This window comes from Taudactylus pleione, unplaced genomic scaffold (genome assembly GCF_031769625.1).
Source record: "Taudactylus pleione unplaced genomic scaffold, aTauple2 ptg000041l, whole genome shotgun sequence".
Taxonomy (NCBI): domain Eukaryota; kingdom Metazoa; phylum Chordata; class Amphibia; order Anura; family Myobatrachidae; genus Taudactylus; species Taudactylus pleione.
This window is the reverse complement of record NW_028284443.1, coordinates 79,536,783-79,657,362: the sequence shown is the minus strand read 5'-3', so window position 1 is coordinate 79,657,362 and position 120,580 is coordinate 79,536,783. Positions and strand designations below refer to the sequence as shown.

General features: G+C 43.7%; 2 protein-coding genes across 2 annotated transcripts; one reads left to right on the top strand and one right to left on the bottom strand.

The window, feature by feature from the left end:
• The first annotated feature begins 30,436 nt into the window (after nucleotides 1-30,436).
• On the top strand, nucleotides 30,437-33,618 carry LOC148538280 (uncharacterized). Its single transcript, XM_088457593.1, is given in 3 exon segments — nucleotides 30,437-31,627; nucleotides 31,629-32,808; nucleotides 33,581-33,618. Coding segments are annotated over 3 exon segments (2,409 nt in total).
• A 19,326-nt stretch (nucleotides 33,619-52,944) lies between these two features.
• LOC148538279 (beta-2-glycoprotein 1-like) lies at nucleotides 52,945-119,136 on the bottom strand. Its single transcript, XM_088457388.1, has 8 exons — nucleotides 119,049-119,136; nucleotides 107,039-107,179; nucleotides 79,534-79,722; nucleotides 73,856-73,958; nucleotides 72,157-72,233; nucleotides 69,118-69,297; nucleotides 63,257-63,454; nucleotides 52,945-53,037 (listed from the first exon to the last, which is right to left on the bottom strand). The coding sequence occupies exons 1-8, from the start codon at nucleotides 119,134-119,136 to the stop codon at nucleotides 52,964-52,966; spliced, it is 1,050 nt and encodes a 349-aa protein (XP_088313514.1). The 3' UTR covers nucleotides 52,945-52,963.
• Nucleotides 119,137-120,580: the final 1,444 nt, after the last annotated feature.

Sequence of the window (120,580 nt, the reverse complement as noted above, 5' to 3'; positions counted from 1 at the left end):
CATTACAGACCACATGTAAGAGCTGAGGCCGTTTGCTAATAATTATTGATCAGAACATATAAGGTTGCTTTACCATTACCATTACCCGCTTTTAGTTGCTTCTCTTCATCCAGTTCTTTCTTATTCCACATGGCCAGTTTCTGAAACCTCACAGCTTTCTGTATCCGTCTCATTATGGGGTCTATGTACTAATCCTTGGAGAGAGACAAAGTGGATGGAGATAAAGTACCAACCAATCAGCTCCTGTCACTTTACAGGTTGTGTTTGAAAAATGACAGGAGCTGATTGGTTTGTACTTTATCTCTCTCCACTTTATCTCTCTCCAAGATTTAGTACATCTCCCCCTATTCCTGGTAGAAAAGTACAAACACCTGCACAAAATAAGAGGTGATAACTTATGTATATGAGCGTGGAAGGAATTGGACCACTTATGCTGGGCATCCACTATGCAATTTTCTGTCAGATATCTGTCCAATCTGGCTGGTTGGAATGAAAATCTGGTAATGTATGGGAGCAAATGACAATCGACTATTTGCTCACAAACACTGGAAAACAGACAAAAATGATCGTTCACACAAATTGGTTATTAGAACACACGAATGTAATCAATTTGAACAGTAGTTTTTTCTGTTTTCCAGTGTTTAAAACCATATGATTGACTGACATTTGCTCCCATACATTACCAGGTTTTCATTCCAACCAGCCAGATTTGACAGATATCTGACAGATAATTGTGTAGTGTATGCCCAGCTTTAGAAAAACTAAGTATTTGTTATGTGGTCCTTTTCCACCTGTGTTGCATATGCACATGCCCCATGTGTCTTCTTGTAGAGATCAATGCACTTTGTATTTGCTAGAACCCTCCATATTCTTGAGTTCTTTCCATAGAGTGGAGCGATGTCGTTTTTACACCTACTATGATAAAACACAATTTACATGCCTTATGCTGGGGGCGTTTTAAGAGAGGAGGGGGCCCGTGTACAGTCTTCGTCTGGGCCCCCTCCTCTCTAGCCATCAGCGCAAATCAGCAGACTGGCGCTGTGCCAGAGTCTACTGTGCTTGTGCAGGTCTATGGGAAAATGGTGCCATTCAAGAGTTCAGGGTGTGTGCGGTGTGGCCCCCCATGGGCCCAGGGACTTGTGTGCACCGCACACCCTGCACTCATTATTTTAGATAGAAATGTGCAGTTAGGTTTCCCCGAAAACTGGTCATACCCGAACTCTAGGGTCCTGAGTCGAATAAAGTCCCTGCTCGGATCACTTTTTGGGGGTCGAAAAAAACAGAGTCCCGGGTCGGGTCTGCTCTAAGTCCGGAACTCGGATTTAAAAAACTAATATCGACCTTTGGATCGCATGTAAACAGGTCCAAATTACAGGATTTTAGATTTTGTTAGCAAAACCAAAATTTAATCTGTACCAAAACATTGAGGGTAGTTTTACCAGAACCAAAACACGGGAGTCTGTGCACATCTATTCTAATTATAGATACAGTACAACACTGCCTTATGCATTTAACACATGCACTGACTTCTTTACAGCAATGCAAAAATGTCAGACTAACATATAATAACTATGCGTTTGTCCGTCCAGCCCTATGTTATTAGCATACTTGCCTACTTTTGAAAACGCATTTCAGGGAGATTGTGCAAGCAGCACCTATGAGCGTGGCGGTAAAGTGGGCGTGTCCTGCTACATCTGAAGGGCGTGCCATAAAAATCACTTATATTCATATGTAAATGAGCCCCAAAGCAGTTAGTAATAGTAGACAATGTTTGCTGTTTGAATAAATGTGCTCAGAGGGAGCAGCTGTATTTTTAGAGCGCCCTTATTTTGATATATCCAGTCAGTCACAAGCATTAACTGCACTCTGAAAGGGCACTCACTGACAGCCATCCATTTATTGGCTGTCAGTGAGTGCTCTTTCAAAGTGCAGTTAATAATGCCTGTGAGACTCAGCACCAAGCCCCCATCATGTACTGTATATACATATGACACCGTTCTGTTTGACTTACATGTTAGTGAGGCCACCGTGGGGGGGGAGAAAAGGCCACCACACACCACTCACTGATGCCCGACACTTGCGCTGCTGTCCCAAACAGTGCAGCGCTGCTGTTACCAGGCGCCGCTCCTCCCAATGCTGCCGCGCATAAGCACACTCTGTGTGCACAGTGCGCCCTGCTGAGTAGCGCCTGCCACCGCTACCCACAACCCCGCGGTGGCTGTCATGACGTCATGAGGTCCCCTCCACAGGCCCCGCCCTCGACATTGAGGAATCGCGCATGCGCAGTCCCATTGCTTCTGAAAAACGTGAGTTTAAGTAAAGTTTGCGGGGGAGCAGGAGGCTTCATTGAAAACCGGGAGCCTCCCGCTAAAATCGGGAGGGTAGGCATCTCTGGTTATTAGGGATGCACCAGTAGTGAATAGTGCCCAACTGGGCATATACTGTACATGTAGAATGCCAGGTTGCTGCTGCCAGATTGATCATACCTACAATGTATTATGTGGAACAAGCTGCTCATACCCATCATCAACCCATCGTAGTGATATTTATGCTTTATATCATACAGTTCATACATTTTCTTTTGTGTCATTTTCTTTAATGCCTTAGGAAAACTACCATATCGTTGTGCATTTTTCCGGGTCACGGCAGTTTTTCGGTTTGCCTAGCCAGACTTTGTATTGTTATTCGCTTGTTACAGCCCTCATCCAAATATAAACTTAGCACTGTGCTACACATGCAACACACAGATATTATTTAATTTTGCACGAACTGTATCATTAGTATACTCTGTGCTTTTTGTACCAAAGTGCCTTCTGAACAATATTGTAAACAACTATATAAATGTATGCTTATTTTTTTATACATGAAGTATTATTTTTTGTCAATCTCTTCCTGTGCTATTTAGAAATGATAAATAAATACATTGATGTACACTACTGGAGGTTGCCATCTTATTACCTGTGTATCATAGCTGCATTGAATCACCAAAAGAATGATATCCTTTAAATAAAGCCAAGTACAGTTTAACCTTATATCTGGTTAGCCTAGAATTGCCTTTTCGAATAACAACATACCCTCTTACAAGTGACATGACAAGCACATAGGGACAACATGGAGAAGGGTAACAGCACCAATTAACTTCACCAAGAACTGAAGTACAATTAGTGCCACAGAATTTCAAAATTGAAAATGTTTTGTTTGTTTTTTTCTTTTCCCCACATGTATTGTGTTTGATGTTTTTGACCAAATTCTCCTTAAGATGCTAAAATCCTGTGTTCAGATGAAGAAGCTGGGATCGCTTTGCAAAATGTTTATTCAGACCAAGTTGGTGGAGAATAAGATATTAAACATACAGCTATGCAACATGTCACAGGAAATAGTTTTTCTGATTTTTGACGTAGTGACCACATCAGTCATTCTTCCCCATAAACTGGCAATTTTACAACAGTTAGTGCCTATGACAGTAGATGGCAGTAGAGTAACATCTAACATCATTTAAAAGTTACAAATCTCCACAAATGTCTGTTGAAGATGTACTAATGTCCATCTTATTAAACCTTAATATCAGCTACAGAGCAACATTATATAGAAATGTCATTAAAATTCTAGGTGTGGTCCTGGGTTGTATCCTGAGTGGGTCCTATCTCCATAGAGCTTGTGTGTATTGCCATTTTTCCATGGGGTGTTCAGTTTTTCAAAAGTCTTAATGGTAGGTTTATTGGCATCTAACAAAATGTGTGGTGGGAAATATAGATTGTAAGCTCCATTGGGGAAGGGACTGATACTATCTGTAAAATGCTGCCTAATATGTGAGATTTAAAAAAAAAAAATGACTTAACAAATAAATAGGTCCCAATCAGCTTCTACCTATCATTTTATAGGGGATGTAGTCAGCATCCTGACGTGCGGGATGCCTACAGTCTAAATATCGGCGCCGAAATTCCTGACACATCAGGATCCCGCCACCAGAATCCCAACCGCCGGCATCCCGAAGGTAAGTATCGGGAGTTAGGGGAGGGTTAGGGTTAGGAGTTAGGGTTAGGCACTAAGGGGGAAGGGTTATATTTAGGGTGTGGGGAGGCGGAGGTTAGGTTTAGGCACTAAGGAGGAGGTTAGATTTAGGCACCGGAGAGGGAGCATTAGGATTAGCATGCGGGAACGGGGAAGTTAGGTTTAGGTATTATCGGGAGAGGTTAGATTTAGGCACCGGGGAGAGAGGGTTAGGGTAGAGGTTAGGGTTAGAGCTACTTATCTTCTCAGCAGAGGCGCCCAAGATGGCTGCCTCACCTTTTACATGCTCCTGAACATCTCCATAAGCTTAATTTCTACAAAAGTGACATTAGAAGCACAAGAAATATCCAAGGACATACCTTTAACTTGATTGCATCCCTGCACTGAGATTCACATTGGATTGGATTGAAACCTCTGCCCTCTCCACCAGAACCCAGACTGGCATTACCTCTGCAGTGGACACCCCAGAGCAAGGTACTGTTGAATACAAATTATCTTTGGCTCCAGCTCCCCCCTAAGACATCATTCAGAGGTGTCTGCTCAGCAAATAACTCTGATTTCTTGCATTAATAATCTAAAATACAGTATCCCCAGTCTCTGAAATCTGGAAGTCTGGTCATTTTAAAACACAGGATCCCATTTTTTTTTTCCCCTGGAGACATGTTATCTTTACCCTTGCACATAATATCTACTTCAGAAGGAGTCTCACACTGGGATTTTCACACCTATACAATAGGAATGGCTTCTAACACCTTCCCACAAGCCTGCTTTGCCCTGGAATACTTTGTGTAACTAAATCATCAACTGAAAAGACAAGTTAGCTTATTAGATACTCCTTATTCAAAATATACCTTTTGTACAAGAGAGAAGTAACTGGACATAGCAATGGCCAAATTAAATTAGTCTGCTCATGAATCCCATTATAACTTCTGGATCATACACAGAGTTGAGAAAACAGAAAAAAAACTACTTGATCTTCTCTCATCATCAAATGCAATTCATGCTCTCTCATCGATGACCCAATGTATTTTTACACCTCCAGCTTTATGCTTTCACTCCGCCCACCACGAGCAGCAGTTCCCATTGATCCAGCACAGGCTTCCATTCTTAAATCCCTTGGCATTTTCAAAAAAACTCAACGGGGCAGTCGTGGGAAGCAAGGACGAAAATCTCTTATCCGCTGTAACCATGTAAGTTCCTTGCCTTCAGGTTCACCAGTTTCATGTAGGAGACAAATAGAAGTGGTACCTATCAAACGGCCCTGTGCTTGGAAGAACAGATCATTAAACTCCCGCTCTGTGACTGACATCCCCAGAGCCCTTACACTCAATATAAAGAAAACTACTGGCACTCCGGTATGCCCAATCAGGTCTGTCCTTTGTAATGCCAGATCTATAAGAAACAAGACTGCCCTAATTGCTGACCTTATTGAATCTGTAGATATTGCCTGTATTACAGAGACTTGGCTAGATGTAAATGCATCACCTATCTTGGAAGCTGCAGTTCCAACAAATTATTCTGTCATTCACAACCCAAGACTTAACCGCAGGGGAGGGGGAGTAGCCATCTGCTTTAGAAAAGCACTTAAACTTAGGGTCCACCCAATGGAAATGACCCACTCATTTGAGTGCATCGCGCTCGGAGTTCTACAGAATTAGGATTCAGAGTACTTCTCATTTACCGCCCCCCTGGAGATGGAAAGATATTTCTGCAAGAATTTGCAGATAATGTTGCTGGACTAGTTCTGGAGCATCAAAGATGGCTGATCCTTGGGGATATCAATGCATGGGTTGATGATGAGCTCTCACACCTTGGCCAATATCTCCTGTGCACAATGAATGCTCTGTGCCTCACACAAGTCATTCCTTCGGCTACTCATATAAGTGGTCACACTCTTGATCTTGTCTTCCAGATTGGATTAGGTGTCTCTGACCTAAATATAAACCCAGTCTCGTGGTCAGACCACCACTCAATTCACTTCTCAGTTACAACCCCTCAAAATAGAACTTTACCCATGCAGTTGACAAGGTATCGTTCAAGGAGGGGCATGACTCCCCAGGCTCTTGCTGCAAACCTGGATCTTTCTGCGGTAATGGGGGCCTGTGAAGATCCTTGTTCCCTTGTCCATTACTATAACAGGGATGTGACAGCTGCAATGGATATTATTGCCCCTGTGCATATACGACCCTTCATGCCACACCGTCAAGCCCCTTGGTTTGACAATAGTGAACTCAAGAAAAGGGGGCGTAGACTTGAAAGACGATGGAGGAAGACGAACCTGGTAGAGGATAAGTTAACACTAATCAAACATAAGAGAATATCAATCAACAATCACCCGTAAGAAGACAGAGTTCCTTTCAAATGAGATCAAGGCAGCAAACAATAGGCCGGCTCAGCGTTTCCGTACAGGAGATGCTTTGCAAACCAGCATGCCTGCAGCATGATGAAACCCTCTCCCAGTCAAGATGCAATGAGTTTGCAAAATTCTTTGACGATAAGTATCCTCCATCCAGGCTGGAATCCCCATAGTGCCATCAAAGGAGTGCCAAACTACCAAGCCTGCCAAGGTAATCCACCTGTCTCCCTGGAACAGCTTTGACATAATGGATGTAAAAGACATTGCTAAAATTATCAGAATGTTGCGACCCACCACCTGTGATCTGGATCCTGCCTCAACCACGCTTCTCATAGGGTGTATAGACATTATTGGCCCTGTAATTGCAAAAATAGTACAATGCTCTTTGCAAACAGCCATTTTTCCAGAACCACTAAAGGAAGCAATTGTTAGACCACTTCTTAAAAAACCTAATTTAGACCCCGACTGCATGACCAACTATAGACCAGTATCAAACCTTCCTTTTCTAGGAAAGGTCATTGAGAAAGTGGTGGCAATGCAACTGGAAACCCACCTGTCTACCTATGTTATTTATGATCCATTCTAGTCAGGATTCAGGAGAAGACATAGCACTGAAACAGCATTGGTATGTGTGCTTAATGATCAAGAGACAGAGGTGATTGTTCAATCTTAATCCTTCTGGATCTCTCAGCAGCATTTGATACTGTGGACCATGGGATTCTAATTGAGCGCCTGAAAAATGTCTGTGGACTGGATGGCACAGTCCTTAGATGGTTCAAATCATTTCTCACTGGCAGGTCACAGAGAGTTTCTTCTGGAGTAAACTCTTCATCACCAGTGTCACTTCCATGCGGTGTCCCACAGGGTTCTACACTATCTCCCATGCTTTTTGCAGTATACATGCTACCATTGGGTGAAATAATCAGACGTCGTGGCCTGGTCTACCACTGCTATGCAGATGATACACAACTGTACCTGTCCTTTGCTCCAGGTACAAATGACCCAATAACAACCCTAAATGGCTGCCTAGCTGAGCTTCAGGAGTGGATGAGTGCCAATTGGCTGCGACTGAACCCTGATAAAACAGAGGACAGGGCTACAGCATAGCCAACCAACTGGACTTACGCTTGGGGGTTCAGAATTACAAAGCACTAAACATGTGCGGAATCTTGGTGTTGTCCTGGATAGTGGCTTGACACTTAAACATCAGGTATCAGCCACAATCAAATCCTCATTCTTTCATCTGAGGAACATAGCCAGAATCAAGCACTTAATTCCCTCAGAAGATCTGCCCAAAGTCATACATGCATTTATATCATCACGCCTAGACTACTGCAACGCCCTCTACCTCGGTCTCCCAGCAAAAGAATTACATTGCTTGCAGATGTTACAAAACGCAGCTGCCAGGCTATTAACCAAACAGCCCCGTTCCAGCCACATAACACCCATTCTCTACTCCCTTCACTGGCTGCCTGTCAGATGGCGAATTGCTTTCAAGATTGGATTAATAACTTACAAACCCCTTCATGACCATGGCCCAGGGTACCTGAAGCAGCTTCTGATTCCTTACTGTCCCACTCGATTACTGCGATCCGTTGACAAAGGACTATTAACAGTACCTAGAATCTCACGGAATTCGTCTGGGGGTCGCGTTTTCAGTTTTGTGGCTCCAACCTTTTGGAACTCACTTCCCCACACAGTTCTAGAGGCCTCCACTCTAGAATCCTTCAAAAATAGACTCAAGACTCACCTATTCACCCAAGCATTTCACTAATGTCCCTTGTTTAAGCTTATTTTGTATTTTATACTGTAAATGTAAAGCACTTTGAGTCCTTTAGGAGAAAAGCGCTATATAAATAAAATTATTATTATTAATTATTATTACTATACTTACGTATGGGTGTCGGGATTCTGACTGTCGAGATACAGCTGTCGGTATTCTGACCAGCGGCATGCCGACCACCGGGATCCCATACCCAACCCATTTTATAGAATGCACTTGATAAATGCTAGCTAGAAGCTGATTGGTTGCTATGAGTAACTTCTACACTCTTCTGAAGGCTTAATACATCTGCCCCTAATCATTGTAACTTCATTAAAATTTCATCATATTGAATTCAAAATATGTTGTTTTTTTCATCAGTTTTATGTAAGCAGAATAGATCAGCAGAAAATTATTTTTATTTGTATTACCATTTACCAGTATATTATCATCATCAACGAAAATTTGTCATAAAATCTCAGCAGTGGTGGACATACATCTAACAACAGATTGCCCGATCCTCCAATCGGATCGTAAACGCTGATCCGTGGGTGATTCTGTGAAATTCTACATGTTAAAGGTCACCGATTTGTTGTAGGGATTTGTAGAGAGGTGCTGCCGATATAGAGCTCTGACAGATGAAGATCAGTTTTACCTTTGGGTTTAGACTGTATTGTGCAGTACAGTGAAAAGAAAGGTGAGGGGAAGGAAGATTGGAAGAGGTTGCAGTAGTCAAGGCAGGAGATAATGAGAGATAAGGTTTTGGTAACGTCCTGAGTGAGAAAGGCTTATTCTGGCAGTATATCAAATGAGCGGGCAACAAGATAGTGCAAAGGACTGGAAATAGAAAGTAAAACTGCAGGTGTAATAAATGATGACACCAAGACATTGGACTGGCTAAGCAGGGAAGAATATGATGTCAACCTTGAGGGTTGACTACAGAAGTCATAATAACACTAGGGGGTATATTTACTGTACTAAAGTGCGGGTTGTTAGAAGTGGAGGTGTTGCCCTTAAAAACCAATCAGATTCTGGCTATTATCTTGTAGAAGGTTCTAGATACATGATAAGTAGAATCTGATTGGTTGCTATGGGCAACAACTCCATTTCTAAAAACCTTCACTTTAGTAAATATACCCCTAGGAATGTATGAAGTTCCATTATGAAATGTTTCCTGTCCATGTGTGGCCAACTACTCTTACTACTGTATCTTGTGTTTCTTGAGTAATATTCTTGGGCGTATAACAAGTTTTTATTTCGTTGTCATTGCTTGTTTATTTTGTTAAACAATGACAAATATCAGTTGATACTAATTAAAACAATGGACCTCAAGATTTAAATGAATGTCCAAAGTACTATTAACCTTGCCTTAAGGTGAGTACATTAAGAACATTATTAATGTAAAACTTCCAAAAAGATAAAAACAGTGTGCCCTGTTCTATGCCTTCTCTTTTCTGTGGATCTGTGACTCACTCTGGAAATACAAGAGAATTACTAGCATGTAAAAAACATCACAGCGTTGGCTTGCCAACTACTCATGGACAAACAGTGGTGAAATATTGTCCAAGGCGAGATTAACATTTGGGGAATGCATGAAACGGGACTAATCATCTTTCTTTTTCCAATTCCGGCATTTCTAACCTATGCTATCCATCTATTTTTAAACGTATGTGATTTTATGACTTACTAGCAATTGTCATTACCTGTGTTTGCGATGGTGTTCATTGAAGCATAGTTTATAATGGCATACTGCCTGTTTACTCAAACACACAGTGCAATGTATGTCCTTTGATCATTCTGCATTTCAATCAGCAGACCAATTGGCTCACATGTAGGCAAGTGTATCAATCAGGCAATACTATTTATGAACATTCAGTCTTAGTGGCAGCTTGATGAGGAAATGCACGTGTAGAAGTGTAGAATAACTAAGTGTGCTTTCTGAAAAGTTAAAAAAACAGTTGAACAAACATTGAACATAAGGTAATTACAACATCATTCTAGATATTTTTTTATGTATTCACCTAAAAAAAAAACCAATTATTTAAAAATCACCATGTACCAAAAACTTATTTTTATAATTTCACTCAATGGTATCTTCTCTAAGGCTATTACATCCTTTACTCTCCTGCAGCTTATCCCTCTGTACACATTGCAGCCTCAAAAATCTACTCCCCTCTTATGAACACACATAACATGAACTATTTACTTATCTATACACATTGACAAAAACATCCTCAACCTGTTGCGATAAAAATCTTTCATACACATCCCACAACTATATCTATATCTCTCTCCTGCTGCTTCTATTAGAAGGTGACATATCACCAAATCTACATGCCCCACTCATAACAGAATATAAATCCAGCTAACCTCATAAACATCACGTGTCTCCCATCACCCTACAAGTCAATAAAATGTGCCTTATGGAATGCATGCTCTGTTTGCAACAAATTAACATTATTATTTTGTTTATTACCAGTTATTTATATAGCGCACACATATTCCACAGCGCTTTACAGAGAATATCTTACCATTCACATCCATCCATGACCTCTTTATCTCTACTAACCTCAACCTTCTGGCGATAACAAAAACATGGCTCACACAATCAAACACTGCCTCCCCTGCAGCACTGTCACACGATGGCCTACACAGGATTCGGTCAAGATGCCAGCGGACGGGATGCTGGACATCAGGATGGCGAACCCAGAATCCCGACACCCGTCAGAATGCCGATGCTGGAATCTCAAAGGGGTCAAGATACCGACATCGGCATCCTGACTATCGGCATCCCGAAGGTTAGAGGCCAAGGGGAGGGGGGTTAGGGTTAGGCACCCCCGGGGGACGATAGGGTTAGGCACCACCCGCGGAGAGTTTAGGTTCGGGAAGGGGGGGTTAGGTGTAGGCATCATCGGTGGGAGGTTAGAGTTAGGCACCACTGGGGGAGAGGTTAGGGTTAGGCACCACTGGGGGGAAAGGGGGAGGGTTAGGTTACTTACCTGCCTCTTTTGGGATCTTCACCATCTGGATGCTGCTGTTGGTCATCTGACCACTGGCATCCCGTCTGCCGGTATATCGTACCGATTCCGCCTACACTTCACACACCCCTAGACATGGTAATAGTAAAGGAGGTGGGGGTGGAATATTACTGTCCCAATCTTTCACATACACAGTTCTCCCACAGGTACACATTTACATTCTATTAGGACTTTTACCTCTTTCTCTCTACGTGTTGCAGCTAAATATCACCCACCTAGGCCACCCCAACAGTTCCTGGAACATTTTTCTGCCTGGCTAACTCATTTTATATCCTCTGACATCTCCACCATCATCATGGCTGATTTCAATATCCCTATTGACAGTCCACAATCTCCTCATGCCACCAAACTACTCTCTTTAACCTCCTCTCTCTGCCTCTCCCAATGGACTGACTCCTCTACTCATCATGAGGGCCACTGCCTTGATCTTGTATTCACCAGACTATGCTCAGTTCCTGAATTTAATAGCGCTCCTTTCCCTCTCTCAGCTCACAACCTTTTCACCTGCACACTTTCCTCCATACTGTAATGCTCTGGACACTGCCAAATATCTCTGCCCAAGCCTCTAACCCCTAACAACTTTTTAATACATTTAAATCACTTCTTACCCCTTCATCACCCAACCCACCTGCTACTATATGTGCACAAGATCTTGCTTCCTATTTCAAGGACAATATTAATAACATCCGAAATGAAATGGTATGCTCTTCCTAAGTTAGCTGCTACTCAATTCCCTACCTGGACCCCCTGGCACATTTTCTTCATTTGACCCCATAAATGAAGAGGAACTACAGTATCTACACTCTTCTCATCCTCCTACTCTACCACCTCCCCTCTTGATCCTATACCCTCATGAATCAGTAAAGCTCTGTCTCCTGTGCTCATCCCAACCTTAACTAAAATCTGTAATCTCTCCATCACTGATCAAGCATGCTGTGATTACTCCCATTCTGGAAAAAAAACTAAATTCTGACCCTAACTCTCTTTGAAACTACCGTCCCATTTCCCAGCTCCCATGCCCCTCGAACCTACTTGAGAGACTTGTCTACACTTGCCTCAAACACTTTCTTCACTCATACAACTTATTGGACCCACTTCATTCAGGCTTTCGTTCCCAAAACTCCACAGAGACATCACTGACTAAGGTAGTGAATGACTTGGCCACTGCCAAACCTAAAGGCCATTACTCACTTCTTACTCTTCTAGATCTCTCTGCTAATTTTGACACTGTTGACAACTCTCTTCTCATGCAAACAACACCAGTCAATAGGTATTCAAGACACAGCCCTTTCTTGGTTCTCAACCTACCTATCTAATCGCTCCTTCACTGTTAATTTTTCTGATTCTGCCTCCTCTTCGCTACCTCTATCAGTTGGAGTACCTCAAAGCTCAGTATTAGGTCCTCTTCTTTTCTCAATCTATACAACATCTCTTTGCAAACTAATCAGCTCTTTTGGTTGTCAGTATCATCTGTACATGGATGATACTGAAATCTACCTATCCTTCCAAGATCTGTAACCATCTGTACTGGTCTGTGTAACTGAATGTCTTTCTGCCATTTCATCTTGGATGTCATCTCACCACCTCACACTTAATGTTTCCAAAATAAAATTAATTATAATTCCACTGGCCAATAGTAGTTACTAACCTGATCTCTCTATCACTGTTGATAACCCGACAATCAACCCTACCCCACAAGCTCGCTACCTGGGTGTCATCCTTGACTCTGAACTGTCCTTTGCTCCCCACATTCAATCCATCTCAAAATCATGTTACATACATCTAAAAAACATATCCAAAATTTGATCATATCTACATAAGACACTACAAAAAATAGAATCCATGCACTCATTATTTCCCGCTTTGACTATTTCAATACTCTCCTTACTGGTCTTCCCAAAATAAGGCTCTCACCATTACAATCCATTTTGAATGCAGCTGCAAAGCTGATCTTTATCGCCAAATGTTCATTGCCTGCTGCTCCTGTCAGTCCCTCCATTGGTTACTGGTTTTCTACCATATTTAATACAAAATATGTTTACTTACACATAAGGCTAATATGCAAACCACACCAACATACATCTCTTCACTTATCTCAATATATCTCCCAACCCAACCTCTCGGCTCTGCACAAGATCTCTCATCCACATGCCTTACTTGCTCCCATTCATGGCTACAGGACTTTTATCGGGCTATAGCCACTCTGTGGAATGCCCTCCCATGCACAATAAGACTTTCCTCTAGGCTCCAAACATTCAAGCTGTTACGATTCTCTCACACAGGAGAAATTGCAGGACTTCTGACCAGAGCAAGGTATGATGGAGGAATGGCAGTCCTTACACTACTAAGGCTAGCTGGAGTGTGGTTGCAGTAAATGACACTAGCAGCAACAAATAATGGTCTGGGTATGTCTTGGGACTAGGGCAGGAATGACCAGAACTGTAGTGTGAATAGCAAGATAACAAGACTAGACTAGACATAACAAGGCTGGACTATGACAAGACTGACAGAAAAACAGACAAGGACTGGACATGACAAAATAAACACAGGATACTAGGTATGGCCTAGAGGCCATGGTGTGGCTTGGACAGCCAGGACGTGGCTTGGAGAGCCGGGTGATACTGGGTTGAGTACGCAGCCTGCAGATTGAGGTGCGGCTGGGACAGCCGAGGTGTGGCTTTGAGAGTCTGGTAGTTCTTGGCAAGAAGCAGGCTGAGGTGCTGATGGTGCAGCAATAGCTGTATGGAGAATGCTGGTAGCATGGGAGCTTACTAGGTGCAGCTGGGAAGCCATATGGAGTATAGTGGAAGCACGGGAGCTACTTGGTGTGGCTGGGAAGCGTATGGAGAATGGTGGAAGCCCGGGAGCTACTTGGTGCGGCTGGGAAGCCGTATGGAGAATGGTGGTAGCACGGGAGCTACTTGGTGTGGCTGGGAAGCTGTATGGAGAATGGTGGTAGTACAGGAGCTACTTGGTGCAGCTGGGAAGCCGTATGGAGACAAACTCATGGAGAGAACAAAAAGCTGCCCATGCAGCTAAGCTGATGAAATCCACAGACACGCTGTAATGCGGCCTGTGTCGCCCGGTTGACACAAGCAGCTGAGATGGTCTAGGCAGGGTCCTAAACAGCAGACAGGTGGATTCAGATGCTGCAGTAACACATAATGGAGGCAGTGAGGTGGAAACACTGCAGGTAACAAGATGAATGCAGACAGACAGGACTGTGGTATAATACTGCAGGGCTGAATGGAGACAGGATCCAGATTCAATAACCAATATACTCAGTAGACCAGAAAGCACTTAGGAACTGAGTACAGCAAACATACACTGGTAATGACAGTATAACCGGTAATGAGAGCAGGGCTGGCTGTATACTTATTAGATGCAGGATCCAATCAGAGACCATTCCTGGAGAGTAATTCCTAATCAAAGGCATGTGTGTACATGCTCTGCAGAGAGACAACTAGTAATTAGTGTAGCACATGATACAAAACACACAGACAGACATGAATGACAGGCTATGATCTAAACACAGGCAAGACAGGATTTCCAGCTACCTGCAAAAAGCCAGCACAAAGACAGGACATGATGCAGTATCCCAGTAACAACTATGACTGGGAACTGCCACCAAGATGATTTGCTAACCGCAAATCATAAAACAAGCGTTCCCTGAAAACTCACCTCTTCAGGGAAGCTTATCAGATTCCAGAACCACCCACATAGCCTTCATAGCTTCCGTATCTAATTACATCCCACCTCTCACAGTTCACACATAACCTCACACAATTTCTTCACTTATACATCCTTTGGCCAACATTCCTGTGTGCCTGGATAGTAAAGCCACCAAGGACCTCTGCGATCAGGATGGACCAATATGCAATATGTAGCACCTATCCGGGTGTATCAATGCCTATTTCCCTATAGATTGTAAGCTTGCGAGCAGGGCCTTCCTACTTCTATGTCTGTCTGTTATTACCCAGTTTTGTTCTATTAATGTTTCCATTTGTAAAGTGCAATGGAATATGCTGCGCTATATAAGAAACTGTTAATAAATAAATTATCTGTACAATAGTTCAAACACAGGGTACACTAGGCATCTTCCTTCTTTCTTTTTGGTAACCCATATACATATCAATTAATTGAGGCTGCCCATCAAGCACAAGAAGCTTCCAACCATACAGATCAAAAAAGCACTGTAATAATTATCTGTATTCTTCATATCCTTCCGCTATCACCAATTGCTCTGGGCATGAATGTGGGCCTACACATGCTCGGTGAAGCCCTGTTTTGCATTCACTGTGCTTGCTCTATGGTTTTAATAGGGCACAGGCTATTGTGGAACCAGGGGCGTCTTTAGAGAGGTGGAGGTCCATGTGCATCCCCCATCACGGGCCCCCTCCGACTGACGCGGCTGGCCGGCCACCACAAAATCAATAGACTCTAGGCACTAGAGTGTGCCCAGAGTCTATTGCGCATGCGCAGATCACGTGGCGCCATTTTCCTGGTGATTTCCTAACAGCGCATGTGCAGATTGGGTCTTGCGTTGTTGGATGCAGTGCGGCTGCAGGCATCAGGTGAGTGACAGTCTGCATCAGTTTCTACAAACCAAGGCCCTGTAGGTCAGCCCCGTTTTGTAGGCTTGCTGAGACCAGGGTTTGCGTCTTCACTGGCCTTGGCAGAGTGAAAACACAGGCCATCCTACGTAACCTGAGGGTTACTTAGATGACCGATGATCTGATGCTGCATCTTTGGATGCAACAGCAGATCACAAAACCACGCAGTGGGTGTCTTTACAAAGACGCAGCTGCTGTGTAAACTGCGTCTATCTTTGAATTTAGCCCTTTGTTGCTATGCTGAATGATGTAACAGCTTATGCAATGATATACACACAATACTAAATGGACATAAAGATATAAAGACATGCACAAATGTAAAGACAAAAGATAAACACAGAAGAGGAGATGTATTCAGAGGTGTTGGAGTGATGGGTGCGAAATAGGGGTGAGCGGGTTCGGATTTCTGAAATCCGAACCCCCCCGAGTCCCCCCGATCCGAGGCCGATCCGAGTCAGGCTCGACTTTTCCTGCCTGACTCGGATCTGAAATCGAGGCAAAACGTCATCATCCTGCCTTTCGGGTCTCGCGGGTTTTGGGTTCTATATAAGGTACCCGCATCGGCGCCATTTTCTCACTCGGCTGTGGACAGTGAAGAGGGAGGGTGGGAGTTAGGGCTGGCTGGGCTGTGTAGTGTAATATAGTGTAGTACAGTGTAGTGCTGCGCTGTGCTGCTGTTGCCCTGTGGGCGTGTTTTTTTTTTGCGAGGCGGCCTCATGGACGCTCGCATAGCTGTGGGTTACCACCCACTGCTTATGGGAGCGTCCATGATGATGGTCGCCATGGTCAAGACCATGGCGACCATCGGGCTTGCGACAAGACCCTCGTGGTAGGGTCCCATTTCCCCCAAGGCCTGGAGTGATTTTGGCTCTATCAGAGCCAAAATCACTCCCACTGACATCACTTGGGAAACATCGACCCGCTTGCGAGAGCTCAGCGCTCGCGAGCGGGTCTGAATGAGACCCAGTGTCTGCTCCTCCAAAGTCCATAGGGGCTGGCTGTGTTGTGCTGTGCTGCTGTTGTCCATAGGGGCTGTTGGCCTGATTCAGAGCCGAACGCTCTGACCAGAGCACTCGCTCAGAATCAGTGCCCTCCTCCCTAAAAATGGAGCGGCCTCTTGCACGCTCGCATAGCTGTGGGTTACCACCCACAGCTATAGCGAGCGTCCATGATGATGGTCGTGAGGGTCAAGACCATCGCAACCATCGGGCTTGCGACGAGACCCTTGCGGTAGGGTCTCGCTGCCGCAAGCCCTGGAGTGATTTTGGCTCTATCAGAGCCAAAATCACTCCCACTGACATCACTACTGATGTCAGTGGGGCCGGCCCCAGACGGTAGGCGTTCCCATGGGAATGTCTCCGTCTGGCAGCCATGCCCACGGCACGCTCACCAAAGGGGGCGTGCTGTCACTCACCATCGACAGCACGCCCCCTTTGGTGCGAGACCCCGAGCGACAGATTCTTCGTCGCTCGCCGGGTCTCGCGCATGCGCACGACAGAGCTCCCTCCGTCGTGCGCATGCGCATTTGGGCACCATCGACCCACTTGCGAGCGTCCTTTCGCTCGCGATCGGGTCTGAATTAGGCCCTGTGTCCACTCCTCCAAAGTCCATAGGGGCTGGCTGTGTTGTTGTGTTGTGCTGTGCTGCTGTTGTCCTTAGGGGCTGTGTCCACTCCTCCAAAGTCCATAGGGGCTGGCTGGGCTGTGTTGTGCAGTCAATTGTCCATAGGGTCCAAAGTCCTGTGCAGTGTCCCAGTCCTAAAGGGGTGCTGTAGTGTTGTCCAGGGGGTGCTCTGTCCATCAGGGGTGCTCCCCCCAAGTGCAAAAAATATTTTTTTTTTCTGTGTATGTGAATTGTGTGCGCAGTAGCCGCACGTGCATCAACAAAGTAGCGCTAAGTGTGCGCCTGTGTCATACGTAAAGGGCCGGCTGGCTTGACCATTAAAGGGTGCTGTAACCCCCAAAGTGCACTCCAAACAAAATAAAAAATTATTTTCTGTGTTTGTGAATTGTGTGCACTGTGGCTGCACGTGCATTAACAAAGGAGCAGCGCCAAGCGTGCGCCTGTGTCCCAAAAGTAAAGGGCCAGCTGTCTTGTCCATTAAAGGGTGCTGCACTCCAAAAAAAAATAAAAAAATATATTTTTTTGTGTTTGTGAATTGTGTGCGCAGTAGCCGCACGTGCATCAACAAAGTAGCGCCAAGCGTGCGCCTGTGTCATAAGTGAAGGGCCAGCTGGCTTGACCGTTAAAGGGTGCTGTAACCCCCAAAGTGCACTCCAAACAAAATAAAAAATAATTTTTTGTGTTTGTGAATTGTGTGCGCAGTAGCCGCACGTGCATCAACAAAGTAGCGCCACGCGTGCATCTGTCTGTCATAAGTAAAGGGCCGTCTGGCTCATCTGTTAAAGGGTGGTGTAACCCCCAAAGTGCACTCCAAACAAAATAAAAATATATTTTCTGTGTTTGTGAATTGTGTGCACTGTGTCTGCACGTGCATTAACAAAGGAGCAGCGCCAAGCGTGTGCCTGTGTCATGAGTAAAGGGCCGGCTGGCTTGTCCATTAAAGGGTGCTGTAACCCCCAAAGTGCACTCCAAAAAAAAAAATTCTTATTTTTTTTTCTGTCTTTGTGAATTGTGTGGGCTGTAGCCGCACTTGCATCCTCAAAGCAGCAGCGCCAAGCGTGCGTCTGTCTGTTAAAGGGCCGGCTGGCTCATCCGTTAAAGGGTGCTGTAACCCCCAAAGTACACTCCAAATAATATTTTTTTTTCTGTGTTTGTGAATTGTGTGCGCATTAGCCGCATGTGCATCAACAAAGTAGCGCCAAGCGTGCGCCTGTGTCATAAGTAAAGGGCCAGCTGGCTTGACCATTAAAGGGTGCTGTAACCCCCAAAGTGCTCTCCAAACAAAATAAAAAATAACTTTTTGTGTTTGTGAATTGTGTGCACTGTGGCCGCACGGTTATCAACAAAGTAGCGCTAAACGTGCGCCTGTGTCATACGTAATGGGGTGACTGGCTTGACCGTTAAAGGGTGCTGTATCCCCCAAAGTGCACTCCAAACAAAATAAAAAATTATTTTCTGTGTTTGTGAATTGTGTGCACTGTGGCTGCACGTGCATCAACAAAGGAGCAGCGCCAAGCGTGCGCCTGTGTCCCAATAGTAAAGGGCCGGTTGGCTTGTCCATTAAAGGGTGCTGTAACCCCCAAAGTGCACTCCAAAAAAAATTAAATAATATATTTTTTTGTGTTTGTGAATTGTGTGCGCAGTAGCCGCACGTGCATCAACAAAGTAGCACCAAGCGTGCGCCTGTGTCATAAGTGAAGGGCCGGCTGGCATGACCATTAAAGGGTGCTGTAACCCCCAAAGTGCACTCCAAACAAAATAAAAAATATTTTTTTTTTGTGAATTGTGTGCGCAGTAGCTGCACGTGCATCAACAAAGTAGTGCCAAGCGTGCGCCTGTGTCATAAGTAAAGGGCCGGCTGGCTTGACCTTTAAAGGGTGCTGTAACCCCCAAAGTGCACTCCAAACAAAATAAAAAATTATTTTTTGTGTTTGTGAATTGTGTGCACTGTGGCTGCACGTGCATTAACAAAGGAGCAGTGCCAAGCATGCGCCTGTGTCATGAGTAAAGGGCCGGCTGGCTTGCCCGTTAAAGGGTGCTGTAACCCCCAAAGTGCACTCCAAAAAAAATAAAAAATTATTATTTTTTTTTCTGTCTTTGTTAATTGTGTTGGCTGTAGCCGCACCTGCATCCTCAAAGCAGCAGCGACAAGCGTGCATCTGTCTGTTAAAGGATTACATCGGTAACAGCATCCAAGTACGCATGTCAGACAGTCCGTACCTGTACTGGCAGGAAAAAGAGGCAATTTGGAGGCCCCTGTACAAACTGGCTCTATTTTACCTGAGTTACCCCCCCTCCAGTTTGTACTCCGAAAGAATGTTTAGTGCAGCCGGGAACCTTGTCAGCGAAAGGCGTAGGAGGTTGCTTCCACAAAATGTGGAGAAGATGATGTTCATAAAAATGAATTATCAACTCTTCCAGGGAGACCAGCCTCCAGAACGTACAGAGGGACCTGTGGTGGTGGATTCCAGCGGGGACGAGTTAATACTCTGTGAGGATGAGGATGTACACAACACTGAAGAGGGTGAGGAATCGGCGGATGAGGAGGATGAGGACGACATCTTGCCTCCGTAGAGCCAGTTTGTGCAGGGACAGATTAATTGCCAGCTTGTTTTGTGGGGGCCCAAACGAACCAATCATTTCAGCCACAGTCGTGTGGCAGACCCTGGCGCTGAAATGATTGGTTTGCTAAAGTGTGCATGTCCTGTTTATACAACATAAGGGTGGGCGGGAGGGCCCAAGGACAATTCCATCTTGCACCTCTTTTTTTTCTTTGCATTATGTACTGTTTGGGGCCTAGTTTTTCAAACTGCCATCCTGTCTGCCACTGCAGTGTCACTCTTAGATGGGCCACGTGTTTGTGCGCCGACTCGTGTCGCTTAGCATAGTCATCCAGCTACCTCGGTGCAACGTTTTGGACATAAAAACACTATTGTGAGGTGTGAGGTATTCAGAATAGACTGGAAATGAGTGGAAATTAAGGTTATTGAGGTTAATAATAGCATAGGAACAGAAAAACCCACAAATTCTGTGATTTTAGCTGTTTTTATGCTTTTTTTCAAAAAAATACAGATCCAAAACACAAAACCCAGAACCCAAAACACGGAAGGGTGGTTTTGGCAAAACCAATCCAGATCCAAAACCAAAACACAAAATACGAAAAGTGGCCGGAGCACACCCCTAGTGCGAATGGAGGTTAGTCCACACAGTAGAGAGCTTACCCAGGTAGTTAGCTTACTAAAGAGGTAGAAATAGCATAGGTGGCTGTAGATGGTGTGTCAGATATAGCCTGGAGCGTATAATGTGTGCTGGGCATTGTAGTGTGCCGCGTGGTATTGGCACATACACCCTGTAGTCTTATAGCAAGATGCATTATGTACTGAGTGGTAGTGATACAGGGTAATGGGGTCTCTGTGAGGGCATTGTATGTCCTCTGTATACAGGAGTAGCTCAGGGGCACATAGAACTGCATTTTCTGCATAATTGTATGTAAAAATCAGCTTGATATATATGCCCCTTAATGAGGGTTCCCTCCTGTGCCCCCTATTTGCAGTCCTTGCACTATCCTCACCAGGCAGCCAGCACTCACCTTCAATGCTGCTTGGGGGGAGAAGTCATCCTATGTACTCAAGCAGCTGTAAATGAAAGCTGATTGCTTATTGGTAGAGCAGGTTATTGGGAGCAAATCCCTATGCACAAGGAGCAGTTAAGGCATTGGTGACAGGAGGGAACTTTGGGCCTGATTCAGAGCCGGACGCTATTTGCGCTCGCTCGTTCATTAAAAAGGGGTGGCTATTTAAATGAACCGTTCGCACTTTGCGGTCTGTTCACGCCTCTATGTCTGAACGAGCGAACAAATCTTGCGGTCGTAATTTTGAAAAAGACGCCCCCTGGCCGCTCGCACCATACGTCATGTCCGCTATTTAATAGATTAATCGAGTACATCGAACAGCGTATGAACTGCTCGCTATTCTTGTGGTTGGTTTTTCCTACCACAATCTTGCGAGCAGTTCTGACTATAAATCAACCAAGTGACGTGGTCAATGAAGCTCCTGTATTAATTATGCACACCCATAAAACGCCCGTTTTGACCTTTAAGCACGCCTGCGTTCTGATTTCCACTCCCCGTTTTCAAGCACCTTCCCCTGTTACCACCCACATACGCCTCCTCCTGTCACTCAAAATAGCAGGCATTCGCTATTTAGCGAACAAACGATTTTCGGCCGCACTGACTGGTTCGCGCATGCGTACTAAAATCCGTACGCATGCGCAGTTGTGCGAACATCGGTCGGAACGAACGAGCGGCCGCTTACGAGCGGCTCTGAATCAGGCCCTTTGCTCCTTACAGTGTTTATATTTACACTGACAATATTATGAAATGATACCAAAAATGTTATAACTAGTATCAATGGTGCATTAAATATTGAGAAAGATGTCACTGGAGGTCATCTACAGATGCATAAAATGGCTCCTTCGCAATGCAAATGTTGCCTTGGACCTGACTTGTACCTCAAACTGCCATTATGCTCCCATACCTTTATCCTCCTCAAGCCTCCCCAAAACTTGTGTTTTTCACAATCTTTGCCCTATTACAGTTTTGTTCTTCACAATGATTAGCAAAGCCTAGGCTTTATTTTTTTCCAAGGACAGATATGGGAATTTACATATGACAAACAGAACTACTGTAATCAGTCTGTATATTAGAAGAATTTACTTTCAGAATTTTTTGGAGAATTGTTTTGAAATTTATGTTTAATGTTATTTCAGTCTTCTGCTCAATGATCAATTTAACAAACTGCCTGTAAGCACCCTGTACACATCATCCACACGCAGTACAGTAAGACATAGCATGTAAATTGTACTGTATAATAATTATGCCACCTTGTGGCAAATCTATGGTATTTTAAACACAGGCACCAATATACAGTACCTAGGCTTTTTATGTTATGTTTACACTAGAGATGTGCGCCGACCCTCGTGTTTTGGTTTTGCATCTGGATCCCCCCTGGTTTTGGATCTGGATTGGTTTTGCCAAAACCTCACCTCTGTGTTTTGTTTTCGTGTTTTGGTTTTGGATCTGGATTTTTTCTTAAAAAATCATAAAAACAGCTAAAATCACATAAAATGGGCCTGTTTTTGTTCCTACAGTATAATTTACCTCAATAATATTAATTTCCAATCAATTTTGACCACCTCACAAAATTATTTGCTTCATCTAGTTAAGGCCAAAGGTTGCATCCAGCTAGCTGGCTGACTAAGCTAAGTGACACAGTGGGCGGCACTAACATGTGGCAGTTCAGCTTCTAATTTCCAACACGGATATAGTGTGTTATACAGTGTGGGTTGGATACACCAATAGTGCACTTACTGTCACAGCAGTGTTGGCAGAGCGGGGTTGCTGACAGTGTACTCAGTACATGGAATGGCAGTGCTGCTGTATTGGTAGTGTCCTCAGTGAAGGGTACCGGCAAGGCCGTAGCTAGGGTATTGCAGCCGGTGCCATCGCACAGGGCACCACAGGTGAGGGGACGCTGTTTGGACCTGTCAAATTTCTGTTTATTATCATCTCACTTATAACTTCCTCTTATTTCATCCCCAGCATCTCCTGGTCTCTCCTATCTCTTCCCTGGCCCTTCCCCAAGAGGCAATTCCCCTTTTTTGGGTACATTATGTCCCTTTGAAAAATGAGGGGGGCGCCAATGCTCTTTCTGGCACAGGGCACCAAAAAGTCTAGCTACGGCTCTGGGTACCGGTAATGTCAGCAGTGCGGGGGTGCCAGCGGTGTCTTTAGTGCAGGTTTGCTGGCTGTGTCGGCAGTGCAGGGGTTGCTGGCGGTGTCCTCAGTACATGGAATGGCAGTGCTGCGTTGCTGGCAGTGTCCTCAGTGAAGGGTACCGGTGATGTCGGCAGTGCGGGGGTGCCAGCGGTGTCTTTGGTGCAGGTTTGCTGGCTGTGTTGGCAGTGCATCGTTTGCTGGCGGTGTCCTCAGTACATGGAATGGCAGTGCTGCAGTGCTGGCAGTGTTCTCAGTGAAGGGTACCGGTGGTGTCAGCAGAGCGGGGGTGCCAGGGGTTTCCTCAGTGCAGTTTTGCTGACTGTGTCGGCAGTGCAGGGGTGTTCTTATTGCAGGGTACCGGCGGTGTTGGCAAAGTGGGGGTTCCAGCGGTGTCCTCAGTGCATGTGTGCTGACAGTGTCGGCAGTGCAGGGGTGCTGGTGGTGTCCTCAGTGTGGGAGTGTCAGCAGTGTGGGGGTCACTGATGGTGTCCTCAGTACGTTGGGCAGCAGTGCAGGGGTGCCGGCAATGTCGGCAGTGGTGGTGTCGACAGTGGGGGATGATGCCAGTGGGGGTGCCGGCGGTGTCGGCAGCTGGGGTGCCGGCGGTGTCAGGCGGCGGGGGTTGGCGGGCGCCATCTTCTTTTTTGTCTGCATTTTCAATGGGCTTAACGTTGATTGGCAGAGAGCTGTGACAGGCGACCTGACAGTGGGGTCGCGTGGTTTTGCCTCGGGTGAGGGATCGCCCCGGATCCCCGAAATTCGGGTGGGTTCGGATCTCTGAGATCCGAACCCGCTCATCTCTAGTTTACACATATACCTTGGGAAAATTGGTAACAAAACAGATTAAAACTAATTCCCACTACAGACAATGTCAAATTAAGTATTTTAAGACATTCGTCATGTGCTTTTGATGCATTCTACTTTTACAAATAAAATATATTGCCTCACATTCTAAAATTTGAAAGGTAATATTATAATTTTAAAATACAATGGCGGGAATGGCCCATAGGAATCTATTCATTGTTTTCAGAAACTGAAAGTGCCTTACCAGTGGATGGTTGTACATGGACTCTGAACATCCAGATCAATCATTCTGTTCAGCTTAAGGGGCAGATGTACTAAGCTCTGGAAAGTGACAAATTAGAGAGTGATAAACTACCAACCAATCAGCTCCTGTCATTTTTCAAACAGAGGGCCTGATTCAGAGCCGCTCGTAAACGGCCGCTCGTTCGCTCCGAGCGATGTTCGCACATCTGCGCATGTGTATGGGTTGTAGTACACATGCGCGAACCAGTTATTGTGGTCGAAAATCGTGTGCTCGCAAAATAGCGAATGCCTGCTAATTTGAGTGACAGAATGAGGCGTTTGTGGGTGGTAACAGGGGAAGGTGCTTGAAAACGGGGAGTGGAGATCCGAACGCAGGCGTGCCAAACGGTCAAAACGGGCGTTTTAAGGGTATGCATAAATAACAAAGCAGCGTCATCGACCACGTCACTTGGTTGTCTTTTAGCCTGAACTGCTCGCATGATTGCGGTAGGAAAATCCAACTACAAGCACTGCGAGCAGTTCATACGCCTTTCGATGTACTCGATTAATCAAATAAATAGCGGAGATGACGTAGGATGCGAGCGGCCAGGGGACGTTTTTTCCAAAATAGTGAGCGCATGTTTCGTTCGCTCATTCAGACATAGAGGCGTCAACAGACCGCAAAGAGCGAGCGCTTAATTTAAATAGCCAGCCCCTTTTTCTGAACGAGCGTCCGCAAATAGTGTCCGGCTATGAATCAGGTCCACAGCCTGTAAAATGACAGTTAGGAGCTGAGTGGCTGGTAGTTTATAACTCTCTAATTGATCACTTTCCAGAGCTTACTACATCTACCCGAAATGGGTAAACATACACTTGCACCTGTCTGCCTAGGATCGGGACACTCGGTTTGTTATTTTGCCAAGTCCGGGGTGCTACAGAGAGCAGTGCAAGGACAGAGATGAGTATAGGATCTTTTTTACAGGTACACCCATGGATTCTATGGGAGAAGTGGACATGAACATCTGGCAGCAGGTAAGTATGTGTGAGTGAGGTAGGTAGGTATGTAATAAAGTTGTACTTTAGATGGTGTGTGTGTACTGTGGGCCTGATTCCGTAAGGAACGTAATTGCAAAGCTGCACTCAGGCAATTGCGATCCTTTGCAGATATGGTAATGCACAGGAGGCATCACGTATTACTTAACTGAGCTCCATTGTTCAATGCAGCATTGGTTAATCTGTGTACCATCGGCCAGCTGAAGCGGCCCCGCAACCGCCCGCCGCAGTCCAGAGGAAGAGGCCAGGAAAATCTGACGGAGATCGTGGCCTCTTCCCCCCTCCCACGCCAATGACGGTGAAACGCCTCCATTTCGGGTAACTGAGGTTGTCGCTGCCCCCTCCACGACCCCAAATTGCAGCAAACTATCAATTACTAACAGTCTGCTGTCAGTTTGAAAGCAGACTTGCAGACCCATTCTGCACATATGTAGAACGGGTTTGGCACCTGCGCAGATTCCCAAACATTGGGAATCTGCGTTGAGCAGTGCACGCTTGTGCACTGCTGAATCAGGCCCTATGTTTTTTTAACTATTTATTTTACAGTGGGGGTACGGGTGCCGGCCGCCTACTGGCACTTGTAGTTAAAAAAGTGCCAAAGGGCAGGCATGCTGGCACCTGTAGTTCTACTGTGAAGTATAATAGTTTTGAACTATTTGTCCCATTATTATTATCCCCGTACCCACCGCTCCAGGGCTGACGGGAAGAGCTCCGGGCTTCAGCCTAAGCGTGGGGTTTCGGGAGAGGGGAGACCCCTTCGGGGGGGTACCCACCTCCCCTGAGATCCCCGGCTTTGGCTGACCAGCTTGGGGTGTTAATGCTCTGGCCCTGGAGACCTGGTGATAGGGTCTCCTGGCTATGGCATTACACCCCAGTCGGTTTGGGTCCAGTGCTGGTTTTAAATATAGGGGGACCCATGTGCATTTTTTTCCCCCTATATTTAAAACCAGCACTGGCCCTGCAGCCAGGTGCTGGTTATAAACTACGGGGGAACCCTACTCTTTTTGTGCCTTATAATTTTAGGAACCAGGACTGGCTGAGCAGTCCTGGGCTGGTTATACTTTTGAGGGGGCCCTAGGTAATTTTTAAAAAAAGATTTAACCCTTTTTTTTACAGGTATAACACAAGCAGCCTTCACATATCTCACTGATATGTGTAGGCTGCTTGCTTGGGAGAGTTTTGCAGAGAGAAAACACTGCAATCATGGGAGAGTAATCTGCTTCAAAACTTGCTTCTCGGGGGAGAAATCTCAATCTCCTTCACCATCGGCCATCGCACTCTCAGCTAAACTCCCTTAGTAAATTTGTGAGTTTCAGGAGCCTGAAATCACACAAGTTGGCGATGCTAATTGAGTTGAAAAAAATAACTCAATCAGAATCGAATCTTAGTAAATTTATCCCTAGTCCTTGATAGAACTTCCTTTTGCTGCAATAACAGCTACTACGTTCCTTGTCTTAAGCAAGACATTTAAAGGATGTACCATGCAAATTTTGTTACTTTGCTTTTATTGTGAAATCCTTAGGTCACAGCACTTTTCCAACTGCAGCTCTTCAAATATTGATTGCCAAAAAATAACAACAGATTCAATTGAAGAACACAGTGTTTACAGGAATCTAGTGAACATTAACAGAAGGAACGGAGGTCTATCTGTTTATACTGTATGACTCATTATTTGAATAAAAAGGGCCACAGTGATTCTATAAACTGTGCTAGAAATGCAGTAATAAAGTTATACTTATTTATTTGATATCATTTATGTAATTTTACACAGCAATATACAGAAATTGTTATAGAGACAATTTCTTTGGAAAATTAACTATATCTTATGTAAGGATCCTCTAGCTTATACAGGTATAGGAAGCTGCTCCTAGGGGTGTGTGAGCCAACAACCAAGTCACAAGCAGCCACTGCTCAGATTTACACTAGGATTTTTATTAATGCACTGATAGCCTGATTCAGAAATGGACTCTAATGCAATCGCAGCTGCATTCCCTCACGGATCGCAGTTGCTAAAATATGCTATGTTACCAAAGCTTACCCGAGCACAGGGATGCCCACTGCTGCCTTCTCATATCTGTCCAACGACCTACAACAGCGTAAACATCGGTAACATCGATGCAAATTGGGCAGCCACGCAGTCTATGCGGCAAGTCTGACCAGTCTGCAGCTCTCATGACAGGCAGAGAGCTGTCATGCTGCGTAGGAGATCGTAATAGCTAATATATGACCCCCATGAAATAGCATTTAAACAGTCAGACACGCCTGCTTTTGCCTAGCCACCCCCTGTTACCTCCCCCAAACTCTGACTACCTGTAACTCACTTTGCAAATGGAACCTCTCTGCGGGCGTAATCGCAAAACAATTGCTGTGTGTGCGCAGTATGGCTGACACGCATGCGCAATGGCAAACAATGGCGCAATTCTTCATAATAATTGACATTGAATCAGGCCGTGAGTGTGACTGTTCTTAGCCTGTCATTCCTTGCCCTTTATTACAGTGGAACTTTGACCAGTGTCGAAGCTGGATAATTGGCTGAGACAAGATCAGCTTAAAATAAGATCGAAACGATGCCATCTTAAGAATGGCCACAAGACACCATTTTGGAAATGAGATTGGCAAGACGCCATTTTGCGAATGGCAGCTCAGCGCCATTTTAGCTAAACTCACACTTAAGTACATATGGCGATGCTATTATTAGCATCAGGCAATCGTATCTTTTACCATACTCCATACACACATTAATACACACAGTTGCGCTGTTAACATGTCGCATATTAGCGAATGCATAAGACCCTGTATGAAAAACGCTGTTTATTAACCTAGTGCGCACGCATCTGCCCCAAGTTAACTAGCGTCTTTTCCCAAACTACTAATACTTACATAATGCATACTCACACAAAAGGTTCCATAGCTTTAAAGTACAAGATCCAAGTTTTGTTCATGTATTACAAATGTTGTGAAATAAAGGCTATTTTGGTATCTAAGGTTTAATTAGTGATAAGTAAGCCGTGTTTGGTATTATACTGATCTGCACTTTCTCAACAGCTTTCCGGTATCATCGTTGTGAAGATCGCAACATGCATTCTCAACTTATGGACCGTAGAGACTTAAAGCACCAAAATGTACATTGTGAAATCAACAGCCTAGATTTGCATGAGGCGGGAAAACGGAGGCAACAAGCTGTTAGAGGCTGTTCTGTGTCCATTTGAATCAACCTGTTAAATGCCCTGTAGCAAACGCACTGTGATGGGGATCCAATGGGATCAGCAACAAACCTCTCTACTGTGTTGTCTGTTTCTGTAAGGGTATAAATGTGTGTGTTGTGACCCCAGTCTGGAGTCTTCTTGCTGATTGCTGATTGATGGAGGTTTCTTGCTGATGCCGGTATCTGGTCCAGAGCGCGTGCGTATGTATAACTGTTTCTTGGGTCTGTATAAGTCTTTCCGCTAAATTGTACTTAGATCACAGCGTGTAACTGATTGTACTTTACTTGAATAATACTTTGTGCTTTGGAAACACATGTTCAAGGTCTAAAGTCTTCATTTTACTGTATGACTGCGTACGCAAATAGGGTCAATTTTAGAGGTTTATAGGCAGGTTTTAGAAGGTATAGGTAGGAGCGTATAGGGTTTCAAATTCAGTATCCTTAGTTGGGGGCTCATAGTGTGAGGTCACTTACCTGTTCCGAATGGGAATGTGGATGCGAACGGGGTAGTGCCCACAAGGGATGTGGTAATGCATTGTCCTTGGAAAATAGCAGAGCTAAATTCCATCATGAATGATTTCCCCGATCCCAAAAAGGAACTAGCCAAATGTCAAAGATTTGTGAGAAATTTGGGTAGTTCTCACGAGCCAACCAATAAAGATTGGCGAGTGGTGTTAAGCAGGGGCTGGCTGGCTAGTTTCAGCCTTGGGGTCAAACACAAGCAAGTGGCCCCGCTTTTCTATCAGCACACTGTGAAGCATTCCGGAACTTGGCCCTGATAGAGTAATGCCATCTACATATGGCAATACCCTATAGTAGCCTATGGGGTACAATTTAGCAAATTCTTCTACAGCAAGGTGCTCTGGATCTGATAGCCGCGCATGTACAGTGTTGTGCACTGTGGACCCGAACCAGGAAGCAGTGTGATAGTATGGAAGACGAAATCTGTTTAGGATTGAGGATAGGTAAGATTGATGGTTTTCTGCAAGGTGTTTGTTATATGACAGCCTGTTGCTGAGTGAATGGTTTGTGTCAGGTGTTTAGTTCATCCTGTGGGCAGAGGGATAGGAGGAGTTAAATGGAGGATATATAAGGCAGGGTCAGAAGGCAGCTCAGCCTCTTTTGCAGTTGAATTTCGTAAAGGCTGAGTATCACCATTTGCATATTCTTCTGTCATTCCAATTCATTCTATCACTCTGTTTAATTCACCATGTCTCGTCCCCGTCGCGATGCCCCCCCACCCCGCCGGCTGGCTGAATTTTCTTGTCCCCTGCGCTCTGTTCCCGCCCGCTTATCTCCACCCACCTCTCCATCCCCGTCTTATAACTTGTCCCCGGGCGGCTCTGCCTTACTTACCGCAGGCTCCCCAGAGGCTGCTGGGTCCGCTCCCACCACTGCCTGCACTCTCTCCCCGGGCGCCCTCTCATCCGGCCCCGCTGTTTCTCCACCACGCTCCGGCATCAGCTCTGCTGGAAGCGTTGCGGCATTGGCTTCTCCGGCCGCTCGCGATGCTGCCGCCCAGCCCCAGTCAATCACACTGACACTGGCCAGTAGCGCAGCATATGCCGGGGCCATGCGCGCGGCATATTTAGCTGCTCCGCCCTTGGCAGTCAGCGGGGGTTACATGACAGCAGCCCCTTCCTGGCCTTATGCTGGGTCGGGGGTGTCATGTCCACCTCGGTTGCGCCCTCCGCCACTTTGATCTCCGGTGGTACTGTCGGCCTGGCCCATGCGGCGGGTCCGGTGGCCATCTTGCCTCAAGTGGCCATTTTAGGTGCCGGGTCTCCTTATTTCCGAGGCACTTTTTCACAGTTTTCGGGGGGTTTGGTGCCGCGTTTAAGCTCCCCAGCGTTGCACACGACTCCAATCGCTGGAGTATCGTTTGGGCACATGGTTCCGGTTTCTATTCAACCCCATGGTACACTCCAGCCGGCAGCCAGTCACCCTCCTTTAATGCGCCAGCCCCCCTTTCCATGGCTGCTGCCGTCCCTCCTGCCCCCTTTTACTCTCCCCATTACGTGGCCCCTCCCTCGGCATACCCTCCTGCTTTTCAGCAAGCGCAATTCCAGTACCCTTACCTGCCAGCTTGGCAAGTTTACCCTCCTTCCTCGGTTGCACCCCCGCCTTTACCCTCAGTTTCATCTTTCAGCACTTACACTGGCCAAGCGGCCTCTTCTGTGCCCCTGCCCAGTTTGTCGCCTCTTCCACGGGCACCAACCATTCCTCCTCCTATGGCTGTCACCGCGCCGCTTCCCACATCAGAGGTTTCCAGGTCTGTGTCTGCGGTGGCTCACACGTCTTCCTTAGTTCCAGGCTTAGAAGTTTCGGATGGTCGAGGTGGTGAGGTGTCAGCGGTTCATTCGTTGCCTGCTCCGGGACATGAGGATTCGGCACCGGTATCCGAAGCTTTGGCGTCGTCAGGGGAGAAGTCTGCCGAGGCGGGTCCGCTTCCATCTGGTTCCGGTGAGTATGAAACTCCTCTGTCTTCTTCTGACTCTTCTTCTTCTTCATCTCACTCTTCTGGTTCCCCTGCTCGCCCCCGTAAGATTGCTCGAATGGTTGCGCGGCGGCTGGATAAAAAGTCAGGTAGCGATGCTAGAAAGATTGACGAGACAGGGGCTAAAGCGCAGGAGGCAGGGGCAGATACAGTCCACTGCGCGAATACTGCGGTGCTACGAGGCTTACAGAAAAGTGTTAAAGGCAAGATTCGCAAGGGTAAATTTGTAGACCTTTTTGCACTCACAGATGACATGAAGAAAGGCTTGGCGCAGGCTAAAAAATCGGGAGGCATGGGGGAAGATGCTTTTTGCAGCTTTAATACTTGGTTGAAGGGCATGCTCCTATTTGAGACATGTTATTTGGAGACCAGGGCGCAGGAGCACGTTAACATTCTCAGGTACTTATTTTTAGTGCTTGACATGTTCGTCCGGTCTCGTAACTTGGCATGGCGCGAATATGATTCACAATTTAGAAAAAAACATGACGGTGCTTTAGTTATTCCTTTCGGGGTAAAAGATGTGGAAGTGTGGTTAGAGGTCGCACAACAACGTCGGCCTCCCTTGGACAGTGTGCCTCCTCGGAAAAGCTATGCTACCAACAGGCAGGGGACGGCAGGAGCGGGGAGAGGGAAATGTTTTGCCTATAACGACTCCAAATGTACTAGGGGGTCAGGCTGTCACTTTCGCCACTCCTGTCGTCTCTGCGGAGGTGAACATCCGGCCAAGGACTGTCGACGTGGGGCAGGAGGTGTTTCCCAGGACCGTGCCGAGGGACACAAGGGTGCTGGTTAAGGCTAGTTCTCCAGTCCGCTTGGATTCTCTTATTAGATGGTTGCAGTTATACCCATGTAGAGAGGATGCATTGTTTCTTTTTGAAGGGTTTTCAGAAGGTTTTCGTTTGCCCATAGACAGGCCGTTGCTAGTTAGGGCGTCGCAGAACTTACGCTCTGCCAGGGATTTTCCCAGGGAATTGAGGGATAAAGTGTGTGCGGAGGTTTTGCTGGGGAGGATGGAAGGTCCTTTTCCTTGTCCTCCTTTGCAAAATCTCTGTATTTCTCCGGTAGGCATAGTTCCTAAAAAAGTGCCGGGCAGGTTTCGTTTGATACATCTCTTGTATCCGCAGGGAGGTTCTGTTAATGATGCCATACCTGAGAATTGTCGTAGGGTCGTTTATCAATCGTTTGACGACAGCTTGAATTTAGTACGTAGTTTTGGGCATGGCGTTTTGTTGGCAAAATTAGATATAGAAGCAGCGTTCCGTTTATTGCCAATGCATCCTGAGGCTATGAAATTTATGGGTTTTAGGTTAGATTCGGGTTATTTTGTAGATAAATGTTTACCTATGGGCTGTGCGGTTTCCTGTGCCTATTTTGAGAAATTCAGCTCCTTTTTGCAATGGTGTCTACATGCCGGGACCGGAAAAACGGGCATAGCGCACTATTTAGATGATTTTCTCTTTATTGGTCCAGGAAAAAGTAACGTTTGTTCTGACCTCCTTTTTTCTGCGCAGTCCTTATTTAGAGTTTTAGGTGTTCCCGTTGCTAATGAGAAGACAGAGGGTCCGTCTGTTTGCTTATCTTATTTGGGAATCGAGATAGACATGGTGGCGGGTTGTTGTAGACTTCCCATTGATAAGGTTGAGAAACTGCGTGGACTTATTGCAATCTGCTTAGCAGAGGACTCGGTAAGGTTACGTAGAGTTCAGTCTCTTCTCGGTTCCTTAAATTTTGCTTGCCGTATTATTCCCGTGGGTAGAGTTTTTTGTAGAATATTGGAGAGGGCAACTGCTGGCGTGGTTCGGCCGCATCACTACGTTCGCCTGTCAGCGGAGATAAAGGAGGATCTTCGTATGTGGAACAGATTTTTGATACACTTTAATGGCGAACGCATTTGGCCTTCACCTCCTTTAGCGAACAGCTCGTTGCAACTTTTTACGGATGCGGCCGGATCGTCCGGTTTGGGGGCCTTTTTCAATGGGGAATGGTGCGCGGCTCCGTGGCCGATAGCTTGGCGCGAGGAGGGTTTGACAGACAACTTGTTGCTGCTGGAACTTTTCCCAATTGTGGTATCAGTTGAACTTTGGTCCGTGCGACTGAGCAACTGTCATGTAGTATTTTGGTGTGACAATTTGGGTGTGGTTCATGCCATCAACAACCAGCGTTCGTCTTCACATTTTGTTTTGCGTTTGCTCCGGCATTTAGTTTTGCGCTGCTTGGAGTTTAATATTAGATTCAGGGCAAAGCATGTACCAGGTGTATGTAATCAGATTGCTGACGCGCTGTCCCGATTTCAATTCGATCGCTTCCGGGCGCTTGTGCCATCGGCTTCTAACGTTGGTTTGGTATGCCCCTCGTTTGTGTGGCAGATTATCAGGCCAGCTTAGAAGGTTTGGCGTTAAGGTCGCTTGCTCCATCAACTTTCCGGGCTTACTCAGCGGCTTGGCGGGATTGGTGCCCGCATTGTGCTCTCCCGGACATGGAGGGTAAGTCTCCGGAACAGTTGATTTCATCTTTTGTTTGGGTTAGATATCAGCAGGGCAGATCTAGAGCGTTTATGGGTTCTACGCTTGCTGGGGTCTCCTTCTTTTGCAAGTTAAAAGGTTTGCATGATCCCACCAAGGCTTTCATGCTAGTGAAGGCTTTGAAGAGTTGGGCTAAGGGGTCGCCAGCGCGTTCAGACTCTCGTCGGCCAGTTGATTTGCAGCTTTTGTCTGGCTTGTTGACATCAATGGGGAAGTTAGCGGTTGATGAGTATGAGGCTTTTCTTTTGCGCCTTGCTTTTGTGGTAGCGTTTTTTGGGGCTTTTCGGGTTAGTGAGGTAGTGTCTAGTAATAAAACTTTCACAGTTTCTGGTCTTTTGTTAAAAGACATTGTTTTTCGCGACTCAGCAGTACTTTGCAAGCTACGTTTCTCCAAAACGGATCAAACAGGCAGGGGAAAATGGGTCACATTACATCAGAATCGCGATTTGGCCATCTGTCCAGTTCAGTTAGCTGCAAGGTATATGGAATTGCGTCCTAGTGGGGGTGCTCAATGGCTAATTCATGCGGATGGCACTCCTCTCACCAAGTTTCAATTCGCAGCAGTTTTTAAGAAAGGTTTGTTAGAGTTGGGTTTGAATCCTTCAGATTATGGTACGCATTCTTTTCGTATGGCGCTGCTACTTGTGCGGCCCTCTCAGGGGCATCTGCACAAGACATTCAGAGGGTAGGGCACTGGAAGTCGGCTGCATATAAAAAGTACGTGCATTGCGAGAAGTTATAGATGCGCACCTTGCGTAAAACCGAAAACGTTGCTTACCTGCCAATTGGTCAACGGTTAGCGTTGAGCAATTGGGGGTGTGAAGGGATTTTTAATTTGTCCTCCCGTTAGCCATGATTTGACCCATTTGGTTCATGGGCAGGTTTTTTGGTTTTTATTCTTCACTCGGGTTCCTGTTTTCACCAGTTATGCATCCCTGCTAGTCAGTTGCTATGTGTTACTAAAAGTTGTGTTCGTTGGAATTGGGTTTCGTGTGGTTCTCACGGTTAGGTTTTCTCTTTTTCCACAGCATTGGCGGAAGAAGATGGACAGGTGTGGCTGCTTGGCCACTCATATATTTTTGGGGCGGAAAAATATGTGTTGTCCCAAAAGCAGGTCTTGTGGCCTAGTAGGTTTAGAGTGCGTTGGATTGGTGTGAGGGGCTTGCGTGTGGAATCTGTTTTGGCACTGATAGTTTCATCAATGGCGAAGTGGGGTTACCAAAAATATTGTTTTTTTCATGTTGGGGGCAATGATGTGGGTCAGTTGAAAGGTGTGGAGTTGATTGTCAGGCTTCGTGAGGTGATGGACGAGATTCGTTTGCGTTGGTCCACTATTCGGATTGTATGGTCTGAAATGATACCTCGTTTGACATGGAGGGGAGTGCGCAAGTATGGTGCTTTGGAAAGAGCACAGAAGAAAGCCAATGTTGCGATTGCCAGGCATGTGGAAAAAATTGATGGAGTTTTGGTGAGTCATGACTTTTTGGTTGGTGATCTTGGGAAGTTCTTTCGTCATGATGGTGTGCACTTGAATGCTTTGGGTACTAGTTTGTTTGTGAAAGATTTATTCTCGTTTTTGGTTAAGTTTTTGGGTGGCGGGCCAGTCTTTCTTAGGGCCTGGCTTTGGCGGGAGTTCGCTGCAACTCAGTGGCTTTATGTGGCGTAAGACAACTTTGTGGGGGCACTGTCCCTCATTGCCCCTGGCGAATTTGTCCTTCCCTTTGCGGGGGGACCCGGGTGCTGTTTGTACGAAAGCACCTTGGATTGGCCCAGGAGGGAAGTGAGACTCTCGCATCGTTAGTACGTCTAAAAGGGGGGTCGTTTAGTCATCCTCCGAGTATTGATCAAGGTGAAAGCTAGAACTGAGTTGCAGCGTCTCTTGGCCACCCTGGTTAGGTTGATTGAATTAATTTATAAATAAAAAGCTGTGACCTTTTTTAGCCAAGCTATGGTGTCTGTGTCTTTATTTATTTGTAACTTAAGTTAAGTAAGCTAATCAGGTGTTAAGGTATTGTGAAGCAGTAAACCAATGCAGATCTTATTACACTATGACACTGCTTCCAGCTCTTTAACAGGACAGGCTCTTATTGGAGCACATCTCCTGGCAAGAGACGTTTAGTAAATGTAGGTGAATATATTAATATACACATTACAAATTTGCCAAAAAATATTTATCACATCCAATTAAAAAATGTGGATTGTGATAAATATACCCCTTAGTAACAAAAAATTGTGCTTACCTGCTCTCCTTAGGTTTAGTTTTGTGGCGTTGAACGCGATTGATCCTCCATCCATCCACACTAAGGGCCATAAACAATTAGCTGCAAAGAAAGCAAAAACTTAACTTCGGAGAAGTTTTTGCTAAATTTGCGTGTTTTGGTGCGATATTTTCGTGTATTTTTTTCTATGCCCGCTCCCATTTTTCGCACTACAAAGACATGAAAATGCATTTGCACGACAAACTAGCGAAAAGTACAGGTGAATTTGGGGAATTTGGTCTGTTCCCCACAAAAAGCCTAAATGACATAGTAAATAAATATATAAGTGTATTAGTGACCCTAAGAAAAGTATTTGGGGTTCTTAAACTGAGTTAAATGGCTGTTTTATGCATATTTGTATAACATTGGAAAAATGAAAAAAACACAAGTTTTTTGGGCCAAAATAAATACTGCACTTAAATTAGGTATACATGAAAACGGGTGCAAGCATATTTTGTGTCCTAAAGGTGCGTGGAAAAATACACCTGGTGCAGCCACCTACAATGTTTAAAATACATGTCCCATCCATAGAGCCCCCCAAAATATCTGACCTTTTACTTGAAATCCATTTTCCAATACTTTTAATATTTCACCCCAAAATTATGTCATTATTGGCCAAATTAAAAAATTATTTTTGCCTAAATTGCCATTAGGGACATAGGGGTCCCCACATTTTTAACCAAAAATAGGGATTTTGCAAATTTTTTCACCTGTCCTGAGAGGGTGAAAACAGTTATCAATTTTTTGTCTATGGAGTTTTTCCACATGAAAAAACTTTGGCAATAGCATTGCACGATACGCAGTTTTGTACGAAAACTTTGCACCTGTGAACACTTATAGCCAAAACACGGCTTTTCGTGGCTAATTGGATATGGACTTAATTCTGATTGCAGCCACCAGCCATGCTGTAAGGGGTAAAGGGCCACATGCGGGGAGGGAGCACATGTGAGTAAAGAAGGCAGAGGCACAGATGGGAAGGGTTGTGTAGCAGAAATTTATCAGACAATAATGAAAGACTGAAGGGGAAAAGTTGACAGTGGGAGAGACGGCAGAGGGAGAGCGGACACGATTGACACTGCAGGGGAGAATGGGACAGTGAGAGAGACGGCAAGGGAAAAAGGTACAGTGAGAGACAGCAGGGGATAAGGGGACAGGGGGAGATACTGCAGGGGAGAAGGTGACAGTGAGACCGATTGCAGAGGAGAAAGGGACAAAGTGAGACTACAAAGGAAAGGGAGTACCTCTGTGGTGTGGTGTGCTCCGCAGCTACAGTGCCAGCCTTCTTCTGTGCCATGCCAATGAAAGCAGGGACTCGGAGGAAGGAAGAGAAGAGAGGAAGAGAGCTGGGGGTGGGGCTACTGCAGAGCCGAGGAAGTGGTGCTAATCTGGTGGGGGGGCTGAGGGAAACATGTCTGTGACAGGGGTTTCCTCCCAGGGCAGGTTCTTCCATCATAATCCAGCCCTTCTGCAGTCAATGATCAGAGGAGCAGTTTGTAGTTTAAATCCCCGGCCACACTCCATCTGCTTCTGTCCTAAACACTTGTAACTCCTGAACCCCCCTGACGGCCCTGTCTGTATGAGCCGGCCCCTTCTCAGCCTAACTTCACTGTTCCACAGCCGACACTGACAGCCAGGAGGCAGATGGGGGAACTTTCCCGGCTGTCAGGCATAGTACACAGACAGCGCTGCTGTGGCCCTAGTTCTGCACAATTGTACTGGCCTGGGGGGCAGATGGGACCCTGCCCCCCAGCCCAGCCCGCCTCTGGTGTTAAGGGCCTGTCTACCACACAATATCGACGTGACGAAATTTATCACGGATTGTGTATTGGATGGTGACGTTCCCTTAACAGACCAAGTGAACCAAGGTAACATTACCCGTATCATAACTCAATTGGGTGTATATTTCCCAGTAGTAGTTAACTGGAACAAAATTTTCACCATAAAGCAAAAGGAGAGTGAATCTGCAGAAGATTATTGCGACCGGGCTCTGCAGGCTTTTACCCAGTACACTGGGTTAGAGGATATTAAAGATAGCACACACCACAGGGGAATGATTGTCACCATACTCATGGATGGACTTAAAGAGAACCTAAAAACCCAGGTTCAGACCTCACAGCCTGGCTGGAGAGGAGTCACAAAAGATACCCTCATAGAATCCGCCATAGAACATGACAAAAACATTGCAAAGAAGAGAGAGACCCAGAGCGAGAAACTAATGGCTGTCAGTATTCAAGCTCTGGAAGGAATGACGGTAACATCACAGCCAGCAGACACACCTGCACCCACACACACACCTGCACCTGAACAGTTATATGCCCTCACTAATCCAACACCACAGCAAATACAGCCCTATCCCACTTATCCTACAAACCACAAGTCCCATACTACCCTCAAACTTCATATCTCCCACCATATCCTTTCCCTCAATATCCTTACCCATACCTACCACCTCTCCCTCCTGCTCAACCCACACAACAATCCTTTTCTTCATCCAATCCACGAATGTGTTTTAATTGTAACCAGCCAGGACACTTAAGTAGAAACTGTACGGCAAAAAGGGTAGGAACCCCAACTCAGGGAAAACCTGGATATCCCCATAAAGGATATGCACAGAGACCAGCAAATGTCCAACAGGCACCAGCTCCAATTGTGGCCGTTAATGCTTTATTGGAGAGTGGGAGCCAACGCTAGGGGTCAGGTCATACCTGTAGTCTACAGATAGTCAGGTTAACAGGAGGTACTAGGGAAGAGCCAGTCATGATGGTTGATGTAGCTGGTACTGAATATCCTTTTCTTGTAGACACAGGGGCGACCAGGTCAGTGATAAAAACTCCCGTCAATTTACAGGTAACCAACGAGACAGTACCAGCAATGGGCGTAACGGGTAAAGTGCAACATTATCCTTTAACAAAATCCATGGAGGTTACTGCCGCTGCATATCAGGCATTCTTCCCTTCTGGCTGCAGCGGCTCCTACTAACTTACTGGGGAGAGATTTGTTATGTAAGATGGGATGTGTCATATATTGTACCACTGATGGTGTATTTTTAGATATCCCAGAGAGAGTTGCGCATGAGGTAAGGGATATGTTGGACACTCCCCAAAGGATAATGTATCACTCTACCAGTGTAAATGGGAATCCATCTCAGGTAGATCAAATGTTATCCAAAATTCCAGATTCACTTTGGACCAAGGATGGACAGGACACTGGATTAATGGCAAACGTAAGCCCCATAATGGTAAATTTAAAAGGCGGTAGGCAAGCTCCAAAAATTCCCCAGTACCCACTAAAACAGGAGGTAGAATTAGGGGTTTATACAATAATTGAGCAATTATTACAACAGGGAATTTTAGTTCGTACAGCTAGTGTAGCCAACAGTCCCATCTTTCCGGTAAAGAAGAGTGGTGGGAGGGGTTATAGGCTGGTACAAGACCTTAGAGGTGTTAATAAGGTAGTAGAGAGCCAATTTCCCGTAGTGCCAAATCCAGCTGTCATTCTTATGCAGATCCCACCAAATGCAACCCATTTCACTGTCATTGACCTCTGTTCTGATTTCTTCTCTGTGCCTCTTCATCCTGACTGTCAGTACCTGTTCACTTTCACATACAGGGGTGTACAATACACATGGACACAATTGCCCCAAAGTTTCATAGACATCCCCAGTATCTTCTCCAAGGCCCTGCATGACTGTTTACAATCTTTTCAACCTGCCAATGGGTCTGTTCTAATGCAATATGTGGATGATTTATTGCTATGTTCTGAATCCTTTATGTCATGTTTAAATGATACTAAACTTTTGTTGCTTCACCTCTCGCACACAGGACACAAGGTTGCTAAGGACAAACTACAGCTGTGCCAATCCAGAGTAAAATATTTGGGACACTGCCTAACCCAGGGGTTACGACATCTCACAAATGACAGAATCCAAGCCATACAGAACATGACATTGCCGAGGAACCAACAGCAAATTCGTACCTTCTTGGGAATATGTGGATACTGTAGAATGTGGATCCCAGATTTTTCTATATTGGCCTTGCCTTTACAGGACTTAGGACCTCATTCAGAGTCGGTCGAAGCGGCCGCATGGTCGTACGCCACCGATGTTCGCTAAACTGCACATGCGTAAAGTTCGCAATGCACGTGCGCAAACTAGCCGCTACGATCAGAAATTTCTCTCTCCTTGAACACAGCCAGGTCGGTAGTTTGAGTGACAGATTGAGGCGTTTGTGGGTGGTAACAGGGGAAGGTGCTTGAAAACGGGGGAGTGGAGATCCGAACGCAGGCGTGCCTAATTATGCGAACGGCGTTTTATGGGAGTGCGTAATTAACAAACTATTGTCATGGCACACGTGACATGGGAGGTTTTTACACTGACATGATCGTAGAGCTTAAGAGAGGGTATGGTCAACCTTAAGCTCTACGACCAGTTCCGATGGGGCCCGATGGTCTCGATTAATCCTTATATGGCCGGAGATGACATCTAATGCGTACGAGAAGGGGGCGTATATTTTGTCTTCCGGCCGCTTCCTCCCCTTGGTTGGCCAGCCGCCGATCCGATCTTAGGGACGCAACATGCGAGTGCATCATTTGCATATCCGGCCCCTTTTCCCGTACGACCGTGCAGCCACTTCAACCGACTCTGAATGAGGTCCTTAGTCTCTTCCTCAAAGCCCGATCGCGTCATACACACAGAGGAATCAGAGCAGGCTTTCCTTAATCTTAAGGATAGTCTGACAAAAGCACCTGCATTGGGAATACCTGATTTTGAAAAACCTTTTGATTTGTATTGTATGGAAGCCGATGGTTGTGCTGCAGGTGTCCTCACACAAAAACATGGTGATGCCAGTAGGCCAGTGGCATACTACAGCACCCAATTGGACACTGTGGCAAGATCACTCCCAACATGTTTAAGATGTGTGGCAGCAACGGCTCTATTGGTGAGTAAAAGTGAGGACGTAGTATTGGGCCATGATATGATTGTCTATACTCCCCACGCTGTATCTGCTCTGCTGTACTCTGCCCAAACCAGACATGTTTCTTCAGCTAGGTTTACCAAATGGGAACTAGCTCTAATTGCACCTGCAAACATCACTGTTAAACGATACAGTACGCTGAATACAGCAACGTATTTACCATATGTACAATATGATGTACAGAGGGTGGAAGGAGACGAGTTGCTTGTGGGAAGGCAGTTCAGCGGACATAATGATACACATGATTGTATGGAATATCTGAATACCTTTAGAGAATGTGGATGTGACATTTTACATGGATGGGTGTTGTCATAGACAAATAGACACAGGTGAATTATGTACAGGTTATGCTGTTGTAAATGACACAGACAGCATAGAAGCTGAACCCCTTGGTCCTCCTCACTCAGCCCAGGTGGTAGAGTTAGTAGTACTAAAAAGAGTGTGTGAATTGGCAGCAGGCAAATCTGCTAACATTTACACTGACTCTAGGTACGCGTTCGGAGTTGTGCACGATTTCGGAGCTCTATGGCGTCAGAGAAATTTTATGACAGCAGCAGGCACACCAGTTGCACATTCCAGACACATAAAACAATTACTAAAAGCAATCCAACTGCCCAAAACGGTGGCAGTAATTAAGTGTAAAGCCCATACATGTGAGAATGACCCGGTGTCACTGGGCAACAACAGAGCAGATGAAGCTGCAAAATGGGCAGAAGGGTTAAAAATGTTTTTTCCAACAGAATGAAATATGTCTTTCCAAACAATTGATATGCTGAAATTAATTGAGATGCAAAATTTGTGTTCAATCCAGGAAAAGTCCATCTGGAAGTCCAAGGGATGTGGGCAAGAGTCCTCCGGGCTCTGGAGGGACGGACAAGGTAAGCCAGTAGCCCCCAAAGCATATTACCCCAGCCTGGCTGAGGCAGCACATGGTCTGACTCATCTGGGAAAGCAAGGTATGTGCAAATTGGTGAGAGCATACTGGTGCGGACCGGGTTTTTCTTCACAAGCAGAAAAGAGAGCAATGTCCTGTCTGACCTGCTTGAGGAAGAAAGCGATCCCTTCCGAACCAACCCACATTCCACCGACTGACAGTCCTTTCCAGGTGATACAAATAGATTTCATCCAATTACCACCCTGCCGGAATCTCAAGTATGTATTAGTGTGCACTGACATATTTTCCAATTGGGTTGAGGCCTACCCAGCGGCCACTAATACTGCTGCGTTTACTGCCAAGAAAATAGTACAGGAGTTTGTATGCAGATACGGTATCCCTAAAATTATCGAGAGTGACAGGGGTACCCATTTCACAGGTGATGTTTTTCAAAATATGTGTAAACTGATGGGTATTAAAAGTCAACTTCACACTCCCTACCGACCGCAAGGTAGAGAGGATGAACGGGACTATTAAAAATAAGTTAAGTAAAATCATGGCAGAGACTGGACTAGGATGGCCAGAAGCATTACCGTTGGTCCTGCATAGCATAAGGACCACTCCTAGACCCCCTCTAAATCTGTCCCCCTTTGAAACACTGTTTGGTAGACAACCTCATTTGCATTATAAGTCCACAGGAAGACTTGAAGGGTAACAATGAGGTAACTGTAAAAAGTATCTTATATCAATGAGTAAACAGTTAAAACAGCAACAGCAGAAACTGAAATTGTTGTCCCATGATATGTCTGAAAATAACTGTCATGATCTTGAACCAGAAGAATATGTTATGATCAGAAATTTCTTGTGTTCAGGTTGTTTGACTGATCGGTGGGAAGGTCCGAACCAGGTGCTGCTGACAAGTACCACATCTTTGAAGGTGGCTGAGAGAGATACCTGGGTCCATTCCACTCACTGCAAAAATGTCAACCAACCGGTGGAGAAACAAGGCGGAGACAAGGCTATTAATGTGGACCTGTCGATCGCGAGCTTGTTCTGGGAGGATTGAAAAGGTTGTAGAGAGATACCTGAACTAAAAGAAATTTGCAGGTCTTTGTCGTGGCAATGGACTGGCCTTCTGTGTTCATTTTCATATTCTCTTCTAGAGTGTTCACCATCCTGGTTGGTTCAGGAATGTCCGGTTTCTGTGTCGGGGGACCGATAGAGGAGATGGGAGCTAATGGAGTGGAGTCAGGAGGAGTGCTATGCCAATCAGGGGAGTGTCTGACCAATCTTAGTACTGTGATTGTTAAAAGAGCTGTTATTCCGGATACTCGGGAACGGTGTGGAGGGTTATCGTCTGAAGATTCCTGTATTTGTGAGTTTTGTGGGTCCCTAGTTGATGAGAACTGTATCCAACGGTGCCAACCTAAATATAACCCGTACTGGGGTGGGTATCCTTTAGAGGATTATCATAGCATGGTATGCAAAGTATTAAACCAGACTGATTGTTGGGTGTGCTGACATGTGCCACAGGGTCAACATAATGTAGGGTTGGTGCCATTTCCGCTGAATACCATGGAAATTTTTGAATTACAAAAAGGGAAAACATTGGATGGAAAATTCCTCTCATCCAAACCACCTCATTTCAAACTCCATCAATTCCAAGCAGATAGATCACTTTTGTGTTTAAACATGACCAACCCCAATAAATCAGGGAATTGGGAAGTGACGGGGAATAATCAGACGATGACCTTCTCACTGAGAGCTGATAATGAGTCCATGAATCATGATCTGTTACGCTCAATTAAATCTAATGGGAGAAACTTTAGATATCATTATACATTAAGTTCCACCAAAGAAATTATTGGTAAAGGTACCAGATGGATATTGTGCTAAGATAATATAACCAGAAACTTGCATGTACCAGATGGACGAACCTGAAATAGGATTATTTGCAAGGGAAATGTGTTTAATGATAATGATGCATTCTATTCCTTATGTTCTCCCTGATAATGTATATTTTATATGTGGAAGAAAAGCGTATAAGTGGCTCTCCCCGAGTTCCGAAGGTTTGTGTTACCTGGGAAGAGTAGTCCCAGAGGTTATGACCCTCACACATGTTGAAATGCTCGGTATTCATAAAAACACACCATCACCATATCTTCACACACAGTATGAACACAGAGGCAAAAGAAATATGATACCTGGTGACTTGCATAAAGCCACTCAGTTAATTAGTGAGACAACTGGCTTTCAAGTTTTAGTAGCACTGGATCCCACCAGGATCGCTCGGGGTACACTACATTTTAGATATATTCAGGACCTTGCTAAATTGATAGATAATATCACTGAGATGTATGATGACACCTTCGGGTATACAGGTAGAGAATTGCAGGTGTATAAGAAAGAACTGGTGCAACACAAGCTAGTGTTAAATTATTTAACTGCTGTCACTGGAGGATACTGTGTAACTTTGGCCACCCAATTTGGAGTGAAGTGTTGCACCTTTGTCACCAATGATACCAGCGATCCCAAGGAGGTAATAGACCGGAAGATGGATGAAATTCTGCAGCTAAAATGGGAATTTCGGAAGAACCATAATGCTTCAGTGGCTAAAGTAGAGGAGAAGGTAGAGTAATGGGTGTCATGGTTGAACCCCGTGAAATGGTTCTCAGGCCTAGGGAAATGGGCCCAGGAAATGATCGCAAGCGTAGGTAACTTCCTGATCCTTATACTGGTCATCATCATAGTAATTGGCATATGTGTCAGGTGTGCTCCTACTGTGTTGAAGTGTGGAAAATGTAAGAATAAGGTAAAATGAAAGAACTAAATTATGATGGTGGTCAGTAATGACAATATGAATACTGAGGTAAATATAGAACTGCATTACAACCCTGAACTTGGATATACCATCATATAATGTATTGTATTTAGATGTGCATAAAAAGTGTTATTGAAATGTTATTTTTCTCATGCAAACATCTTAGATGATGTAAGTCTCTATTCCCCATCAAAACTTCCTTTATAGGACTGGTGCATCCCCACATCTTTCACATGACCTCCCAAGATCCGCGGTGTGCATTTTAGGGGTAGTTTTATGTCCCCTCCTAGAGACACATTATTTATGGATTAAGAACCACCTTGTGCCATCCCATAATAACATTAAGTAATATATAAATGTATGCCTAAATTAATTCTAACATCAGAGTGTGATAGCATGTTGTTCGCTATCAAAGGGTGCACTGTCGAAGCTGGATAATTGGCTGAGACAAGATCAGCTTGAAATAAGATTGAAACGACGCCATCTTGCGAATGGCCGCAAGACACAATTTTGGAAATGAGATCGGCAAGACGCTATTTTGCGAATGGCCGGTCAGCGCCATTTTAGCTAAACTCACACTTAAGTACATATGGCGATGCTATTATTAGCATCAGGAGATTGCATCTTTTACCATACCCCATACACACATTAATATACACAGTTGCGCTGTTAACATGTCGCATATTAGCGAATGCATAAGACCCTGTATGAAAAACGCTGTTTATTAACCTAGTGCGCACGCATCTGCCCCAAGTTAACTAGCGTCTTTTCCCAAACTCCTAATACTTACATAATGCATACTCACACAAAAGGTTCCATAGCTTTAAAGTACAAGATCCAAATTTTATTCATTTATTACAAATGTTGTGAAATAAAGGCTTTTTTGGTATCTAAGGTTAAATTAGTGATAAGTAAGCCGTGTTTGGTATTATACTGATCTGCACTTTCTCAACAGCTTTCCGGTATCATCGTTGTGAAGATCGCAACATGCATTCTCAACTTATGGACCGTAGAAACTTAAAGCACCAAATGTACATTGTGAAACTAACAGCCTAGATTTGCATGAGGCGGGAAAATGGAGGCAACAAGCTGTTAGAGGCTGTTCTGTGTCCATTTGAATCAACCTGTTAAATGCCCTGTAGCAAACGCACTGTGATGGGGATCCAATGGGATCAGCAACAAACCTCTCTATTGTGTTGTCTGTTTCTGTAAGGGTATAAATGTGTGTGTTGTGACCCCAGTCTTCTTGCTGATTGCTGATTGACAGAGGTTTCTTGCTGATGACGGTATCTGGTCCAGAGCGCGTGCGTATGTATAACTGTATCTTGGGTCTGTATAATTCTTTGAGCTAAATTGTACTTAGATCACAGCATGTAACTGACTGTATTTTACTTGAATAATACTTTGTGTTTTGGAAACACGTGTTCAAGGCCTAAAGTCTTTATTTTACTGTATGACTGCGTACGCAAATAGTGTCAATTTTAGAGGTTTATAGGCAGGTTTTAGAAGGTATAGGTAGGAGCGTATAGAGGTTCAAATTCAGTATTCTTACCATGTACTATGATATTTATGTTTTGCTTTACTGCGTAGTGCTCTAATAAATCCTTGTTCACTCAGGCATTTTATTCAGCACACTATGATCCTCTCTGGCAGACACAGGGCCTGATTTAGGGATGGATGCAGTTTGCCTTTAGACGCAGCAGGGATGTGAAAAGATTCTAATGCTGCAGGAGGTGCCTGAGGAGGAAGGAGGCCTTCTGACAGCATCGCAGATCCAACGACACATCATCGGATCACCGGCATCGACCATTTGGAAAAGTCAATGCGCACCTCCTTGCTGACACATTCCTATATCCTGGCTAGCTTATGGGTGTGGGCAATTAGTGACTAAAGGTTCCCTGCTCATAAAGGATAGTAAAGTGCTTTACTATGTGGACTCAGGCGATGTTACGTGGTAGCTGTGCACTGCAAATACTGAAGTTGGAGACCAGACTATTTCTATTCCAAAATATGTTCTCTTTATTAAACGACTCCTCCAGCACATTACTTGTTTGCAAGATGATAAAGGAAAAATATCTACATCTCCTTCTCCTCTTCTGTCCAGCTCTTGGGCTATGATTATGACAATGACATTTAACATACATAGAACTCCCTGCTAGTGCCTGTCATTCCAAACATATTCCGCTTAATTTATCAGACTCTCACTGATCTTCACAGTTACCTGCAATAGGCATACACTCAGCTCATATGGCGTTACTACACTTTCTTTGTGTTATTCTGAGCTGCTTCTCACTCTTACTCTGCAGCTCTCCTGGCTTTGTCATCAATGATGGTGGTCTGATGTTTCTCAATCTCCACCATCGATGGCAGAGAAGTGGAAATGTTTTTCTTGCTCTTATCGGCACACAGCACTTAGGGCCTGATTCAGACCAGGTGGCAAGCGCTGAGCACTCACAACCAGGTCGATGGTGGCCCAGAGCTCATGCACACGATGGAGCCAGCTCCATCGTGCGCATGCGCGAGACCCGGATATCGATGGGCAATCCGTCGCTCCGGTTCTCGCACCAAAGGGGGCGTGCTGTCGATGTTGAGTGACAGCACGCCCCCTTTGGTGGGTGGGCCGGGGGGGGTGGCAGCCCAGACGGAGGCGTTCCCATGAGAACGCCTACCGTCTGGGAGCGGCCCCACTGACATCACAAGTGATGTTAGTGGGAGAGCTTTCGGCTCTGTTTGAGCCGAAAGCTCTCTGGGGCTTGGGCCACGAGACCCTACCACAAGGGTCTTGTCACAAGCCCGATGGTCGTGATGGTCTTGACCATTGCGACCATCATCCTGGCTGCTTGCTTTAGCTGTGGGTGGCAACCCACAGCAATGCGAGCGGCCAGGAGGCCACTCCATAAAATTAAAAAAGACGCCCTGATTCAGAGCGAGCGCTCTGTCAGAACGTCCGGCTCTGAATCAGGCCCTTAGCCCCACTCCTCTGTGTATGTAATGGTTGCTCACCTGCAGATATGTCTCAGCAACCAGGTCACAGCCTAAACTTTATTTCCTTATTATCTATAGCGGTGCATCCACTCAAACTTTTGTTATTGTTACCAATAGGGACTGCTCGGGAAAACCCTTTTTATAAACATATATTAATCAACAGTTGCAAATTGAGTCATAGTAAAAGGACACAATAATAAAGAAAATTATTTATTTTGCTGGTCCGCAGAATACTCCTGAAGCTCTTGGTGCCAAATTAATAGTAATCAAAGATATGACACATAACAATACTTTCATATTCATGCAGTTCTCATTCATTTGTGGTAACAATTGCAATATTCTTATGCTATAGATGTGTGATACTGTAACACGCTTACCACTCCTAACTCAATGAAGATTCTTGGTTCACTCGCTAGTATGCTAGATTATAACTTCCCATACATGTCACCATAACATGTCTATAAGACTAGAGTTCCATACCAACCTATAGACCATAAGGCTCTTTACCCCTCCAGTTGATCTTAATTCCCTTATAATAAATGCAGCTAAGTGTGAGCCAGTTCTAGAAGATTCTGATCCTTGCTCCATAGTCTCCTCAGCATTACCTCAGTCACCCTCACAAACTCTGCATGTGGACATACCTTTACCATTACATCAACATACTGTATGTCAAATTACACTTGAATAAAGGTTAACTATAACTTCTTCAGGTTTACATAAAATACAGGAATTCATATATTTAATAGTATACTTACAAATATAGGAAGCAATATTCTTTGAAAACAGCCCCAATATATAAATATATATATATATATATATATATATATACACACATATATATATATATATACACACACACACACACACACACATATACACACACACAAACACACACATATATATAGACATACACTTACCCAATACCCCTACATGCCCCCTATATGAATATAATGTTGAATTTTAAATTGTAAAGGGTTACAGTACATGTACAGTTTGGCATAAAGCTGACATAATTGAAACATGACATCATAAAAAGTCAATGGCCTTTAGGGGCATATGTATCAAAGCTTGATGTGAGATAAAATTGTGAAATATATATCACCAACCAATCAGCTCCAAACTATCACTTCTTAAATACACAGCCTGCAAAATGTAAGTTAGAAGCTGATTGGTTGGTGATATATATCTCACAATTTTATCTCACTGTGGGGCCTATTCATCATCACTTAATTGTCACAAAAGCAGGTGAAAGAGCAAATTTTCACCTGCAATTGTGAAAATTAAGTTATCGGGCCATTCATTAAGAAGATGAAGCAGGAGATTTCACACATAACTCCTACTTACCTTCCATTTGTGGAATGGCCCGCTGTCCCCATACACTAGTATGGGGACAGAATTCATTAAGCTCCGAAAATATTATATTTTCAGAGCATGACTGCGGGAGCATTTGCCATCTTCAGATGGTGAATATCCCCGCTTGTTGAACGCTACCCGCTCTTCCCTATGGGAAGAAGGTCCGGGTTGCTCCTTCCGCCGGACGTAGGGGTTCTTGTGCGCATGTGTGACCTGTAGGTTGCGCATGCGCACAGCCATCACTGCTCCGACAGAAGCAGTGAAGAGAGCAGTGAAGCCGCTCGCGGGGGCAGCTGATTTCACATCAGCTGCCACCTCGCCGGAGCAATGATGAATTGCTTCTGTGGCCGGGGCGAGTTAGAGTGTTAATTATTGGGGTCTGTTCGGACCCCGATAATTAACATCATGAATAGGCCCCATAAAGCTTTGATACATATACCCCCTAGTGTGCTTTGTTGAAAATGTTTCAATGGTTCCTTTTTAGTTTAATTCTTCAATCTATGAGACTCATTTATTAACGAGTTTATCACCAATACGAGTGATAAATGTCACTGTGTATGATAAATGGTGCTCCAGCCAATCAGCTCTCAACTGTCAACTGTTAGAAAAATAACAGTTGGGAGCTGATTGGCTGGAGCACCAATTACCATACACAGTGACATTTATCACTCATTTTGGTGTTAAAACTCGTTAATAAATGGGGGCCTATATGTGTGTAAATAACAGCATTTATAAGGGAGGATATGCAGTAATGCTAGTGCATCCAAGCTGTTACACCATATCCTGTTGTTTAAAATCTTTATAGTAACACTGATAATTATGTTAGTAAATAATGTCAAGATTGTTGCAGATTCATAGTTATGATATTTTGTTAACTTTGTGTAAGACATCATTGTGAACATTGCTGTGGAGATATTTTAAGCAATGATCAAACTCTGACATAAGTAAGGAAATAATCATTTGCCTTAAGCTTACACAACTCAAACTAATGAACTTCAAAATGTTATGATTATTGGTAATACACAACCCATTTTGGAAACTAAAATTATGAGGTTAAAGGTCACAGGTTAAAGGAGGCTGTTTGTCTGCAGAGACAGGTACAGCACAGATTAGGGGTTGTGTGTGAACAGGGGGTCTATAATTGTGTTTGGGAAATTAATAATTTTAGGTTGAGTTCTTCTTTGCTTGTCTTATCTTTGGTTTACAAGATCCGACTGTTCAGAAAACTACAGGAAAAGTAATCAGAACTAGGACTGGTGGGCCATAAGCTTATCAATTAAATAACTGCACCCTTTCTATTTTGTACTAGCATTGCATAATGATCTTCAGTTATCTTTCCAGTGACTATGGATATGCTGGGTGATTTACAGCAAGTAATCCTCTTTCTCCGTCATGAGACAGACTGTGCTGTGCTATAATGGCACACAGTCAAGGTTCTCCTGAAAGAGCTACGTTAAAGCTGGCGACTTTCTCCAGAGGTCTTGGCTCGCTTATAATGAGATTGATCTTTGTTGACATTTTGTATTTATGAAGGAAGAGGTGAATCTGGGATAGGTCACCTGTGTAAGCCTTGCTCATTTCTGTCCGAGTTTTCCAGCATGGGTTTAGAATCTTTTAGAAATAAGTGAAGTGCAATCCACCGCAACATAAATGTGCGCACAGCATCATTACTCACCCTATGCTTTAAAGGAGAATTGTCCCTTTTTTGTGCTTATCGAGGTTATAAAACTTTAATGGTGAATAACGCCATATAATAAACACACACAGAACCCTCTCGCTGACAATATATTATTAAATATATTTATTGTTAAATGGATTTGACACATAACATAGTCACATTATTTACTGTGTTTTCATTGTACTAAGAAACGTATATTAAAAAAAAATATCCATACAAAATAGTTTGGTTCAAATAACAATGTTGCAATGCTCTGGATAGTTGTTATTGATTAACTTCCAACATAAGATTTAATAACAATCAATTAAGTTAGTGATTGTTTGCTATTGTGCAGGTGCAGCGATTGCATTGTGATTACTTTTGCATTCAGGAACCACTCGCAAAGTGAGTGACAGGTAGTCAGCATTTGGGGGTGGTAACAGAGGGGGTGGTGGTTAGAAAAATGCAGGCGTGTCTGACTGTTTGAACACTATTTCATGGGCGTGCATAACTTAGCCATATGCGATCGCCTTTAGCGTATGAGAGCTGTCTGCGTGTCAGGAGGGCTGCAGTGTTTGCGGCTGGTCAGACTTGCCTTACATGCTGCCTGGCGTCAGTAGTACCGATGTTTACGCTGTTGTACGTCATCGGGCTGATATGAGAAGGCCGCAGTGGGCACCCCTATGCTCGGCTGTGCTTTGGAAGGCATTAGCATATTTTAGCTATGGCAATCCGTGAGTGTATGGAGTTGTGATTGCATTAGTGTTAATCCATGAATCAGGCCCTTTGTTTTTAATTTGGTTTTGTTGACTGCTCCTTAAAAGATCTGTCCACTTTTATGAATGATTGTAATTTATCCAAAGGTTAATTTTCACAAATGAAGTTACGATATGTTTAGTTTGTTAGATACACTCTGTAGCAGAGTTGGTCTAATTTTACCTGTATTAATAAAAAAAACATTTCAGGCATTTTGCCACAAAATAGCTTTGATTCTTCCTGCCCTTTAATTTTATGAATTTAAATTGAGCAAATACTTGAAATATGATGTCATTGTTATCCATGATTTATTTATATACACAAATATACTATATACAGTTCTTGAAGTTTTAAACAAAATGGATTCAGATTCAATAGTTGTTTTCTCGGGCACTGGGAAATCAAATTAAGTAAATGGTTGATCACATTCCAGAATGACCTCCTGTGCTACAGCATATCATTGTACAGGAATGTATAGTCTTATTGAATATGACTCCATTGTAAGTAAAAATATGTGGGCTGACATATTCAAGGAGAAAGAAATGCATTATGGGAGGATGTGCTGTCATCACCCAGTCAGTAGCATTTCCACTATATGCATACAAATGTACATAAAATGCAGCATGCATATGAATACCATACAAGATTGGATATAAATACATATTGAATTTAGGAATATTTCATGTTTTATATTATTGTCATAAGAAATAATAATTTCCTATAATTAATTCACAGGACTACATTTTCCCTGCCTGGCCTTCTCTTCCTTTGCAGGTGCTACCTTAAAGACAAGAGGAGCCGCCATCTTGTCGTGAACCCTGTTGTTGGAAAAAGGAGCCGATGGGAAAAGGGGCTGCTTGGAAATGGGGCTGCTTGCGGATTCAGAAGTGGTCGTCTGGGTGTGCTCTGAAAATGTCATTGATTCAATCCATGTCACTTTGAATCTATCCCGGCAGCTTTTCCTCTCCAGAAGCCAGGGAGCTAGCAGGATGGCAAATTAAAGTCACTAGGAGAAATCCCTACCAGACATCCACCTGAAGAGAAGGCTTTCTGATGGGATAAACTTCATTATGAAAAGAAGGATATGGTGATCATAAAAGGAAGTGACATTAATATTTTGAGGCACAAGACAGTCTTAAATATTCCTAATGGGATCTGGTCAATGTCCCGACGCTGGCGACCCGACCGCCGGAATCCCGAAGGGAAGTAGTGGGGCTGGGGGGAGGGTTAAGTTTAGGTGATAGGGTTAAGCACTAGGGGGAGGGTTAGGGTTAGGCACTAAAGGGTAAGGGTTAGGTTGTGGGAAGAGGGAGGTTAGGTTTAGGCACTGGGGGGGAGGGTTAGGGTAGGGAGAGGGTTAGAATACTGACCAACAAACTGTCAGTAATCTAACCCTGTCAGGATGGCGGTGTCAGGATTCTAACCGCCGGGATCCCGAATGCCGGCAACCCATACACAACCCATTCCTAACATGTACAGGTAATGCTAATGAAGAGTTGCATTTAAATTTAAAATGTTTCCAGTAAAAATTGCAGTAATTACTTATAAATATAATCATGTACAATTTTTGTCTAAACACACAAAAGAGAAAACATTACCATACATCCCCTCCATGCTCCGTGCAAAACACTGTAACAATGTCATCACACTCACAATTAAAGCTATAACTTTTCCCATCATGGAATGTCACACTCTATACTGTGCATCATCTGGAAGGGATCTGTAAATCTAAAGACAAAGGTATGCTGTTGTCTTCTTACTGTAGACTTCTTGTAGTATCTTTTCTTCCATTCTTTGGGAGCATTTAAAGTTCTTGGCACAAAGCAATTTCTGACACAAGTCTCTTGGGGAACAAATTGTACTGTACCCAAGTTGGCTCTAAAGAATATAGAAAGCAACATTTTTAGCACAAAATAAGTTTACATTAAGACTATTTGTGCTCGCGAGGACACGTAGCTCTCTGCTGACCTAAAGCTAATAATCATCCTTCAGCTGCAAGGCGCCTCATGGCTCTGTCAGGTACATAACAGCCCACAGGGTTAAATTAGCATGCCAATGGCTTACGGGAGCCTCATAGCTGAACAGTTTCTTAATTGGAAGAGCACTTCTCATTCACGTGAGCTAAAATGTACAAGCTGCCATTTCAAGTTTTACTCCATTTTTTTTTATTAAAGTAAAACTATCATTTTTATTTAAAGTCGATGATCCAATTATTCATCTGTGATATTCCCAGTGTTCAACTCTCTGAGTTAGGAGATTTATAAAAAAAAAAATCTAGCTATGGCCTATAGTCAATTAGCCGCAATAATTTCGCCGCCGGCGGCAGAATCTTGTTTACGCCTACATCGTGTGTTTTGGCTGCGAATAATTATCGGCAGTAATTCATACAGATTCCATTACCCCTAATCTCAATCCCCCAACTTCTCTTATTAAAACACTGCAATATACCCTTTAGACCAAATTTGCATCAAAATGCCTGTCATACTGTACCTCCCACTAGTGCTGAGTGTTGTCCCTGAATTGATGCAGAAAAAGTCATATGATGTGTGAAGCTGATGCCGACTGGGAGAAAAGGACCAATGGTGCATATTATAAGACAGACCTGTATTCAGCAGAATAATGCTTGGTGGGCCAGTGACAACCTGCTCCTATAGACCATTCATTCAACGCTTCCAATATATTGGCAGCCTATGCTGTGAAAGGGGCATGCCATAATGTTGAGGGTGCATGTCCACATTATGGATGGGAGGTGGCTATGCCCCTGGGGGTTGTACCTGGGGCTGAAAAGTGTTAGGCTGCCACTTCCTATTACTGGCAATCACCTTTTCATTGCAACACACCAGTCTCAGATGTGTGCGGCACCCATTCACCGCTGCCCGGCTATGCTATGAATAGGCCATACCTCCCAGCTGTAGGTCAGATCAGGATAAAGCTGTCCCAATCATAACCACAAAATAGAGCTCTGAAAACAAGACTGTCCGGCCAAAATCAGGACAGTTGGGAGGTAAGGGTAATTACTGATAATATTTGGGGGAGGATTTTCCAAACCTTCTAAAGAGGACAAGTGGAGGTGTTGCCCATAGCAACCAATCAGATTGCAGCCATTACACAGATGTGTCCTCATATACTGGACCTCTTTATGCCATACGGAGAGATACACCCGGTGACAGAGATTCCCCAAAAGGAGTAGAGTACTGTATTTTTCTTTACGTTTTGCTCCTTAGTTGCATTGTTGTAGATGCAGTGTAAAGCTGCTCACAGTGTACTAGAGACGTTGGACTGCAACTTTGACCGCACGAGAATTGGTATAGCATACTTACAAAGTCGCATATGGAGCACAGCGGAACTTGGCATGAGGAAAAGCCCCGGCTGCTTACAAAGGAGCCCTTTTTACACGGACTCAGGGACTCCCAACTGTCATTTTTCAAACACAGCCTGTGAGATGACAGTTGGGAGCTGATTGGCTGGCACCTTATCACTTTTAACTCTGTCTCCTAACACTGCTTAGTAAATAGACCCCTCAGTCACACACAGATGTAGAAATGTCTCACGCCCCACTGATCAGTGTACGCTAGCAGTGCAGTTCTGTTACTCCCAGTTCCAGTATGGCAGAGTTGCACGGGAACACCGAGATTTTGGCAACACCTCCACTTGTTCTCTTTAGAAGGTTTGATAAATCTTCCCCCTTTTACTAAATTTTTATGGCAAAGTGAATAGTGACGGGAGAAACGCAATAGCAAAAAGGAAACAACTACAATTTGGCCTTGATTTTAATTCTTTTGCTGCCAGGAGTCTGTAACTAATTTATACCTCTGGAGGCCTCACATTTTTTTTCATTCCAGAACTTTTTTTTTGCTTAAACAAACTGCACTGTATATAGCAGAGGTTCCCAAACTCGGTCCTCAAGGAACCCTAATGGTCCAGGTTTTAAGGATAACCATGCTTGGGCACAGGTGAGACTTAATTAGTCCCTCAGTGTTTTGATTTAACTATCTGTGCTCAACCATGGATATCCTTAAAACCTGGACCGTTAAGGTGCCTTAAGGACCGAGTTTGGGAACCTCTGGTATTTAGGGGCATATTCATCATCACCTAATTTCTCCTGCAATTGTAGAAATGAAGCTATGGGGCCATTCATGAAGAAGGTACAGCAGGAGATATCACAGAATGGCCCGCTCTCCTTATTCACAATTATAGGGACAGAATTCATCAAGCACCGAATATATATTTTTGGAGCTTGAGTGCGGGAGCATTCGCCATCTTCAGATGGCAAGTGCTCCTGCTTGGGGCTCACAACCCGCTCCTTCCCCAGAAGGAGTCCTGGTTGCTCCTTCCGCTAGATGTCGGGGCTCTTGTGCGCATGCGCACTTGTCTCACTGCTCCGAAAGGAGCAATAAAGCGCTTCTGGAATACAGCTGATTTTCAGATGAATTGCTCCACAGCTCGTGTCGAGTTACAAATTAATATTAATTATCGGGTCAGTTCGGACCCCGATAATTAACATCATGGATAGACCAAATAGTGTTGTCACATATTGACTTTATTTTGAAATCAGAATCAAGTAAACCCATTTCTGATTTATGGGAATTAAATGTGGCTGGCTACAACCGAACTTCATTTGAAAACGCACTTTAGTGAGGGTGTGTAAACATAACACGTCCTATACAGACCTAGACCCAGATTTATCAATGAGTGATTTTCTTTTTATCACTCAATGCTAATCTTAAATGGTGCTCTAACCAATCAGCTCCTAACTGTCATGTGTTTGAAAAATGACAGTTAGAAGCTGATTGGGTATTGTACAATATACCTGAATGGTTCCGTACAAATTTTTTTTAATGAAAAATTATAATTTACATATTTACATAGTTGGAAATCCCATTCTCCAATCATTTCATTAATGTAGAATAATTAGAAACTCTTTTTTATATATTCTTTAGGTCTTGTGTTTATTCCCCTCTCTTTCTCCTTTATTCTTCTGGTTGGATCACCATTTAGGATTAGTGACGAGCGATAAGAAGAATATCACTTGTTGGTAAAACTGGGCCTTAGGATGAGAACTTGCAGTAAGCCAGGCCGATATGCTACAGATGCAGACGGTGGCTCATGTGGATATGTGTAAGCTCTGTGAATATGTGACTGTATGCTTTTTTTCCATGCCAGTTAATTTTTAGCACTGTACAAAATACCTGATTTACTTTCAGCTCTGTACCAGGATCTCTGCATCTAATGTATATACATATTAGCAATATTTGTGTGTGTTGCAAATTATGTTTTATTTTAGTTTTACTGCAGCCCTCAATGAGCATTAAAGCAGTTGATGATTGTTTTTGATACAGAAATTACAGTTTGTACAAGTCAGAATAAAATCCTATCATTCTACACTTGTGATAAGAGAAAGTGTTCCATGGGGATTAGCCAGGGTCAGGCCATTACCTTGGGACTGGTATGTGTTTCCTCTCTTGCAGTGATTTGTTGCCTGTATATAAAGCTGTGATTCTCACTCTAACATAGTGTTAGTCGTTTATTTTCCAGCTATTATTTATATGGATATGTAAAGCTGACCACACTTGTGTAGGCTACAGCTTGTCAGGCAGTTTGGTGGTTTTCTATATGAAAATATAACGTTTCTATTCTATTCTCTAAAGCCCAAAGTTTCTGTCTGTCTATCTAATCATCTATCTCTACCATTGTATAGCAGTAGTTTTACACAGTGCCAAACATAGGGTTTATCTTGTGTTTATTTTTGTTTTTACAGCCATAGCCAAAAGTTTTGAGAATGACACAAGTATTGGTTTTCACAAAGTCTGCTGCTTCAGTGTTTTTAGACCTTTTTGTCAGATGTTACTATGGTATACTGAAGTAAAATTGCAAGCATTTCATAAGTGTCAAAGGCTTTTATTGACAATTATATTAAGTTTATGCAAAGGAGTAAATTTACTAAGAATCGAGATTGGTTGAGATGACAATCAGTTTAGGTATGATTTTCATCTCGCAAATTTACTAAAGGCAAAGTCGGGTGAGTTAGAGAGAGATTTCTCTCTTCTCACTTGTAAAACTTGGGTGAGATAGCAAACTCGAATCAACTCACCATCGGGCCAACTCGGAAGTACTTTTCACCTAAGAGATACATCTCTCAAATTTACCAAGAATCGGCATGACAAGCCCAGGTGAGATGACAGCAAACTCTCTGCCAAACAGACTTTTCAAACTCTCAACCCCTTGAGCTGCGAGTTTGGCAGAAACATACACAAATCATTGTGATTTGTGTATGTTTCTGCCTGTAAATAGTTAAAATAGAGTTCATTTAAAAAATAAATAAATAAAGATGTAGGGCCCCCACCCAAAGCATAACCGGCCCCGGACTTGTCAGCAAATCCTGGTTCCAAAAATTACGGGGAGCAAAACTGCAAAGCCAGTACTGGTTTTAAATATTGGGGGGAAAAAATTGTGTAGGGGTCCCCCTATATTTGAAACCAGCACAGGACCCAAACCGACTGGGGTGTAATGCCACAGCAAGGAGACCCTATTACCGGTTCTCCAGGGTCAAAGCATTCTCACCCCAAGCCAGGGATCTCAGGGGAGGTGGGGACCCCCCAAAAAAGGGGTCCCCCCCTCTCCTGAGACCCCAGGCTTGGTCTGAAGCCCGCGGCTCTTCCCTGCACACCTGGGTTGTGGGTACAGGGGGTTTATAAAGTGTAAAATAGAAGTAAACTATTGTATTTTACAGTGGAACTACAGGTGCTAGCATGCCTGCCCTTTGGCACTTGTGGGACTACAAGTGCCAGCAGGTGGCCGGCACCCGTACCTCCACTGTAAAATAAATAGTTACATAAAGACACAACATACACACCGTAGATAGTATAGATTTATTACACATACCACAATCACACATATGTACTTACCTGTTCCAGCCGGTCGGTTCACTTCTCCAATGTAGAAATCCGTGTGGATGGACCTGCAAAAAATATCCTATACTCACCTACATCCTGGCGCTGCTCTCCGTAGCATCCAAGGTCTTATCAAAACAACAAACCCGACTTACCCGAACCATACCGAACATGTGCAAGTATATGCTGTTACATATACTTACACCTCGCCAAAATGACAGATGAGCAAAATCATCTGTTATTTCTCACGGCCCGCTAGCCAATCAGCAGCCGCTTTACACGCATCTAGTGGTCTAGAAAGTCAGTAAATTACTCTTTATCTGAAACATGATAAGGGTTATTAGGGTACCTGTCCCTCTCCGTATCATTATTGATATGATATCCTAACATTAATATGGTGGCGTAGTGGATCACTTACCCTTCATACAATATTTTCGCCATTGTCATACATTAGGAGACGTACATAGTTACTTTTGATACATATTTCATAATTTTGCACAACAAAGGGGCGTTTTTAACATTTTAACTACATCTATTAAAAGTTATAATTTACATTTGGGAATTTAATGTGGATATCCACCTTAAGAGTGCCCCAGCTATGAGCCCTACTTTTTATTCTTTTTTCTGTGTTCTATGGCGTATTTTTGGCTTTGGGAGCACCACAAACGATGACTGATGAGTTTTTATAAATTGAAACTCTGAAACTAGAGATCTGGTAATGGCTGGTTTAGCACCATGTCAGATATTGTTTTGCTGTTTCTTGGAAAAAAATTCTATCACATATGTAATGTATGTATGTAAAGTCAGGTGCATAAATATAGGGACATTGACAGAATTTTCATATTTTGGCCTCTATTCACCACCACAATGGCTTTGAAATGAAACAAACAAGATGTGCTTTAACTGCAGACTTTCAGATTTAATTTGTGGGTAATTACATCCAAATCAGGTGAACGGTGTAGGAATTACAATGGTTTCTATATGTGCCTCCCACTTTTTAAGGGGCCAAAAGTAATGGGACAAACTAAACAAACCTAAATCTAACTTTCACTTTTTAATACTTTGTTACAAATCCTTTGCAGGCAATTACAGCCTGAAGTCTGGAACGCATAGACATCACCAGACGCTGGGTTTCATCCCTGGTGATGCTCTGCCAGGCCTCTACTGCAAATGTCTTCAGTTCCTGCTTGTTCTTGGGGCATTTTCCCTTCAGTTTTGTCTTCATCAAGTGAAATGCATGCTCAATCGGATTCAGGTCAGGGGATTGACTTGGCCATTGCATAATATTCCACTTTTTAGCCTTAAAAAACTCTTTGGTTGCTTTTGTAGTATGCACTGTGAAGCGCCGTCCAATGAGTTCTGAAGCATTTGACTGAATATGAGCATATAATATTGCCCGAAACACTTCAGAATTCATTCTGCTGCTTTTGTCAGCAGTCACATCATCAATAAATACAAGGGAACCAGTTCCATTGGCAGCCATACATGCCCACGCCATGACACTACCACCAAAATGCTTCACTGATGAGGTGGAATGTTTTGGATCATGAGCAGTTCCTTTCCTTCTCCATACTCTTCTCTTTCCATCACTCTGGTACAAGTTGATCTTTGTCTCATCTGTCCAAAGGATGTTGTTCCAGAGCTGTAATGGCTATTTTAGACGTTGTTTGGCAAACTCTAATCTGGTCTTCCTGTTTTTGAGGCTCACAAGTGGTTTACATCTTGTGGTGAACCCTCTATATTAACTCTTATGAAGTCTCCTCTTGATTGTTGACTTTGACACATATACACCTACCTCCTGGAGACTGTTCTTGATTTGGCCAACTGTTGTGAAGGGGTTTTTCTTCACCAGGGAAATAATTCTTTTGTCACCCACCACAGTTGTTTTCCGTGGTCTTCCGGGTCTTTTGGGGTTGCTGAGCTCTCTGGTGCATTCTTTCTTTTTAAGAATGTTCCCAACAGTTGATTTGGCCACACCTAATGTTTTTGCTATCTCTCTGATGGGTTTGTGTTAATCTTTCAGCCTAATGATGGCTTGCTTTACTGATAGTGACAGCTCTTTGGATCTCATATTGAGAGTCAACAGCAACTGATTCCAAATGCAAATGTCACACCTAGAATCAACTCCAGACCTTTTACCTGCTTAATTGATAATGAAATAATGAGGGAATAGCCCACACCTGTCCATGAAATAGCTTTTGAGTTGATAGTCCCATTACTATTGGTCCCTTAAAAAGTGGGAGGCACATATAGAAAACGTTGTAATTCCTACACCGTTCACCTGATTTGGATGTAATTACCATCAAATTAAATCTGAAAGTCTGCAGTTAAAGCACATCTTGTTTGTTTCATTTCAAAGCCATTGTGGTGGTGAATAGAGGCCAAAATATGAAAATTCTGTCAATGTCCCAATATTTATGCACCTGACTGTATATGAAATATGAAACAACCAAAAGGCGGCACTCTGCAGGCCTGATGTGATCAAAGGTCAAAGTCCTTTATTGCCAATTCAGTATATATATACATATATATATATATATATATATACACATATGGGAGAAGTGAATGATACAGCGACAGGCGTCACTTAGAAAGTGCACAGTGCAATTAATATATAAAAAAGATTTTTAATCAAAAGTCCCTTGAAAAAGTCCCATTGGATGAAACGCGTTGGTGAAGCTGCACTCTTGCCTTTGAGTTACTAAGATAAGCACCTTTGAACTCATTTCTGCTTTTAGAACCTTATTCTCAGTTCTTTTGTTTTTTATTTATATTATTGGGCCTGTGCATTACTTACCATTTTGAAATTTGCACTTTATTCCAATACTGTGGTGTTGAAAATTCTTCATCTGCTTTTTAACTCAGTCATTTAATACTATTAATATCTTTGCTCCAAAAATTTTTTTTTTTTTTTTTTTCGATATTAGCTTGACATTTAAAGTCATATGTAATATGTCCGTTTTTATTTCATGTATTCATGTCAGTGTGTCCTTTTGAACTTTTGATTAAAAATCTTTTTTATATATTTATTGCACTGTGCACTTTCTAAGTGACGCCTGTCGCTGTATCATTCACTTCTCCCACATTTTCGTTTGGGATTTGCCCTAATCCCTCTTATTGGTATTCAGCTGACACCTTTAGGCAGTGCGTCTTGTTACATATATATACCTTTCACTATATTCGTTTATTACAGTTTAAATTATTTCTAGCACTTTATTCACTGTTGTTGGCTGGCGCCATAGCCATCACATTTGTTCTATATATACACATATATATATATTTTTTATTATTATTATTATTATTTTTCTAGAGTTGTTGGGGCCAGGGCGCCTGATAGTGAATCAGGATCTTTTTGCAAGAGCAATCCAAAAAAAGAGGGCATGGCCACTCAAATGGTGTCTCCAGCCAAACCCCTTGTGTGTCCCCAACCAGCCCCCCTTGTGTGTCCCCAGCCAGCCTCCCTTCTGTGTCTCCACCGAGCCCCCCTTCTGTGTCTCCCCAGCCAGATCACCTTCTGTGTCTCCAGCCAGACCCCCTTCTGTGTCTCCAGCCAGCCCCTCTTCTATGTCTCCAGCCAGCTCTCCTTCTCTTTCCTCATGCAGCCCCCCTTCTAAGTCACCGGCAGCTCCCCTCCAGTGTCTCCAGCCAATCCCCTTATGTGTCCCCAGCCAGCCCCCCTTGTGTGTCCCCAGCCAGCCCCCCGTCTGTGTCCCCAGCCACCCTCCCTTCTGTGTCTCCACCGAGCCCCCCTTCTGTGTCTCCCCAGCCAGATCACCTTCTGTGTCTCCAGCCAGCCCCCCTTGTGTGTCTCCCCAGCCAGCCCCCTTCTGTGTCTCCAGCGAGCCCGCCTTCTGTGTCTCCCCAGCCAGAACCCCTTCTGTGTTTCCAGCTAGACCCCATCTGTCTCCAGCCAGCCCCTCTTCTGTGTCCCCAGCCAGCCCCCCTTCTGTGTCTCCAGCCAGATCCCCCTTCTGTGTCTCCAGCCAGATCCCCCTTCTGTGTCTCCAGATAGCCCCCCTTCTGTGTCTCCCCAGTCAGATCCCCTTCTGTGTCTCTCCAGCCAGACCCCCTTCTGTGTCCCCAGCCAGCTCCACTTCTGTGTACACAGCCAGCCCCACTTCTGTGTACACAGCCAGACCCACTTCTGTGTACACAGCCAGACCCACTTCTGTGTACACAGCCAGACCCACTTCTGTGTACACAGCCAGACCCACCTTCTGTGTACACAGCCAGACCCACCTTCTGTGTCTTCAGCCAACCCCCCTTCTGTGTCCACAGCCAGCCCCACTTCTGTGTACACAGCCAGACCCACTTCTGTGTACACAGCCCAGCCCCCCTTCTTTGTCTCCAGCCCCAGCCAGCCATCACATTTACCTTCTTCTTTTTGCTCCAAGTCCTACTTCTCACGTGACGCGGATCCCCTCTTTCAGTGGCCCAGTGAGACATCACTGCACGGTGGAGGGCGGGCAGTGTGTGGGGCAGTGAGCCGGCCGTTGGGCAGCGGTGGGTCAGTGAACAGAGGTAATGGGTGGTCCGGTGCAGCCCCGGACCACCCCCCAGTTTTGCCTATGCTCTTCAAGGCTGGGTGCATCTAAATGCATCGATTCAGAGTTGCTTCAGAGTTGCATGCAAGTCAACCGTAACTACACCAATATTGCCTGCATGGAGTTTATATAGATATTTGCCCGCAGCTTAGTTGTACGCATAATATGATCGGACCGGACCGTCCCTATACGTTCACTTGGTTTCATAGCCATCATCAATATAAGTGTGCACTTGCACCAGCCCTGTCCCTGGTGCACAAGATCCATCTAAAAACAGACATATTTACGCACAAACACGAATCTCTATAGCGCGCAATTCATTCTACAAGCTCTCACAAAGCTAAGCCTATGTACAAATGTCCAAATACCATCCAGTCACGCTCTTTCAGCCGCAAATGGAGAAGTGACTGAGCTACGTATGACCCTGAGTTGTCCATACTTGTGTACACTTGTCCCTTGAGCAGGTAGTGGGAGAACACAAAAGATCTGTCAGCGGAAAACGACTTTTGTTCAACCCTGCATCAGCTCAATAATCCGGAAAGTTTACAAGGCTCCCTTCTTTCTCTTATAATAGTACTGGGCAACAATAGGTTTGTACAATAGGTTTGTAAACAATGCAAGACATAGAGAAGGATGCGCCGCCTAGTAGTATAATCTGCTTACCTGCATAGCACTCTGGAAGTGGGAGAACGCCATCGAAACACTGAGTAGAGGCTGTGTAACTGCAGGATTCATCTTTCTTCTGGCAGAAAAATGTAACATTCTCTGAATGATGCACTAGACCCTCATCAATTTCAGTAACCCAGACCTTCTGCTCTTTGTAAACCACCCGACTCCGATACACTGGCACCTTGCACTTAGCTATATGTAGAACAAGGAAGGACAAGTCACAAACACATTTTAGAGACTGAGAATAATATGAGATAAGAATACATACAGTGTTGGAATACAGTATATGGGGGGAGATGTGCTGAGCCTTGGAAAGCGATAAAATGGAGAGAGATACAGTACCAACCAATCAGCTCCTGTCTGTCAATTTACAGGCGATGGGAGCTGATTGGTTGGTACTTTATCTCTCTTCACTTAATCTCTCTCCAAAGTTTAGTACATCTACCACTAATCTCCTACATTTACATATCAGTTTCCCTTTCTTTGCCTCTTCCATATTGTGCTATCCATTCTTTACAGGTTCCTCATATATTCCTTATTCATATATTTTGCATACACAGTCACACCATAATAGCACCTTTTCTTACATCTAAGGGAATAGGTTTGCAGTGGACCAAATACAACTGTTTTCATAACAATAAGACATGCTTTTAATCAATGTACCATATACAGTAGGCTAGTTACTATCATCATTATTTGTAAGTGTCTAGAGAAAAGTGACTAATATAGTATCATGCTTGACTACTCACCAGCAATCCAAGATTCCCAAGACAGTATACCTGCCGGATGCACCCACTTCCACCAAAGAAGTGGGTGGTCCAGGGGCTTGAAGAATTTGTGGTGCATTAATTAGTATGTATTACCGCTGGCCGCATGGTTCAAATCCCGACGTTAGAAGCCCGGCAGGGGTGAAGATCCCAACAGCAGATTTCGGCAAGTAACCCTAACCCTACTCCCCCCCCTAACCCTAACCCACCATTAGGGGTGCCTAACCCTAACCTCCCCCCCTAGTGCCTAACCCTAACCCCCCTCTAAGTGCCTAAACCTAACCCCCACATCCCCGCAGCCTAAACCTAAGTCTCCTGGGGGGGTGCCTAACCCTAACCTCCCCCCCGGGGGTGCCTAACCGGGATTTCGACGCCTGTCATTAGTACCTTGCCGGGATTTGACAGTCGGGAAGCCGGCGGTTGGCATTTCGACCGTTGGCTTCCTGACTGCATCCCTTGCATAAACATGATATATATGCACCTGCACTTTTGCAGAGGGGATTATTTAGGATAGCACAGGAATCAAGTTGAGGTCACTGTGACATGGTAGGTAACCTTCGATTTGGTCATATGGTGTACAAAGAATTTTATCTGTATTTTAAGTATACTAAGAATAAATGTCACCCTGCTAAAAGATATATATGAATATTTGAAGCCACCAAGCAAGTCTGTGACCGTATAAACACACCAGTCCTCAGGTGGCATCTATTTGAAATGAAGGGGTTGCTTGTTTGAGGTTATCCTCATCTACAGTTGCATTATCATCTCACTGACAGCTATAATGTCCATCATGTAACAATTTTAAGATTATGGGGCCTATGTATCAAGCTGTTTTTTACATAAAATTACATAAAATGATGCAGAAACTGCAGTTTCTGTATAGTGTACTAAAAGCACAATGCTGGAGGTTTCATAGAAATTAGCGCTGCAGATCGCAGTGCCCACTATTATCAATGGGGACTACGATCTGACCCATATGTACTAAACTTCAAGTAGTTTACACCATCTTCAGATGGTGTAAACTACTGTCAGCCTATGGAGGCTCCAGGTGCAGGAGAGAGATCTTTTCGATCTCTCTCCCGCAGCCCCCGGCCAGTTCCAGAGGGTGATGCTGTGCGCATGCAGTTCAGCTCCCCCCGTGTAAGTCTTTCACTTCTGTGAAAGACTTCTTCAAAATGCTGGGTTATAACTCGCGGTGACAATAGTTGCCGCAACGGCTTTCCCTGAAAGTTCCCTGTAGTACATAAACGGGATATTTTATTAAAAATTAAAATATCCCCGGTGAGTTGGGTACATAATAATCGCGGCTGGTCTGCGATTATTAGTACATAGACCCCTATATGACAAGAGTGACATTACTGTTCCCCAAACATGAGGCTATAAATTACATGGTAAATTAATTTATGTCATTTATGTATTATTTTATATGACGACAAGCAATATAAGAAATATATGCATGAAAAACTGTAAATATGCGATATTTTTCCCCCTTATTGTAAAATGTAAGGATATTATCAGTACGTTGGAGTACCATAGGCATATAAAGTTAAAAGACAAGTGGTTACTGTTTTCTGTGGTAACTTCTAACCAGTGGCATATTAACAATTGGGGCAGGGTGTGCAGTACACACAGGGCCTGATTCAGAGCTGGACGCTATTTGCGGACGGTCGTTCTGATAAAGGGGCTGGATATTTAAATAGAGCGCTCGCTCTTTGCGGTCTGTTGACGCCTCTATGTCTGAACGAGCAAACGAAACATGCGCTCGCTATTATGTAAAGACGCCCCCTGGCCGCTCGCATCATACGTCATCTCCGCTATTTATTAGATTAATCGAGTACATCGAAAGGCGTATGAACTGCTCGCTATTCTTCTGGTAGCATTTTCCTACCGCAATCATGCGAGCAGTTCGAGACTAAAAGACAACCAAGTGACGTGGTCGATGACGCTGCTTTGTTAATTATGCACACCCTTAAAACGGCCATTTTGACCGTTTGGCACGCCTGCGTTCAGATCTCCACTCCCCGTTTTCAAGCACCTTCCACCCACAAACGCCTCATCCTGTCACTCATATTAGCAGGCACTCGCTATTTTGCGAGCACACGATTTCCGACCGCACTGACTGGTTGGCTCATGCGCATTACAACCGACACGCATGCGCAGATGTGCGAACATCGCTCAGAGCGAACGAGCGGCCGCTTACGAGCGGCTCTGAATCAGGCCCACAGTCCCCCAAAATAGGAGACCCATGTGCAACTCACCATGCCCCCACCTTTTGTCATGGGCCAGGAAGGATATATACTAGAGAGGACTGAGATAGCCATCCACATCCACTCAATACAGCTTTGGTGTAGCTTTTAGTTCCGCCACCCACCTCCCATGATGCAACTGTCACACTAAACTGTCTGGGCTCATGGATTTGATGATCTGGATAGCATAATTTCTAATAAAGTGAGTGACTGCATGCCAACACTCATCTGCTGTCAGTTGTTCACAGCTGGGGGACGGGGGCCCTAGTGGAAATTGCACACATTACAGTAGAGATTGCATTATATCTTATATACATAGTGTTCTTATAAATACTGAAGTCTGACATCACAACTCACAGATTACGATTACTCGTATAAGTAATACGGTATTGTCAAAACTTAAATATACATATATTAGTTACTGAACTATTATCATATACTATTATCACTTATAAAATATAATTTTATGATAGACCAATTATGTTAATATATGTATAAACTGCAATAAGTAACATCTGCTAAAACAGTGAGTGGTCAAAGTGGAGATTTAAATTACAGTAGATGTAGCGATATGAAAAATGTAAGGGAATAAAACATGAAAGTTTTACAATCAAAGCTGTAGGAGAACTGGGGGTATGGTATACTGCCCTACACTGTTCTGTTCCACAACTAGTGAGGTCTCTGTCATGTTCATTATGGTACTAACTGAAGTACCCAGCATTGCCCAAGTTTAAATCTTCATGTTATTAAGTTTTATTATGTAATATTGTCCAAATCCATCCTGTAGAATGAGCAGAACAGGGACCCTGGGTTCAAGTTCTGCCCTGTGCACTCTGCTGTGAGGTCCGACTGGGACCCCGACCATTCCATTAGGCATCCCAGACCAATTACCACCCCTCAGTGAAGTTTTGATCCAAATCCATCCTGTGGAGGGCTCAGAACAAGCTCCCCGGGTCAAAGTTCTGCCCAGCGTCCCCGGGTCAAAGTTCATAGTTCTGCCCATCGTTCACCAATGGGAGGTCTGACTGGGACCTCAACCCCCTAGTATGTCTATCACTTTGTGTTCACTATTGAGTCAGTAGTATCAGTCCTATCTTATCTTCTCAATGTGCACCACCTCCCTTGGTAGACTTACAATTCCTTCAGCCTCTAATAGCAAATCCAGACCAAAGATACCCAAATTTACCTTCCCCTACCATGACCTCTTCTCTTCCCTCCTCTTCCATGAGTCATGTTGTCTATCGCTATCTCAAACTCAGCATGTCCAAAACAGAGCTAATTATCTTCCCTCCTGAAGGTTCCCAGTCCACCTCCCGCTTACATTTCTACCTTCTTTGTTCTTAAAGTCAATTAGCTGGGTTTTATCCTCGATTGCTCTCTCTTCTTCACTTCCCACATTCATTGAGTCTCCCTATCCTGTTTCTTCCAACAAACACCAGCCTACCTCCACATTGATTATCTCTACTCACATCTGCCTGCAAGACTTCTGTGCTGTTCCTCACCTATGGAACTCACTCCAATCAGACTATCCAATAGTCTAAATGGCTTTTTATGTTCCCTAAAAGCTCATTTATTCATAAAAGCGTACCAGTCTTACTCCTAAATCATCCTCAGACACACTTCTGCACTCACTCTGTTTCACCATCTTTGTGTTTACCCTTCCCCTCTCGGTTGCAACTTCTCAAGGGCAGGGCCTTGTTTCTTCTTTTTTTCCTGAGTACTACTATCCTGTCCACTTGGTCTCATTCTCAACCCTGTTTGTTGCACCCATGTTCCTGGACACAGGCTGACTTTCCGTTTGTATGCTCCAAGCTTTTGAACATTGTATGGCACTGCCGACCTTTGTTGCTCCTTATAAATAAAAGATGAGAATAAGAACACTTATTATCTTGCCTTTTTATTCTTGTTTGTATCCAATCACCCATTTAGATTGTATTGTTCCTCTATCCAAAATATTTTGCTCCCATTCTATATTGCATTTTTTTTCTGCCAATTTCCACAGCCATGAAATAGGTTGTACCTGAAATTATCAGATGCTGGGTGCCAGTACCTGGTGCAGACCCTGTGACTGCCAACTGGCCAGAACCTTTAACTAGTACTGTACCTGTAATCAGAGCCATAACTAGACTTTTTGGTGACCTATGCTAGATAGAGCATTGGCGCCTCCCTCATTTTTCAAAGGGACATAATGCACCCAAAAACGGGTCATGGCCTCATGGGGAAGGGCCAGGGAAGAGATAGGAGAGGCCACGAGATGCTGGGATGAAATAAGAGGAAGCTACAAGTGAGAATGATAATAAACAGAATTTTGACAGGCCCAAACAGCGCCCCCTGACCTGTGGTGCCCTGTGCGATGGCGTCGGCCGCACTACCCTAGCTACGGTCCTGCCTGTAATTATCTACTGCCAGGAGCCAAGGACTGGCACAGTGCCTGGTATCACCAGCTGCGATGAAAGAGGATGCACGCTGCAAATGTAAATGGCAACTGCATGGAGTCAGGAATTAGTACAGTGCCGGCGTCCATGAACATATATCCCTGCCAACAGTAACAATTGTTAATCTTCTACCTTGTGTATCTCACACTGCTTAGATTGTAAGCTTGTTGGGGCAGGACCATATTTGCCTTCTATTTTGTGTCACTGTATCATGCTCCCCTCAATGTACATCGCTTTGTAATAGGTTGACTTATAAATTATAATAATAATGTATTGCTTTACATACTATAATATATAATGTGCTGTGTATACCATGCGGCAGAGCTGTCGAACATTATATAATGTTCAGCAGAGTGCTGTGATAGTTTGAATGAGAAAGAACAGCTTGTACTTGTTGTACCTCTTACCTCTGCAAACTGGACCTTCAGACCACTGCCCATTGTCCATACAGGTAACACTGTTTGATCCATCCGTATAAAAGTTCTTTTTGCACATGTAATATATCACTTCAGAGACTTCATATTCTGTTCTTTTTACAGCTATGAGGATGCCTTCATTGATTTGTGGAGGTGGAGGACAGTAGATTTCTATGAAAGAAAAAAAAAAAGTCATGTAATAACATTTGAAAATACTGTAAGTTCAGTATCTCATTGGTAAAGCTGAGGGCAGATGCTGTAATCATGGAATGTCACAGAGGTGTCTGGTGATCTAGGGGCAAATTTATACAGTGGTGCTGCTGTTACTCCAAAATGTATTAAATGGTAAACTGTGGAGAAATTATAGATTTATCTAGTAGAGCCTTCATCTTCTCTTTCTAATGCTGCCATAGTCTACTATGGAAAAGAATTGTGTGAGCAGCACTTACAGTAGTACAGTTAGTGTTGTGAAGCTGAGCTTTTTGATGATTGTCTAGTTACACAGAGCAACATCTGAGCAGGGTTGCCAAGAGGGGGGGGGAGCAGGTACTAATTACCCGGGCCTGGGTTTATTGGAGGGCCAGCGGCCCAGCGGAGGCCCGGGACTGACAGCAGCTGCAGTCTCCTCTGCCTGTGGAGCGGAACGATTACACTTATTGCGCCCCCCTGGATTTGCGCTAGTCTGAAGGGCTCACAGCGCCCCCCCTCCCCAGCGCGCAGAAAGTAAAAAACCCTAAGGGGGCGTGACCATGCCTCCTGTGATTAGGCTACGCCCCCTGCGATCTCGTAAGCAGCTGCTGTGCGAAAATATGCTAATGCTGTAGCCGGCTGTAATTGTATTGAGTCGCCCACCGGTGGCTTTGCAGATCCAAGGAAGTGTGTACAAATATGCAGTGGTGGTCGGACATCCTTCGATAATGGATTGAGAAACCCTATGGTCACGCGGGACTGAGATGCTGGCGCCATAACTTCTACGTACGGGATTGCAGATGTAGGCAGATACACACCCCGAAAACGATCACAACACGCCTGCGTCTTTGCCACTACTCCCTGTCACATCCCACAAAATGGCCTCTGACTGTCAATCACTTGCGAATAAATCCTCGCTACAACCGTAATCACATTTGATCACAATTCAATCACCGTGTTTGCGCATTGAGGCTAAGACGAAGGCACAGTCGGACGATAAGCACTCAACTGCATAATTATTGGCATTGCATACCTATTTGATTCATATCCTATATTTGTACATTCCTTGTTCTGCAATTTACAGAATTCATATTGTATAAATAGAGTGGAAGGGATAAAGATGGGGGGGTCATCTTGCTCTACTGTGTAGTTTATGTGTAAAAAGGGGGATGTCCATGTGGAACGAAAATTATATGGAAATTCCTCAAGGAGAGATCCAAATTCTGCTGGAGAAAAGCTGAATATTCTGCAACCAAAAGCGTAATAATGATATATTATATATATTCCATTGAACAGTTTTGAAAATGTTGCTAACTTCTACTAATTGCTGAATTTCTTGCAGCAGCATATTATAAATTGCACTACCACAGTTTCTGGAGTTTGGGAACCATACCTGCAAGACAGTGGAACATGTCAGGATGACTATATTTTACACACAGCAAATTCAGAATAACTGTGGTTCCCCATTACATTTAATTTATTAAGCAGCATATTATAGATGCAACATACAAGTAGGCAATGGGCGTAATATGCTGCTTAATAAATTAAATGTAATGGGGAACCACAGTTATCCCAAATTCGCTGTGTGTAAAATGGAACCGGTAGGCAGAGGCGTCACTTACCTCTGTGACACCCGGTGTGGCAGGACTGAAATGCTTAGGCCGTAGGCGCGCTATCTCAAAAGAGGACGTGGCTTCGCAAAAGGGGCATGGCTTTGCATGTGAAGCCACGCCCCCTATGTGTGCCGATCCGGAAGACGTTAATGCCTCCCATTCTTGGCACACAATGGGCATCCCCAGCGCTCCTGCAGCTGCTGGGGCAGTCCACAATCTCTCTCCTTCCTCTCTCCATGTCACGGCGACACCATCTGACAAGGTGACACCAAAATAGCAGAGCAGCTCTGCTATTTTGGTGTCACCCCATTGGATGGTGTCACCCAGTGCGGCCCGCACCCCCCTAGTGACGCCAGTGCCGGTATGACATATCGCCGGACCTAAGCCCGGCGGAAGAAATACTGATGAAGATCCCAAAGGCGTCTGGTAAGTATGCCTAACCCTAACCTTGCCCCCTAGTACCTAACCCTAACCTCCCCCCAGAGGTGCCTAAACCTAACCCCCAGTACCTGCACCCTAACCCTCCCGGGGGGTTGCCTAGCACTAACCTCCCCCCGGGGGTGTCTGAACCTAAGCCCCCTTCCCCTAGCCTACTCCTAACCCTCCCAGGGGGGGGTGGGGTGCCTAACCCTAAGTCCCCCCTGGAGTCCCTAAACTTACCCCCCATCCCATGGCTAACAGGTCCCGACACACGGCTTACCTACATTCGGTATGCCAGGTGTCGGGAATTCAGCGTGGGGCTGATAGGTGTCGGTATTTAGACGCCTATCATTAGTCCCATGCCGGGAAGAACTGAATTAGTACATACCAATGACCATTACAACTAGCTTAATTTTAAATGAAATTTAAAATGTTTGTTACATGTTACAAAGGGTATGTAGTCAGGAAGCCGGCGGTTGAAATGCCGACCGCCGGCTTCCTGACTACATACCCTTTGTAACATGTAACAAACATTTAAAATTTCAATTAAAATTGGGCTAGTTGTCATGGTCATTGGTATGTACTAATTCAGTTCTTCCTCTACTGCACCTGCAGTTTTATTAGCTGAAAGCACAAGAACCTTTGTAATCAATGTGCTGCAGTAATTTTCAGTACATGCCACATAACTATTACGTGGAAAAGTAATTCAAATACACAGATTGTATACAGTAAATCTTCTGAACATCCGTAGTTATGTTTTTACTGGTTGTATTTTCCAGGTAAAATGAAATAAAATGACAAAACTTACTGTTGCATGTAGGCGACGGGTTAGACCACACATTGTCCCCCAGGCACTCTGTGACCTCATGACCTTCAAGTTTGTAACTGTACAGGGAAGAAATCCGACCATTCATTTTTATTGGACACTGATATCCATATGTTTTTTCCTAACCTACATATTTAGCCAATATCAGCAAATGGATGATAATTGTATTTTAGTAGTTAGCATTTGCTCTGTACTTTTCAGTAGAATCAAACAAATGTAATTTTAGTTTGGGACCTTATTGGGGCTGATTCAGCATTGCACACAATTGTGTGCAGATCTGGCAGTCTTTAGCACTGCGCATGCTCCGTAGCTGAGCCTACGCGTCTGCGGGCCATTCTGAACCATATGCATCTAAGTTGCAACTACACAACTGAATGGCTGTGACTGGGTGGCAGCTGGTTATGTGTAGTGAATGTTTGTCTTGGGTGTGCAGGGGCAATATTTGAAGTCTATGCGGAGTTGTCTGTAAGCAGAGATCCGTCTGATTTTAGGTGTAGGGCCCACACCGCACACCCTGCACCCATATAAACTTATACTTACCTCTCCGCAGTCTCCAGAGTGCTGCTCTGCAGCAAAAATCACAGGGGAAATGGCGATAGCCATTTTCCCGATGATTTGTGTATGCGCAGTAGAGATGTTCCCGGGAATAAGGCGCAGGCACCATTTTCCTGGACACTCGCACATGCGCAGTAGATTCTGGCACCAAGCACTGCTGGAGAGGAGGGGACCTGCACTGAGTCTGCACATGGGCCCTCTCCTCTCTTAATATGCCCCTGGCTCCCGGCATAGAGCATGCTGCACGGTATGGCCTGTCAGTTCCGTAGTTCGGAAAGTGGAGATCTGACCGATGACTGCCGGCAAAACGATTTTAAATTGAGAGGATCATTTGGAACTAAATGATTCTTGAGCATTGTGGGCCTGATTCAGCAAGGATCGCAGTGGCTAATATGCACGCAATTGGCCGATTGTTGCATTCTGCGCATGCATCGCAGTGCGCATGCGCGAACTGGCCACTGCGATCGGGACTGCGATCGCACAGCCTACATAGACCCATCGCAGAGTGATTGACAGGAAGTGCTGTTTGTGGGTGATGACGGGGGTCGACTGAATGCAAGCGTGCCAGTGCGTCCGCACACAGTTTCAGGTTCATGCATAAATGATCTACTGCAAAGCCATATGCAGTGTGAGGTCTCAGCGTGTGTGGCTGTTAGCTATTTCTCAGTAAGGTCAGGGCTTGTGCAAGTGTGTGTATGGCTCCGATGGTACTCAAGTGTACCGATGGTATTAGGGATGTGCGTATGGTAAAGTGGGCGTCCTCATGTGGTGCTGTGTTTGCATTGCGATAGCAGTGGTTTGGCTTGCTATCGCAGTTGAACTGCATGCGTACTCAGTATTGCGATCCATAATGAATCAGGCCCCGTGTACGCTGTACCTCTGACTTTTTGGGATGGTTTTGGTCGGTTGCTATTGGCCTAGTCGTTAGCATCTTTGGGCATAATTGTATAGTGTGTACCCATATTAACCGTTAGATCCTGAACTTATAAATCTGCAGAAGAGGTGGCCACTCTAATTCTTGCTTGTAGCTATAAGGGAGTAGAACAATTAAATGTGCTTTGGTGACTTTGTAGCTTTTCACTGGCATGGACTGTAATACTAAAACTAACCAATGATCCACACTTACCCTGGATTGCATTTATACTGCACCGATGTTCCATTTAACAAATATCCATTCTTTATGAAGTATCCATTTTCTATGCTGGGTGGATCTTCACAAGTAGAGATCGCTATAATCAAAAGAGATTGTATTCGCTAGTATACTGTATATAATGCCAGTAATCCAACAGTGATGCATTAAAAATGATGGCTATTGTTTTCATTAGAGGTAAATTATATAATGTAATGGAAAAATGACAAATTTATGTAATCATTTTTATAAAAAGAAAAAATGTAGACCTGAACTGATGAAAATCAATTGAAGACCAGGATAAACCATAAACAATATAGGAAGGATTAATAGAATCACATGTATAAAATTATGTCTTACTGTGGGGCTCTATGGTAAATAGCTGATTTAAGTGGAAAATGCAACTTTATATTAAAACTCTGTGTATGTCATATGTATTAATGTAGGTGAAAGAAAATGGTAGTATACCCTGGGCGCTATCGTAAAAAGCACAGAGACGGTATAAATGATAAAAGGTGATGTACTTTCCTTAATTCACAGGAAATGTTGGAACAGAGGGCCTGATTCAGAGCCGGACGCTCTGACCAGAGCGCTCGCTCTGAATCAGGGCCCTCCTACCTGAAAATGGAGCGGCCTCATGGACGCTCGCAAAGCTGTGGGTTACCACCCACAGCTATAGCGAGCGTCCATGATGATTTTCGCGATGGTCAAGACCATCGCGACCATCGGGCTTGCGACGAGACCCTGCGCTAGGGTCTCGCTGCCACCATCGATAGCACGCCCCCTTTGGTGCGAGACCCATAACGATGGCTTTGGCGTCGTAATTCGGGTCTCGCACATGCGCACGACGGAGCTCCCTCCGTCGTGCGCATGCGCATTAGGGCACCATCGACCCGCTTGCGAGCATCCTACGCTCGCGAGCGGGTCTGAATCAGGCCCAGAATGCGGCAATACATGGGGAAAGGAGAAAATATAAAATACCTTCTAGATACAAAATTATGTAAAGTACATGCAAAACACTTCCTAAGTGGTCTCTTACTCCATTGAAGTATAAACAGGCAATGTAGGAAATATTGTTATAACAATTTTTGTTTAGACAGAAGTAAACAAACAAGCTCTCAGGGAGCACTAATGAATGTTTAAGGCCTTGAAGAAGAGCTTACTTACTGTATGACAGCTCGAAACGTGTCAGCAGCTCCCACATGCTCCTTCCAGACTGCACGCCACCCCAGACGTTAGAGCCCATGGAATACTACCACTTTATTACACCTACTCTTCACTTATTGGGTATCTGGGAAACCCTGTGTAGCGAGAGCGGAGGATAAGTGTGCACAATAATGGGCGGGCAGCCTTGGTGCACTAGTGTAAAACCAAGTGGTTTTACAGTGTGTATACAGGGCCTGATTCAGAGTTGGGAATAGAGAGAGTCTCTCAACTGATCATCTTGGTAAAAAACATGCTGCACTGCAGGTTGGGCAGATTTAAAATGTGCAGAGAGATTTAGATTTGGGAGGGAGGTGTCCAAACTGACATCTAAAGTGCAGTGTAAAAATACAGCTGTGCAGTATTTGTGAGCTACATGCAAAAGCAGCCAGTATTTACACTACATGCAAAAAAAATGTATGTATTTATTTTACACCCCTTGCATTGCAACATGGTTTGCCCAGGTACACAGTTAAGTGTTATCTCTCTCTCTATGCCCAACTCTGAATCAGGCCCACAGTTTGTTTCATGCAATGGGATCTATTGCACCTTCCTATTCTAGCATTACAGGTCCAGTTATGAGACTTGCACAGAAAAACCACATTCCATGAGGCACCACTAATGTGTTGGGAGGAAGAGAGTGCACACAGTGAGATATAGGTCATCCTTCCAATGCATTTTCCTCCTGGTAAGTTGCTGATAAGGATGTTTAGTTATTTTATACCCTCACACACTGTTATACCCTCACACACTGTTATACCCTCACACACTGCAATTTGGAGCCACTTAGGTCTAAACCAGTCTAAATTGCCCTTCATAATGCCAGTGTATATGGGCAGCTGAATATGGCACACAGTCAGGACTAATATTAGTTTGTTTCTTAGCTGTTATTGTTCACTGGGAGACACTGTTTAAATTGATATAACATCAAAAAACTTAAATATAAATGGGCAATGAAAAACATTGATTTGCATGACTAAGCTTGGCTGGCAAGGATGCAGTATTTATACAGAATGTCTGCTATCTGTGAACACTAATTAGCATTTTTATGCTACATTAAATTTTAAAACGCAGGAACAAATTACACCTATACGACAATGGAGACGTAATTACCTTGTCTGGTAATATAAAGTGAGATGAGCTAAATTCCAGGGAGCTTACTTGAAGGGAATGAACTTCTTGTTAAAAAGTGCATATATAAATAAGGATTTATTTTAGTTCCTAAAGCGTAGCATTTGCCCAGTCCCAGGGGAGGGAGTCATGTTGTGGTTGAAAAGGATATTAATGAAAATATAGGCTGATTATTGGTTCAGCCCATAAACTAGCTACCTCTATGTGTAGTACATAGATACACAGGGGCGTTACTACAGTGAGCACAGGAGAACCATTGCTAGAAAGGCCCAGAGGCTAAAGCTGGCCACACTCATAGCGATATTTTACCCGATCTGGCTGGTTCCGACACATTGGAACGACAGATCGTGTAAAATATGGCCAAATTGAAAGTAAATCGTGAGTCCCCACTCACGATCATGATGCGATTCGAGCCCCCGCTGGTCGCACATCGCATCGTCAGATCGCCGTGCAGTAGGGCAGATCTGACAATCTAGAACACGATGCACTGTGAAAGTCTGGATGCAGGAGAGATCGTTTGAAGATTGGACACCAAACCATGTACAGATCATGTGCAGAGCTGCCGGGGAGAGTTTCAAGGGAAATCGTACACATCGGCTAATCATGTGCAGATCGCTGTATGTGTGGGCACCTAAGTGGACACGGAACACCCCTGCACCAAGCTCACATTGACACCAGTGACAAAATAAGCACTATAGTGACATTACTGGGAGATACACTCCCAGCATTACATCGGCATGACCTGAGGTAGCATCTGCTGGCGGCTCCTCCACGTGTCTCTACACTGATGCTGATGTGATTACTCCACTGCTAGTGAGGAGGCAGATGGAGGAGCCACCAGCTTAAGAGGCAGTTAAACACTGGGTACTGCTGGGACTCACATATATTTGGTGATAACACGGAAGGGGCATGGGATACCTACTATAATTTTGGGGTATAAAATACAATTGTTTTGGTTACTCATTTGGCTAAAGTCATTGAAGTGGTTGTTGGAAATTATAATATGGGGCAATGACTATGATGGGAGAAGATAATGGTTATATAAAGGGATGTGAAGATGATGAAGAGACTTCATAATAATAAAATGCATAAAAAAATGTATAGGCGTCTGTAAGCATGCCCAAGATCTGTGGATCACTGCGGAGAAAAGTGGCTCTCTAGAAGCTTTGCAGGTTCACTTTAAAATGTTGAAATGGGCCCCACAAAGTTCTAGTTGCATCCCTGCAGTTACACTTTAACCTTGGTGTAGTTGCATGGGATGCGACCACAGCCAGCTGTGCTTCAACTGAAACTGTTGCATCCAATGCGACTGCACCACCCCGCTGCTTAAAGAGGAGATCTGTCCTGCACATGTGCAGAATGGATCTCTTCTGACTCCCCAGACCCCCCTGCCGTGATGCAGCATTCCGTGACCGCCAATATCACTGCTGGAATCACACCCCAGAATGCCGTGCGAACAGCATTCTGGAGCGCATGCGCTGAGGACAAAAGTGAATGGAGGGGAACTTTGTTCCCCCCCTGAGAAAAACAGTATTTGGCTGATATCTCCATTGCTGAGATCAGCTGCAGCAGGTGGGACCGATCATCAGTCCTCCCTGACACACTTTCGCTGCGCTCTGTAGTGGTAATACCCCAGTGGAGCAACTACTGTATTATCAGTGGGGGATGGGTAAAATAAAGTAATTTGGCACTTAAAATAATACAAAAAAAAAAATGATACAGGAAGAGGAGAAGGAGAACTGTGTGCGCAAAAAACAGGGTCTTTTTACACGGGGGATGGTAGGGTTATAAAACATTTAAATCAACTTTAAAAAATACTTTCTAAACTTTATTAAATAAAAACAAACCCAGACAATTTCTGACCAGTTTTAGGGGAAGAAATTGTCAGTTAAGTGGTTAAAGTAAGTATAACCACAAATAATATGGATACATAGAGAAATACACTAATTGAATACAAAGTGTGCTTGTAAAGAATAAGTAGACAGTGACACATTATGTACATGACATAATTATGTTTTTAGAAACTGCTACTAATTAGACACAGGGTTTGTTGACAGCCCATAAAATAGGATGCCTACCAATTTTACTCTCCAGCAAACATACAGCTATATTGTCATTTAAAGGGTAATTCCACCTTAGAGATTTTTTTTTTCACTAGATCTATAGCTCCAAATTACCTGAATTACAGCAGCCCTCTCCCCCAGAATCTTGGGTGTAAATAAGTATTTGCAGGCTTAGGGCCTGATTCAGAGGCGCTCGGTGTTTGCGAGCGCTCGCTCTGAATCGGAGGTTTTTTTCTGTTTCAGCCTCCAGGCCGCTCGCAATGCTGTGGGTGGCCACCCACAGCTAGTGTGAGCAGCCTGGCGATGGTCGCGATTATCGTGACCATTGGGCTTGCGTCGAGACCCTGCAGGAGGGTCTCGGCCCCCACAAGCCCGAATGGACTTCCTGCTCTAATAGAGCAGGAAGTCCACTACTGACATCACGTGTGATGTCAGTAGGGCCGCTCACAAACGGCAGGAGTTCCTAAGGGAACGCCTGCGTTTGTGCAGCCACCCCCCCTCCCCGCCTACAAAATGGGGCGAGCTGTCAATCAACATCGACAGCCGCCTCGTCTTGTAGTGAGCCCTGGAGCAACGGAGCTGCCGTCGTTCGCTGGGGCTCGCGCACGCCGGCGGCAATGCACGTGCAGTGGGGGAACATCGACCCGCTTGCGAGCACTGTGTGCTCGCGAGCGGGTCTGAATCAGGCCCTTAGTACATATACCCTACATACTTCTACTGTATTGCTCATATTAGCAAATAAATATAAGTACTGTAAATGATATACTGTACTGCTCATATTAGCAAATACATATATAATTTGTCCTTATAAGCTTAAAAAAAAAAAATCAACATACGTCTGTACACCTCTGCCACCCATTGAGTATAGAGTCATGATAAAATGGAATTGTACCCATTACAAAGAGTGTGCTCATTTATTTATTTTGAGAGAGGAAATACTGTACCATCTTATGATAAAATAAACAAGACAAGGAAAAAAAAAACACAAAGTAACTTTGATTCTTTTTAGTAGATATTATCATTGAGTAATGATTATTTTTAAGGGCATTTATTGTTGATTTACAGAATAGGAATATAAATGGGAATACATGTGGGAATATGTGATCCCTCTTCCTGGCAGACAAAAGACAACAGTTAAACCCAAGTCTCTCTCCCAGCATTCCCACTGGTAATGTGTTTAAAAATGCAAAAGGGAAGCATGGCAGGCTCCACATGTGAACAGCACTTCCATGGACTACAGTGCTGAAATAAACATGAATCATGTCACATTGCTGTTACCGTCACAGGGCGCTGTCACACTCCACTTCTTGTCCCCTTGGCATCGGCTCTCTGCCATCTCCTGCTCATTGGCCATTGTAAATCCCATATGGCAGCGCACTAACATTTGATCTCCAAAGCTCCTTGTTTCCTGCTTCAGAGATGTCTCAGCATTCTCAATGCTTACAGGCCATGGACAGATGCTGCGGGCTGCAACATACAGATATGCTAAGTTATTCACCTTCACACAAGGTCATAGAAACATACTTTTTATATTAAAGATGAGCGGCTCCGTTTTTGGCTCGGATCTTCCCACCAAGTTCGAATCTCCGAGTGATGCAAAACGTCATCTTTTATGGACAAAGATGACATTTTGCTTGTTTTATCCGAACTTGGCAGGAAGATCCAAGCCAGGCCCAAGCTGCTCATCTCTGCTTTATATATGAAGTACATACATAGCACATAAACACAAACATATACAGGCCAAATGCCTTAAGCCTATGCCATAAGGATAAGTATATTCATATATTACAGAAGGGCTGTAACCCATAGCAACCATGAAGACACTAGCTTTTGTTATGATTGTAAGTTCACCATCTAATTTGCTCACTCTCCTGGATAAATTGGACATGTGTTGCCATTGGGATCTTTTATTGGGGTCTGAAGATGACCACACAGACAGGCTGCTATCAGCAAACCTCTGACCTCTGACCATATTTACCAATAATGAGCCTAAAAATTCTGACTGGATCATTATCAGGATCAAATCAGGGCCACGCCAACATCAACATTGGCCAATTGCTTACTCTTGGAATGGACCAAGCTTATTTGTTTTACTGTACTTTTGGGAATTCCATATATTTCTAATTAAGGATCTATATCATCACCCGTTGATATAGGGGTTTAGTGGTATCAGCACAGGTTTTGTGCGCTGATACCGCTTCCCTGCCATGTATTAATCTGGGGTTGGGTGGTAAATGACAGGGACGCTATGCGTGCGCTGCTGTCATTAACGTCACTGCTATCTACAAGATAGTGCTCTGATGGGGCACCCAGAGGCACTGACCGTTCCGACAGCTGCAGCTGTCGTTCGCCTAAAACCACATCAGGGACAGCACTGTCCCTGGCTGCGGTGGCTACTGGGCTCTGGGCTGTATGTGAGATCTCTCATATGCCCAGTGGGGCCGGCCAGAGGTAAGGCAGCGCATCAGCACTAGACTGATGCTCTGTGGGCTCTGGCGGGGATCGGCGGAGGAGCTAGTTTTCACTCCCACACTCCGGCAGACGAGTTATAGCGGCACAATAAATTCTATCATACTGTACATTACAAATATACTAATAATAGAAGTCACCAACAAGTTACACAAACCACATGAAGGCACATTGATTTTTTAAAAAGGGCAGTGACATTTGAGATTACTTTTCATTTTCTTCCATTCTATAGTAGGTGTCCTTATTCCTTACAGTTTAGTAGTTGCAAGAGTGTTGGTTTGAACTGAAAATGCTATGTTACTTATTTAGTTCCACCGAAGGGGCTATGGGGGTGTTCGACTAGTGCAGCCTAACAGGGGCGCCACCCCACGGAGAAGCAGCCCTCTCAATAGTTTTTGGGGCACTGTCCAGCTGTTCCATCTGAGGACCAAAGTGTCCCATGGGAGGTTGGGGATACTTAGGCACTGCCGTAGCGGTGTTGGTGAAGCTGAAAGGATGTGGTGCACATATGCGCGGCGTCCATTCCGTGAAAAGAGACGGCTGGAGGCAGCCCAGCTGCTGGAGGAGTGCTGGGCTCGCCCAGAGTATGACGTAAAAGAGGAGGTGTGCCATACAGATATGCCCCCAAAATGGCGTCATCTAGGGGTGTGGTCTATGGAAATTAGACCATGCCCCTTTTGGACACCCGCAGCGTAGGGTGTGGGGGCGCCAAACAATGGCACAGGGTTCTACTCTACCTGGAGCCGGTTCTGGCTCCCCCTGCTCTGCTGGCCTGTAATGTGCCAGAGATCAAAGGTGCTACAGATGTGTTCTCATACACTCTGGCATCAATCATGCCAAACAGCTCCTCTCAGCGTGCCAGGTCGGGGCGACTTGGCCCTGTCAAGTGTCATTCTCACTCAAAATGTGCATCTTATTCGCATATATAAAACAACTGGAAGTAATAAATCTACTTAGCTAGCTTGCAATGATCAATCTGATGTGCGACACTTGTACATTTGTGTGCGAATGAGTCTGAGGGGTCTATTTACTAAGCAGTGTTAGAGGACAGAGTGAAAAGTGATAAGGTGCCAGCCAATCAGCTCCCAACTGTCATTTTCAAACACACCCTGTGAGATGGCAGTTGGGAGCTGATTGGCTGGCATCTTATTACTTTTCACTCTGTCTCCTAACACTGCTTGGTAAAGAGACCCCTGAATCTGTATACGACGTGCAACAATGCAACGCCACGCCAAACTCAGTTGTGCTTCATCAGCGACTTTATACATGTTTAAAACTAGTTACTGTTCAGCTACAGTCACAGCCCAGTATCTCTGCACACTTTGAGTGGTGTTTTGCTGCATCTGCAATGCAAATACACCTCACGGAGTGGCTGGCGCGCTGGGTGTCTCGCTCTGTATAGGTGCATTAACACTAGGTATATGAGGACACATCTGTAGTTACGCATGGGCCACTCAAGATGGATGCTCACTGCAGGGAGTACAGTCAGTAACAGAACCCCTGGCCACTTCTAGGAGTTCTCAGGGAGTGATTGAGGGAGAAAAGGCAGAGCCTATAGGGAGCCGGGTTTGGCATGAAAATGTGAGGCAGAATCCGGAATGTGCTAAATGGAAAATGCGATAAAAACCCTGTTTTCGGGGTTTTACAGCATTTTCCATATTTACTATTGGGTGGCCGCCGGGACTCCGACGCATAGGGTTGTTACCCTATAGAAGTCTATGGGATTCTACCGCATCACGCTGGAATGAGGGATCTGATTGGATCCCTCCCAGCATGCCCCGCGGCCGCCGCATCACCCTGCGCAGATGTACTCCCGGGTCATAAACCCGGAAGTCCAGGGAGCAGCGCTGATCACAAAGGACAGCTCTTATCGGAAGAGCTGTCCTTTGCGGTACTGATCGCATATGTTAGTACATATGTGATCAGTAGGGATGCGGTGACTGGCGGGATGTACCGCACAATGTTAGTACATCCCGCCCAGAGTCTTTAAAAGGAGCTGGTTTGGCACTAAACTAGGTCCCTGTGTGAGCATAGAGGAATCAGAGCCAGGAGGCTGACTAATAGAGTAGAGTCAGACCTGCCTGGGAGTGTGATATCCAGAGGATGGACACGGTGAAGCTGATAGGCAGGACAGCCAACCCCTGCTGTAGCTGGAGAGCAGGTCCCAGTGTAGGTGTGCGGAAGAAAGACAAGTTGAAGAGCGTTGTGGAGCTAACCCCTTGGGAAAGCCAGTCCCTGATCCGAGAGGGGAATCTACTAACAAGACAGGGATGAAGAGATCCTTATCCAGTGGTCACTGTATCAAGTACAGACAAGTGAAGCAAACACATTGATATTTCTGCATTCATTTAAAATAGGAGAACTGTGCTGGAGAATATATAATATTTGTCTATCCAACACACAGTGGACAGTAGCATGGATTATCTATCTGTGATACAGCAGGAGTAGGATGGAGATTTGTCTTCATAATTCAGAGTCTTTTTGGCAGCCATAATTCTTCCATGAAATTTCTTACACTACCAAGGGACGTGTTTCTCATTCGTACCAACCATCAAAACAAGCTTACAATGTTAAGTGCTTGAACTTCCAATCATTGTGCTTATTATTTGTGCGTGTGTGTGTGTGTGCGTATATGTGTGTGCGCATGTGTGTGTGTTGTAGTTAGACATTTCACTATTGGAGTGTATAGCTTGTGTAACTCACAAGGTTCACTGACAGGAAATAGACCTTATAAAAAATGGAATTGAGGGTTTTCTAAATAAGGCGCTTCACTTCTATAGGGATGCTGCCCTCCACACCTAACAATGATCTATCCCAAAAGATCTAGATACTAGTAAATATACAGTATGGAAGAAGGTGTGGGCGCTACCTGTAGATGCACTAGGGTAAATAGTGGAAAAATAAATATACTTATCCATAGTTATTATGAATTTTTTTCCCTTGTTAGTTCCTCTCATAAAGCCTTCATCTTGGAATTCTCCTCACATGTGCGTATGAAAAGAAAAAATAAATCACAATGTGTAGTTCCGTAGGAGTATATTGATACAAATATTTGATGGAGACTTATCTATGCCCACTAAATAGGGATAGGTAAGCTCTGTTAACAAGGATATACTGTAGGAAAAACATATAGGGCGTACCCAGACTCACTCAGCAGAGGCTGGATACACTCATATATAGGTATCTTTATGATCTCATGACAGATGTAGGGTTGGCAAAGGTGCATTTCCTTTTTATATAGGGTATCTTTTATATCAGAAGAAATTTTAAATGTTGTTGCTGAGTCGCACCTCACTCACATAGTATGCACACCAGTAATACTTATCAAGGTGTCTTTAGATCTTAAAAGTGGACACTGCGTACCATTACTCACAGGTTTGTTGGTAAATACATTCCCATCAAGGTATCTTTCAATCCAAAGTGGAGCGAACTTTCATGGTTAAAAAGTTAATTTTAATAACACAATATATCCATGACAATAAACAAACAAATCTCTATGAAATCCTGAATCCAGGGTAATGAATACACATAAAAAGCAAAGGATGATTTTAAGAGGGACACCAGAAAAAATTATTCTATAGGTGTGTCTTACAGGGGGACAGGTCCGGTTCCTGTCAAAAATATATAGCTCAAAAAAGAAAAAAGGAGACAGTACCCTCATGCCTTAATAAAGAGAATAGACTTCAGGATTTCAGATTTCCGTATACTTCATCTGATTTACGATGGTCCTTTTCTAATTACTTAGTTTATTTATTCTCACCCTACTCATGCTATTTGTGTGAAATTAATTCAATAATTTGATAGCTGAACAAATTATTAAATACACATTATAGTTGTACGTACAAGAAGAATATTACTCAACAACTGACAAGGCTGTACAATCCTGACAACTGCCAGGATTGTACAGCCTTTTCTTTCCATTTTCACTTTACATTCTATTATTTATTCACACATTTGTATTATTTATTTATGTTTCCATGTTTGCTTTATATTGTATTACTTATTTACACCGATCTCTACAGATTCAACACATACTATAATTAATATATTGTGATAGAAGCACTGGAGAAGTTAGGGATGGCGTGTATTTGTGTCCCAGATTCCTGTAATATGTGTTTTAACCCCCAGGAAGAGTTTGTTTTACAAACAGATCTGAGTGTCAGCTTTTGGTAATAGCAGGAGAATGGATCCTGGGGGTGTGGATGCGAGAGAGAAGTGAGGGCTCCATACACAAGGCCATTTCAGGTATTAGGCCTTTCAGCCTGTGAGCAGGCTAATTAGGGATTACACCTGGAAGTGGCTCAATATAGCTGTGTAAGAGTTTTGATGCAGTGTCTCATACCTGGGAGAGCAGGCCCACAGGTTAGCTTGCTCTGAGATACCGTTTGCTACAATCCAGAAGGTACTGTGGACATGAGTTTATTTAGTGTTCAGTTAGTGAGGGAATTTACTGTCTAGTTAGAGGCCAGACGGGTTAGGATTTATTTTATGTTTTGTTTATTTGACTGTTGGTGTTGCACAATAAAAACTGGCGCCGACCAGCTTGCACGAAAACCCATGACTGGAGTGCTTTCCTGGCTGCTGTGTGTAAGGAGGTGTCCATCTACCCCAGGAGAGGGACCCCTACCCCGATCATATCACAATTGGTGGAGAATGCGAGCATTGCACACTGGAAATGCAGAAAGAGGAAATGTTCTACATTTAAAATTTAAAGTGACAGACACAAATTTGTTGTGTTGGACATCAACTCATGTTCTGTGAAGTCCATGAAGGTGGCGTCGACAGATGCTTAGAGAAGCCAGGTTTTGCTACAAACCTACACCTAAAGACAACATGGAGGCCTTAACATTGTTAAGGCCTTGCTCCAATCTAACAAAACTCTGCAAGAAACTATCAGAGCTCAGCAGGAAACTACCAGAACTCTGCAAGTGACCATAGAGGAAGCCTGCCAGGCCTTAACAGAAGTGGTGCAACAGCTATTAGTCCGGTCTGGAGATGCTTCCACTGGACTTCCAAACAACATTCACCCCATACGGGCCAGTCACTTTCTGAAAAAGATGACCGAGAGTGATGATGTGGAAGCGTATCTTACAGCCTTTGAGAGAACCGCAGAAAGGGAGAGTTGGCCCAAGGAACAGTGGGCAAGTCTTGTGGTACCCTTCCTGTCTGGAGAACCACAAAAGGCCTACTATGACTTGTGCCTGGCTGATGCCAAGGACTATGCAAAGCTAAAACGGGAGATCCTAACTCGCTTGGGAGTCACCTCATTTGTTCGGCCCAATGAGTCCACCGCTGGTAGTTCAAAGGCCTCCATGCTCACAGATGCATGACCTCGGCCATCTAACCACGAAATGGCTACAGCCCGAGACGCTGACAGGACCGCAGATCATGGAGTCGTGATGGACAAGTATCTGCGATCGCAACCTGCATCTCTGCGCAAGTGGGTGAGCCATGCAGACCCTAAGTCCGCAGACCAGTTAGTCAAACTGGTGGAGAGGTATGTGGCGGAACTGTTGAGTATGTCCCACCGGGCCCCGATTCTGCAACGGCGATCTTCCATGACTACTGGTAAGACTGTTCCAGGGGAGAAGGGTGCTGGGCGGTGGAATGAACTTAAGAATGTGGGTTTGGAACCTGGGGATAGGCCAGCCAGGCAAAGGAAGGTTCTTACCCCATAAGAGACTTGAAAATAATATGATACAATGTTTCCGATGTAGTGAATTGGGCCATATTGCTGCTAATTGTCCTCTCACCTCTGAACCTATGCAATGTGATATTGCTTATGTCCTCCGCAGAATGTCTTTCTTTGCACAGCCTGCCTGTACTGCTGACCGACAGGCTAAAGCAGATAAGCAAATGTTTAAGAGTACTGTAGAAGGCAATCAAGTAGCGGCTCTGTTAGATTCTGGCAGCCTGGTTACACTTATGAGAGCTGAACTGGTGAACCCCTTAAAGCGCAAGGGAAAAGCTGTTTGTGTGACCTGTATACATGGGGATACTCGGTATTATGTTACTGTGGCCGTGAACATAGAAACACAGTGTGGTTCCACTATAGTCTCTGTGGGTTTGGTGCATGGCTTGAGGTATGATATAATGTTGGGGAGAGACTTCGTTCACTTCTGGAAGTTGTGGGAAAGCCGATTTGTTACCGAAGTAAATAACCCCGACCCATTTGAGAAGGTTGCTGAAGCAGCAGCAAGGGAAGTTTCTTCCGAGTTTGAGAAGTTCCCTTTTTCTAGCATGATTGGTGAACCAGAGAATACTGAGGTGGGAAGTCTTGTTAAGCCAGTTGATAGTCTGTCTGATCTTGAGGTCAGAAAAGAGATCTTTGAAGTGGAGCAGTTAAATGACCCTACTCTGGTAAAAGCCAGGGAAAATGTAAAAGTGATTGGTGGTAAATCCATAGACCCTGATAGTCCATTGTCATGTCCTCACATGGCAGTACGCCAGGATTTTTTGTATGGGAGACATCCAAGGGGATTACTTGACATGCCAAGGAGACAGGGGAGGGGCAGTCCAGTCACTATAAAACTGTCATTGAGCCTAGGAGAAGAAATCCAGAACAGTTATACCATGTAAATCTTATTAAACCTTGGAAGGATAGAGCAGCTCTGTCAGCCGTCGCGGCCCCTCCAGTAAACCTAGGGCCTTTGGTTCCTGAAGTGACAATAGCTAAAACCCTGTCGACAGCTCAACAGCAGGAAGTTAAGGAATTTTTCTATCAGAAATAGGGTTTTGTTCTTAGATGTACAGGGCAAAACCACAGTCATTAAACATGACATAATCACTGACCCAGGGGTTAAGATTAACCTAAAGCCCTATAGGTTACCAGAAGCCCAAAGAGAATCAGTGTCTAAAGAAATTTAAAAAATGTTGGAACTGGGTGTAACTGAAAAATCGCATAGTGAGTGGTCAAGTCCCATTGTACTTATTCCAAAGCCTGATGGGAGTGTACGTTTTGGCAACGATTTCCGAAAATTGAACAGTGTGTCAAAGTTCAATGCCTACCCAATGCCAAGGGTGGATGAACTAATTGAAAGGGCTAGGAACAGCCAGGTATTTAACCACTCTAGACTTAACCAAAGAGCATTGGCAAGTGACGTTAACTAAGAGTGCCAAAGAAAAGACAGCTTTTTCGACACCAGAAGGGTTGTTCCAATACAAGATGTTGCCCTTTGGGTTACATGGGGCACAAGCTACCTTCCAAGGGATGGCTGGCTGGCAGAGACATAAGGGACGGCTGGCTGGCAGAGATAATGGGTGGGCTGGCTGGCAGAGCTATAAGGGGAGACTAGCTGGCAGAGACATAAGAGGGGGGCAGGCTGACAGAGACAGATGGAGGATTGGCTAGTACTGGAGAGATGCTGCGGGGCTTGAGTTGCACAAACACCTGTTTTGTCAGTCCTGCGCCCCACAATTTCTGATGGCAGCCCTGGATGAATCTAATACTAACAAGATTAGGATGTATGCAATATATATATGTTTAGAAAATATGTTTGATTAGGGTCAGAGATATTTATTGTACCCGAATGTTAATTTTAGTTTTTACACAATTTTTATATGTGATAAATAATTTGTTGTCACTTAATATGTATCCACCAGCGCAAAGGGTCCCCAACAATGCGTCGGAAGCTGCTGGGCACAGAGTTGTCCAAACTCAGGAAATTAGAAGTATAAATAAGAGTGGTGTGTCCAGCGCTAACCTTGTGATTGTGTAATGTAAGGAAGCAGGAAATATATTATGATATAGATAAGAAAGAAGCAAAAAGCAAGTATGTTAAAAAAAGTTTTTTTTTTAATGAAACTAAGTATGAGGTAAAAAACAAAGGGCCTGATTCAGACCCACTCGCGAGCAGCTGTCCGCTCGCAAGTGGGTCGATGGTCTGCACTGAGCATGCGCACGACGGAGGGAGCTCCGTCGTGCGCATGCGCCAGACACGACGAGCGAAGGACTTTCCTTCGCTCGTTGTGTCCGATCAAAGGGGGCGTGCTGTCAATGTTGATTGACAGCACGCCCCCTTTGGTGGGCGTGCCGGGGGCGTGCCTCCCTGACGGGGGCGTTCCCACGGGAACGCCTCCCGTCAGAAGCCGGCCCACTGACATCACTAGTGATGTCAGTGGGAGTGATTTTGGCTCTGATAGAGCCAAAATCACTCCGGAGCTTGCGATTGAAAACCTCAACCGCAGGCTCCGGCTCGCAATTTCGATGGTCGCGATGGTCACGACCATCTCGGCCATCAAAATGCACGCTCGTATAGCCTGTGGGTGGTGACCCACAGCTATACGAGCGTCCAGGAGGACGCTCCATGAAAATGGAGCCCGGCCCTCATGCAGAGCGTGCGCTCTGCTCAGAGCGTACGGCTCTGAATGAGGGCCAAAGAGTCACAATGCTCCCTTGTACAATGCCCAAGTGTCCTGTATTGTAATAGTAGATCTTGGAGTATATGACCTATATTGTATACATGGGTTATAAGAGAGCTCCTTTAGGGTGCCTCTTTCCGTAGTACACAGGAGTGTCTATGTGAACCTTGTTTGCAAATATAATGGTACGACTGCGGCGAGGGGAATGCCCCTAAATAAAGGGGCAATGTCCTTCCTTTGTGTCTGGGTTGCAGGTTACATAAGGTAACTCTTTGAGGGGTCCATTTCCATATGACACTTGTGTCTACGTCTCCCTCTTAGCACTATGGTGACAACCCATCTTTCCATAATGGCATGTGTAGTCTCCAATAGATGAAAATCAAGGAGAGTGCTGTCCTGTGCATATTAGTGAAGGGTGTGGGTAAACCCTTGATCAGGGCATACCTACCGTATGAAAGATCATACATCCCCTTACTAAATGTGATGGTGTGGCAACGTGGGTATAATAACAGTGCAAGACAGGGGCGGCGTCCCACACTCCTGTCCCTACCGTGAGTATGCTCTGTTTCACTGGCACGGCGTCTCAGATCACCTCCTGCTGACACACGCGGCTTCTGGTCACCGCTCCTCCTCCAGGGTGCCTGTTAGCCAGGATGGATGACAGTCTCCACATGCATGTGTGCGCCGGCTCCCTGTGTCGTCCGTCCAGGTGCTCACATGTGTGCTGGGTAGCTGCAAGTGAATCACGTGTGGTAACAACGCATTTCAGCCTATCGGCCTTTCTCAAGTTTACACCTGATGTGTTCAGTTGGATATTTGAATGCTGGTCCACCAATGGGGTTATCTGTGGGCGTATATCTCTGTCCCTCCTCCTTATGATGTCATAGTGAATCAGATGTAGTAGATACATATGATTGTCTCCGTTAGTGCTTGTATAAATCATACAGCTGTGAATGACTCCTGTACATTGAGTAGTGGATCACACGTCCTTAAAGTATATGCGTGCACATGATACTTTCTTTAATTGAAAGAATGCATGTTGTTCATATTCATGGCAAAAAAATACATACACTGATTACAGTAATATGCATAACGGTGGATCTTTCATACGGTAGGTACGCCCAGATCAAGGGTTTACCCACACTCTTCACTAATACGCACAGGACGCACTCTCCTTGATTTTCATCATATTGGAGACTACACATGCCAATACGGGAAGACGGGTTGTCACCATAGTGCTAAGATGGAGACGTAGGCACAAGTGTCATACGGAAAGGGACCCCCTCAAAGGGTTACCTTATGTAACCTGCAACCCAGACACAAAGGAAGGACATTGCCCCTTTATTTAGGGGCATTCCCCTCGCCGCAGTCGTACAATTATATTTGCAAACAAGGTTCACGTAGACACCCCTGTGTACTACGGAAAGAGGCACCATAAAGGAGCTCTCTTATAACCCATGTATACAATATAGGTCATATCCTAAAAGATCTACTATTACAATACTGGACACTTGGACATTGTACAAGGAAGCATTGTGACTCCTTGTTTTTTACCTCATACTTAGTTTCATTAAAACCCCCCCTTTTTTAACATACTTGCTTTTTGCTTCTTTCTTATCTATATCATAATATATTTCCTGCTTCCTTACATTACACAATCACAAGGTTAGCGCTGGACACACCACTCTTATTTATACTTCTAATTTCCTGAGTTTGGACAACTCTGTGCCCAGCTGCTTCCGACGCATTGTTGGGGACCCATTGCGCTGGTGGATACATATTAAGTGACCACAAATTATCTATTGTCTAGATATACACCAGCAGCATTGTACTACCCACCAACATACAATATAACGTATGGGGATCTTAGATATTAGAAACACCCGCCAAAATAGGGTCACAAAAGAGTTGAATATTATAGAACAAAACTTACCTACAATACCCCCCTCAGAATTCTATGATCATTTCACCAGTCTTGAAAAATGAATACATAGAGAAACTCGCATATGGTGGGGCAAATGCATATTGGAATGGTACATTGAACATGACCTTTTACCCAAGGGTATAACTATTAAAAAGAGACCCACACACCATCTAGAAGATCACTCCTTCATGAGAAAATGGAATTGTATACTACACGATTGCTCAATAGAATTGATTAAACTGTTAAACAGTAAACACATAGAGGATCTTTATAATTTGAACACCCAAATTAATTCCGTAGATGCATCATTAGCTCCATACAAGGACAATGCAGGATACTCAGAATTAGAAGACATTTCCAAAAATAGATTGACCACCAAAGAAAATGTCCTAATACAGACAACAATTAAAAAGATACTGAGAGACCAACAGAACAAAATTAAACAGAAGGAATCCACATTGACACAAACAAGAAATAAGAATAAGGGAGGACATAGAACCACTGATAATAAATTACATCCAGATCCGAAACATCACAACAAATCTGGAATAATATGGCAAACATCATTTAAGACTCAAAGGGTTTTGAGCAGGGACAATAAGATTAACAGAAAGGAAGATCATATCACCCATTTCTACAAAGATACAGGTCTTACGTATCAACAGTATATGACCAAAATTCATAGAGAACCCTTAAGACAGCATTCGAACAACACCTCAATAAGCATAAGTTCTACAGCAGAAGATTCGGAAGACATATCCTTTTCAATATATGAGATAGAAGATGACGTTGTTTATGACCAACTAGCTAGATTATCATTCGATCAAGGCTGGGTAACTACCCAGAGAACTTACAATACTGCCATACATCATAATATACAACAATCTGACATTGATCCACACATGGATACAATAGCGACAAGACCGCTAGAAGAAATTAAAACACAGAACCTGGAGTCAACAGTAGACACCAATACACAAACATGGGAAGCCAATTTTTTAGACCTGGAAGTAGATCGAAGGACCTGCGAATCAGAACCATTAGGGAATTTGAGAACACCCATAATGAACACGAAACGGAAAACCACAGAACTAGACGAGGATGCAGAGGGGGGAAACACAACAAAAAAAACCCAGCAAGACAGGACTCTAGCTTAATATCTACTACAACTACACAAAACAAAATGTGCATCTTTAACCTAAGTAGCATGGATTTATCCAAAGAGCAGGAGTCAGTTTTATCTAAAGGCCTGAAATTTGCACCCACTAAATCAGCAAACAGATTTGAAGTTTATTGCGATTTACAAGCATTCACGAGAAAATTAACTTTGAAAAAAATATTTCGAGCAACAATGCCATTATACAAAACTATGACAATAGAGACTATGGGAACAAATTCATACACACACAACTCAATCCACCATCAAAATTCTACCACCCAGCCACCTAAAGAGTCATCACACCAAAACTACATTGAATTATTGGATGAACACAATACCAAGCGTAAATGGAATCTAACCAATAAAGAGAATAAAGCCTTAAGAGAATTGGAAACAATGATCCATATAATCATCAAACCAGCAGATAAATGGGGGAGACATAGTGGTAATGGACAAAATCAAATACATGGAAGAGTCAACTAGGATATTGAGTGACACAAACACCTACCTCATACTCAAACAAGACCCCACTGCTCATTATAAGGCTGATTTGGAAACAATACTCAAACGTGGAAGAGATATGGTATTCTTACAAAACAAGAGTTTGCATTTCTACATAATGAACATCCAATAATACCAGTCTTCTACCATTTGCCCAAGGTTCATAAAAACAACATTAACCCACCAGGACGTCTGATAGTTTCAGGGATCAAGTCACTTACAGCCAATCTCTCTCAATATGCGGATACATTTTCTTACAGGATTTGGTCAAAACGCTTCCCTCGTACATCAGGGATACAACAGATATTCTCACTACTCTTCAAACAATAGAATGACAATCAGATTATTGGCTCGTAATGAGCGATGTCGCCATCATTATACAGTATCATAGACCACACACAAGGAATAGAAAACACGCAGTACTATTTATAAACTAAGACAGACATGGACCCTATACAAATCATTTCATTTTGGACATCATTCGGTTCATATTACATCATAATTATGTTTGGTTCAATAATGTTTTTTACCTGCAGACAATGGGGACTGCCATGGAATGAGGGTTGCGCCAAGCTATGGCCAACCCTCTTTATGGGGAAATGGGAGGAAGCCCACATTTGGAGTAAACATAGCTTTGGCACGAACCTCATCCTATGGCGGAGGTACATAGACAATATCATATTTATCTGGAAAGGGACACACTCATAATTACAGGAATTCATAGCACACATGGAGAACAACAATCAGAACCTTATATTCACTACCAAGAGCAGCCTGGACAAAACATAATTTTTGAATTTAGAGATTTTTATAAGTAATAACGAGATACATACAAAGACATATAGAAAAAGTGTAGATGTTAATAGTTATATACCATCATCCAGTGAACATCACAAAACATGGCTCTATAACATCCCTAAGGGCCAATTTAGACGTATTAGAAGGAATTGCTCGAGGATAGAGGATTACACCATACAAGGAGGGGAACTTAGTCAACAATTCATAGAAAAACAATATGATCCTAAAACTTGTTAAACAGGCATTTACAGAGACTGCAAAATTAAATAGACAAACTTTATTAGAAAAGAAAGTGAACAATGATAAAGGGAACACAGAGCATTTGTATTTCATCACACAATATAACATGTCAGCAAATAAAATCAAACAGATATTACGAAGACACTGGGATATTCTTCTACAAGACAATGACCTCAGTAAAATCCTAAATCCTATACCCGATGTTGTATTTAGGAAAGCCCCTGACATTAATAAGAAATTAGTGAGAAACAACTAGAATTCCATTCAAACACGGTAAATAGGACATTTAAAATCAGACAACATATGACATGTGAGACAAAGGGAGTCATCTACTGTACATTCTTAGGTGCGGATGTGGGCTTGAATATATAGGCAGGACCATAAGACCTCTTAAGACCAGAATATATGAACACATACGCAACATCAAAATTGGATATGATAACCACAGTGTCTCCAGACACTTTAAAGAGGTACACAAATCCAACCCATCAGATCTCTATTTTGTAGCCATAGAACAACCCGGCAGAAATTGGAGAGGTGGAAACCATATGGATCATCTGGATAAGAAGGAGATGAAGTGGATTTTCACTCTGAAGACCATGACACCAAAAGGCATTAATGTAGATTTTAATAACTGCGTATTATTAATAAGATCATACAATTACTATTAGAGTATTCATATGGTGATGTGATCACACACTACCATATAATCAGATAGTCTACTTCACACAACGTTCCAAGTCTGATCGAGACATCCTCAATACCACACAGGGGACACAGATGATTATAAACAATACCCTCCAATACCTTTCACCACACTTTGGTGGGAGTGATCAATCCCAACATAGGATTAGGAGCATACATATTTCAGGGTATGCATTGATAAGTACACATCCCCTATTATTGAGAATTTCCCCTAACCATCCCTATTTCTATTCCTTTCCTCATTCTGTTTTACCCTCCCTCCCCCACCTTCCCTTTCTTCTCCTTCTTTCTCCTTATTTTTATCCCCTGTTTTTATTTATTTTTATTTACAATTATATATCACATTTATATTCTCTATTGCATTCTCTTTCCCAATATAATTTTCCCCTCCCCCCTCCCCCACAGTTTTGAATTCACCGTTATGCATATTACTGTAATCGGTGTATGTATTTTTTGCCATGAATATGAACAACATGCATTCTTTCAATTAAAGAAAGTATCATGTGCACGCATATGCTTTAAGGACGTGTGATCCACTACTCGATGTACAGGAGTCATTCACAGCTGTATGATTTATACAAGCACTAACGGAGACAATCATATGCATCCACTACATCTGATTCACTATGACATCATAAGGAGGAGGGACAGAGATATACGCCCACAGATAACCCCATTGGTAGACCAGCATTCAAATATCCAACTGAACACATCAGGTGTAAACTTGAGAAAGGCCGATAGGCTGAAACGTGTTGTTACCACACGTGATTCACTTGCAGCTACCCAGCACACTCCTGAGCACCTGGACGGACGACACAGGGAGCCGGCGCACACATGCATGTGGAGACTGTCATCCATCCCGGCTAACAGGCATCCTGGAGGAGGAGCGGTGACCAGAAGCCGCGTGTGTCAGCAGGAGGCGATCTGAGATGCCGTGCCAGTGAAACAGAGCATACTCACGGTAGGGACAGGAGTGTGGGACGCCGCCTCTGTCTAGCACTGTTATTATACCCACGTTGCCACACCATCACATTTAGTAAGGGGACATATGATCTTTCATATGGTAGGTACGCCCTGATTAAGGGTTTACCCACACCCTTCACTAATACGCACAGGACAGCACTCTCCTTGATTTTCATCTATGGGAGACTACACATGCCAATACGGGAAGACAGGTTGTCACCATAGTGCTAAGAGGGAGACGTAGGCACACGGAAAGGGACCCCCTCAAAGGGTTACCTTATGTAACCTGCAACCCAGACACAAAGGGAAGGACATTACCCCTTTATTTAGGGGCATTCCCCTCGCCGCAGGCGTACCATTATATTTGCAAACAAGGTTCACATAGACACCCCTGGTGTACTACGGAAAGAGGCACCCTAAAGGAGCTCTCTTATAACCCATGTATACAATATAGGTAATATCCCTCCTAGAACTACTATTACAATACTGGGACACTTGGACATTGTACAAGGAAGCATTGTGACTCCTTGTTTTTTTACCTCATACTTAGTTTCATTAAACCCCCCCCCCCTTTTTTAACATACTTGCTTTTGCTTCTTTCTTATCTATATCATATTTACTGCTTCCTTACATTACACAATCACAAGGTTAGTGCTGGACACACCATTCTTATTTATATGTGATAAATAGTTAAATACAAGTATACTGGTGTTATAGATAGGAAGAAAAAAATATTTCTGTGTGTTAATGCGAGATTGGCAATACCTCCCTAGGGTACTAATCAGGCTCTGGGTAATTATTAGGTTTATGTTGTCCGCTAGTAATACTGTAATGCAGATTGATATTCTAGGGGCCACATCATTTGAAAGGAGACTGTCCTATTTTAAATAAATTAATTTTATAATAAGTTTAAATGTCAGGGAATGCTTTAATGATTAAAAGATTTTGTTTTATTTGTTTCCCCTGCTATCTCCATCCTGAGTGGTGGTATCCTTGTTAAAAGGGTTTCCCAGTGCATGGAGACGATATCTTGGGAGGTGGAGCCATCACACGAGTTATGGCGATTCCTCAATGTTACATGTCATGATTGCATGTATTCTGTGTGCTCACAGTACTATGAGTAATAACCCGGCCATGACCATGATGAGGATTATTATAGTTCCCCCAAAATGTATATTTCATGAATGTCTGTCTGTTTGGTATGAATTGCTAGTTTCAAAACGGTGTCTGCATTACATAAGCTACTTGCTGAACTAAGTGCCCAGGTGTTACCTAAGTATCTTTTGAAGGCAAAGCTTCCTTGGAAATAGTGTTTGCTTTTCACAGCAGGGGGCCCTTGATCAAGCCCTGGACACAGACAAGTAGACTGGTAGAGTGTCAGCTTATCATTTTCCTCTGTTCAGTCAGGGAGTTATATGATGTTTAGGTTCCTGGAGACAACCTAATTTGCATCTAACAGATCTTGTGAGAACAAAATAACAGTCCTTTTCATCCTGGAAAGGGTGAGGGATGCAGGAGAAGTGAGTAGTTGTGGGACTATAAGGATCAGAAACCCCCACTACTCGGGGGTTCACTCTACAAGGGAGTAGCTTTATGTTAGGAGTGGTCCAATCTTCTGCCTCATGTGGTCTCCATCCACTCAGACCACCTAAACCTCAGAGTAAGATAATTTAGGGTTCTGACTTTTTATCTTTTTATTTTATTTGCAGTCAATCTCTGCATTTCATATCTGTATGTCTTGTCTATTTACCTGTTTTTCTTTGTAACTTAACCCTGGAGATATTACTCAATAAATCCTAAAACTGTATCAGCGTTATCTCTGTGCTCTATGAATTTGCATGCCTGGAGAGGCCCATCCTACATCTGTGTAATAACTGTGGATTTTTAAGCATGATTTAATTGTCTGGCGATCGCAATAGCGCTATTTTTAATACTCTTTGCAGTGGCAGCTTTAGTAAAACCCAAGTCATGACCACCCACCTGCCTGTGTTGTGACAGGAGGCATATGGCAAAGGCTAGAGAGAAGCCCTTTCTACAGTTAAAATACCCATTTTTTCATCGATTTAGGGATCTTCTTCTGATGGCAATCCTCCCGTTGTGCTTATGGGTTGAGTTGCCTTGCTTCAGCTTGCATGCAATGGACAAGAAGTAAAAATTTTTTTTTTCGGAGAAGTCAAGAGAATATATTTTTTATTTCAGACGGTGTAATGGTTAGCATTACTGCCTCACAGCACTGAGGTCATGGGTTCAATTCCCACCACGGCCCTACCTGTGTGGAGTTTGTATATTCTCCCTGTGCTTGTGTGGGTTTCCTCCGGGTGCTCCGGTTTCCTCCCACACTCCAAAAATATACTGTTAGGTTAATTGGCTTCCAACACAAATAAACCCTAGTGTGTATGTGTGTGCGCATGTGGTAGGGAATATGGATTGTAAGCTCCACTGGGGCAGGGACTGATGTGAATGGCCGAATATTCTCTGTAAAGCGCTGCGGAATATGTGTGCGCTATATAAATAACTGATAATAATAATAATTATTATTTAGCATTACCTTAGAATAGGTGAGGAGGGGGCTATATAATAGCTGCATAATGCTTTATGGATCAGAGTAATGGGCTTGTAACATTCTACATAAATTGATTTTCAAATTAGTAAATTCAAACATCTGAAATGACATATCAGTAACAGAAAGCATGTCATAAAGCATTTTCTGCATTGCAATAACAGATTTGTGAGCCATCATGGCAGTATATTATACACTGTCTGCAAGATGCCTTGAGAAATCCATTTCATTTAAAATCCATGCCCCTCATTGGGTTTTATGATCCTCTCAAGGTGTTTTATTGTAACAGTTTTCATGTGTTCTGTGTGAGAATACAATCATTTTAGGGCAGCTTACACCTTTAATAAGTCATATGCGTGTGATGATATTAGAGGAAACAGCACCATCTGGTCACCTTCCCTTTGGTGATAAAAGTCATTTAACAGACAGAGCATCTGGGTTTCCGCAATGCCCTCCTCTGCAACATGTGTGCCAAGGAGTTAGACCGATGTTTTTCTGTGATAAACATTTTACTAGACTTTAATCTTACAGTGTATTTCCCATGGCACAGAAATGTCCTTTAACATGATATTTTATTCATGCGCTTCCCTACAATGTGTGATATTTAACTTTCTGCTGTGTAGTTATATTATTGTCATCATGTAGTTTGGTCGTTAAATTGCAGGGGCAATACATCTCACTGTGGAAAAGAGCTAGCACTATTACCCCAGCCATTACATGGAGTACATTAGTATTATGAAAACGGAAATTAAAGTAATATGTAAATAATTACATTTTGCCATGTGGAAAATGATATAAATAATTTCAAGAGACCATATGTACAGTATTGTGATGCTTTCCAGAACAAATACCTTTATACTATTTTTCCAGTGGTACAATATTCTGGTCCTGGGTCCTTGCCGTCTCAGACTATCTACCGAACATGCTCTTCAGGTTTGGCATGTTCAGAGATAGGAGGTTGGGCTCCTGCACTGAATGACGTTCAGTGAGCGCCGATCAGTGCAGGTACTGCACCTCGGCGACCTCAAGGTCTGAACGCTAGATGTTCAGTCTTTCATGTCACCTAGTGGATAGGCCCCTTAGGTCACTGGAAGTGAGAATGCAATACTGTTACCAGTTTCATGAATTAGCAAAAACTAGACCAAAGAGCACGGCCTCTGAGCAAAGGATATTAATCTGAGGATAATAGAGGAAAATGAGGAATTTCTGGCCTAGGATGCAACTGGCAGAGCAAGAACATTGGCAACAAAGATCCACTGGTCCAGGATGCCGTGTTGTGTCCGGAATGTGCCTCACATTGCACCATGGAAGTAAAATGGACCATTCTGAAAAATAAGGGACTCTGATGCTCTAGTCAATAGAAAACAAAATGGCCTTTAGTTTCTACATGATAATTTGGAGGACATTTATGTTTTGGAGCATAGATAAAACAGACCTGGATACTCCAAACATATGAGTAATTGTAGACTTTATGCAGTCAGGACTTGACACTGGTCTTAAAATAAAGTACAATAAAGGTCCTGGTAGCAGTTTTCAATGTCTTTTATGACAACAAGCTATCCAATTGTCCAGTGGCGGGCTGGGCCGGGGGGCAGGGTGCCATGTGCCCCCCGGGCCGCAGCCCCATGCGGGCCGCGGGCAGTCTGTGTCTTTATGACACAGATGCACCGTGCATGTAGCGCTGACCGGACGGAATTCGGTCAGTGCTACACAGTTACAAACACACAGACGCTGACTCCGGCAGCTGTGTGTTTGTTTTGAGTGGCAGCCAATGAGAGTCTGTCAGACTCTCACTGACTGCTGCTGCGCCCACTGCAGGAGCCGCTCCATCTTCTGGCTCCTGCAGTGGGTAATGAGAGAGATGTCATGACGTCATATGACGTCTCTCCCATAATGCAGAGCGGCCCGGCCTGGCCCGGGAGGACAGACGGAGGAGCGGATGGCGGCGGCGGGAGCGGGGATTCAGGTAAGTGGTTTTTTTTTATTACGTGTGTGTGTACTGTAGGAGGGGGGGGACCACTACTAGGGGCACTACCAGGGGGGGGGGGGGACTACTACTGGGGACACTACAAGGGGGTGAGCACTACTGGGGACACTACAAAGGGGATTACTACTGGGGGCACAATAAGGGGGGCTACTACTGGGGGCATTACAAGGGGAGATTACTACTTGGGGCATTACAAGGGGGGGACTACTACTGGGGACACTACAAGGGGGAGAGCACTACTGGGGGCACTACAAGGGGGGACTGCTACTGGGGGCACTACAAGGGGGGGACTACTACTGGGGGCACTACAAGGGGGAGAGCACTACTTGGGACTCTACAAGGGGGATTACTACTGGGGGCACCACAAGGGGGGCTACTACTGGGGGCACCACAAGGGGGAGACCACTACTGGGGGCACTACAAGGGGGAGACCACTACAAGGAGGGTTACTACTGGGGGCACCACAAGGGGGGGCTACTACAAGAGGGGGGACTACTACTGGGGGCACTACAAGGGGGGGACTACTACTGGGGGCACTACAAGGGGGGGACTACTACTGGGGGCACTGCATAGGGGCTACCACTACTGGGGGCACTATATAAGGGGCTTACTACTGGGGGCACAAGGGGCACTGCACAGGGGGGACTGCTACTGGGGGCACTACAAGGGGGGGACTACTACTGGGGGCACTACAAGGGGGAGAGCACTACTTGGGACTCTACAAGGGGGATTACTACTGGGGGCACCACAAGGGGGGCTACTACTGGGGGCACCACAAGGGGGAGACCACTACTGGGGGCACTACAAGGGGGAGACCACTACAAGGAGGGTTACTACTGGGGGCACCACAAGGGGGGGCTACTACAAGAGGGGGGACTACTACTGGGGGCACTACAAGGGGGGGACTACTACTGGGGGCACTACAAGGGGGGGACTACTACTGGGGGCACTGCATAGGGGCTACCACTACTGGGGGCACTATATAAGGGGCTTACTACTGGGGGCACAAGGGGCACTGCACAGGGGGGACCACTACTGGGGGCACTGTATAAGGGGCACTGCATAGGAGGATCACTACTGGTGGCCTGTATAAGGGGGGTCCTCTCCTGGGGCACAGGGGGCACTGCATATGGGTACCACTACAGGGGCTGCCCCATATCTTTGTTTTTACTTTACATTAATTCCATATGGACCCGCCTTCTCCCTGGAACACTTGAGGAAGGGGAGGGGGGGGGTGCCTAAGCACGTTAGTGCTCCGGGCACCCTGGCCACACGCTACTCCTCTGCCAGGGCCACCTGCATGCATTTGCCCCCCAGGCTAAAAGTTGCCAGCCAGCCCCTGCAATTGTCTCTGTTCTTTCAAAGAAGCTGGACATCGGTATGCATGAAGCAGAGCTTAAAGTGGCCCTGGAGAGGTGGTGGAAACTGTTCTTCACACACACACACACACACACACACACACACACACACACACACACACACACACACACACACACACACACACACACACACACACACACACACTTCTGTATAGGAAACAGTAAAGTACATGGCTGGGGGCCTCCTAGCCCCCCCAAAAATGTTCTATATCATCATTGTTATTTTTCTGCTGTGTCTCTGAGTTTTTTATGGGGTCCCCACAAACTATTCTATGTTGCTTGGAAGCCCAATCTTTTTTGCTACCTCTATGTATTACCTCCGCTTATTTCTTTCCTTACCTATATGCTGGTTTCTCTGAAGAAAATTGAGCCTCCCTAGGCAGACAGCGAATGGCTCTCTGTCTGTGGGACTTCTGTGCAGGGACTTGGTGAAGGTGGAACTACCATTAGAGGTGACGGTCCCACCCTGTTCCTGCCCACTTTAACCGACACTCCTTGCCTGCATTAGTTACGCCGGTATGCATAGACAAACTCACAAAGGACAGTTTTCTCTGTAAGAGCTGTCCCTTGTGAATGACAGACTACTGGGTCTATGACCCAAAAGGCTCTCTTGGTGTCCTTCTGCACGCCGTGGGGAGGGGGGGGGCTGATCCCATTGGATCCTTCTCACAGCACTCTCCAAATAGAAGCCCATAGGTTTCTATAGGGTAACGCCATCAGAAGATGGCATTACCCACCGGATCCACCGTATGTTGCATATGAGAAATGCAGTCAAACCCACATTTTCTAGGGTTTGACCAGATTTATCACGTTGCTGCATCCTGTCCCTGGTTATAAGATTTCAAAATCACTTTTATATACTTTCTGAATTCTTTTATTCATTCTTTTGAGCATTTACAATATATCCTACAAACAAGGCAGATTTTATTTTGGCTATAGCTACTGCTGGCTACAGAGGATAAATATATTTCATTTTCTATTAACCAGGCTTAGTTTACAGTCCTGAATGACAGTTGCAGTTATTATTTGTATCGAGCTTTGTCTGGGTCTTTTATAGATGTCATAAGGTGGTGCAGCTCCAAAGCCAGACACAAAAATGACCTTTCATAGTTTGGACATGAGAATATGCTTTTTACCTTTTAAAAATCAAGAATCTTGTGTAAATTATGACCAGCTTCCTGTTCAATTTCAGGAAAGATCAAAGGCCAGAGAGCAAACAGGCTACATTTGGCAGAATGATCAAACAAGCAATTTGTTACAGTTACATAGCAGTAGATAAAACACATCCAAAGAATAGTAACACTCAGCGTACAGAGCTATATCAATTTGCTGGTCTCAAAGAGCTCCTGGCATTGTGTTTCAGATATACAGGGCAGTAACTATTTCCGGTCTTTATTCGTTCTACAGACTTTTCAAGTAGACTAACCATGATTAGTGTTTTTATGCAAAGTCTTTGGTTTCTCCCTAGAAAATTAGTTCTGAAATATCTCTCCATAGTGGAGACACAAAGGTAAACATGTATCCATGAATCCTCCACAACAGCACCCTAATTATCCTTATTCCAACAAATGTGTTACACATTATGCTGTACATCATGAGCGGCTACATTACTGAGGATTTGAAATAGGATATAGTTACGCAACACATTTTTATAGTGCATACATACTGTATTGCGCAGTGCTTTTATAGAGCATACTTCAGTCATTCACATCATCCAGTGGAGTTTACAATCTAGATTACCTTATCATATATACATAATAGGCTATTTTTTGTCATACAGTAAGCCAGTGAACCTACAAGCACAGTATATTTTTGGAGTGTGGAAGGAAAGTAGAAAGGAAAGGGAGAATATACATATTCAATACACATAAGTGCCTTGGTGAGGAACTGAACTTGCGGATTATGAAGCAGTAATGCTAACCACAACGCCACCTGGCTGCTCCAATTTGCTAACCCTTTCTATTTCTGTCCCTTTCTGGTACATAGTCCATCTTAATGGTCCTGTCATAAAGAATTAGTTGAACTACAATTACTGGAAGGAGTAATGTTGTGCATATTTATTATATGATTAATTGAACATGTTTTTGAGGTGGCCATGTTTGCTTTAATACTTTTATGCATGTTCTGTTTAAAGTTAATTGTATTACCTCTTGTAGTACCTTTTCCAGGGCTTCATTGACAGATAAAAACAAGAAGAACGCAGTTGAAAAAGAAGTGGAAATAAAAAAACATATGACCTAGTGTATACTAGGGGAACATTGAAAATTAACTTTAAACCCTGGTCCCTCCCCACCGGTGGGGCTGAGCAGCTCTTGAGGCCTGCATAATAGTGATTTAAAAAAAAAATCCCTCTAACTGCACCCACTATCTAAGCACTTTGATATCCTCGCACACATCTCTTCCAAAACTTTTTAAATGTGTTGCCGTAATACAGTTGACTGTTGGGGTACAAGTATGAGTTCTCTAAAACAAAGGCTCTTTCTCTGCCTTCTAGTCCTTCTATGGATAACTTCCAATACTTCTGTTATATAAAATATTTAAGGCTTTATATAACCCGTTCTTATGACACTCATCCCAGCTGTCATTCAAACAATTAAACTATACCTGTTAAAATGGCCAAAACAATCTCCTCAGGCTTGTCATGGTCCTTGTGGCCCTCTTCAACACCCCTCGCTTAGCTTCTCTTTCATCTTCCTTTCTCCTTCAATTCATGTTAATGTTAAGTTTTACATCTGGAAACAATGGACATCCTTCAACTCTGTCATACTCATCTCTCAACACATGCCTCCCTCAGGGCCATAACTAGGGGTATACAACATATGCCTTCACACAGGGCACAGGGCCCTGGGAGAGGCACCCTAGCAGCTGCCTGGCACTGCAAGTGGAGCCTAAGGGATATGTTTATAAAAATGTGGATTTTTAGAAGTGGAGATGTTGTCCATAGCAACCAATCAGATTCTACTTAACATTTATCTAGCACCTTCTAGAAGATAATAGCTAGAATTTGATTGGTTGCTATGGGCAACATCTCCAATTCTGTAAACCCACACTTTAGCAAATATACCCCTAAGGATGATCTGGGCAGTGTTCCACTTCCTCAAGCCAGTGGACCGCCCCCTAGACATGATTTATGTCAGCTCAGGTTTAGGGAGTAGGGCCGCCACAGGGTTCACTGCCGTCCTGTTACGCCACTGGCTTCATTGTCACCAACTCCACAAGTTCCTCAATTTGCCATGCTCACTTGCTTGCACCATGATCCTTATAACTCATATCCAGTCTCCTTCCCACTCATGTCACCTCCACCTTCTACATATTAGAATATGCCTCTAATTTACTCAAGATTCAACTGAAACTCTCATCTATTATCTCTTCATCTCCTACAACCTGGTACTGTTTGGTGCTCCCTTATATCATTATCTCAATCCACTTAAATTCCACAGGGAAAACTTCCTCTCTCAATGCACCACGTCTGCCACATCATCTGTATATTGCTAGTCTTCTCCCCATGTCTTCCAGAATATAATTGAAATGACTTCCCTTTAACTCACCAACACCACCTCTTCATAAATATATATATATATATATATAAATGTAATGTTGAAATACTCTCACTCACACTCTCGGTCTACCTCTCTGTGCCACTTGTGACTGCCATCCACAAGACTTCTCCCATACGCGGAATTCCCTACTGTGCCCAATCAGACTCTTTCACAGTCTCATACTTCACAACTGTAAATAATCTCTTTATTAGAGATTATTCTACTCTCACCTATACTGCTCACACTGATACATGGTCACAATGCCCCAATATACACTGAGCTCTCTTTCTCTCTCTCTCTTTCCTCTTATCTCACCTTCTCATTTATGTCCTTTTCCCATTAGATTGTAAGCCTTATTGCTGTATCTATAATGGGTGCAGGGGGGCCACGTCACACACCCTACAGCTATTCAGTGTATAATACTTACTCTGTGCAGCAAATGACTCAGAAGAAGCCTCCAGGAAAATGTCACCGGTTCCATTTTCCAAAATATATGCGCAAAAGAGATATCACCCGTAAACTAGTGCCAGGGTCTATCATGTGCATACTTCAGCAAAAGGTGGAAGATCTACTTGGACACTGCATTCTGGCCCCCTCCCTTTATAAGACACCCCTGTTAAGCCCGCTTATAAGCAGGGCCCTCTCTGCCATTTGTTTTCTGTGTGCATTTATTTGCCTACCTTGTGTGCCTCTCTTTTATACAGTATTTTCCCCATTTAACTCACTGACTGGTACTGCTGATCACTGGTACCTTACATATCAATGACAATAATAGCAATAAAGTACAGCTACTGTGTAGACCAGGGGTTCCCAAATGTAGTCCTCAAGGGCAAGGTACCCCAACAGTTCAGGTTTTAGAGATATCCATGGTTGAGCACAGGTAGTTAAATCAAATTGAGTGAGGTACTAATTAATTCACCTGTGGTCAAGCATGGATATCCTTAAAACCCGGGTTGTTAGGGTGCCTTGAGGACAGAGTTTGGGAACCTCTGGTGTAGACCATAGGCATAAAATTGTCAGCAAAACATAAAGGAAATAGATGCTAGATGACTTTTTTTTTCCAGGGATTTATATTACAATACAGCAATAATTCTGAAAAAATAACTTCATACAAATGCATAAAGATACATCATTACATACAAACTACCAGTTTAAAATGTCTAGTTTTTGTGCATGGCTGGTAAATAGGACAGAAGCACAGAGCTAATCCTGGGTTAGCCTGCTGCATGGGATATATTCCTGCTGCGATGAGTGACACAAGAACTACTAGGAAACAAACAGAACAATATGACTTCATTCTAATGAGAAAGGCTAAATGCACTTTATTGTCTACGTGCATTGCCTTCATTAGATTATACTAGGCATACTGTACTGCAAGGACTGAGAATAGAATAGTCACATATATATATATATATATATATATATATATATACAGATGTCTGTATTATTACGCGTTAGCGTTACCTATAGAATTTTCAGACATAAGGGGCTATTAATGATTTTTAAATGCCGCATTCTGCATTACAAATGAGCTGAGCAAATGCTTTGAGATGTGCACTTGAGAAAGCAATGTAATTAAACGTTAATCAAGTAATTAGCTGAGTAGCACACCATAATATCAGAAAGGCTATTTAATTAGGTGGTTAGGCCCTAACAACACAACTACGTAGTATCTTGCCATGACCTTGCATATTTGCACCTACTGGAGATGAAGTCAGCATCCAACAGTCAGGATGGCGAAAGTCACAATACAGACAGATTGCGGAGGCAAATATTAGGGTTAGGGGGAGGCTTAGGGATAGGCACTAGGGGGAGGGTTATGGTTAGTCTGTGGGAGGGGAGGGTTAGGGATAGGCTGCGGGAGGGGTGGGTTAGGTTTAGGGGGGGTTAGGGTAAGGGTCACAATACTTACAAAAATCTGTCGGAATTCTGACTGTCGGGATACCGATGTTAGCATTCTGACTTTCAGCATCCTGACCGTCGGGTTCCCGTACCCAACCCCACCTAGTGTTTTCCAGTAGAGTTGTGCAAATCTTTATGTACCTGAGATATCAAACAAGCCGGCACAAGAGCTCCGTGGGTAATAGCTTAGAGAACAAAAATAATTAGGTGGATTTTCTTCATTTGGATGAAATTTCATTTGTTACAATGTTCCAAAATGCAGTTAGTCTATAACATTATATTGAAAGCAGACGTACGTATGACACAGGTCATCCCGCAGTCACCGTCACACAAGCATCGCTGCCTCTTCTTCGGGCAGTCTTGGTCCTTTGTACAAGCTTTTTGGCAAGTCTGACCCACAGGATTCTCCTTTCTGGAGGGGCAGGCAACTGCAACACCTGGTGATATAAACAAAGGCAGACATTTATTATAAATCGTGCTGACATGTATGGGGTTAAAATAACCCTAGAAATCCTGATCTCTACATCATCCACTCAACAGAAAGATAATGTTATCCAAATCTAAATGACATATTTTTGTATATATTGTGGAACTAAAGTAGGGAGCAGAGATGTACTCTGAGACTATTACAGGTGTAATATACGGAGATAAGAGACAAGAAAATAAGTGCTGCAGATGTGTTTGCAGCGATTCCTCTATTCTCAGTCTGCCTGACAACACTTCTCACTCACAGCTGTGTAACATACAGTATGCAGCCTGAAGGCCTTTACCAAATCCTCAGCACTACATTCACTTTAATTAAACCGTTTAAACTAGGGATAAGAAATAAGTGTACCTCCAGCTGTTGTTGAATTACACATCCCATAATGCCCTGCAACAGTTTTAGCATGGTCAAATAGCAAAACTGTGGCTAGGCATGCTGGGATGTGCAGTTCTACAACAGCTGGGGGGGGTCGCTTATTTATTTATTGGCAACCTGAATCTTGTCAAAATAAAAATGTAACACTACTGTCCACATTGAAGTCACCCAAACAGTTGACTCCCATCTCTAGAGGTGACACTAAGGCCCATATTCAATTAGGGAGCGAAAAGTCCGTGCTGGACTTTTCGCTCCACATCAGAGCTTTTCTGGGGATAAAGTATCGGGCGCTCGCCCGCTTTATCCCCATATTCAATTTAAAATGAGTGAAAACGGGACCCGGCGAATTGGGATCTACTAAAAAAAACGGGAATTTTCGGGAAATAATTGTAGGACCCCCCTAAAGATGTCCAGACATGGGGTATCACTATAGGTACCCCCGTTTTTGCCTGCAGAAGAAAGTCGGGTTTTTAAATAGCGGTGGCAGGTGTTTTTTCCCGACATTGAAAAAGTGATGCAGAAGAGCAGTTAGGTTTTTTTTTTTCGTTTTTTTAAGCGGTCCCATCAAATTTGGGGTACATGAAAATGGGTACTAGCATATTTTTAAGTCCCTAAAGTAATTTTTTATAAATTCTGTAAAAATGCACCTGCCGCTAATAGCCTATTCTAGAAAACACCTGCCGCATACTTGCAGAATAGTCCTGAACCCGTTTCCCTATTTTTAAACACTGTTTCCCCCCCAATTTTAATTTTTTTTTTGTGTTGTCCCTAGTTTTTATTTTAACTTTTTTTAACACAGTTTATTATTAAATGACATTCCCAGGGGTGCAAGCTATTTTTTTAAGCCTGCACCCCTAAACCCCAAATCTGCACTTTTTTTTGCCATGTAAAAAATGGAGAAAAAAGTTATCCCCGTTTTTTTCAAAGACTTTTCGAACCTGCGAAAAGTCTTTGAAATTGACTACCGGGATAATTGAAATAGGCGAAAATGACGTCATTGGCGATAAATTATCACCGATTCCGATTTTTCGCAGCCTAATTGAATACCCCTCCTGGGTGGTTTCCCAGTAGCCAAGTACATGGGTTTCCCCTAAGCAGGATAAGCTCCACACCAGCTCAAATCCATGTCTCTTCTCCCTGAGGGGGAGATGTATCAAGCCTTGGAGAGAGATAAAGTGCAAAGAAACCAATCAACCTCTAACTGTCATTTCCAAGACTGTGCTAGATGAATGACAGTTAGAAGCAGATTGCTTGCTTTGGGCAACTGCACCACTTTTGTCTCTCTCCAAGGCTTGTGGAAATATGATATATATATATATATATATATATATATATATTTATTTATTGAGTTGAAGCTGTTATTTAAAAGCCAAGCTTTAGAAGACTGTATGATACTCTCTCATAACATAGTAGACGGGATGTAATGCAATACATCCACCACTTACCGTATGCTTAGCGGCTTTTATTAACACCATATGCATGTAGATTTGTGGTGGAAAACGCAAAGTACAGCTCTACAAATAGGAACTATACTTTGCGGTGTGAGGCAGTGGCTGATTAAGGGGGGGCAACAGGGGAGGTGGTCCCGGGGCCCCCACACAGGGACGATGAGACCTTGCTGAGAACCGGTGTCCAGCGGCACCTGTTCCTGGAAGTGGGCCGGGCTCAGAAGCCGCAGCTGTTCTATTGTATGCAGCACAGACTTAGAGTGGCTCCCGAGTCCCCTCATCAGCATCACGTGACACATGTCTGTGATACTGAGGGAACTCAGGAAGAGCTCTGCCGGCCGGGACATCAGGTGAGAGAGTCTCCGTATGGGACTGGTGGGGAAGGAGGTAGGAACAGGCGCAGTGTTACTTGGAGGGGGCCCCCACAACTTAGTTGCCCCAGAGCCTCAACAAGCCTTAATCCAGCCTATTGAGCACATACTGTATGGGAGATTAGGTCAAATCTCCAAAAGATGCAGTTTTTGGAGTTTTGACCATTAGTACATCCCGCCTATTGTATTGTAGAATACTACAGTATGCTTAATTATCATATTATAGATATTGGTTGAATTAATTGTCAGCTGAATATTTGGCATTGGGGTTTTGTAAATATAAGTCACAAGCATGGCTTTTTTTTTTTTTTTTTTTTAAATATTCATGTAATACTAATAATTTTCACTAGATGTCAATGGAAACTTCTGAGTATATTACTCAACTGTAAGAATATGAAGAAGAGATTACATAATTATCCAGTAGAACACTTTCTTATTCACCAGGCAACTGAATAGTAAAAGACATATTAATTAGCTACTGTAGCATTTACTGTACGTCGTTAACCCTGTTCACTGCGTGATAATTGTAATAAGCATTATACTGTACTGTAATCTGTTACACAGTACTGTAAATCTGACTTTTCTGAAATTGTCCTACTATTGGCTCAGTCAGTAGCTAAACCTATCTCTCAACATTTAAATATTCGGAATCGGGACAGGGCTCAGTCAACTAGAAGTAAAAGTGTGGTCAAGTCACAATGTACATATGGTCCAGCCCCTTCCCTTTTCCGGAATCACCCCTCCACTACTGCATGTGCCAATGGCAGATGAGCATAAAATATACCTCCCAACTTTCGCAGCAGTCAAGGAAAATGGGCAAGCTATTAGGCTGTTACGACAATTGGGAGATATGAACAAAGGGGTTAAAAACTTTCTACACTCCAGCAACTGTGGACTGCGAGTGCACTTATACAGTTTAGTACCACATTTATAGTCTAATAGCTGCCTCCAATTGTCTTACAAACAGAACGTCCTTTTGCCTGTAGAAGCTGTAGAGCTTATTTCTTTTCAAAATGCATAGCAGGAAGACTTCTTTGTCCATGTGATCTGGTACACCTGTAGTGGTGAGCAACAGCCGCAATTGTTCCAAAGCTTGTATGTACAGCTAGCATGTAAGGCGCACTAAGTTTTATATATTTTCAAATAAACTGAAAAAAGTGTGATCTACTGGACTCCTGGTTGATTTGTGCAAGGACTTTTATGCTTACTATAAGGAACAGGGTGCTCTGAAAAGCAAGGACTTTGAATTTTTATCTATGCGTCATCTTTGAGTTAATTCTATGGTGCTGGACTAAGCTGAAGTATGCCTGGATCCCATTACTGCATCTGGGCCTGGTATGAACAATACAGGTGGCAGAACTGTGCTATCGAATTCAGATGAGTTTTAAGCTTCCGTGCTGCCCCACCCCCTCTTGCAATGGTGCATGTGATGAGTAGACTCTGGCACTGTGCGAGAATCTACTGTGTATGTGCATATCACAAGGAAAATGGCACTGTGCTAATTTCCCAGTGGTATCTCTACTGCACATGAGCTTTTGTCTGGGAAAATGGCACTGGTGAATTCTGTAGCATCAGTGGATAGGTAATTATATTCAATGGGTGCATGCCGCTGATCATATTCCAAGAGAAGAGTGAGGAAGCTTGCTGCCACCACACCTTGTGCCTTTATTTAGAGCTAGACATATGTGTGTTTTTTTCTGTATAAAGACGCATTTTCCTATTGTGCATGTGCACAAAAAAGTCTTTTGCTACCACACATATGCAGATTCGCAAGCATCCAGAGATGATGAACAGTTGTCCTTGTAAAATAGGTAAAACATGGGAAGATAAACCAATTCACAACCTTAACTGTGTTGTGTCTCTTACCTCTACTCTCTACACTCCACCTTCTGGAAAATCCCTAGTTTGTCAATAAAATGGTGTCAAAAACTACATTTCTGGGCACATTACATTCACTTTGCTGGACATTCCGGCATAACCAACATTTTGGCCACATAGACTTCAAAACATTAACACAATTTGGTAGACTGCTTTTCCAAGTCAGCACATTTCGTCCCTCTCATGGGGCTACCTTCCAACCCCTAAGCTTACCCATCATTTCATCAAAGAGGTCTTCATGGATGCCCACAGAAAAAAAAAGTGTCCCTTATGGGGGTTTATATTATTGTGTTCTGCAAAGCATTCATTATCAAGTTACATTTTTCATCTACCCACTTACATTCACATGGACAGACTAAATTAGTAAATCAGGACCAGGAGAACTTCCAAAGGATCCATGTTTCATCTAGTTAAGATGACTGGGTGGATTTACTCCCTTGGGCAGAATTTGCCTGCAACAATCATTATCATGAGTCTACTTCATTCTCTCCTCTCTTTGTCATGCTATCCTATCAGAAGTGCACTGCTGTTCTTCTGGTTCAGTTCCTTCTGTTACACTCTACCTGTTTTATGCAACTTTTCTGAAGTCTTAAACAAGGTCAGAAAAAATCTTCAAGCATTTCCCAAGTGATATAGAATCTTTGCCAACAGGAGGAGTCGTGTCATTCCAAAGTTACGTCCTGGGGATAAAGTCTGGCTTTCTACCCAGTATCTATGTTTTAAAAGTACCCAGCATGAAATCAGCTCCCATGTTTCATTGGACTCTTTGAAATACTTCAAGTGATTAATCCAGTAGCCTATAGACTGAAACTACCTTCCAACTTACAAGTTCCTAATGTGTTTCATATCTTCTTGCTCAAACCAGTCATCATAAATTGCTTTTCATCTTCTAAGAGTTCACCTTCTGTGATTATGGTTGGACAACAAGCAGAGTTTGAGGTGAAGCAACTTCTAGATTCCAGAATTTATATATGAGAACACTATAATTTCTCCTGAGGAGCATTGCTTGGTGAAGGCATCAGAAATTCCCTCAAAACTTTTCTTTGGGTGTTTGAAATCCATGGACTAAGAGGGAGGTAATGTCACAAAATGTTGCCTGCAGCACCTAAAGTGATGTAATGGGGTTTGCCCATGGCTAATGCCTCTTGCTCCATGTTGACTATGTTGCATATGCTATTCACCTCTTCCTATACAGTAGGGGTGGTATCAGCACTTCAATGATTTTATTCATGCAGTCATGTGACCTCTGACATAATTCAAATCAGGCTTCCCTATTTAAACTCCCCTCTGTATGCAGCAAGCAGCCAGAATATAAATCTTACTACCTTACTCCAGATACTTTCTCTTTGGCAGTTTTATATTCCTGAATCCACTAAAGCTTTGTGACACTGTGTATTAACTGACAGAAAGGTAAGAGGACCCTGCTCACAATCTAAAGGATAACAGGAGTTGAATACATGAGGTCAAGTGCCACATATTTGATATTAGTCCAGCTAGAATAAAGTCTTGTGCATGTGTATCCATCACAGTGGGTGCAGCCCAACAAAAGTCCTCTAACTGGGAATAGAAGCAGGCATGAGTGTGGATGAAAGACACAGATCTTGTGCAAAGCAGAAATATTTTAAGACAAGTATGCAGTTTCTTTAGTGTTGGGAATGAAAGACGGACAGAAAAGGATCCAACAGTCTGTGTGTAGAAAGAAAGCATTTGAAGTGGGTATAGAAAAACATCTCAAAAAGCTTGAAGGATAAATGCTTCACTGTATAGCATAGAATTTGAATTAGTGTTTCACTTTATAATCCAAGATGAATATGACATTTCACAACAATGGTAGATCATTATTTTCTGCATCGTAAGAAATAGAAACTATATAATGTTATAATTGAGTCAGTAATATAAATTATGTGCATTTTCAACATCTGTGCAGAGCAAATCTATTGATAGTAATCCAGATATGAAGAACATGTTGCAACAGCACAAGTGTTGTCTACTCAGGGGTAGTTAGTGTGGATGCTGGCCCGTACTAGGGAACTGACTAATACCCAGAACAGAGGCGCAGAGTCTAACGTGCCAGGGGTTTTCACCAGGGACCCCCACAAGGAAGTTTGGACTTTGCAACGTCTGCCCTCTGTTTGGGCTTTCCACATGGAGCTCGTAGGCACTGATTGAAGGCTGAATGCCATTGGAGACGTTCAGGGACAATCAGTAAAATAACAGTAACTGATGCAGAAATAGTCAGGAACAGGTTAATAGGAACAATAAGAATCAGGAATGCTGCAGCTAGGAATGTGACCTAATACTCTTGCACTGTTTATGCTCAGAGTCTGCCTTTTAGAGGAAGGACATTTGAATTTGGTGCCAAAAGTGACATAATGTTTGGCACTACTTTTACTTTAAATACCAATCAGGTCAGCGCACGTACACTCCTAGGGAGCCGTAGGGATAGCTATCGGTGGGGTGTCCATTGATGGGCCTAATACTGACTACCATCGATGGTACATAAAACATCTATGGTGAACCATTGATGGTTTGCACTACCCCCTAAATAAGCAGTGGCACTGCTGGTGGCACGGCGGGCCGCAATCAAAAATGGGGGCAGGGCTTGGTGGTGGCCGGGAGATGGGGCTAATCCATGTTCTGGGAATGAGATAAAAAAACATTGGCTCCCTCTCTTCCATTGATGGGGGAAACCCATTGGTTCTCTGCCATGGATGGCAGCTAAAATCAATTGGCCACCATCGATAACATCAATGGTTGATGGCCATCCCTATGGAGCCACTGCTGCCTGCACACAACACAGGAAGGAGAGCCGGCCGCGGTGGAGACCTGGAAGCCCGTGGAGACCAGCGCCGCTGGGCCCGGTAGGTAAGCTGCGGGCTCCAGCGCGCTGCAACAATAAGGATGTGAAGCAGAATTAACACTTTAAGAGTTAACAGGAGAAATTATAGCGTCCTAATAGCAGCCTTGACTACAAAGCGCTCTATAGGGACTTTGTCTGGATATTGGCTGTAATTGGAATGTTCCTTCAGCTGTTATCAGCAGAACACACTGCATTTATAGCTTCTTGTGTTAGTGTAATTAGATTGTTCTTTTTGAGGAAACCTCTGAAGGTTGATTTTGTACACAGATTATCGTGTTCTTTTTCAGTATCTCTGAAATAAGTCACTTGCAGAGCACCAGAAAAAAATCCAGCTGTCTAATCTGATGTGTGCATGAGAGATTGTTTATTGGTTAATTAAATAGCCAGAAAGTGCATAACTAAGAAAATAAGATGAGGCAGCAGTAGACTTCCTTTATTGGACCGCAGAAACCGCTTTAGGGTCACTGTGGGTCATTTCTGCAGTATAGAAAGAGAAGTGTTAGAAAGCATCTGAGTATAGATGATGACACCTGGGGTTAGCGAGCTGCTGTGTATGATAGCTGACTGTCAACATAAATTCACAACAAGAGATATACATTGTGTTCAGCTTAAATGATGTATGTCCTCCAGAGTAGATAAAATCAATAAATCAATCTTTACTTGAACATGAAAAAACATCTAAATATATATACACACACAATCGGCAAATGGATAATGCGGTGGAGCATATAAAAACCATATGCATACAATTTATGATCCTGTATGTATGTTGCTACACAATATCATATATGTATGTCAGGCATAGAAAGACCCACACAGCAATAATATTCAAAGATGATTCTCATGGGTGTGTGTAATGAATATACAATATGAAATGAAATACATTAGCAGCATTTTCATATTGAGTGATTTACTTTCAGGAATGTCTACATACTAGGCTGGGTAATGGTATCTCTAGATTTAATAGTATTTTCTTCAAAGGCAGCTATTTAATGGACCGCATACCTCCCAACAGTCCCAATATTAAAAGCAGAAAGTCATATTTCCACTCAATGTTGTCTACAATAGATGTCCTCCATTATAGTTAAAGCAGCCCCCCTACAAATTTCTGCATGTTTGTTTCCCTAGCATACTGACTCCATCATCTTTTGCTTAAGGGCACATTGGTTAGCACAAAGGGCCTGATTCCCTACGGATCACTATTGCGATTACAGCTACGATTACGCACACAGGTCTGCTGCAAAAATATGGTAATGACTGCAATCGCAAAGCTAATTTAGAGACACCCAAAGCCAGCATAGAGACACCCACTACAGCCTTCGCACATCCATAATACCTTGCAATCCTGCATATACATAGGGAACATCGAGTAACATCGGCACCTCACGCACAATTACAACAGGGCTGACCTTACTCAGAAATTACTAACCTCGTTGCATGCAGTGAGTACTCAAGCTGCGTATGCTGTCGCAGTGGCTAATTTATGCACGCTCAAGTAATGGCGTTCAAACAGATAGGCACGCCTGCATTTCTCTGACCACTCCCCCGTCACCACCCCCAAATGCTGACCTGACATCACTCACAATGCGATGGCTTTGAATCTGCTTTGGTAATCGCAGAGCAATCACAATGTTAACTCATGCACGCGCACTGCGGTGCACATGCGCAGTACGTACCATCGACCCATCTGCGTACGTGTTTGCAATTGTGATCCATGCTGAATCAGTCCCAGAGTATATAATGGAGTGGTGAATTTCCCATAAGACACCTGCATGTGGGCACTCCTTGTTGGAACCGTACTTGAACACTTGTTTTATTAATGCCAATCCACAATTTCCTAGCTTGTCCTACCCGTCCACATTCCACTAAAGATGGCATATCGTACAGTATAGTGGAAATATTTTGTAATTACAGGGAAGTGGATGGACAATCAGTGTGTGCCCGGGCCTGAGGGCTGAGCAGTTCGCAGGAGGGCCTGGATGTGGTATCTGACTAGGTTGCAAGTGCAGTGGAATATGTGATCCGTCTGCCTGTTTACAATTGCAATAAGCCAAGTTGAAGTCATTAGAGTTAAAATTAACTTAAAAGGTAGCAGCACCAATAATTCAGCCCTAGATTTTGCAGTTTCAAAATAATTGGGGCGTGCAAGTCTGGAATATTAGCCTAAAAATTGACTGTTTGACCTGTATCTGTATTGCACGTGTTTGTTCATACGGTATGTAGTCACTGTCCCGGCTGTTGGGATGCTGGCGCTCAGAAAGCAGGCACTGGAATCCTGACACCAGTCAGATTCCCAGCGCGAGCATCCCAACCGCCGACATAAGTAGTGGGGTTAGGGGGAGGGCTAGGCACTAGGGGGGGGGGGGGGAGTTAGGCTTAGGCTGAGAGGAGAGATGGTTAGGTTTAGAGGTAGGATACATACCAACAGGTGTCGGTATTCTAACCCTGTCGGGATGCCAGGGTTGGGATTCTGACCGCCGGGATCCCGAGCGCCAGCATCCTGTACCCATCCCATGCAGAATGTATTTAAAAAACAATGGGACCGTAGGCATGGTAGACTTTCTAGGACTTTCTCCTCAGTCATTGCTATACAAACATACATTGACCGTCATTCTGCTCGGACCACATCCTAGCAACATTACCAGACTATCACATGCACACACCCTATTGTACATATGTCAGTGCCAGACACTTATCATACAGAGGGGTATTCAATATGGGAGAAAGTCCGTGCTGGACTTTTCGCTCCACATCGGAGATTTTCCAGGGATAAAGTATCGGGCGCGCGCCCGCTTTATCCCCGTATTCAATTTAAAAGCTATGAAAACGGGACCCAGCGAAGTAGGATTGGCAAAAAAAAACAAAATTTACCTGGAATAAAATTGTAGGATCCCCCTAAAGCTGTAAAAACATGGTGGATCACTATGGGTACCCCCGTTTTAGCCTGCAAATGAAAGTCGGGGTTTTAAATAGCCGCGGCAGGTGTTTTTTTCCCGACATTGAAGAAGTGTTGCAGAAGAGCACTTAGGTTTTTTTTTTTTTTAGTTTTTTAAGTGGTCCCATCAAATTTGGGGTACATGAAAATGGGTACTAGCATATTTTTAAGTCCCTAAAGTCTTTATTTAAAAATTCTGCAAATATGCACCTGCCGCTAATAAACTATTCTAGAATACGCCTGCCGCATACTTGCAAAATATCCCTAAACCTATTTCCCTATTTTTAAACACTGTTTTCCCATTTTTTTTTTTTTTCACCCCAAATTTTAAATTATTTTTTCGGGGTGTCCCCATTTTTTTTAAAACTTTTTTTGACAGTTTATTTTAAAATGACATTCCCAGGGATGCAGGCTATTTCTTTTAAGCCTGCACCCCTAAACCCCAATTCTGCACTTTTTTCGCCACCTATTCAGTGGTGAAAAGTTTTCCCTGTTATTTTTCAAAGACTTTTCGAACCTGCGAAAAGACTTCGAAATTGAATACGGTGTAAAACCAAAACCAGCGAAAATGACATCATCGGTGCAAAATTATCGCAAAAACTGACTTTTCGCTCCAAATTGAATTGCCCTGACAGTCTTGTGCTGGCACCCATTGAAAATCTTACTATATTTCTTACTCTATATATTCACAGCATTCAGGGCCTGATTGAAAGATTGGCGCTATAGCACAGTATTTGTCTGCAGATGCTGTACTAAAATATGCAAAAGCCACAGGAGGCTGGTTGATTGCTATGGCCAACTTTCTCTCTCTATAAGGTTTGATACATGTCCCCTAATATCCTATGAGTGAGTTTACACTTAGACAATTCCAAATTCTTATCAACTTGTAGAAAATGGCAAATGTGCCAGGTTTAAACAACATCATTGCAATCCCATTCCAGTCTTCCATTATATGCAGGAGGGAAGATTATTTACTGGAGTAGGTTATTATTGCTACAGCTGTGCACTAATGCTAGTTGCTTGCCTAAACTAGATAGTTCTGTAGCAGTATGGCTAAACTAGATAGTTCTGTAGCAGTATGGCTAAACTAGATAGTTCTGTAGCAGTATGGCTAAACTAGATAGTTCTGTAGCAGTATGGCTAAACTAGATAGTTCTGTAGCAGTATGGCTAAACTAGATAGTTCTGTAGCAGTATGGCTAAACTAGATAGTTCTGTAGCAGTATGGCTAAACTAGATAGTTCTGTAGCAGTATGGCTAAACTAGATAGTTCTGTAGCAGTATGGCTAAACTAGATAGTTCTGTAGCAGTATGGCTAAACTAGATAGTTCTGTAGCAGTATGGCTAAACTAGATAGTTCTGTAGCAGTATGGCTAAACTAGATAGTTCTGTAGCAGTATGGCTAAACTAGATAGTTCTGTAGCAGTATGGCTAAACTAGATAGTTCTATAGCAGTATGGCTAAACTAGATAGTTCTGTAGCAGTATGGCTAAACTAGATAGTTCTGTAGCAGTATGGCTAAACTAGATAGTTCTGTAGCAGTATGGCTAAACTAGATAGTTCTGTAGCAGTATGGCTAAACTAGATAGTTCTGTAGCAGTATGGCTAAACTAGATAGTTCTGTAGCAGTATGGCTAAACTAGATAGTTCTGTAGCAGTATGGCTAAACTAGATAGTTCTGTAGCAGTATGGCTAAACTAGATAGTTCTGTAGCAGTATGGCTAAACTAGATAGTTCTGTAGCAGTATGGCTAAACTAGATAGTTCTGTAGCAGTATGGCTAAACTAGGGAACGGATTACTATAGTGATACTGTAATAACAAAACAAGTGATACTGCTGCTAAGCAAAGTGATAGGAGATATGTTAATTGCAGATGAAGCAATATCAATTATATCTTTGCTATTTATAAAGAATAATAGCAAGCGTATTAAATGCGGTTATTTAATCATACTGTACCTTGATCACTGAAGACCTTATGCACAAGAATAAGAGAGATTGCCATTATGAAATACATTTTCCAAGCCATGGCTGGAACTGTAAGCATCCAAGTGTTGTCACTTCTCACTAGATCACAATTTGCAAGTCTGCACCTTCTATATAAATTCAGATGTTACAGATTAACCATTAACTAGTAAGTAAAACAACAAAATCTGTGTCAAAGGCCATGTTGCTTTTGGTTGACTCATCCTCACTATTTTGATCTCAGACCTATCCAAAAAGGGAAAATAAAATAAAACAGTCCGTCACACATGCTGATAAACGGAGAATATTTGTAAATAGTCATATTTCTCAATGGCAACAATTCTGATGATTGCTTTTGCAGACCCACCAACATGACCCGTTCCATTAGGTACATAATGCTCTGCTCCTGGACTTCCCACCTAATGTATGATTGCAGCCACCTGTGGTGAAACACCTGTTTCATCAATTACCTAGTGCTACACAGGTGGCTGCAATCATACATTAGGTGGGAAGTCCAGGAGCAGAGCATTTTGTACCTAACGGAACGGGTCATGTTGGAGGGTAGGCTTTTGTGGTGACTGTATGCATTGCAGTCTATGCACATTTCAACAGAATTAAGCAGAAACCCAAACAATAAACATTTGTATTTATAAGGAAAAAACAATAAACTTATTATTTTCTGGGATACTTCTCTTGCAGTCTCTTTACAGTGGCAAGCTGCAATACAAAAACGTATAAATATCATTTGTTGTTTTGCTCAAACCTAAATTACAATATAAAAGTAAAAAAAGGTGCTTATTTATTTCTTTGCTCAATATGTCAAAGGAAAGTTTTCTAAGGTCAGCTTCAGAAGTTGTTGTAAATGCAGAGGTCATAATTATGCAGGGTGTAATTGAGCAGGCTTTAGTTTCTGACAAGACACAGGTGGGATTTCTACCATGTTGGTAAAACCAAGTTGCACTGCAATGCAGAGCAGGGGTGTATTAAAAGTAGGGATGTGCAGGCTCGGATAGGTTCGAGTTTGCACGTGGAGTTCGGATTTTTCCCTCCAAAAAAACGGAACTCAGAACGAGGCAAAACGTCATCTTACATGGACGAACATCATCATTCCTGGACAAAAGACCAGGAATGATGATGTTCGTCCATGTAAGATGACGTTTTGCCTCGTTCTGAGTTCCGTTTTTTTGGAGGGAAAAATCCGAACTCCACGTGCAAACTCGAACCTATCCGAGCCTGCACATCCCTAATTAAAAGAGGAGGGGGCCATGTGCAGTCTCCGTCCATAGACTCTAGTTTCCTGGAGGTTTTTTACTGCACATGCACTAATTCCCGGAATTTGATATGAGAGGGGCGTGTACAAGCTCAAATCTAAATTACAATATAGGGCCATATTCAATTAGAAGCGAAAAGTCTGTTATCTGCGATAATTTATCGACGATTACATCATTTTTCGCCATTTTCACTAATCCCCATATTCAATTGCAAAGACATTTCGCATGTGCGAAAAGTCTGTGTCAAAAAAACGA

Coding starts and splice junctions, on each gene's coding strand:
- LOC148538279 (XM_088457388.1), bottom strand. CDS start 119,136: ATGCTTACAGTTCCAGCCATGGCTTGGAAAATGTATTTCATAATGGCA. Junction 63,455..69,117: donor TGAAGGTCCAGTTTGCAGAG/GTAAGAGGTACA, acceptor TTCTACATATAG/CTAAGTGCAAGGTGCCAGTG. Junction 53,038..63,256: donor ACTTCCAGAGTGCTATGCAG/GTAAGCAGATTA, acceptor TATATTCTTTAG/AGCCAACTTGGGTACAGTAC.